Source organism: Muntiacus reevesi, chromosome 1 (genome assembly GCF_963930625.1).
Source record: "Muntiacus reevesi chromosome 1, mMunRee1.1, whole genome shotgun sequence".
NCBI classification, from domain to species: Eukaryota; Metazoa; Chordata; class Mammalia; order Artiodactyla; family Cervidae; genus Muntiacus; species Muntiacus reevesi.
The window spans coordinates 88,323,121-88,467,299 of NC_089249.1; the positions used below are offsets into that span (position 1 = coordinate 88,323,121).

The following is a 144,179-nucleotide window of genomic DNA, read 5'->3' on the forward strand; positions in this document are numbered from 1 at the left end:
GGAAACCACTATGTGTTTGGGGAATGACTGCAGGGCCAGGGTCCAGGGGGTGCTGGAGCAGAGTGAGGAAGGGGGCAAGCAGTAAGAGCTGAGGGCAAAGGAGAAAGCAGTAGTCAGGTCACAGAACAAGACCCTGCTGGATTCGGGAGTTAACTCTAAGGTGTGGGGGGACCTCCTTGGAGGCTTTGAGTAGGAGAGTGTCATGATGTGATTTACTTTTTGGAAGAGTCACTTTGCCTGCTTTGGCCGTGGAGTGTGGCTATGGGGGATGAGCTGGAGGTACTGAGATGATCTCAGACAGATGCTGTGGCAGCTGGGACATGGATGGTAGAAGTGGAGAGATGAGGCCAAACCTGTGTTCTGAAAGGAAAAATGACATAACTTGCCAATGCATTAGCTCTGTGGTATGAGGGTAATGTCTAGCTTTTGGGGGAATTTGTTTGTGTTTTGGTTGAAGGAACAACTGGATCCATGAGATGAAGCTGATATAATATGGTGGAAGCTAAGGGAAAGAAAACTGCAGGGTCTAGTGTCTCAGCATTGCTAATGCCTCAAACTATGATGGCAAAGGGTAAGCTCTTAACAGATATTTCTTGACTGAATTAATGAAAGACTCGATGCTAGAGAATAGCTAAGAAGGTAAGGATTGGGGAAAAAAACCCTTGGTGGATTGGAAGTGTGTAGGGACACTTGGTGGGGGTTGGAAGTGTGTAGGGGCTCTTCTGGTGGTCACAGTGACCAGCACCAGTCACACCTAAACTCTTGAAGTCACCACCAGGCAGTTTCAGATCCACTTGTATCTGTGCATGCCGTTCCCTCTTCCTGCAGGTTTTTCCGCATCCTTGGGTCAACTGTGTGTATGTCAATTGGTATTATTGCAGCAAATGCCTATATAACAAAATTTACCATTTTAACCATCTTTAAAGTGTACAATTCAGTGACATTTTGTACATTCAGTATTGTACATTGACAGTTTGTACATTCACACTATTTCCAGAATACTTTTATCATCCCCAAGGAATTCCATGAAGCCGTTTCTTCCCATTTCTGCCTGCTCCCTCCCCTTCCCTGGCAACCACTAATCTGCTCTCTGTCTCTATGGATTTACTTATTCTAGACTTTTCATATACACTGGATCATGCAGTCTGTGGCCTTTGTGCCTTGCTTCATTCACTTAGCATAATGTTTTCCAGGCTCATCCTTGTTGTAGCACGTATCAGCACATCATTTCATTCTGTGGATGAATAATATGCAATTGTATGGATAGATCATATTTTGTTTATCCATTAGTCCATTGATGGATATTTGACTTGTTTCTATCTTTTGGCTATTGTGCATAGGGCTGCTATCAATATTTGTGTATAAGAGTTTTTTGTGCCTGTTTTCAGTATGTGTGTTGAGAGGGTTGTTGAGTTACATGGTAATATTTTTTAAACTATATTTATTTATTTTGACTTCAGTAGGTCTTTGTTGCTACATGTGGCCTTTCTCTAGTTGTGGCAAGCAGGGGCTACTCTTCATTGCAGTTGTACAAACTTCTCACTGCCGTGGCTTCTCTTGCTGCGAAGCACTGGCTCTACCCACGGGGGCTTCAGTAGTTGCCTCACACGGCCTTAGTAGTTGAAGCTCAGGCTTAGTTGCTCAGCGGTGTGTAGGATCCTCCCTGACCAGAGATCAAACTCTTGTCCCCTGCACTGGCAGGCAGACTCCTAACCACTGCACCACTGGGGAAGCCTTTTATGTTTAACTTATTAAGGAAATGTCAATCAATTGAGCATCTTTTAAGACATCCTTTCTGATGTCTTTCTTGACTTGTCCTTTCTCCTCCCATTGAACTTTTCCTTTTTCTGTGTATTGCCACTGTTTCTGATGTACACATGTCTCCTGGCACCTGAACATGAGTCTAGCTACCTTATGCTAATATTACCCGTCTTCTGGTTAGTGGATTATAAACTCTTTGAGGAAACAACCCAAGTCTTATTTTTCTCTGTATGGTTTACTGCAACTCCATTTACCTTTGGTAAATTTACAAGCTCTCAATAAATCTTTACTGGGAAAATGACAGTTCTCAGTGCAGAAAAGAGTTTCAAGCAGGGTGACTTTTCATTTGGGGAATGGAGAACTTTAGATGCTACACAGTGGTAATTGCTGTTTTTAACTGTAATTGCTGGGGCTGTGCTGGCACACCCAGGTTGCTATTATGTTCATTTAGACATATAAACAGGGGGTATGTGTGTATATGTGTGGGGAAGAGGAGGCTGTGTTATTTATGTTGAAGCTTTTTGACAGTTAACCTACATCTGCAAAATCCCTGCAAAATCTCACTACCAGCCAAATGACCTCAATCAAGGTAGAAGAAGCTTCTCAGAACTTCATAAACAAGTCTGAGTTGTTGGGCTTCTCCACCGCCATGCTGATATCTGAAAATGCCACCTTTGATAAACCATAGCTCTGCCTAGAGAGACTGAATTTTTGGCAATCTTGCAAAATCCCAGGGTTTTAATTAAATTGCTTTCAAAGTAGCTTGACTTAATGGGTCATAGAACAAAATGTTGAATTAACACAAAGCATTTCCTAATGGAGTGAAAACAAATGGGAGGTGGCTTTTCGTGTGAGCTTCCTGTAATTGGAACCACCAATCAGATGTGCCGCATGAAGGCTCCCTGATGGAATGCTTTTTGTCTCTGAGTCAGCATACAAAGTTAAATGCTGAAAAAGTGATGACTTTCCAAGTGCGAAAGTGCTGAGGATCAAACAGAGCAGCATAAGGCATGGCTTCCACTCAAGGAGCTTATAATCCAACTGAGCAGGTGAGAAACAGACATATAAATGGTAAACATCAGTTTCAGACATGTAAGAGCTAAAAGGGTAATATAAACAATTGGTAGTATTAGATAGGGCGGGGGGTCAGTGTTAGAGGGCAGGGAGAGATACTACTTGAGAGTGTGGAGAAGTTCTTTACCAGGTTGTATATTTCAAATGACAAGCATGACACATGTCAGGAGCATGCAATGGTTAAGGGTCTTTGAACAAATTATTAATAGTATAAATGGAGCAGTATATTCAGGTAAGGGAATATGGGGATACTCAAGTGGCAAGGGTATTTTGGAACTCAGATTGAAAAGAGCATGGAAAATAAAAATAAGTTTAGACTTTATCCGGTAGGGAATGAGAAGCCATAAATGTCTCCCTCTCAGAAGCCAAGGCTTCTGAGGAGAGTGACAAGACACATTGACAGTTATATTTATGGAAAAGTAATTTAATGAGGTTTTATAGGCTGGCGAAAGAGGGAAAATATTGGAAAAGAGAAATAAGTTAATAGGCTATTGAAATAGTCCAACAGAGAACCGAGAGCTTAAACTAGAGCAATGGCAATGGGGATATAAAGAAGTGTGGGAGTAGGAGGTGGATTCGTAAATAAAGTTGGCTTTTCTATAGTTTTAGACAGACATTAAAAAGTGTGAGTTTTTATGTTTAATTTTTCTATTTCTGCTTTATATTTTCCAACACTGCTCTGTTGGAAATCAGGACTTCCTTAGCTGATGAAGGGGATCATAATAAGCCGCCCCCAAACATACCACTATGACTTACAGGTTATTTTGAGCTGAAGGCAATTAAGAAATAGCATATACAGGAGAAACTCTGCCCTCCCATTTCTGCCTGAAAACAGGGCATAAATTTCCCCTTGGAAGGGTAACAAATTTACATTTATAAAGATTTCTCCCTCTCCAGCACCAGAAAGAGAAGAAAAATTTTAATCGCCAGAGATGACTCTTATTGCTGGAGACAGCACTGACTGTGTCTGCATAACAAGCCTGACTCAATAACCTTTACTACCATACTTTTCCTGGTCACCTTCCCATAGTTCACTAAAAGCCCAAACACCCGCTTTCCTTTGTCTAGTCGCTTCTCCACAATTTACTGTTGCACAGTTGCTCAATCATGTCCAACTCTTTACGACCCCATGGACTGCAGCATGCCAGGCTTCCCTGCCCTTCACAATCTCCCAGAGTTTGTTCAAACTCATGTCCATTGAATTGATGATGTCATCCAACCATCTCATCCTCTGTCATCCCCTTCTCCTGCCTCCAATCTTTCCCAGCATCAGGATCTTTCCAATGAGTTGGCTCCACGCATCAGGTGGTCAAAGTATTGGAGTTTCAGCTTCAGCATCAGTCCTTCCAAGGAATATTCAGGAATAATTTCCTTTAGGATTGACTGGTTGGATCTCCTTGCAGTCCAAGGGGTCTCAAGAGTCCACGATTTATTACCCTTTGTTAAAGTGCTATGTAGGAACCTGGGTCTAATTCCGTCTTTGGGTTTTCCCTTATTTTCTGTGAGGCCGTCATGTACATGCAATAGAAAAGCTTTCCCTGTTATTCTCTCTTTTGTCCTTCAATTTGCTGGCTTCAGGCACTGAATCTAAGAGCATAGAGGAAGAGTTTTTCTTCCTCTATAATGAGCATTCAAAAATGCCCTCAAGCAACTGATCACTGCTAAATCATGTGACCACTTTCATGTATAGACTTGATTCTTAATCTCAAGTGGGTCCTAAGTGCTGCCTGGCAAACTGAATACATTTCTTTAGTAAATTCACTGGAATGTGAAACTGCATGGGCAGGGATCTCTGTTCAGTTTACTGACATATCCCAAGAGCCTTGAATACTGCTTGGCACAGAGCATGTGTAGGACCAATGTTATGGACAAGTGTTTTATACTTTTTCTTCCTTCCTCAAACCTCAACCCCCCCAAATCCTCAGACCTCAATACTCAGCTATTGGTCTTGCTACTTACTTCACTGAGAAAGTGCAATTAATCTGAGAAGAACATGCACACACTCCCACACCTAAGTCAACCACCCCCTTGCAAACTTACCCATATTTTTCCCTTCCCACTTATCACAAAGGACAGTTTGTCCCAGCTCCTGTCTAAGTCTGACTCTCCCAACTGTACACTGCATCCCACTCTCTTCTGCCTACTCAAGAGTTTGTTCCTGAAGTCGACTCTTCTCTTTCCTGCATCATCAGTTTTTCCTCTCAACTGGATAATTCCCATCAGGATACAGATTGATTAAGGAGAACACCGTGATGCAGAAAGTAAAGAGGTGTTCTGGTGTGTGCTTGGGTGCTGGCAACCTACATAGAACTGTCAAAAAGAGCTGCCATTAGGTGGCCTTGGGCACTCAGAGAATCTGCTAAGGGGTTTTTCCAAAGGTATAATATTGTGCCTGAAAATTAGTAGGTGCTCAATAAATATTCACCAAAGAATGAATAATAACCCTCATCTTAAACTATCCCTCTCTTGACTATGCAGCCCTCCATCTACCATCTCATTCTTCTGCACCCCTTTTATAGAAAATTCCACAAAAGCATTATTTATATGATTGCTGTTTTCACTTTTGAGCCTCTTAGTTTCTCTTGATCTCACTCTAATTGTGCTTTCATCTCTAGGGCCCTACTAAAACTTTGAGATCATCAACAACTTCCATTTTGACAAGTCCAATTCCTAGACCTCATCTACTTGAACTTTCAAGCAATCATTTGACCCAGGGGATAACCTCTCCTTTTTTCCTCACTGACCTCTCTTTCTCAGTCACATTTTCTGGTTTCTACTCAGCTCTCCAACTTCTTAATGTTGCAATGTTCCCATTTCTGCCCTCAGACATCTTTTCTATCACATTTATTCCCGTACTTTACTTCCTAATCTAGATGCTGATGATTCTCAAATTTATATCCAGGCTCTGAATTTAAGACTTATCCAACATCTCCGCTTGGATTTTGAATAAGCGTCTCTCTGTGTTTCTTCCTTTAAATTTCAGATGTATAGAAATGAATGAATTATAATCTTTTGCTGATGCCATATTCATTTTTTTTGTTTGTTTTTGGCCAATGCTTGGCCTTCTTTTCCATTTATTTATTTATTGTTTAATATACTATAATGAATACCTGTGAACATATTACATGATAAAGAAACTAGAATGCCTACAATAATGTAAGTCATTCTCTATGATCTTCCCCCACCCCATCCCTGTACTACTCCCCACCCAGTTAACACCCTGGTACCATCTCCATTACCACAACTGCACAAACCACCATTGACTCTCTCCTAGACTGATGTAATAGTCTTCTGACTGGTCTTCCTGCTTCTTTTATTGAATCAACAACCCCCCTCCCCATTCATCTCCACCTCCTCCTCCACCCCCAGCCAATCTATTCTTTTCACTGCATCCAGAGTGATGCTTTAAGGTCAGCTCATATAAATTCTATGTGACTCTAACCAAAATCTTCAATGGCTTTCCATTCTCATGCCAGATAAAATCCAAAATCCTTATGATGGATTAAAAAGCCCTCCATTATCTGACTCAAGTCCTCATCCGCTACCATCATGCTTCTAGTCCTTTGGCCTAATATCTTTGAAGTAGCTATTCCAACTGCCTACAAAACTCTTTCCCAAAATACCTCCCCATCACTCTTCCTTATTTTATTCAGGTTGTTACTCATCAGTGAAGCCTTCTCAGCTAATCATTAAGAATAGCATTCCTCCTCCACTTCCTGAGTCACTTCCTAACTTCCTTATTCTGTCCACTGGAACTTACCCCATGTGTATTTGTTTATTTTCTGTCTCCTCCCAGTAGAAGGAATGTTCCATGGGGCAGGGACTTGCTTGTTCACCACTCTAACCCTCAATGAAATATGTCTGGTGCTGGGCAGCTACTTGTTGCAGGTTAGGTTTCCTGGAAGCAGACTCTGAGACTGGGTTAGTGTGCGTGACTTCCATTAGGGAGGGCTCTATAAAAGGGAAGGGAAGGAAACAGAACTGGGCACAGGGAGAAGCTGGGTGATGATACAGTCTTCATAAAGGACTTGGTTAGTCCCACAGGAAGCTCTGAAGCTGGGGTGGCCCTTCAGAGTTGTACCAAACTCCTGGGCTTTCATAATCCAGTCATTCATGGGGCTTGCTCGAGAAAGTGGCCATGACCTTGGAGGGAGGGCTCTCTTTAGCTCTGCAGGGTGTCATGGGCTAACAACTGAGTGCTTACCGCCAGCAGCACTCCTGGGACCTGGGGAAATAATTCCTTCATTTCCAGAGAGATCTAGGTGGCCCATCGTGGGGCCCGCCACAGCAGTCAATAAAGTGGTTAGTGGTGAACTTTTTGAGATCCAAGAACACAGGAAATGGGTGAGGGTTCATGACATGGAAAAGAGGAAGGAACTGGGAACCAGGTCAGTGAATCTTCACACCCACAGTCCTCCACTTGCCTCCCATGAGCAGGACCGTGTGCGGGTGCTCTGTGATGGGACCCAATGGTTACAATGTGACCCTGCCTGGGAGAGAGAAAGTGAAACATAGGCACAAACATCCATGGTACAAAGCAGTGTATTATAACAAAATAGTGCTTATGAAGAGAAAAGAGGAGGGGAATGAGGGGAAGGATAGAGGAAGGCAACATGGGGGAGACTTTTGAAATCTTGGAAGGTGGATAAGGTGTTGCTGAGCATGATTGGAGGGAAGACAGCCAGCAGGTTAAGAGGTGGTAGACCAAGAGCTCAGACCAAGAGCTCTGTGCCATGGCATCTCCCCTCTCTCTCCTCTGATACTTGGAGGCTTTACTGCACACAAATCCCTCCAATGCCAACATCATATGCATGTTCAAGTTCAATCCTGAAAGAGGAAAATGCTGCCTATTTGCTACCAATTCTATCAGCCTCAGGGAGATAGTTTGTAGAGTTTTATGTGACCTGTTCTATTTTTAAAACTGTAATGAACCAGTAAATCCCATAAGGCACACTATAAAACTGTCCCTTGTATTTAGGAAACAGAATCTAACAGCTACAGAAAAGACCATGTCTTTTGAAGAGAAGCCAATGCAGTGGTAGCTGAATCTCTGGTTTAAAAAAGGTAGACTCGGGCTTCCCTGATGGCTCAGTGGTAAAGGATTGCCTGCCAATGCAGGAGACAAGGATTCAATCCCTGGTCTGGGAAGATGCCACGTGCTGTGAAAAAATTAAGTCTGTGCACCACAACTATTGAGCCTGTGCTCTAGAGCTAGGAACCACAACTGCTGAGACCATGTGCCCTAGAGAACCTGCTCCACAACAAGAGAAGTCACCACAATGAGAAGCCTGCACACTGCAACTAGAGAGTAGACTCCACTTACCACAACTAGAGAAAAGCCCGTGGAGCAACAAAGACCCAACACAGCCAAAAATAAATAAACAAATAAAAAATTTAGGCTCAAATAAACACGTGTAAAGATTATCACTGATGTAAGCTTACAGTTGAAGAACTTGAGCCCAGCAAGGTGATAGGGCTTTGTCAAAGTGACACAGCAGATCAGTGTCAGGTGAAGCCCAACAATATGCACATGGCCTCCAGACCCCTTTTAAAGGACTGTCTAGATCTTTGGCCAGGGGTCCTTAAAGGATGCCTGCCTCCCTCCTCTTAAATGAACAGCAGCGGGAGCCACTGGCCAACCCAGTTGCTGGGTCAAGTGGCAGCTCCCACCTAATTGTACCAGTCCAAAAAGGAGTGACACAGTGAGTCAGCTAGGAGTCTGGTTTCCTGTAGTTCAAGAATGGCAAGACGAGGAACAAACCATGGGCTTTATTGCTGGGGGAAGAGAATGATTTACAAGGCCCTGGCCCTTGGCTGGGATAGAGAATAGAAAATCCTCTAAGGATGTGATTTCAGAGAGTGAAAAATAGTCACTTGAAACCATGGTTTCAGCTTGAGGTTCCAGCGTGGCTTTGTGTTTTCCTGTCAGTGAACTGATCTCTGTTTGCCCAAGCTAATCACCCTTCCTGATCTACTTTAGAAATGAGCCTCTCCCTCTCCCTCCTTCCACTATAAATGGATCCACTATTTCTTAAGGCACTAGATCCCTTTGATCATTTGGTGGCAACCTCTGGCTTTAGCTTGGAATGTGTGGGATATCTCGTGACCAAACAAGGGACCAAGATGAAGACTGAATGTCAACAGTGATTACTACAGTGTTTGACTCCTTGGAATCAGCAACTTGATGGGAAATGACTTGCTTAGAAATTAGACCTGGAAGATACAACAAGCCCATGTATGAAATTATACAAAGTCTGATCCCAGGCCTCCGAAACTTAGAAGCAGGTAGAGGAAATAGGAGAGAGAAGCCCCCAAACTCTAAAAACAAATTATTTATTCCCATGTGGCAGCTTTAACTGATGCTTAGTTTTTCTCAGTAGCGAGCCACACAACCACAAATCCCTGGGTGTGGGCCATGTGAATCTTTTTTTTTAATTATCAGAATTCAAATAATCCATCCTTGGACTACAAGTTTCAGCAGGGACCAAGCTCACATAAACACTTTGTTGATCTTTATTATCCTATTTGTCAGGATTCTCATAACATCCTATTTCAAGATGAAATTTTGGTAAGAATGGTATTTTATCAAATTTTATTCAGTTTTGATTATTATTTTGATGGATAAATGCCAGGCAGGGCTAATCCAGGCAGAAACAGTTACATGCCTGTTATGGGTGTGGGATGGAGCTTGTTAGACACTAGTGGCCTACTTGCTTGAGTGTGAGATAATTAATAAAAATGTTTTTGCTCATCTAAAAAATCTTAGATCAGCCTCTCCTTATGGGTCACATTTTGGAGGCTTGAGTTTAAGATGTCAATCGCCCATCCCTCGAGTTTCCATCCTCCCTTCTTATTCATTTAGTGGTGGGTTAACCAGGCCAGTAACTAGTTTCTCATGTACTAGGTATCTATTCCCATCACTCTCCTCATGGCTATAAAAGTACTCAGTTCAATCACTTCCTATTATTCAGATTTAAGCAAGATGTGTCATGGTGGTGGTGGTGGTGACAGTGTATGTGTCTTTGTACATTGATCACTATTGAATTGATGCCAAGTTTTCTGACCTGTAAAGTGGGGATGATTATTCTAAACTCAAGGCTTGATGGGAAGGTTAAGTTAGTAGACATCATGCATGAGAATCTCTGACACACAGTAGGTCACCTTCAATATGTTTGTGAACCTGAACTCATGGGGATCTTTCCACTCTTACTGGGCCACACCTGCTACCAGTTATTTGGGTTAAGTCCATGTGGCCTCAGGCATCTGTGCTAAGAGTGCACCTTGGGAGCTGGGTACATGGCTTGTTATGGGAGGTCAGGGCAGAGTAGGGAACCTGGCTTTCCAGTCAGACCATGAGATCCGGAATTGATTACACTGGGCCAGCACTTCTGAATCCATCTAACACCAGACTCTTCCATGGACATTTGCCTTCTCTCAGTAAGATTTTCCTCTTTTGTGTGTCTCCTGGTCCCTCAAAATGGCTACATTTTCAATCAGCAATCATCTTTGAGCAGATGCCAGGCACGAGGCACTGTGTCAGATGTTGTGGGGGAAGTCCAGAGAATCACTTCTGTTGAGTATTTGCTAGGCAGCAAACTCCAAACTGGGCTTCCCTCATGGCTCAGACAGTAAAGAATCTGCCTGCAATGCAGGAGACCTGGGTTTGAACCCTGGATTAGGAAGATCTCCTGGAGAAGGGAATAACTGCTCACTCTAGTATTCTTGCCTGGAGAATCCCATGGACAGAGGAACCTGGCCAGCAACAGTCCATGGGGTTGAAAAGAGTTAGACACGACTGAGTGACAAATACTTTCACTTTTCAAGCCCTGAACTACGCCTTTTACGTACTTTATCTCATTTACAAAGATGAATAAGACAGTCTCCAGCCATAAGGAACGAAACATCATTAAAGGAAAATAAGACATATACACACAAAAAATAACTGTTCCAAGTGTATAAAACTGAAAATCAAGACATTAAGAGAACTGAGAATTTAGAGAAAGCAGAGGTTACTGCTAAGGGATGGGGCCATGACTGTATTCAAAAGGAAGGATGGGTTTGATTGGGTCTTGAAGGATGGTCAACATTTGGGCAGGGAAAGAGAAGAAAATGAGGCTGCCCACTTGGGGAATTGCACAAGCAAATCTAAAAACGGGAATGAATCCCAGCTGTGCCCATCAGACAGTGAGCAGCCCATTCCTGAGGTTGGGGTAGGACAATTTCGCTCCCCTCTCTGTACCCGCCCACACACACACACACACACAGACACAACAAGTGAGAGGCAACCACTATAGTGTCAAACAGACTCAAATCCCACTTGTGTCACATGCCAGCTAAATTAATAAACCTGTCTGAGTCTCAATAACTTTATCTCTGAAATGGGAATAAAATACTTCATCTCCAGGTTTGTTAGGAAGATTAGATGAAAAGATGATATATGTACACTGCCCAGCCCTCCATTCTGGCAATAGTGAGACCAGAATAAAAGGCTGTATTTCATCAAGCATGTGGATACTGATTGAGTGTCTGTGGTTAGAGCTGTCTGTGGTTTGCAAAGTACCTTCGCCTACACTGGCTCATCAGTGTAGGCCTCCCCTTTGCTCTGTGTGTAGGCAGGGCTGATGTCACTGCCGTCCCATTTTACAGCTGGGAAAATGGAAGTTTAGAGAAGCCTGGACTTTCCCAAGTTCCTAACTTTACAGTCAGATAGACCCATGCTCAGACGCTGGCTCTGCCACCATCTGCTAGCTGGGGCACCTCTCTGAGCTTCAGCTTCTTTGCATTCCGTGCTCAGCTTAACACATCCATACCTACATCCTTTACTAAACATTTAATTTGATTATTTAAATTTTTGAACATATAATAAGTTTCAGAACTTAAAAACTGCAAGAAGCTATGTGATGAAAAGTCTCCTCACCCCTGTCCACTATCCATCAAGTTCCACTACATCCCATAAGCAACTTGCACATACTTCAGCCAATCACTGTGTGTCCTTTTCTGAGTCTCTATACATACAGAAGCAAATCCAAGTGCATGTATATGTACTTCTGCATCTTGCTTTATTTTTTAAAGCGCATCTAGGATTTTTTTCACATCAGCACACACCAGCTTCCTTGTTTTCTTTGGCAGTTGGTATTTCATTACCTGGATGTGCTGTAACTCATTCACCTAGTCTCCAATGACTGACATTTAGGTTGTTGCCAGTCCTTTGCCATTACAAACAATACTGCAGTGAATAACCTTGTACATACACCACTTTGTGTATAAGCATGCTCATACGATAAATTCTTAGAAGCACATTACTGGATCAAACTTGGGCAACGTCATGTTCATAGCTATTGTTAAGTTGCCTTCCATCAGGTTATACACCCACTTGCACTTATACAAGTGCCAGGGCAGTGTGTTGCCAAACTCTGGTACTGTTACCAATCTGCTAGGTGAAAATAGCATCTCAGTGTAGCTTTAATTTGAATTTATCTCATTATGAATGAGACTGAGCATATTTTCAAAAAGCTCTTTGTATTTCCCTTACTGTGAACTGTATGTTCACATCCTTTGCTCATTTTTCCATTGGGTTGTTGGTCTTCTATACTTTATGATAATAACTTTATATAAGGAAAATTTAATCTTAGAAATGTAAACCCTTTGTGATATGAGTTGCAAATAACTTTTTTCTTTCTGCATTGGTTGTTTGCCTTTTCATATGGCTTATTGCATCCATTATTTGCATGTATGTGTGTGTTAGAAACCATTTCCGAACTTTTCAGCTCATTACAACAGCCAATGTAATGCTATGGTCTGAGCTCAGCTAAGAGTCTATCTCTGTTCCACAAGGTGTCAGCTGGGCTCATGTATGCTTTAAAGTCAGTCGGTGGTTGATGTCATTCCCGGGCCTGGTGGTTGACTGGCTGTCAATAGAAGGTCACTCGTCATCCAGTGGGCTAGTCTGGTGTTCTTCTCATGATGGTCACAGGTTCCAAAAACAGCAAGACAACGAGTACATACCAAAGCCCAAGTGTTTTTAAGCCTCTACTTGCGTCACATTTGTTACTGCCTCAGTGGCCAAAGCAAGTAAGGCTGGATTCAGGGTGGGAAGGGAGCACCTGAGGATGTAAGTAAAGGGAAGAAATTTTTGGCCATTTTTTGTAAACAATTTACAACATTTACAGGATTTGTTTGGGATTTTGGTTCTTGGTGTTACTATTGTTTGTTTTCCTATGTGGTGTTTTATTTTTATAGTAATGTAATTTGTCAATCTTTTCTGTCATAGATTCTAGATTTTAAGTTATAAATAGGAAGCCATTCTTCCACTCTAAGGTTATGAAGGTAATTCTTACTATCTTCTCATACTTCTATGGCTTCACTGATTACATTTAAGCTTTTATCCATTTGGAATTTATCCTTCTGTTCACTCCACATTTATATTCTTAAGTAAAACATAATCTTTCTCTATTGTCAGGGTAAGCAGTTAGACTCAGTAATAAACAACTAAATTTTAGTGACTTGTAACAAGAAAGATTTATTACGTGCTCACACCACATGTCCATCATGGTCTGGGGTAAGGTCTGCTCCCCATCAACTTTACTCTGGGACCCAAGGTGATGACCCACGCTCCACCTAGGACACTGCCCATCTTGTAGAGAAGAGAGACCAAGACACATACACAGTGCTTCTTAAAGCTTCCTCTCAGAAATATTGCTTGATTTTCATGGGCCAAAATGAGTCACATTGCCAATTCTGATTCCAGTGGAAAAGCGAAGTATAATCCTCCCCTGAGGAGGGACAACAAATAACCAAGAACATTTCAGTCTTTCACAACTGTCCTTTCTGTTAACTTGCAGCTCTGGGAAAGGACACACACAGAGCCTAAAGCTGCTGGTGACCACATCTTACCAGCTAGGTCAGGAACATCATCAGTGGCCTGGGATTAGGCATGCCAGAAGCAAATGACCCTCACACCTGACCTTCCTCCCTCAGATCTTGAACCCTGTTCAGAGCAAGGGGTGTGTGTGTAGTCTGGAGCAGCAGAGCATATAAAGAGAGGAACAGTGAGCCTCACCTAGAAAACTGTTATAAGTTGAATGGTGTCACCTTAAAAAGACATACTGCCGTATGAACCCCACCCCAGTACCTCAGAATGTTGTTACCTTTTTTAGAGATAGGATCTTACAGAGGTAATCAAATTAAAATGAGTTTATTAGGATGAGTCCTAATATGACTCATATCCTTATATAAAGGGGAAATTGCGATACAGAGGGAAGATGATATCGAAAAAATTTACCTCAGATTGAGACTTGAACCCATGTACTGGGACTCCATCACAGCTGAAACCCAGTCTTCCAACTGAGATCACGGACCTGGCTTAATTGCTCGGGTTCTTCATGTCTCATCACTGAAAAAACTCAGTGAGAGACAAAGTGATAGGTAAGAGTGGATTTATTTAGAGAGAAACACTTTCACAGATGGGCTGTGGGTCATCTCAGAAGGTGAGAATAATCTCAAAATGTGGCGTGGTTCGCTTTTGTGGGCTGGATAATTTCATTGGCTGATGAGTGGGAGGATTATTCCAAACATTTCGGGGAAGGGGCAGAGATTTCCAGGAATTGGGCCACCAGCCATTTTTTGGCCTTTGATGGTCAGCCTTGGAACTGTCATGGCGCCTCTGGGTATGTCATTTAGCTTGCTGATGTGCTACAGTGAGCGTGTACTGAGGATCAAGATCTAGTCAAAGGTGACTTGTCCGCCATCTTGGACCCGTTTGATTCTAATCAGTTTATGTTGTCTCCTTGGGCAACCTTCCTTCCAAAGGGCAACATCCTTCCAAAAGTTGTTCCTGCCCCCCCCCCCCAACCCTCCATTTCAATATGAATACACAGGAAAAAGACAGCCATCCACTAGTGAAGGAGGGGGACCTGGAACAGATCCTTTGCTCACAGGCCTCCAAAGGAACCAATTCTGTCATCACATGATGTCAGACTTCCAGCCTCTGGGACTGTAAGAAAATAAATGTCTGCTGTTTAAATAAGTCACCCAGTTTATGGTACTTTTTCATGGCAGCCCTAGCAAAGGAATACAGGGAACATATCCCAGAGCTTGGTAAGGGCTGCCTGGATGCTAGTTTGAAGCATTTCTGGTGTCACAGGTTAACAGAAAAGAAGCCCATGGTCAACTAGCAATGTCTTCCTTGGATGTGAGGTGGGAAGTGGCAGTGAATTTGGAGATAGCTGGCCAGGGAATTCACTCAGGTTCCAGTACATGGTGACTCTGTGATGACAGCAAGGGTCACACCAACTTGTAAATTGGTGAACTTCAGGGCAGGACTGCCAGGAATTCATGACTGAGGGCTTCACTGAGGATAAGGGAGGGGGGACAGAGAGTAAGCCTGGCATCTACCTAAATGTGGGTCCCTAGCCTGTCGGGTGATAGAGCAGCCAGCACTTCTCTGATGAGAGAGCACCAGGAGCCAGCAAGAGAAAGTCAGGGTCTCAAACGAAATGATAGCTCCTTAATATTTTACTAGATGCCAGCATTCCTTTCAATTAGCCTTTTTGAAGTTTGCTATATTAAGACCACAAAGTCTGCCCTTCTCGGCTCTGCTAAGTATCATGAGATCTCTGCCTCTAGCAGAGTAGAGTAAGATTCCACAGCCCTGAAAAACACAAAGTATTTCTCAGAGCAGGTTTTAGAGGGTACTAGTGTGTAAGAAAAGTCCTGAAATATTGATGAAAAGGTCCAGAGATGTGGGTGTAGTGGTTGCTTGCAGCAAGTATTTACTTCCTTCCCAAAGGCAGATTCAATACCAAAAAAAGCAACAGAAAAACTTCAAAAAAATGTTTATCTCTGTGTGTGTGCACGTGCACACGCGTGTGTGTGTGTAATATGCCATAGCTTGCTGGGTGCTCCATGGAACACCGTTATAATGTGGGAGCCAGACAACACTTTGGATATAGATATTAAGGTTGACTCAGTAGAAGCGGCAGTGATGAGATGTCTTCGGAAGTGACTTCAGAGGCAGAGCCCACCAGAGAGAGACATGGAGCAGAATAAGATGAAAGAACAGTGTATCTTTTGCTTATGGAACAAAGCTCCCCAGAAATAATGACTTAAGGCAACATTTTATTTGTTGATGATTATGCAGGTCAGCGATTTGGGCTGGGCTCAGCTGGTCGATTCTTGTATTCCCCTAAGGTCACTCATGGGCTGCAGCCAGCAGGCAGTTCAGCGAGAGGCTGGCTGATTGAGGCTCTCAACTGGGGTGGCTCATCTCTGTGCCAGCAACTTTATCACAAGGCAGCAGGAGAGCCTTCAGCAGCCAGAGAGGGCAAGTCTGAAGACACACACCCCTTCAGGCCTCTGCCTGCATCGCATTTGCTGACACCGCAGAGTCCAGCCCAGGGTCAGTGCGGGAGGACACTGCACAGAGGTTTAGCGATATGAAGGCATGAGTCCCTGGTGTCTTCAGTGTAAGACTCTTCCACGGTTTGCCTTTCTGAGGACCTCTGTAACATGTCCTGAAACTCTCAGAGGTAAAAACCTGGTAGAGTTCAGGAGGTAGTGAAAGTTTTATTGTATTTATCATTCTGTGATCCTTTCTATACACACAGGCAAGTAGGCCTGGGAAAGCTCACAATATTGACCTTGAACAAATCCCTTATTCTCTAAGATTCAGTTTCCCATTGGCAAAACTCACCCACAGGGTTATGGTCAGGATCATGTGAGCTCATGGCCACTTGTGACACATGTTAAGTGGGCGCTTCCCTATCAGCCAGGATAGGCTATGGAGAAAACTTTAAGCCAGTACACAGGTAAACGTATAGCTATTCAGTGAGAAAATAGAGCTCCAGGTGACTAGGCTGCTTGAATAATCTAAAAAATTCAGGGGAAGATCTTTCAGCTCTAGATACATTGTTAGTCTTGATCTTTGTCTACTCAGAATTGACAAGGAGAAAACAGATCGGCTTTGCCTTTTGTCGTAGTCCTAAACTATTCTTCTATCTCAAAAGCAACTCATTCTCTCTTGCTTTTAACATCATCAATCTAGCTCACAAAACATCTCCTCTAGAAAGTGTTTGATGAATCACACCCGATTTGATCCCTGCTCACCTATCCATCAAATATCACCAAGTCCTCTTTAAGTGTCTGGTGTGGTGCTAGGACCCGTGACACAAAGATGAACGAGGCCTCATTTTTATCCCCTAGTTGCTCACAGACTAGTGATGTGATAGATGCTTAGACAGGAAATAGTACTGTCATTGTGTGCTGTGAGAGAAAAACGTACATTTACTCAACAAACATGTGACACCCTTACTCTGTGTATGCCTTATGCTGGTGTGAAATATTAAAATGAACAAGGGGACTTCCTGGTGGCCCACGGGTCAAGAATCCACCTGCCAAGGCAGGGGACATGGGTTCCATCTCTGGTCTGGGAGGATCCCACTTGCCACGGAGCAAATACGTCTGTGTGCCAACAGTTCAACCCACCCTCTGGATACCACGTGCCACAACTACTGAAGCCCGTGAATCCTGGAATCCGTGAGAAGCTACCACAATGAGAAGCCCTTGTACCGCAAACATTGAAAACCCGTGACCAGCAACCAGCAACGAAGACCAACTGCAGCCAAATAAATAAAATGAGAACAAGATGCCTTTGTATTCTTAAGGAGTGTCTACTGAAGGAGTCAGAGAAGTCTCCAGTCATAATTTAGGAACTCAGACGTAGGTATGAGGCTCTCATGGAAGCCCAGAGCATGGCACCTGCCAGGTGGAAGTGATCAAGAGTAGTTTCCTATAGACTTGATCACAGACAAGGGAAAGGCAGACACAGCAGCATGTTACAAAGGCAGTTTGGAGCAGCTTGAGAGTGCGGCATCTGGGGGAACCCAGAGCAGCTCGGCATGCCTGGTACACAGATCAAGAGCGGGGGTGTGAGAGCAGAATCTGGAGAAGTTGGTAGAGGCCAGACCATAGACGCTGAGGAACCATAGATCATTTCCATCCAGAACGTGCTCTGATCAGATATGCATTTTAGAAAAGTCACTCCAGTGGGAGTAGGGAGATTGGCTTACTTACAGGGGCAGACTCAGAAAGGGACAATGAAACAGGAGGCTGTTTAATAATCCATTTCAAGTGGGAAGTGCTGAGGGATCAATTTTAAGAGACACTAATAGGGATAGAGAGAAGGGGGTGAATTTGGAAGGCATGAAGGTGTTTACGGGCTCCATTGTGTCCTCCCCTGAAAATTTTCATATGCTGAAGTCCTTACCTTCAGTACCTCAGATTGTGATTGTATTTGAAGATGGGTTTTTTGTTGTTGTTGTTTTGTTTTTTGGTCGAGCTGTGCAGCGTGGAGGATCTTAGTTCCCCAAACAGAGATTGCTCCCACACCCAATGCAGTGGAAGCTCAGAGTCTCAATCACTGGACAACCAGAGAAGCCCTGAGATGGAGAGTCTCCAAAGAGGTGATTAAGTTATCAGCTATTAGTAAGTAAGTGAAGTCGCTCAGTCATGTCCGAGTCTTGGCGACCCCATGGACTGTAGCCTACCAGGCTCCTCTGTCCATGAGGTTTTCCAGGCAAGAGTACTGGAGTGGGGTGCCATGGCTATTAGGGTGGGCTTAATCCTATATGACTGCTGTGCTTATAAGATAGAAGAACAGTTTAGGATTAGGACAAAAGGTAAAGCAGATGTGTGAAGCAAACACGAAGTCTGTGTTCTGTTTTCTCCAGGTCGGCCTTGGGGAGAGACAGGGAGAGATGCAGAGACATTCAGAAGAAAGAACATGTGAGGGCACAGGGAAAAGACAGCCGTCTTTAAGTCAGGGAGAGAGACTTCCGAAGAACCCTGCTGAGGCCACAAGCTTGGACTTTGGCCCCCAGAACTGTGGGAAAATGGCATTTCCATTATTTAAGCCATTCCGTCTGTGGTACTTTGTGGTGGCGACCAGAGCGAGCTAAAAGAAGCAAGATGGACATGTTCACAGTATAAAACTGATAACCAATAAGGACCTGCTGTATAGCAGAGGGAACTCTGCTCAATGTCACCTGGCAGTCTGGATTGGAGGGGAGTTTGAGGGGCGAATGGATACATTTATATGTACGCTGAGACCCTTTGATGTCCACCAGAAGCTATCACAACATTGTTAACCAGCTATACTCCATTACAAAATTAGAAGTTTACAAAAAAAAAAAAAAGAGGAACCTTGTGCCTTTGGGGAAGGTCAGATGTATAGGAATTATGGAAACTGCAGCTCCACTTCCTTTATCCTCCCCAGACCCAGAAAGGATCCAGTTAGCATGGGTACCTCGTAAGTCCCTGGCATCACCCCTGTACTTACTCCAGGGAAAGGGAAGGCATGTGGACCCCCTCAGGTACTCCATACCCTAGCCCAGGAAGAGGTGTCTGGGAGAAAGTTATTTTCCCAAAGTCACATGAGGGACCAATTTGAAAGATCTTACCATAACTCTCCTACCCTGTTGGTGGGAATGTAAATTGGTGTAGCCACTGTGGAAAGCAGTATGGAGGTTCCTTACAAAACTAAAAATAGAACTACCATACGATCCAGCAACCGAACTGGGCATATATCCAGAAAAAACTCTAATTCAAAAACATGCATGCACCTCAATGTTCATAGCAGACTAATCACAATAGCCAAGACATGGAAGCAACTTAAATGTCCATTGACAGAGGAGTGGATAAAGAAGATGCGGGTACCTATATAACTCTGAATACTGCTCCTGCTGCTGCTAAGTCACGTCAGTCGTGTCTAACTCTATGCGACCCCATAGATGGCAGCCCACCAGGCTCCCGTCCCTGGGATTCTCCAGGCGAGAATACTGGAGTGGGTAGCCAGTTCCTTCTCCAGGGCATGAAAGTGAAGAGTGAAAGTGAAGTCGCTCAGTCGTGTCCAACTCTTAGTGACCCCATGGACTTTAGCCTGCCAGGCTCCTCCGTCCATGGGATTTCCCAAGCAAGTGTACTGGAGTGGGTTGCCATTGCCTTCTCCGACTCTGAATACTACTGAGATATAAAAAGAATGAAATAATGCCATCTGCAGCAACATGGATGGACCTAGAGATTATCATACTAAATGAAGTAAGTCAGACTGAGAAAGACAAATATTAATATCATATGATATCAATTATCTGTGGAATTTTTTTAATGATACAAATGACCTTATTTACAAAACAAATACAGACATAAAAAGCAGACCAATGGTTTCAAAAGAGGGGAGAGGGGAAGGATAAATTAGGAATTTGGGATGAACAGATATACGCTACTGTATATAAAATAGATAACCAACAAGGCCCTACTATATAGCTGCTGCTGTTTAGTTGCTAAGATGTGTCTGATCCTTTTCGACCCCGTGAACTGTAGCCTGCCAGGCCCCTCTGGCCATGGGATTCTCTGGGCAAGAGTACTGGAGTGGGTTGCCATTTCCTCCTCCAGGGGAACTCCCCAACCCAGGGACTGAACCCACATCTCCAGCTTGGCAGGCGGATTCTTCACCACTGAGCCACCGGGGAAGCCCACCACTATATAGCACAGGAAACTATTTAATATCTTATAACAACATATAGTGAAAAAAAAAAAAAAATATATATATATATATATATATAAATGAATCACCTCACTGTACACCAGAAATTAGCACAATGTAAATCAACTATATTTCAATTTTTTTAAAAAGCCTAGAGAGAAAAAATACATAAGAAATTAAAAAAAAAAGACCTTCCCACCATTAAATTACCCTCTCCCCTGCTGTCTTCTCTCCGTCACCGGGTTCTTTTTTCCTTTCCCACCTGTATTCTGTGCTTACTCCAGCAGCCTCTGCACCAACCCTGGAGTCATTCTGCTGAAGTCCTGGGGCATTTTTACCCCAAAATAAACATAGTCAGCCAGCCTGTAGGTGAACCAGCCAGTTCGTGGATGCGTCCTATCCAGGGTGCCCCTCCGGAGGGGATGGAGGGGGTGCAGGAAGCAATACAGAGAGAGCGAGCTTTGGGCCCTAGACTTCTGTCTTGTTGGAAATCTGAGGCTGGATGAAAGGTCAGAGACCAAATGTTCTAACCCATTCACACGACAGCAATTGGAGAAGGAAATGGCAACCCACTCCAGTGTTCTTGCCTGGAGAAACCCATGGACAGAGGAGCCTGGTGGGCTACAGTCCATGGGGTCACAAAGTCCAATGCAATTGAGCGACTATCACTCACTCCACCAACAATAATGTCTAGGGAGGGTAAATTCCCTGTCGTTTTGGAGTCTCAAACTAGTTGTGATGGGGGTGGGGCAGGACCTCTCACCGTTTAACTGAGAGATCTGCTCACCCAGCAGCGCAGTCTCAGGGGCCTCAAACATTCCTGTCATCTGGGCTCACAGCCTTCTGAGGTCCTTCGGCACGAGCCCCCTCCATGAGAGATCCCACCAGGGATGACCCAGTCTCTGTCTGAGCATTAGCCACACGGGAACGGCTCCCAGCCTCCCGCTTCCTGGCACAGACCTGCCACTCTGAGCCATTCCTATCTGTTCCTGGGTGGAGATGCACTCTCCCTCCGGAGCGCTCCCTCTGCAGAGTCAGAAGAGATGTGTGTGAAGCAGGGGGCCTGGGAAGCCTTTCCTTCCCACTCTCTCCCCTGGGTCAAGGCTTGGCAAGGTGGCTCTGCGTGCTCCAGGCCTCCTTGGCTGGGACGAGCAGCCTCTTGCCTGCAGGCACTTCTGCAGAGCAGAGCTGTTTCCTCATACCTGAGCTGTGCACGGCAGCACCGACCACTCCTGGCTGAGCCCACTATTTAAGGCCAGCGCACCCCAGCCGGCTGTGAGTCACGGCACTAGGAGGGCAGCGGCAGCTCCACTCACCCCAGCATCCAGCGCCCTGCAGGAAGGGCCCCTTCCCCCGCCATGGCTTCCCTGGGGCAGGTCATCTTCTGGAGGTAGGGCTCTCTTCTCTATCTTTACAGGTGCGGGAACCGCGGTGAGGTCTTGTGGGGCTGCTGAAGACTGCTGGGCCATCCCATAGGTCCCCACCGCTACCCTTATCTGATCCAGCATTGGGCTGGCATGAGCCTGGCCAGATAAGAGCTTAACAGAATTGGATTTAACATCACACCCCGGCCACTCAAAGCCCCCATTCATGGTCAGATTGGTTTTCTGCCATGGAGGGAGGGCTGGCAGCTGCCACGACAGCTCTAGACCAAGGAGTGTGTGTGCCAGGCTGGGACATTAATGCTCTTGTGGGGGCCCTATGTAGGACGGTGTGGGGCTGCTCTATGGGGTGGGAGGGAATCTATGACTGATGATGGCTGGGGTGCAGAGGGACCCTCTATAAGCCCCCAGGATGAAGCAGGTGAGCATGCTTAGGCTTTTCTGGGTATGACTTCCCAGTACTGCTGAGTAATTCACCTCTCCTCCACCCCGGCTCTGGGGTGGGCTCCCTAGTTTTCCTGGGGGTTCCTTGGAGAGGAGACCCCTGCTGCTGCTGCTGATGATGATGATGAGAAAACAAAACTTTGTGGAAGCTCAGAGTCAGCCCACCCTAGGGCCTGGGATGGGACAGGGGAAGGACATAAAGAAGCAGCAGCAAGAGGAGCTTGTGGCCCTGGAAACTGCGAAAGGGCAGGTCCATCAGCAGAGCTGAGAGGATGGAGGAAGAGGTTTGATAGAATGAGCCCAACTCCCCAGAGATGAAGGAAGCCCCATCTCTTACCTTCTGCTCCTCTCACAGAGCTCTATCTAATTGCCTGTTTGTCCATCAGGCAGTCGCTTACCTTTCCAGAAGGAAAGAGATGGAAAGTGAAGGAAGAGTTCTCCTGAAATGGTTGGTGATTCACCTTTGGCCACAACTTGTGATGATGTTTAAGAGGACTGGTGGGTGTTGGTTCTAGGGTTGTTTGTGTCTTTTCCAGTGAAAGGGAAAGCAGGGAGGGAGGAAGGGTTAACCTCAGATTAACAGTGAAGTTTCTGAAAAGACTGAGAGAATGTTACTTCTTAGAGGCAGCCTAGAAAACTCTTTTCCTTAAAACAAAACGTCAGCTCCCTCACTGGTGTCCTCCTGAAGCCACCAGTCCTGAGTCAGGGGCTGGGGGCACTCAGGGTGACTGCATGGCTGTTGGGCGGCATTCCCCTTCCTGTGTCTGCGAGGACGCCCTGCTCCCTTCCATTTGGACTTTTCTGCCCAGTGAGGACGTCCCAAGAAGCAGCTATGTCAGAGGACCTAGCGTTTTGCCAGCACCTTCTTTCTCAGTGCCCTGGGCTAGGTGCCTCACAGTGGCCGCCTGTAATCCTCATCACAGCCTGTGAGGGTTCATGATCACCTACGAGGGCTTATGTCTCATTCTCAAGGCCACACAGCCTGGAAGGGGCAGGGCAGCGTTGGAATCCACCCTACCTAACTCCGAAACCCAAGTTCTGTCCCCTGTGTCACACTTGACTCCACTCCCTGCCCAACGGCCCCCTTCCCCCTGTTCCTTGGTTCCACTGAGACACTCCTCATGCAACAAGTGGGTCTGTTGTTCCCAGGAAGAATGTGTGGGCTTTCTAATAATACATTACAACCAGCCTGACTGGTTTTGCAGGAGGATTAGCAGGAGGTGGGTGTTCAAAATGCAGATCCCACCCTTCAGAGACCCACTGGAATCCACAGAGGCTCCTCTTGTTGACCCCAGCATGCCTTGGCAGTTCTTCATGCTCTGCGGTTACAGAAGCAGTGAGGAGCCAGCAGGGTGGCTGAATCTTTGTGCAAAGAGGCCCCTGGGAAGGGGGGTCAATGGCAGGCTGGGTGGGGAGCAGGGTCTGGAGGGCTCTGCCCCAACAAGCTTCTTTCTTTGCCATAATTTCCTTAATTCATACTCACACTTTTACTGAGATTGGTGGTATGGGAGAGTTCATGGGAGGATCTGCCATCCTCTGCGGACCCAGTGGATTATTTCCTTAAATAATTACCAGAGAGCTTACTACCTTCAAAACTCATGCTCAGGATGCAGGGGGATGGAATGTCTGTGTGCAGGTTCTACTGAGCCTGACCTCCACGGTACATTTAGAAGCTCTGTGGTCAGAATTCTCTTCCCCCTTTCCCTTCAAGGTCATCAGTGGGAGCAGACCTCACCCAAGGAACATTTTGTTTCAGCTTTTTTAAAGTAAAATATAATCAATGTACAATATTATATGTTACAGATGCACAACATAGTGACTCACAATTTTTAAAGATTATATATGAGCTTTCCTAGTAGCTCAAATGGTAAAGACTCTGCCCACAATGTGGGAGATACAGGTTCAGTCCCTGCGTCAGGAAGATCCCCTGGAGAAAAGAATGGCAACCCACTCCAATACTGTTGCCTGGAGAATCCCATGGACGGAGGAGCCTGGCGGGCTACAGTCCATGGGGTTGCAAAGAATCCGACATGATTGAGCGACTTAAACACACACACATACACTCATAGTCAATTTATAGCTACTGTAAAATATTGCATATATTCTCTGTGTGGTACAATATATCCTTGTGGTTTATTTATTTTATACATAATAGTTTGTACCACTCAATATCCTACCCCTCTATTTTCCCTCCTCCATACCCTCTCCCTATGGTAACCACTAGTTTGTTCTAGAAATCTGTGAGTCTGACTCTTTGTTTTATTCACTAGTTCATTGCAGTTTTTTAGATTCCACACATAAGTGGTATCATACAGCATTTGTTTTTCCCTGTCTGACTTATTTCACTTAACATAATGTCCTATAAGTCTGTCCATGTGGCTGCATATGGCAAAATTGTCGTTCTTTTTTACTGCTGAGTAGTATTCCTTTGTATCTCAATAGCACGTCTTCTTTATCCATTCATCTATAGATGCACATTCAGGTTGCTTCCGTGTCTTGGCTACTGTGAATAGTGCTACTATGAACACAGGGGTGCATGTATCTTTTTGAATTATAGTTTTGTCCAGATTCGCCTAGGAGTGGGATTGATGGTTCATACAGCATCTTTATTTTTAATTTCTTGAGGAAACTCCATACTGTTTTCCGTGGTGGTTTCACCAATTTACATTTCCACAAACAATGTAAGAAGGTTCCCTTCTCTCCACGTCCTCTCTAGCACTTCTTATGTGTAGACTTATTAAAAATGGCTTTTTTGACCAGTGTGAAATGGTACCTCATTGTAGTTTTGATTTGCATTTCTCCAATAATTAGTGATGTTAATCATCTTTTTATGTGCCTATTGGCCATCTGTATATCTTCTTTGGAGAAATGTCTGTTTGGTTCTGCCTATTTTTCAATTGGGTTGTCTGTTTTTTTGATGTTGAATTGTATGAGCTGTTTTATATGGTAGATAGTAACCCCTTATCCATCATATCATTTGCAAATATTTTCTCCAATTCAGTAGGCTGTCTTTTAATTTTGCCAATGGCTTCCTTTGCTATGCAAAAGCTGTTAATTTATTTAGGTCCCATTTGTTTACTTCTACTTTTATTTCCTTTGCTTTAGGAGACAGATCTAAAAAAATATTGCTGCAATGTATATCGAAAGGTGTTTTGCCTATATTTTCCTCTAGGAGTTGTATAGTATTTGGTCTTTGGTCTTACATTGGCTCTTTAATCCATTTGAAGTTTATTTTTGTGTATGCTATTAGAGAATGTTCTAATTTCATTCTTCGACATGTAGCTGTCCAGTTTTTCCAGCACCACTTATTGAAGAGATTGTTTCTTCTCCATTGTATATTCTTGCCATCTTTGCTGCAGATTAATTGACCATAAGTGCAACCCATGGAGGGTCTTTCCTGGTGGCTCAACAGTAAAGAATCTGCCTGCAATGCAGGAGACATGTAGGAGTTTGGGTTCGATCCCTGGGTCAGGAAGATCCCCTGGAGTAGGAAATGTTAACCTGCTCCAGTATTGTTGCTTGGAAAATTCCATGGACAGAGGAGCCTGGTGGGCTAAAGTCCTTGGGGTCGCAAAAAGTCAGACACAACTGAGCACGCATACACTCCCCTTAGGAATCCATAGGTAGAGAAGTAGTGGTCCCTTCTCTGAAGGGCTTACATTCAGTCAACAGTATTAACAGAGCACCTACTATGTGCCAAGCAGTGCATGAGGCACTAGGTCAAAGGCAGTTAAAACACTGACAAGATTTTAGGTTAATGGGAAAGAAAGACTCCCAGACACCAACCTTCTGTTGACAAACCATGAGACAATAGAGCAAAATAAAACTGGAGCACTTCCCTAACTTAAGAATTGGGGGAAGGTTTCCTGAGCCAGGTGATGGCTGGGCTAAGTGTTGAGGATTAATTAGCATGACCCAGGTGAAGAAGGATGGGAAGGGCCCTCTAGGCAGAGGGGATAGAGCCAGACAGGATAGGATAGGATGATAGACTAAAGCTCATGAAGCAGTGTCAGGTGTTGGAAAGCTACAAGCTACTCTGTATCATCATCAGAGCCTGAAGTTTGAGGCAGGAGTGCTGGGACGAGGCTGGAGAGGCTGAGTCAGGTCATGCTGGGCCTTCCTCTAGCAGACTCAGGGCTGGAAGTTTGGTGTGGGTGATGAGGAGCCATTGTAGGTCTCTAGCAGAGGAAACTTGGTAGTTTTCATCTTAGGCAGGTTATTCCAGAGGCAGCATAGAGGATGGATATGAGGACAGGGAAAGGGTAGGGAAATAGGTAAGGAAGATAAGGACCTGAAATTGAGAATGATAACTGAGGTCCAGAGAAAGAAAACATATTCAAGATACATTTGGACTTAAAATTGGTGGTATTTGGTAAATGAATGGAGGGTGGTAGAGAATAGGAATGGATGCGAAGGTTGGAGCCTGGAGTGACCCCCGTGTTCCTGGATTAGGTACAGTGAGGTGGGAAACAGAGACAAGGATGAGAATTATTTAACTTTGGCATGTGTTCAATTCAGGCTTCCCCTGGGAACCTTAGGTGGTGATGATCACCTCTAGGCGGTGATGCTCAGGGGACAGTGGAAGCCTTGAGACTGAAACTGGGAGAAGCCAGGGCTGGAGATGTCAGTGTGAGATTCAGAAGTAGGAGGCAGGGAGTAGTAACCTGGAATGTCTTCTAAGGAGAGCCCATAGAAGGGTAGGAGCCAGGGGCTTGGCATGGGAAGCTGAAGAACACCCATGTTTAAGGGAGGGCACAGGAAGGTGAGTCAGAAAGAGCTGGGAGCAAATGGTGGGAGAGGCAGGATAAAGACCAGGATTGAGGGGTCTCGTGGATGTCAACAGAGCAGTTTCATGGAGCACCCAGGGCTGGTGGGGGTGTCACACAGGCCTGGTGCTGGTCGGGGGATCCAATCCAGCAGAGAAGATGGCCTACGTAGCATTTAGCAGAACTCATGTGGCTTTGCACAGAAAATGAGGGAGGCATACTGCCAAGTAGCTCCTGAGTCCAAATGAGACCAGAAAGAGGCAGGGATCCTTTGAGTCTAGTTTTGTGGGTGCCTTGAGCATGAGCAGTGAACAGAGAAGATCACATAGCTGTAGCATCTGATTGCTCTCCTTCCAGAAAGCAGAGACACAAGCTGAAGTCCAAGTGAGGCCCACTTGGCATGGATTTCAAATTGTAACTCTGCTCTCCTTCTTCCCTCCCTTCCCCCATCCCTTCCTTCTCTTTTTCCTCCCACCCTCTCTTCCTTCCTTCCTTTTCCCTGGGAATTGTCATCTATCCCATTCTGTCTCTTCTATCTGAAGAGAGCTCTTTGAAGCATTTAAGATTGGGGAAAATCACCAACCTCAATGGGATTGATGAAGACAAGTCAAAGGAAGGAGGACATGGCAAAGACATGTCTTTCTCCCAGAGGAAGGTGGAAGAAACAGAGAATGAGGGAGGCTAGAACAAGCAGGCTCAGGGAACTTTGTTCCAAAAGCTTGGTTTCCCATTGCCCACAAGTTTCCAAGCTGGTGGCTGGCTCAGACACACCAGTCTTTGATGGCCAGACAAAACAGTGCTTGGCAACATAAGTTTGCCTACTGAGAAAATCTTACCAAGACCTGGCCTGGTGACCATGACCTGTCATCATAGGCCATGATGACACTTGAAACCCATCGTGATATGAAAAGATGGGCCCAAGTTTCAGACCCTCTGAGCCTAAAAAGCCTGAGATTTCGGGGCCCTGAGGGCCCATCCTCTTGAGCTAAATAGAGAGTTGGAAAAAGAGATAAATTGCTCATCAAAGATTTAAACAGGAGGTACCTGTGTTCCCACCGGCACAGGCATAGGTTTTCTCCTGATTGCATGGCTCTAGCCCCTCTCCACCTGCTACAAGGCCACTCCTTTCTTTCAGCATTCAGCTCAAGTGCTACTGCTGCTGTGACGTCTTTCTGGACTTTTCTTATCGCTGTTCAGTTGCTCAGTCGTATCCGACCCTTTGCAACCCCATGGACTGCAACACGCCAGGCTTCCCTGTCCTTCACCATCTTCCAGAGTTTGCTTTCCCGGGCCTTTCTAGTTGCAGTTAAATTCTTCCTTATATGTTTGTGGTCAGCTGTGTTGATAGATGTCTGTTCCTTTGCCCATTTCCTTCCCTCTGTGGGATTGGCTTCTCAAGGGCCTGGCCTTTGTCTTGTCTCTTGTTGTAGGGAGGCAGTGTGGCTCCACGGCTATCCCTCTAGGCTCTGGAATCACACAGCCTGGGTTCAAGTCTGTGTGCCACCTTGAGTTCTGTGGGCCTCAATTTACCTACCTATGAAATGGGCTGAAAATAGAACCTAACTCCTAGAGTTGTATGAATGACATGTGACAGTTCTGTGCCTGGCACATGCTAAGAGCTATTGTTAGAGTCTTTATCTGCAAATCCCTCTACAGTGCTGATACACGGCTATGACATATGCATTCTAGTATACTTTGGAGAAGTTGCTACTGGGGTTTCTTAAAGACAGGTCACTCTAGCAACACTCTGGGAATATTCAGAGTTTTTCAGCTTCTTGTTTGGAAAAAAGAGTCCACCCTACTTCTGTTGTCTATGAGACGATTCTTCTGCAAACCTGAGGATGGCCAGGGTTTAGAATAACTGACTCTGCCAGTATCAAGCATTAAGGAGGCTGAGGTGAGTCTGGAAGGTGCTTGTGTGTACTAGCTCAGTATCTAAGTCTTCCCATGAGGCACTGATCAGGGATTGAGCCACAGCCTTCACTGGGCCACTGGAACTCCAGAGCTATGAGCAAGCACCAGATAATGGTTAATTAACTAAACCACCCCATACTCATAATTATCTCCATTTCATAGATGCAAATGTTGAATCAAGATGACTGTACAATGTCCCCCTGGTCAGCCAATGGCAGAACCAACAAGTTCCTACCTAGACCTCTATACTGACTTTGATTAGAAAATTACCTTTGTAATCAGTTCTGCCTCATCTCCTGCCACTAGAAGCAGAACTCAGCTCATCACCCGCACAACTCCCCAGAAACCAGAGACCACCAGGGCACTAGAATTCTCAACCAGCCGAGGAGGGTGCTGGGCCCAGAATAGCCTGGGGCCTGTGATTTATCAGCCCTGGGTCTGTGTTCTTCCAGGTGGCTAGTCTAGATGAGCAAGTGCAGGAGTAAGAAGCAGTTGAAACTCTGTAAAAATTATATCCTTTCAGAGCCTGAAAATTTAGAAAGTCAGTACACTCCCTCATTTTATTTCTGGGATAATAAAAATAAACTGGCAACTTGCTTAAAGGTTGTGCAATTAAAAATGGGTAGAATGATGCTCTTTCAATGATTCCATATTGCCCCATGACCCTAGCTAAAAACTGTTAGATCCCAACTGACCACAGTCTACCCAAACATCAAGGATCTAAGAGACCAAAGCTTAACCCATAATTACCTTTGACATAGGAAGAAGTGGAAATAATGTTGGTGCTAGAGTTAGTCTCACCTGTGTTCATATTCCAGCTTTCCTCTAGCTGAGTGACCCTAAGTAAGTTACTTAACCTCTCTGTATCTTCACTCCCTCAGTAAATTGGAGTTAATAATAGTATCAGCCTCACAGCTGTTGTGAAGACTAAATGAGTCCATACATGAAAAGAGTTCAGAGCAGCACCTTGCTCATAGTTAGTAGTTAGTGCTGTATGTGTTAGACACCCATATTCAATGATCCCCTCTTATTGTTTTTGCAGAATAACAAAGTGACTCAGAGGGAGGCAGAGAAATCACCAGTCCTAAAGTAGCAGCTCAGCCTAAGGGTCCTCTGTGTCCAGATTCTTCTGGGATTTCAGTGGACTTGAGACACCTTCTTCTTTATCCTTGTTCCGTGAGATTCCGGAAAGATTTGGGAAAGCGCTTGGCTGCCGGGGATGGGCACTCTCACTCCACAGTTAGTATGGTTTCTTGCCAGGGGCAGGGTGCTGCAGGTAAGAAAGCCAGCTTGTATCTCTCTTTATGTTGGCTTTCCTCAGTCCCCAAGCCTCTGCCTGGAATGTTTCAGATTTACTATCACATCACTTTCAAATGTATTCCTACCACTCCCAGCACAGCAGTAATGGGAGAAAGGGCCGGCAGTTTCCTCTTTTTCTTTCTCTGCAGATTTAGAATGAGAAATTTCATAGAAGAAAAAGCATGAAAGATTGGAGAAACAGAGCATCCATAAAGTGCCGGGGTATTGAATTGTCTCTTTTTGCTTCCTGTCTTGGCTCTTCATTGCGTTCTCCTCTCTCCTCACCTCCCAAAAGGCCATTTCAAATCTCTCTCTTCCCCTCAGGCCTCCTGCAAGCCTCCTCCACCCCGCCCTCCATCCCAGTCTCAGATGATGATCTTGCTCTATCATTTACCAAGAAAATGGGAATCATCAGACTTCTGACTCCTCCATCTTTTCTCTTCCACAGCTGCCTGCCACACTCATCTGCACCCTTTTTCTCTTCCTCCGCTCCTGGTACCAGAGGACAAGCCCGACTCTGAGCAAAGGGCAAGGCCCTTGCTGCCTGGATCTGTCTCCTCTCTCCTCGTCTGGCCAACATCCTCACGCCTCCTCTGCTCCTCCAGTATCCGTGTCAGCACGCCACCTGCACATCCGTGTTTCTAGCTTAAAAGGAAAGTCCTGAGAGTCAGCCCTTATGACCTTTCCAGCTCCCACCCCCTCTCTTTTCCCTCACAGCAAACTTGTTGAAAGATGCTCAAAGCTAGTGATCTTATGATTTGCACGTGAGGGGGTGGCTCCCAGTACAGACCAGACCCTGGACAGGGAGGCTAGGGTGCGATTCCAGCTCTACCACTTTCCAGATGTGTGGCCCTGGGCAGGTTCTCTATCTTTCCCCGGCATGAGGTACTCCCTTTAAAATGGGCATGACATTAGAATCTACACTGTAAGATTGGGAGAAATTTCTGAGTTGTTTTATAGTTGCTTTATAGGCATAAAGCACTTGGCAGAGAATGTAAACCATGGGTTCTATTACTATTCTCTCCTCAACTTACTCCATTGGGGTTTTGTCCCCACCGTGCTGAGACATTGCTACTGTCAGTGTTTCTAGTGATCTCCACATTGCCAAATCTAATGTCAGCTTCTCCAATCTGATCTTGTCTTCACATCAGTATTCAACACACAATGTCTCACGACCTCCTTCTTGAAATACTTCGTTCTGTGCTTTTCATGATGCTACCCTCTCCCTCTCGCCTCATGACACTGGTCCCACCTCCTAGGGCTGTCCTCTGTATCTCTATGCCTGGCCTGGTGGTAGTCACTCTCCTCTGCTGTCCACACAACTCAAAACCACCACTCAAAAGGCCCCTGCTGCCTGGATCTATCTCCTCTCTCCTTGCGCTCTGCCTCCAGGGAACCCACCTCTGGAATGAGGAGGAAGACTTTCACTCATTTTATGCATTTGATGATTGACTGTACCCTGTGCCAAAAAGCCTCGGGGTACAGGAACAGAATATAGAATTGTGGGAACAATTTCCCTTTAGAACTTCAGGGTCAGGATAAAGTCCTGTGAGACGAGGGAAGGTTAAGTTGTATACTACCAAGTGCCCTGTGGGAGGGAGCTTCTTTCAGACCCCAGAGGAGCCTGGACTGGAAGCCTTGAAGCCTGAGGTTAGGTTTCCAGACAGGTCCTGGTGGGGAGTCCCCCGGCAGGATAGATGTGAAAGAGGAATTATTCCAGTCAAGAGGTTGATATGTCCAGGGAAGCAGCATCTTATCCTCTTCCTCTGTCTCCACTTTTTTGATGAAGATCCAAGTCTTTGTGATTCTCTTCATAGCTAAGAGAGAAGTCAGTTGATGGGAAAGTTGTGAGGTTATTCTGATGGTCTTAGGTCAGGGGGTCTTTGTCCAAAGACCTTAATATATGGTCATGGCAATTCAGCAAGAGCTATCCAAGTTTGAAGCCCCTGCCACAGCCACCTTTGATGTGGGCCCCGCTCTGCGGACACTTCCCTGTGGAGGGGCTCTGCCTCCTGGCAATTACTCATACCATATCCTCTAGGATGGCATCCAGGGGGTGCTGGGGGTGGGCTTGCATATGGCTAGTTGCCTAGAGTCTAGGAATGAGGCTGATCTGGGAGTGGGGCGTGGAGATAAAGCAGGACTTCTGAATGTCCCTTACTTAGAAGTGTTTCCTGCCAAGCCCTGGGGATGCCCCGGAAGTCTCTCCTGCAGGCCAGGCACTGCCTGAAGACCTAGACAGAGGAGTTCCTTGGCGCCAACAACTGCATGTGTGCGTGCTCAGTCACTCAGCTGTGTCTGACTCTTTGTGACCCTATGGCCTATACATAGCCTGCCAGGCTCCTCTGTCCATAGGATTTCTCAGGCAAGAATACTGGAGCGTGTTACCATTTCCTTCTCCAGGGGCTCTTCCTGATCCAGGGATCAAACCCATGTCTCCTGCATCACAGGTGAATTCTTTACAACTGAGCTGTGGGGAAAACGCTCAGCAACAACCTTACCCTCTTACCAACAAGTAGCTGAGGGGCTGTTGGGGCAGCATCCTAAGCTGGACTGGGAAGACATTGTCCCATGGACACAGCTCAAAAATGCGAGCTAGATTCTCAGCCAGCCCACAAAATCCATGCACTCCATGCTGTAGCTATAACTGTGTGCTTGTGGTAGGAATGTTTTCTGCTATTTTCCTTTCTCACTATAAATGTACCATATTTTTGAAACCTGGGGATTCAACAGGGTTTTGAGGCCCTGCTGAGAAAGCTCATCATCATTTATAAAGAGTGTTGCTAATAGGATCCTGTCAAAAACAATTTAAACGCAGACGTTAGAAAATAGCCATTGGGTATTAGAATGCTTGTCAACTTGGGGATCTGTGTGGGCGGGCTGATTCTTGGTCTGGATGTGGAGGCAGAAGGGCTGTTTAGGTAAGTGATGGAGCTAGTGGGTCATGACTGACTAAAGTTCTGGCTGGAAGGTCATCATCTCCTTGATACCCCCTTCCCATCTGGAAAGAATGGAGAGGGGGTGTATTGGGACTTTCTCAGAAGACATTCTTGTGTCAACTCAAAGCCTAAGGAGTAACTGGTATAATTTTTGTTTGGCTGTTTTGTTTTTGTTTTTGTTTTCTGTGAAGCAGTAAAATAACACTTGAGGAATTTTTTTTAAAAAAGGAAACAAAAGTTCATCCATAGTTCTATCACTATAGATGACTATTTTCTTTTTTTGTTCTTGCCCTTTGTAAGCCCAACAGTAAATCATTTTTACATAGTAATACAGTGTGTACCCTTTCATATTCTGCTTCTCCATTGAGCCTTTATGTATTAAAGCTAAATGTTTTAAAGCACTTTTACAGTTTAAAAAAATCCTTACACCTTAATACCGCAGCAGTTGTGACTCTACACAGTAATGTGCATTTCTGCTTGTTTATTGGGTTGGGAAGTGCCATACTGGGCCACCTTCCCAGAAACTCAACCCCAAGGCCTGGCGGGATTCCCACATCTGCTTGCTTCCCATTCTGCTCAATCCATTATCCTGTTACACGTGAGCATATTGGGGTCCAAGCAACACACACCATTCAAGCACCTAACACTCTCTATATTAAGTACTTAAAACAGTGGCTCCCAAAGGGAGTTCTGAGGACAACGATATTGCAAAAATTTCCCCACAGGAGTTCTGTAGTCAAAGAAGATCGGAAGTGCTGAATACTCCTAGGTTGGGCTACATGAAATTGCCAGTGTTCAATTGTTCTTGACCTCTGAAAGAAGGATTTCAAATAATTCAACCTAATACATACACACATACATACTCCTCTGGGACATCCACCACGAATATTAGCATATTAAGAGCTTTAGAGGGATTTCCCTGGTGGTCCAGTGGTTAAGACTCCCTTCTTCCACTGCAGGGGGCCCAGGTGTCTGCCTTGCTGCCAAAAAATAAAAACACAAACAATAACCAAAAATAAGGGCTTTTGAAAAGTCCTACAAAGAAATCTATTTGATTGTGATTGACTTAACATAATCCTTTTAAAAATGATACTTATTAATATACACCAGGACATGCTTTGGGAAACTAGGGCCTGGAGTAATTACAAAAGAACAGAAGTCTTATACAGAAAAATGTACATAAATGAGGGAGCCCAGGGGAGCATGGAGGGCAGAGCAAATAAATGCTCAGGAGGAAAAGAGCAGGTGGGCATTTTCCTTTCTGGGACTGCCCACCCACCTCTGAGATCCAAAACCATCACATTTTCAGCCCTCCTCCTTCTACAGGGATTCTTCCTGAATGACCTCTACTTTTTTTCTCCCTCATAAACACGTAGGGAGGATTCATGAAGTGACAGCACTGGCTCGCCCCATATTCTTGAAATGACAGATACTAAATAAACATGGGTATTATTTTGACAGCTCTCTCATTATAATAATTAGTTCATCTTTTTAGGATGTTATTATCATCCCAGTTCATAAGTGATCATCTAATTTGCTTACAACTAGGAGGTGAGTTAAGCTGATCTGTTTACAGGGAGGAGGCTCTGACCTGGCTATGGTCCCTGGGGGGAGTGCCTCACACTGCTCTATAAAGAACGTGGGCATGTGGCCAGTTTTGACTCTCTTGTTCTCCGGGCACCAGAGCCAAATGTCCAAGACAGAGACTGGAATTGTCGGCTGGGGTAGATTCAAGTAGCAGACGATGGCTTAGTCAGGACTAAATCCTCAGGGTCTCTAATCCCTACCTACCCCCCACTGTCCCTATGTCTGAAATTCTTCCCAGGAGAGAGCCTTTAATAGACCTGTCCATCATTCAAACACTACCAGTGGACATCAGTATGACTGACTCTCTGGGGAGTGATGGCATTTTGGTCCTTCTGATCATCCAGCAGAATGTTAGGTGTGGATAGGAATTATCTGATACTCCAGGGAATTGGAAGGTGAGAGTTGAAAGGTAGGGTGTCACTTCCCTGTGAGAGCCCACAGTTTATTTAAAGTTCTTAATTGTAGCACAGTGAGATTTATTTTTTAATGTTTGTTTTATTTATTGGACTGTGCTGGGTCTTAGTTGCAGTACCTGGGATCTTTGATCGTCACTGTAGCATGTGAGATCATTTGGGACCTAGTTCCATGACCAGGGGTTGAACCTGAGCCCCCTGCATTGGGAACAAGGAGTCTTAGCCACTGGACCACCAAGGAAGTCCCCATGGTGGCATTTTAATGACATTAAATGGGACCCTAACAGTTTAGTACCCTAGAGTGGAAGACACTGCCCAGAGGGAGCATACTTACAGGAGAAATCATTAGCCTCTCAAGGGCATTGCTATAAACATGCAATTACCAAGAAAGGATAGAACAAGGTTATTTGATTTCTCATGAAAAGCCTTTAACTTCAGCTGACTGAAACAGCAAACACAGATAAGCTATGAATGGACCACACCATCTTTCAGATCCTCACATCTCATTTGTCATCTATCTGTCAAAGTCGAATAATCTTTATAATGTCTGCTGTGAGAGCTCTGAGAGCAGAGGAAAACAGAAGGGGTGGAGTGTTGCTATTTCTCTTCAGCTGTACAGTAGATGGGAAAAGAAAAGATGGATTTAGAACCAGGGGAGCCTGACTTGACCTTCCTTTCCAAATTTATCCTGTGTGGTCCTATGCCAGTCACTTCATTTTTATTAAGAACAATAAATAGGCCTCCCAGAAGCACCTTGAGGATCAAAGGCGATAAGGTACAAAAGATGGTCACGACAGTGACAGTGGAGGCAGCGCACAGCTCTCTTGCATTACCTGGCATGTCTACATCTTTCATCGGGAAACTGCCTTGCTCATTGGAGGAAGATAACCTTTAAAAAAAAAAAAACCAAGACCCGTACACCTTTTAAACATTTTTATTTATTTATTTTTCGGTTGTGCTGTGTGTTTGCTGCTACGTGGGCTTTTCTCTGGTTGTGGCAAGCGGCGGCTGCTCTCTAGCTGCGGGCTGCTCATTCAGCGGCTCCTCTTACTGAGGAGCACGGGCTCTAGGGCACGTGGGCTTCAGCAGCGGCGGCTCCAGGGCTCCACAGGCCCTGTGGTTGCGGCACACGGGCCTAGCTGCTGCTCGGCATGTGAGATCTTCTCAGGTCAGGGGCCGAACCCATGTTTCCTGCGCTGGCAGGCAGATTCTCTACCACTGAGTCACCAGGGAAGCCCCCATGCACCCTTTAAAACAGGCAGAAATGTGAAAAAGCAATGGCCCTTTATTTCCCATTGCTCATTTTCCTTTTTGAGTTCAGCTTCCAGAGAGTCTGTCTATGTCAGGGAGAGAGCCTGACAATTTGGATCTCTCAGCCAAAGAGCTATGTCAATTGTGGAATTTTTTTATAGATCGTCTACTTTGTAACTGGCACCATAGATCCTAGAGTTACAGTAATGTACAAAACATGGGACTTAGCATCATTTAGAGGATAGACTAGGAGAGACAGGTAGACAAACAGAATACTGTATGCTCAGGGCCACCACAGGTCAGTTGCAGAATGATTGGAAATCAACTTCTAGTCCAGTCATGGTAATGGTGATTGTAGAGGGCTGTTCCAGAGATTTTTCTGGAGGAGGCGGTTTCTAATCTGACTGGGAGTTAGCCAAGCAAGAGAAGTGGCGAGAACATCCAGGCAGAGGCAAGACCTATGAGGTGGAGCGGGAAGAGGAAGAGGAAGGGAGAGTGGTAGCTGGAGAGATGAGCATGAGCCACATTTAATCTTCTCAACAACTGAACAAGTGGGTTTTGTCTTCCCACCCTGCAGCCGAGTAAATCAAGGCTGAGAGTGATGTGAGAGAGTGTATGGGGATGTTTGGCAGAATGATTCGGAGACAGGCAAAACCAGAAGACGAAATCAAATCATTTTTGAGAATGATTTTCAAATGGCAAGGAGAGACGGTGAGGTCAGGAACTCACTGGTTAATGACTGGACTCTGCCGGCCCATGGTGCCCCTTACTGAGGCTCTTCTCCCAGGGGTCATCACTTTCGCTGCTGATCCATGATCACAGCTAATACAATATAAGGAAAGGGAATAAAATATAGAGTCTAGATCTATCTGCCTCCAAAGTTTGTGCCCTTTTCTAGTCTAGAAAAAATTATTTTGTTTTTGATACTAAAATTAAGCATGTGGAGACAGTCAGGGTGGCTAAGCTGGTGCAGATCCCCTTAGGTCCAAGGTTATGGTAGCTGCAATTTATTCAGAAGCCCAGCTTCCCAGGAGTCTCAGTGATAAAACCCCAAATGACAAGTCCCACTGCCTTTCTTAGAAAACCTTTAGAAGTAAAACTCTGAAGTGTTAGCAGAGAGGAATATTGGTATGAGAAAGAAGTGTTTTGATATTACAAAGCTATCAAGATCTGGCTCTTTTGAAACACTAGGAGGATTTTTTTCCCTTAAAAAGGTCTTCCACACTACCATGTGTGAAATAGATAGGTAGTGGGAAGCTGCTATATAACACAGGGAGCTCGGTGACCATCTAGAAGAGTGAGATGTGGGCATCGGGGGGCGGGGAGGGGAGGGGATATATGTATACATACAGCTGATTCTTGAGAGTTCTTTGGACTGCAAGGAGATCAACCCAGTCAATCTTAAAGGAAATTAACATGAATATTGGAAGGACTGATGCTGAAGCTCTGATACTTTGGTCACGTGATGTGACTCATTGGAAAAGATCTTGATGCTGGCAAAAATAGAAGGCAAAATGAGAAGCGGGTGGCAGAGGATGAGATGGCTGGGATGGCATCACCGACTCAATGGACATGAGGTTGAGCAAACTCCAGGAGATAGTGGAGGACAAAGAAGCCTGGTATGCTTCAGTCCATGAAGTCGCAAAGAGCTGGACATGACTTAGCAACTGAATTTTAAGGTTCAAGCTGTTGTACAGGAGACACCAACACAACATTGTAAAGCAATTATGCTCCAACTAAGAATAAATTTTAGAAAAGAGGTCTCAGGGCTTCCTTGGTGGCACAGTGGTAAAGAATCCGCCTGCCAACACAGGAGATATGAGTTTGATCCCCGGTCTGGGGAGATCCCACATACCAGGGAGCAACTGAGCCTGTGTGTCACGACTGAGTCCGGGCTCTCGAGCCTGGGCACCATAACTTCTGAAGCCTGCAAGCCCTCAAGCTTGGCTCTGAAACAAGAGAAGTACCTGCAGTGAGAAGCTCATGCACCTCAACCAAGTGTAGCCCCCGACCACCACAGCTAGAGAAAAACCTGCACAGCAACAAAGACCTAGCACAGCCAAATAAACAACAACAGTAATAATAATAGTAATAAAAGAGGTCTCCTAAAGCTTCTGTGTTGAAATTGTAGGAGAAAACTAAAATCTTGAAAATTGTTGGACATGATCAAAACTTTCAGTCAGTCAGTTCAGTCACTCAGTTGTGTCCGAGTCTTTGCAACCCCATGGACTTAAGCATTCCAGGCTTCCCTGTCCATCACCAACTCCCAGAGCCTACTCAAATTCAAGTCCATCATGTCAGTGATGCCATCCAACCATCTCATCCTCTGTCATCCCCTTCTCCTCCTGCCTTCAATCTTTCCCAGCATCAGGCTCTTTTCAAATTAGTCGGAACTTTGCATGAGGTCACCAAAGTATTAGAGTTTCAGCTTCAGCATCAGTCCTTCCAATGAATATTCAGAACTGATTTCCTTTAGGATGGACTGGTTGGTTCTCCTTGCAGTCCAAGGGACTTTCAAGCGTCTTCTCCAACAGCACAATTCAAAAGCAGCAATTCTTCAGCACTCAGCTTTCTTTATAGTCCAACTCTCACATACATGACACCCACATCCATACATGACTGCTGGAAAAACCATAACTTTGACTAGACAGACCTTTGTTGGCAAAGTAATGTCTCTGCTTTTTGATATGCTGTCTAGGTTGGTCATGGCTTTTCTTCCCAGGAGCAAGAGCCTTTTAATTTCATGGCTGCAGTCGCCATCTGCAGTGATTTTGGAGCTCCAAAAATAAAGTCTGTCACTGTTTCCATTGTTTCTCCATCTATTTGCCATGAAGTGATGGGACAGGATGTCATGATCTTAGTTTTCTGAATGTTGAGTTTTAAGCAAACTTTTTCACTCTCCTCTTCTACTCACATCAAGAGGCTCTTTAGTTCTTTGCTTTCTGCCATAAGGGTGATGTCATCTGTATATCTGAGGTTATTGAAATTTTTCTTGGCAATCTTGATTCCAGCTTGTGCTTCAAAGAAACACAAGAAAGCAAAAAAGATCAAAACTTTAAAAAAAGATAAATCTGGCAATTTTATCCTTTTCTAGGTTGACATTTCTCATTGACAAAGTTCTAGATTAATGAAATGCTCAACTTTTATACATGCAGCAAATAAGCATTTTCACCAAGAGTGACCCTAGCATACTCCATTTATTCTTAACAATGTGTTATCTGTTTGTAAATGCTAATTACCTGAGGCAGAAAGTGTGGGACCTGTGAGATAATCTGTTTAATACATGTAAACTGTCAAGCAGTGAAGTCCAGGATGGTTGCTTTCATCAGCATTCCCCAAAGGCGTCCAAATGTGAAGGAAATGCTGTTTACTGGGGCTCCTGGTGCTGTTCACCTGGGCCCCCAAACTGAGTCTGGTCTCCATCACCTCAGGCATCTTATAAATCACCCATTGAGCTATGAAAAACATGCCTGCTAACTTAAAGGAAGAAAAACCAGTTATGGGTAACTTCTAGCATGCATTCACTGGGGGCTGGCTTTTCCCGTGGGAGTTCTATGATAAGTACAAACCATTGATCCAGGAAATTGTTGTGAGTGAACAACATCATGGGAGCATCTCATTGAAAGATGCCTGCTCATACATTGTCTCAAAGAGAGTTCAAACCTAGAGAAAATAGAGCAATGCTTTCTTTTTTAAAAATATGTTCTTCTTATTTGTTTTACAAAAGTAATATGGGGACAATGGGTAGAATCTGGAAAATACAGAAAAGTCCAAAAGGAAAAATATCTAAATCTATACCATCCTGAAACTGGAGATGACCACCTTTAACATATCCTTTCAGCCTTTTTTCTCCATATTTAGATTTAATAAATGGTAGCATACAGTACATATTATTTTTAGAAGCTACTTTCTACTTACCAATTTTGTGACCATTTCTCACATAAATATTTTTTTACAACTACATAGCATCGCCTCTAGGGATGAACCTTAATTTACTCACTCAGTTCCCGATTCTCGGACATGTGCTGGTGCTGCTAAGTCACTTTAGTCGTGTCTGACTCTGTGCGACCCCATAGACAGCAGCCCACCAGGCTCCCTTTTCCCTGGGATTCTCCAGGCGAGAACCCTGGAGTGACTTGCCATTTCCTTCTCCAATGCATGAAAGTGAAAAATGAAAGTGAAGTCAATGCATGAAAGTGAAAAATGAAAGTGAAGTCGTTCAGTTGTCTCCAACTCTTCGCGACCCCATGGACTGTAGCCTACCAGGCTCCTCCATCCATGGGATTCTCCAGGCAAGAATACTGGAGTGGGTTGCCATTTCCTTCTCCATCTCGGACATGTAGGTGCTTTCAATTGTTTGCCCACAACTACTATGTTAATTTTAATCAACGCTATAGTTAATGACCTTAGAAATGCATTCTGCTGGTTCTTTAGTGTAGACTCCTAGAAGTAGAATCCCTGGATCAAGACTCACTGTGCACACTGAAGCATTATGGTACACATGGCCAAACTGTCCTTCTGTCCCTACCCTGAGTGAAGCAAAACTCACTCAGTCGTGTCCGACTTTGCAGCCCCATGGACTATACAGTCCATGGAATTCCCCAGGCCAGAATACTGGCGTGGGTAGCCTTCCCCTTCTCCAGCAGATCTTCCCAACCCAGGTCTCCCACGTTGCAGGTGGATTCTTTACCAACTGAGTCACAAGGGAAGCCCCGGCCCTACCCTAAGGTTTGCTCCAATTCACACTCCTATCAGACAACTAGACTCCCCAAAATAATAATTTTTACATAAGCCTTTTTCCAGGACCAGAACTAACCCTGCCAGCGTTTTGGAAAGGAAAATGGCAAATTTCGTATCTAACGTTTCCGCTTTTCCTCATCATTGAGGTTTTCTTTCTCATGGCCTGGTCTCTTCCTTCTTAATTTACCATCCAAGCCTACTTCCAGTAAAGTAACTAATAACACGCATTTGCATCCACGTATCAATGACTAAGAGATTTGCCTAGTAGCTCAGATGGTAAAGAATCTGCCTGCAAAGCAGGAGACCCGGGTTCAACCTCTGGGTTGGGAAGATCCCCTGGAGAAGGGAATGGCAACCCACTCCAGTATTCTTGCCTGGAGAATCCCATGGACAGAGGAGCCTGGTGGGCCACAGTCCACGGGGTCACAAAGAGTCAGACATGACTAAGCGAATTAACACTTTCACATCAATGACGAATGAGATAGAATATATTATACATTTTAATCAGGAACAAAAACAAAAGTAATACATCTCTTGTAAGTTTTCACTTCATAATCAAGCTAACGATGAGCTACTGTGAGGTGGAGAAAGTCCCAGAGGTAGTAAAGCAGAGGCCAGGTTTTCTTTGGTGTCCATTTTTGCTGATTGAAGTATAGTTGATTTACAGTGTGTTAGTTTCTGGCATACAGCAAAGTGATTCAGTCAGATATATATTTCAGATTCTTCTCCATTATAGTTTATTGCTGTACTCTTCCTCCTCATGCTGCCCTTTGGCAAGTCTCCCTTTTAGAGGAAAATGAAGTTCACAGCCTCTTTTTTCTCCCCACAACTCCTCAGGAAAATTTTGGTGTTTTCTGCGAAGCCTGCTCACCCAACCACTCCTGATTATGAATTCAGTGGAGTAAACCATGCAGAGAAGTCTGGAAATGATACAAGAGAAAGGGAAGAGAAGGGTGGATTTGTGGCTGAGAGTGGACTTGAGGCTATGAGGAAGAAGAGACAAGGGAGTGGATTTCAGAGAAAATCTGGTGAAATTTTTGAGAAGGGAAAAGTTTGGGGAGCTAATAAGGACATAAGTTGAGGAAGAGGAATTTTTTGAAGTCTTTTTTCTGTGCAGATTCCATGTAATACCTTTGGATACTTTCCTACATGTCCATTGGTTTCAGTTAAACTTTTCTATTGGATTCATAATTCTTTGTAACATTGTCAAAAACCAGACCACAAGATGTTTGGGGTTTATAGAATTTGCAATAGGAGTGAATCTAGAGCTTGACTATACTTACGTATAATAAATAAGAGCTGATATCTAAATCTATATTTGTATTTAGAAGGTGATTTTAATTGTTTCCATAAAATCTTACCCAAAGTGTAATTTAAATAGACATAACCTTGAAATAAAAATATGGGCTGCCATCCATTTGGGCTGCCTCATGGACATGTTTTGATTCATAGAAGAGTGTGTGCCAAAATCAGTCAGCTCAGTTTGGCATTTGTCAAATGTCTAGGATGAGTCAGGCACTATGTCTGACACTTAGGGGAATAAATGTGACTGATATATTGATCCAACATGACCAGTAGGTTATAATCAAAGCAAGATTTTATTTTTATCTTCCTCTGACCTTTTAAAGTATATTCAGTAGAGAAATACATGCTGAAACTTCTGAAGCCTCTGATGAAAACCTGTCCTCTTCATCATCTGGCTCATGTCCCCTCAGTCCTTTGTTCCCCAAAAGTCTACTTCACATATGACTCTCAATGCTCAGGTCTCATCTCCCAGGTAATCCTATTGGTGGGAACTCATTATGGCTCCAGGATATCTGGCCTGTTGGACAAACTCATCTATTCCTTATTTTATGAAAAGAATTGTTGTTGTTTAGTCACTAAATTGTGTCCAGCTCTTTTGAGACCCCATGGACTGCAGTGCACCAAGCTCCTCTGTCCATGGAATTTCCCAGGCAAGAATACTGGAGTCAGTTGCCATTTCCTTCTCCAGGGGATCTTTCCAACCCAGGAATCAAACCCATGTCTCCTACACTGCAGGTGGATTCTTTACCACTGAGTCAACTGGGAAGCCCTGTGAAAGAGTGGTGACCTCCAATGCATATTATCTTTCTCTTTCTTTCTCTCTCTCTCTCATTGACCTGTGTTATGCTATACATACTGTGTTAAGTCGTTTTAGTCACGTCTAACTCTGTGACTCCATGGACTGTAGCCCGCTAAGCCCCTCTGTCCATTGGATTCTCCAGGCAAGGATACTGAAGTGGGTTGCCATGCCCTTCTCCAGGAGATCTTCCCAACCCAGGGATCAAACTCACATCCCTTATGTTTTCTGCATTGGCAGGCAGGTTCTTAACCACTAGCACTGTCTGGGAAGCCCCTATGTTTTGGATTACATTAAATTTCTTAAGTATGACTTTGTCTACAGTCCATGGTGTCCCCACCATACCCCAACTTTAAGTTTTGTATTTGTGTGTTGGGAGGGGGAAGAGCATGTGCTCATAGCAGAGAAAAAAGTTTTTTTCTCCTAAGAAATAGCATCACAAATCTCTTTCTACTTTGATTCCTTTTTATAGTCCTTCATCTGATTGAGGTAGCTAAGAATCATGGAACTGGTTGTCAAAAATTCCATTTTTAAACTCTACAAAGTGATGTGGTGTCTCAGTTTGGTATGCATCATCTATTGTATCTTGAATCTCAGTTGAAACTTTAAATTTAACATCCTATTATTACACAAAAAACAAAAAGGTGCCGTTCCTGTTCTTGAGAAATTGAGAGGAGATTAAAGAAGACACAAATGTATAAATAGATCATTTTAATACAATATGAAAAGTGTCAGGCAGAGAAATGTACAGGGTGAATGAGGGCAAGGAGACAGCTTCTGATACACATTGCCACTATTGAGGGAGGCCATACACAAAAGAATAAGGAGTCTGTGTAGCTTGCAAGGGAGCTGAAAGAATGTGGTATCTTCTTAGGAACTTCAGAACAAATGCTATTGATTTGTCCTTCAGTTACTCAAGTGCCTGGAAAAAATGATTAAATTATGGGTCTGGGGTAATACTGCATAATTGGTTAAAGTGGATAGAAAAAGGATCCTTTTTTAAGGGTTTGAAATGAAGCCCAGAAATTTTGGCAGACAGATGTGAAAATAGTTATGCTCTCTGAATCTGCCTTAAGGTATTGGGGAAACAGGGCTGGTTCTGGAGCCTGGACTACTCGGATGAGTCTTATGTACCCCTTGGCTGCATGGCATCAGTGATCATATAGAGGGCATCGGGACAAGCACTGCCCCAGACGGAAGTGGAGAGGGAGCATGAGGGGCCCATCCCCCACACCGTCGTCCCACTCTCTGCATTCTCCATTCTACCCAGTTCTTTCTCTGCCTTTGGAATGAATAGTTCATTGCATGTTCCCAGCCCCTGTTCCCAGTCCCTAATCCCAGCATAAAAGATGACATCATAAAATTGCTTGGAAAATAGCAGAAAAATCTAGGAAAGAATCTGTTCCTCTAATGTTTTCTTTTTCTTCTTTTCATTTTTCCTTTTCTGATTTGACTTTTGTATTATAACACGCTTGAGTTCCTTTCTTTTTGTTTTTCGTGAATCTATTGTATGTTTTTGATTTGTGGTTACCCTGGAGTTCAAGTATGTTGACCCATAACTATATCTACTTTCTTTAAACTGATAGTCACATAAATCCAAACACATTCTAAAAGGTACACATTTTTATACTCCCCTCACCCACATTTTGTGATTTTGATGTCCTATTTTACATCTTCATGCTTATCTGTTTGCTGATATTACAGTTATAGTCGCTTTTTACAAAAATTTTTATTTTTTAATCTATATACTGGTTTATTTATGTGTTCTTCAATACTTCTATATATTTACCTTTCCTATTATGATTTTTCCTTTTCCTATGGATTTTTGCTTCTTTTCTCTTCAGAGAAGACCTTTGAGTATTTCTTCTAGGGTAGATTTAGTATTGTTGAATTTTTTTAGTTTTTGCTTGTGTAAGGAAGTCTTTATCTCTCCTATTTTAAATGATTATCTTGCTGGGTAGAGTATCCTAGGTTGCAGGTTTTTCCTTTTCCTTTTCATGACTTTGAATATATCATGCCACTCCCTTTTGGCCTGCAAAGTTTCTGTAGAGAAATCAGCTGATAGCCTTGGGGGTCCCTTTGTAACTGACCATTTGTCTTTCCCTTGTGGCCTCTAGAATCCTCTCTTTAATTTTTGCTATTATGATGTCTTGGCATGCGTCTATTTGGGTTCATCTTGTTCGGGACTTTCTGTGCTTCTTGTACCAGGATATCTGTTTCCTTCTATAGGTTTGGGAATTTTTCAGCCATAATTTATTCAAATACTTTTTCCATCCCCTTTGCTCTTTGCTCTCTTTCTGAAACCCCTATTATGTGTAGGTTGGAATGCTTTATATTACTATATTATCCCATAGATCGTGTATGTTGCTTTCATTTGTCTTTCTGTTTGCTGTTCTGATTGGATGGTTTCCAATATTCTATCTTCCAGATCACATTTTTTTTTTCAACTTTTTTTCTTCTGTGTCATTTAGTCTGATATTCATTGCTTCTAGATTGGTTTTTATCTTGGCAATTGAATTGTCTAATTTTGATTGGTACACCTAGACTTTCTCACCCGAGATTGGTTTCTAGTTCCTTGTCACAGTGATCTGCATTTCTATTGATAATCTTTCCTAATTCCTTTAACATTTTTATAACCTCCTTTTTGAACTGAGGTTCCAGTAGACTGGTGAGCTCTGTTTCATTCTTTGTTCTTTCAGGGGATTTCTCTTGTTCTTTTCATTGAGAGCAGTTCCTCTGCTTTTCCATTTTACTTAACTTTCTCTGTCTCTGTGAATTTAGGAGAAAAAGTTACCTGCTGTGGTCTTGAAGGGTTGGTTTTATGTGGGAGCATCCCTGTGTAGACTCTGTGAATCCAGTATCTTTGGTCCAAGGCCTGGTTTGGATGTGCATGCCAGCCATGTCTTTCCTCAGCGTGCTGGCCGTCATCCTCTTGGTAGGGCTCACAACCAAGAGCCTGGCTGGATGTAGGGGCAGGGCCCCCTCACTGCTCCGTGACTGTCACCAGCTTGTTGGGAGGCAGGGTCTGCTCCCCAGTTGTTGCAGTAGAAGCCCCAAGTTCAATCAAGCTCCATTGCCCTTGAGTATATGGCTAGTCCTAAAGGAAGTGACCACTGAAGTAAGTCAGGCCCGCGCAGTCACAATGAACCCATACACAGAAGCAGTCCAAGGTCCTCTCCCTGCCTCTGTTGTCTTCATCCCAGACCTAGTGCTAGGCTGTGGTGTGATGGGGCTGGGGGCTCAGGTGCTGTGGCTGCAGGAACTGAGATGCCGTGTTGCCATGGGGACCTGGGCTGCCTCTGTGGCAGACCTTCCCCAGGATGTGTCCGCCCCAGATGCAGCACCAAGCTGCAGTGTAGGCTGAGTGGAGTCGGAGCGATCCCCCTGGGAAATGAACTACTGCCTTCTCCTGCCCAGGGCCTGTCTGCCTGAGACTCCATCCGCAGCCACTGTGCATGCCTGTGGTGCCAATGTCTGCTGCCGCCAGGTCCTCCCCCGCCATGCATGCTGACAGTGGGCCCCATGGCTTCCCCAGGCCAGGCCCTCCTGGCTGTCTCCACACGGCTAGGTCAAGTCCTCTCCCAGGGCTTGTCTGCCTAAGACCCAGCACTCCGCTGCTGTCTTTTCCTGTGGTGCGTGCACTGGCAGTGTCTGGCTGGCTCACCTCGCTGCCCGGTGTGCGTGCTGACACCCTCTCCACTGCTCAGTTCCATCATGCCCAGGTGCTCAGTTTTGGCTCTGCACAGGTAGACCAGATCTCTGCTCGCATCTCCCGCCAGACTGGGGTGTGGAGTGAGCCCAACCAGGAAGTTCTCCTCTTCAGATTGGGAAGTGCAGCGAGAGGGCTCTCTCCCTGGTAGTCCTCCCACCAAAAAAAAAAAAAAGAAGGAAAGAAGGAAGGAAGCGAAATGTACTCTCAACCCAGGCCACAACAAATTTCAGCAGATGAAATTCCCCAACCTGACCACTAGCTCAGGTCTCTCTCTGCCCTGACCGTTAGCAAACCAGCACGGGTTCCCCACATAATTAGAGTCCAGGTTTCTCCAGCGCCTCTGTCTGAGGGGATTTCCCAGCAGGCGAGCGGTCTCTCCGTGGGGGCCTGCCCCTGTGGATTTTCTCTTCCTTAGAGATCCCTCAGGGGCACCAGTCACATACTGAGGTCCTTTTTTTTTTTTTTTAATCTTACACTTTTATGTGGAGATCTATCTTGCAGCGTTGTTTGTACAGGAAATGTGCCAACTTCCAGCGGCTTTTCTCTTTTCCACACGGGGAGTATATTTTTGATATGTTTGTGGGGGGAAGTGAGCTCCCCCTTCCCTACCCTCTTGATCCTCTATCCCCTCTTTTATATTTTTAAACTCTTTGTTTCTCTGTGCTATACCATGAGTAATTCTTCCACTCTTACTTTGCATTAACTATTTCTCTCTTCCAGGTGTATCCAATCTACTACTCAACCTGTTCAGTAAGTTTGAACTCAGTTATTTATTTTTCATTTCTATATATTCCGTCTGGTTCTTTTTCAAATTTTTGTAATCAGCTTTTTTAGTCTCTTGTTCCTTTCTCGGGCTTGCCTTCCCTCTTCCATTTATTTTAACAAATTTGAAAGGCTTATTTTTTAATCTGGATCTAGCAGTTTCAATTGGAGAAGGCAATGGCACCCCACTCCAGTACTCTTGCCTGGAGAATCCCATGGACAGAGGAGCCTCGTGGGCTGCGGTCCATGGGGTCGCTAAGAATCGGACACGACTGAGCGACTTCACTTTCACTTTTCACTTTCATGCTTTGGAGAAGGAAATGGCAACCCACTCCAGTGTTCTTGCCTGGAGAATCCCAGGGACGGGGGAGTCTGGTGGGCTGCCGTCTGTGGGGTCACACAGAGTCGGACACAACTGAAGCAACTTAGCAGCAACAGCAGCAGCAGTTTCAACATTCAAAGTCTTCATTCCCAATCTGCGGCTTGTTTCTACCAACTTTTGTTCGTGTTAGTTTTTTCTTTGTGTACTTAATGATTTTTTTTTATTATGAACTGATTTTTGGGGAATTTCTTTTGCAGAAATTTGTTGGAGCCTGGATTGAAAGTATATTTCTTTCTTTCTTCATCTTTTTTTTTTCTTTTTTGAGGTGGGAAAATGATTTATTTTTTAATTTTTAAAATATTTTCTTTGAAATATAGTTGATTTACAATGTTGTTAGTTTCAGTTGTACAGATATATATATATATATATATCTTTACAACTGAAATTTGTACAGGTATATATATATATGTATATATATATATAGGCTTTCCTAGTGACTCAGTGGTAAAGAATCCAGCTGCAATGCAGGAGACATGGGTTTGATACCTGGGTGGGAAGGATTCCCCAGAGGAAAGCATGGCAACCCACTTCAGTATTCTTGCCTAGAGAATCCTATGAACAGAGGAACCTGGCAGGCTACAGTCCATGGGGTCACAAAGAGTTGGACATGACTGAAGCAACTTGGCACACATGCATGTATCCTTTTAAAAATTATTTCCCATTATAGATTATTACAAGATATTGAGGATAGTTTCCTGTGCTATTCAGTAGGTCCTTGTTGGTTATCTACTCCATATATGTTAGTGTGTATATGTGAATCCCAAACTCCTAATTTATCCCCCCCACTTTCTGGTAGCCATAAGTTTGTCTTCTGTGTCTGTGAGCCTGTTTCTGTTTTGTAATTAAGTTTATTTGTGTAATATTCTAGATTCCACATATAATAGGTATCAAGGGATATTTGTATTTCTCTGTCTGACTTACTGTACTTAGTATGACCATCTGTAGGTCTATCCCCATTGCTGCAAGTGGCATTTTTTCATTCTTTTCTATGATTGAGTAATACTCCATTGTGGATATATGCCATATTTTCTTTATCCATTCATCTGTTGGAAAGTATATTTCTTCAGAAATATTTCCTTCAATTTCTATCAAGCATCGAAACTTTACCTACTAGGAACTCTTTAATCTTGATTCTTGGTTTGGGATTCTTTGGGGCTGGATGTATTGTGAATTCAGGCTTCAAAACTGCATGATGACTGAATGATATATACCCAGATTCAGGGGAGTACTTTTTTCTCTTCACTCAAAATTAAGACCAGATAAGGCTACCGTCCTTTGGGGAAGTGGGGATCCTAGCTTACCTGAGTCTCCAGTTGGAGCTCATAGCTTGTGTGGCCCCATAGCTGGCTCTGTGTTCTGTGTGACTCTTAAGATGGAAGCTTTTGGCCACTGGGAAGCATGGCCAGCCACTGTTCAGCACTCTCTTCCCTCCCAGGATTAATGTGTCTCCTTCATGTCCAGCCTCTGTACATCTCACTTCCTTTTCTTGCTAGCAAAAGCAAGTGCTCAAAAATAATATGCATGTGGTTTTGCTTTGTTTTATTCAGCACTTTAAACACGTACAAAGTAAGATGGTTATTTTTAATATATCTATATTCACTGTTGCTGGAAAGTTAAACATTCATTGTCTGCAAAGCTCCTTTAAGGACTCCTCTATTTCATAAGTCATCCATGGAGAGAAATCATATTGGAGTATAACTGATTAACAATGTTGTGCTGGTTTCAGGTGCAGCAAAGTGATTCAGTTATACATGTGTGTGTGTGTATATATACACGTGTGTGCGTGTGTATCTATTGTTTTTCAAAATTTTTTCCCATTAAGGTTATTACAGAATATCGAACAGAGTATCCTGGGCTATGCAGTAGGTCCTTGTTGGTTATCTATTTTAAATATAGTCGTGTGTACATGTCAATCCCAAACTCCCAATATCTTCTTTTAAAAAGGAAGATAAATGATAATTTCTGCCATGATTGGATGCTCAAAAGTTAAGAATGTGTTAGTTTCCGTTAGTAACACAGTACTGATATTTAATTTAACCATTGCTTCCACAAGTTTTAAATACTATGTGCTAGACACTCTGAGGGAAACGTTTTCTAAGGTGGAACACTTATTCAACAAACATTAACTGCCTACCGCATTCCAAGAAGAGGAAAACAGCATGAACAAAGCCTATTTAGAGGCCCAAAGTAATGTAGAATAGATGGAACATGTAGGTAGGGGCCAGAGTGGGGCAAGAAATGGGATAAAGTATCCACAAATTTATGTAAACTCTTCTTGAGCTTATATTTGTGTTCAAACTTTAAACTTTCAGAATTTATATGCATGCTTCACTTTTCATTCTCAAATCAATACTTGAGATTTCAGTCTTAAGTTTTTACTAGAATATGGTATCTGAATGGGTTCTGAGAAGTCTGACTCAGAAGATTAAAAGAAATCTTGTGTTTCCTTGTAGCCCTGTAACAATCTCTGGGTCTGTGCCAGATCCTGGGTCTCAGTGGGTTAGGGTGGTTCACAGGGTCTGGGATAGGAGTTGGGGGTGGGTATTGGAGAACACAGTAGGTTCTTATTGCATGTAGTACCAGGGGAATGCAGAACCCATGAATCTGCAGGAGAAAGTTGAAACCAAGGCGCCAGAACTCAGGCTGGACCAGAAGGGAAAGACCAAGAGCAGAGTCTGAAATCATCACGAGAAGGTCTGGGTTCAAGCCCAGCTCCAGGGCAAAAGGCAGGGTGCAGAGTCCAGGAAGGCCAGGGAACTTCGTGTCTGTAGCAGACAGGTCCACAGGGAAGTCCAGCTCGAGGATGGCTGTGGTTCCTAGGACAGGGAGTGCCTCCCCTGCATTGGGTTTCAGAACCATCCTTGGTGTGGACAACCGAGGCTTGTTAGCGCAAGGCAGCGCCAGGGCAGCTGAAGGGTGCAGCTCAGACAGACAGACGAGGTCCTGAGAGGATGGGCCTGGCAGCCTGATGGCCGCATCTCCATCCGTAAATCCTTTCCAACGGCCACACCTGGAGAGCTGTGCCCGCGTCTAAAAGATGAGAATGCGGGTTCTAGCAGGTGAGGATTTGCAGCAGATTTGTAGTCCTGGTAGGGCTTTTGGAAGACTGGACACCATATCCCTACTGATTTCCAAGACACAGTGGCCTGCTTTTCTCTGGGATATATTCTAGTGTTACTGAAATAGAGAGTGAATGGTGGAAGCATCAGAGTCAACAGATATGACATTGTGTCCCATTTCAGGATGCAGAGACTTCAGACTGCCTGGGACAGATATATGTGCTTGGCTAGAGAAAAGCTCTAAGGAAGACAGACATACTTGTTTCCGGTTTTCTTAATGAATAAACAGTGAACTAATCCCAGGGTTAGGTGTTCTGAGAGGATACAGCCCAAGCAGTTATCTGAATTCCTCCAGTGACAGTGCGTGATCCTGTAAGCAGGTCAAGGAATACAACACCGAACAGTCATTGTGGCTTTACTGCTACTGCTACTGCTAAGTCACTTCAGTCGTGTCGGACTCTGTGCAACCCCATCCCTGGGATTCTCCAGGCAAAAACACTGGAGTGGGTTGCCATTCCCTACTCTAATGCATAAAAGTGAAAAGTGAAAGTGAAGTCGCTCAGTCATGTCTGACTCTTCGAGACCCCATGGACTGCAGCCTACCAAGCTCCTCCATCCATGGGATTTTCCAGGCAAGAGTACTGGAGTGGGGTGCCATTGCCTTCTCCGAATTGTGGCTTTAGGGTATGGCAAAGGTGATGGGCTTCTCCGGTGGCTCAGTAGTAAAGAGTTTGCTGGCCAATGCAGTAGACATAGGACATGGGTTTGATCCCTGGGCCGAGAAGATCCCCTGGAGAAGGAAATGGCAACCCACTCCAGTATTCTTGCCTGGGAAATCCCATGGACAGAGGAGCCTGGTGGGCTATAGTCCACAGTGTCACAAATATTCGGACATGACTTAGCCACTAATCCACCACCACCAAAGGATGAATAGCACCATTCTCAACGATACCAGCCCCTGTTCCCATCAGGGCTCCCTCAGATCATGAGAGCTGGGCTCTGTGAGGAATTGATAAGGGGCAAGGGTGACATGGTGCCTTCTCTAAGTGTCGTCCATTCCAGAAATGATCAGATTGAGGTGGTGTGGGGCAAGCCGGGGAGAAGGCAGTGGTGAAAGAAGAGCAGCCCAAACAACTGTGATCATGAAAACGACGTGCTTGTGAGCAGCCAAACCTCCCCCTGGGTGCTGTGAGCGTCTCCTCAAGGCCGGTTTGAAGGACTCACGATTAAGCCGTTACAGTGCAGGCCACACAGACTGCTTAGAGGACACCTGGCTTCTCTAGCAGTGCAGACACTTCATGGGAGGTTTGTAACAGGTTTGAAGTGTGTTTGTTTTTAAACACAATGAGATCAGTTATGCTGCTGAAGGAATCTTCTGGAAATGTTTTTTTTTTCCTCCAGGGTGAGAATAAGGAGGAACGGGAAATACAGGTATGATTAGGAAAAGGACTAGTAATCAATCTTGTGCTGACTTTTGTCTACTCTGCTTGTGCACCCGGCTGATGAAATGCTAATGTGGGTTTTGTGGGCAATCTGGGGACGGTTATAAATAGAGCTGGCTTAAGAATAAAATAAAAGGGCTTTGCCACAAACCCAACCTTGTCTGGGGAAAGGTGGTGTCTAGTTATGAACATTCTATATTTTTCCACCTGACACTCCTCCTTCCTGTTTTCCTTTCAGGGTTTCAGACAAAAGATAGAGGGAGACTCCTTCTGTCCATGTAAAACTGGCCATGTAGTCCTCCCACCAGCTACAACTGTACAAAACATGAGTCTCAGCACAGATCTGAACACTGGAGTTTACAAAACTTGGATTTATATAAAATAGAGTATAATAATGAAGGCCATGGATGATGGAGTCTAATTTCCCAGGGATGAGCCCTTAGATGAGATCCTTGATCGTGGGCCTCGGTTTCCCCATCTATGAAACACAGATATTATTACCTCCCTCAGAGGGCTGTTGTGGGGATTAAATGAGGTCATACACTCAGTATCAATTATCATTGTTACATGATTAACAAAGGTTTTAGGCGGCAGGTACAGAATACAGAACTCTGGCAATGGCAAGGCCAGAGCAAATGCCAGGGAGTATCGGATTACAGAATCGTTTAACTACTGTATTTGAAAGGGACTTTTGGGATTGTTCCAATCCTTATTTAGTGCCAGAAGCTCTTCCCTTCCCTCTTCTCCCCTTAGGTGTTTGCTCAACCCCAGGGTGCACAGCCACAGGTTCAGGCCAGCGCGACAGAGTTCTGTTGAAAAGTTTCTCTCTATGGCGAATCTAAACCTAACCTCTAGCACTTTCACCTACTGGCTTTGTTGCTTCCAGGGTGATGGAGAACAGGCCCATATAGCCTATTTCATTTTGGAATGATCATCACTACAGTTAGTCCTCTCTACTAATTATTCTTCAGAAGGCTTCTCTTCTAATCACATCACCACCCTGATCCTGTTTTTCCTGGATCCGTGATTATCAACCTGGGTGACACATCTGGAGATGGTGTTAGATTATCACAAGAAGGGCAAGGGTGCTACTGGCATCCCAGCTAGTGGCCAGGGATGCTGCTAAACAACCTACAATGAACAGAACAGCCCCACAACCAAGAATTATCTGGTTCAGATCATCAGTAAGGCTAAGCTTGAGAAACACTGTCCTAAATATACACATGAATCAGTGTTTTTCTTAAAATATGGGCATATTTATGCCAAAATATGCAGTCAGTTAACATTGCCATTGGACTGGCATTAGTTTGCTATTAAATTAGCCTCAATTTATTATTAAATTAGCCTCAATTTGCTATTAAACTAGCCTCGACTCGATGGACATGAGTTTGAGCAAGCTCCAGGAGTTGGCGATGGACAGGGAAGCCTGGCATGCTGCAGTCCATTGGGTTGCAAAGAGTTGGACATGACTGAATGACTGAAGTGAACTGAACTGAACTAAATTATTGAGACTCAGGTAGTTGGTACTGATCAGCCAGTTAAAGCCCCCTTTCATGTGTTGCTGCTAACCTAGGGACAGGGCCCATGTGATCACTTAGAAATCATTTATCAATAGTGGTCTTCTCTCTTGCTGAGCCCAGAGGCAGACTTGCAGTCTTTTCCAACATGATATCCTAAGGCACCACCATCAATCATATAAGAGAAGTCAGTGTGCGAGATGAAATCCACTTGCTGGTCAAGTCTCTCTGGTTTTGTGGCATTGGGCCCCAGGTATGAGGTAATCCTGGGGCCCCAGCTTTGGAGGACCCCACAGTCCCGTGTCATGACCCCTAGTGGCAGCTTGAAAGAAGAGAGGATTCCTCAACTTGACTCTCAAAAGCACCCAAGCTTCTCATACAGTTTCCTAAAATCCCTTTCCCCAACATAAAGTCATGCTGTCCGCTGTCATTAAGGAAGTATGGGCAGAGCGGGGCTGCCCAGAAAGGATGCCCCCTCTTCTACACACTCTCCTCAAGCTCCCAGGAACAACTCCTTCTCTTTGCCAATTTTCTTCTTCACTCTCCACTCCCCACTCTTGCTGCTCATTCTCTGATCCACTCTATGATCTCATTTCTTGGATTTACACTGTCCCTGATTTCTACAAAATGAAGAGGTGAAGGAGAGGAACATAGAGGTAGGGAAACACACTCTGGATTCCTCAGGGAAAGAAAGAACTTGAGTACTCAACAATCTAAGCATCTCACAAACCTAAAACCTACACTAATCGATATCTGAGAATGGTACATAGTTTTACCTTAGTGCTTCACATAGAAAGATAAAGTAAAAGAAAGAAAGTGAAGTCGCTCAGTCGTGTCCGACTCTTTGCGACCCCATGAGCTGTAGCCTACCAGCTTCTCCGTCCATGGGATTTTCCAGGCAAGGGTACTGGAGTGGGTTGCCATTTCCTTCTCCAGGGGATCTTTCCAACCCAGGAATCGAACCCGGGTCTCCCACATTGCAGGCAGACACTTTACCTTCTGAGCCACAAATAATTTCTTTTCTCCTTTTCTGGGTGAAAAAAAAAAAAAGGAGAGAGAGAGAAACTTTTTGGATAGGCTGTAATAAATGTCTTCAATTTCAGCATCCCTTTATAAACCTAGTTACTTCATTAGTTTATAAACAAAGCAATATGTTTGATTTATTCAAATATTTACTTGATTTCCTCAAATATTCTGCTTGTAATATTTAAAAGTAGAATTTATTCAGATTAATCCCATATTTGCTAACTTAATCTAGTTTTCAGAGTATTAATCATTTATCAGTGGCACAAGTAGAGGTAAGCTGATAAACTATAAGAAATACAGTCTCTCTGTTTTCCAGGTACTTGAGAAGGAGGCAGAAACTGGACAACAGAGAAACCATTAATGTCTGAATAAAACAAAGAGCATTAGATGCCTTACCGGATGACTGCTCTACACAACGGCATAGCAAATTTGGGAGGTCCTTGTTTTCAGAAATAGAGCCAGAGAAGATATTCATGGGTGGGGCTGAGGGTGCCTTCCAAACTTGCAGCTGCCTGCCATATGGCACTTTTTCTACAAGTATGGCTCTCAGGAGAACAGGCTCACAAACTGGACTCCCTGGGTTTGAGACCCGGCTCTCCCACTTGCTAGCTGTGAGAGCTTGGTCATTTACTTAAGCTAAGCCTCAGTCTCCCCACATGTAAAAAGGTAAAGATAGTGACACGTGCCTCAAGGCATTACTGTAAGGAATGAACGAGATTCTGGATGCATAGCCCTGGCACAGAACAGGACCGATAAGTATTAGCTATTGCTTAATCATCCTTAGGGATCTCTGGTACGATGAGAGTTGGTCCTTAAAAGGCAGATATCTCATCCCAGTTTTCTTTTCTTTTTTTTAAAGACCTGATGAGAGTTCACTTCAATGCAATTGACAAGGAAATTTGATTGTTTCAGTGAAATAGCATTTTAAGATAATAACTGGAATTATGACTAATTACACTATAACTGGACATATCACAGATAGCAAAGACCTTGAATTGATAAATTTCTAGGAATTTCAGACAATTTTGGAAGCACGTATGAATAACACATTCCATTAAAAATATAAACCAAAGAAGATTAAACATTGCTTCTTTTTCAACAAGGAATTGAAAATAAAATTTATTAGGGTCTCATATAGCCAGAAGGAGGTGGTACCCCATTTAGAGGAGTGATTGTTAGGTCAAAGGGATTGCCTATTTGGAACTTCTGAAACTGCAGGGTTCGGGAATCATCAATCTTGTCTTGGTAACTCATTACTATAGTCTGTATGCTGCAATATAGATATCTATACAATCAATTAGCTCATATGTGGTTGGAAAAGAGGGCACTGATAGAGTTTAACGTGGACGTAGTATTTAGTCACAGGCAAATTTTTCCAAGGCGAGAGGAGCTGAAACAGCAGAGAATGACAGTGTCGGTGGGAAGGGCTGAGTGTGGCTTTCTCTTCTATTTTTCTTTTAATTTTAAATGAACCCATGCACTTGGGGCTCCCACCCCAGAGGCCCACATCGGCCTTGCACCCCCCAGGTTCCACTTTACGCCACTGTACCCACCTTTACCACAACCTCACTGCCTCATATCACCTTAAGTTGGAGTTTCCACTCAGTGGTTTCTGGGCATTTAAAATTTTCCCTGCAGCAGCTTCTGGGCCTACTAAGCTGCCTGCTTTGTCTGCCAAGTCATCTCCCAAGGTACCAATTACTGTGTCTCTTAAGAGACCGATCACAGAGTCACATGGGTTTTGAATGGTCTTCCCTTAACCCCATTTTTCCCCCATAAGCCCTATTACGCTCGTTGTGTGATTTTGTAGAACATGAGGTTATTCAGGAATACAGCACGTCTTAACAGAAATGCCTCATTTTTTCAAGTGCCGCAGAGAGGGCCAGCAGCTGAAGCAAAGACACATGAGAGAAGTGAGCGAAGCCATCCTGAGGTTGTGTGGATGTTTTATGCTGATTCCCAGGCTGCAAGGCGGGCCCCTCCCCTGAAAGGCCAAGGTCTGCAGCCCCTGAAACTTCCCTCCGCGGGCCCAGAGCTCTATGGTGTGATGCTCGGGTCCTGACCCTGTGCAATGCAGCAGAAACAACTTTTCTTTTTGGTTCTGCCTTGGATACAGAGTATATATTAGCATGAATTAGCTAAACATATTTTTGGATGAAGACTTTCTCTTTACTTTCTTTGAAATTTGTCCATGAAAGTGTACTTTGATTCTCCCTACTTCTCTCAGATTTAAATAAGTTCCTGAAGTGAAGTGAAGTGAAGTGAAAGGTGCTCAATCATGTCTGACTCTTTGCAACCCCATGGAATATACACAGTCCCCGGAATTCTCCAGGGCAGAATATTGGAGTGGGTAGCCTTTCCCTTCTCCAGGGGATCTTCTCAACCCAGTGATCGAATCCGGGTGTCTCACATTGCAGGCAGATTCTTTACTAGCTGAGCCACCGGGGAAGCCCTGAAAATAACTTCCTACCTTCCTAGAATTCCTGTGAGAACTTGTTCCTCTCTTCTCTGAAACCCTCACCACATTATGTCTTATTACAGTGGCATGTACATGTGTCTGCATGTGCGATGTATGTTTGTGTATGTTTTACGTCTGTGTGTCTTACCTCAATTTACTGTAAGTTTCTTGAGGGCAGGCATTTGGTTTACTTCACCTGTCTACTTCCTCCATATTGCCCAGAACAATGTCCTGCACTTAGGAAGTACTTAATAAATGCTTATCAAGTGAACAAATCCTCCAAAGACACTGGCTGTCATCTGGGCTTCTTTGTCAGGAGAGTCTAACAAACGTGCACTGTGAATTCCAATGCAGTTGGTTAGAAGACACAGTTTTGCATTAAACATTTCCTGTAGCGTTAGTTATTAAAAATTATTCAGGGGAAGTAAAAACCAAAAAGCAATGTAAGAACACCTTATGTGAAATATTTTATTCATCTTTTAAAAAAATTAACAAGCAGCAGACAGGAATTATTTCATTTGGCTGCTCTGATAGTTCCTGCTTCTCTTTCCAAGGCTCTGGAGGTTGAGCTGTTTCCCAAGGGAATACCGGCTCAGCACAAACCTCAAGGTGATTTCTGCTTAGAGAGGGAACTTGCTGACAGACAGCAGGGATCTGCTTCCCCTGCAGGGAAAGCATGTGGGCCTCGGGGTGAGGGAGATGGGCTCAGTGGCTCTGACTGTGATGTACAATCTCCACTGTCCCCTCCCTGCTGGTGAGGGTCCAGGTAGCTATTCAGTGTCTCTGCTGTCCACCCACCTTGTTAGAGGGGGTAGGCCTGTGGCAGGGAGATCTGTGATGGCCCAGAAGGCTGGAAGTGTGGTCTGGAGTGCAGGATGCCAGGGGCAGTGTGGGAGGCAGCAAGGCTGGAGAGAGAGGGCTAAGACTCCCTTTGGAAGGCCATGTTGTCTACATCACAAAGTGGATTTTTACCACAGGGAGATGGAAAGGCACTTGAAGTTTTAAGCACAGGACTAGTATGATTAGTTTTGTAGTCATTCTGACCAGTAGCTCTGTAGCTAAGCAACGGGTGGTCCTCACAAGCATCTCCATTGGCACCACCAAGGAAATGTATATTTAGTTAGAAACCTGTGCTTGTTATATAACCACAGAAGAAAAACAAGAATGGTAATTGCTAATACTGATTAAAGCTTCCTGTGTGCCGCTGTTCTAGGTGACCTTTTAAAATGTGTCAACTCAGTCTTCACAGGAAGGAATGGAAACAAGGTCCGCAGTTAGTACCTAGTGGTCCTGGGATGTGAACCTGTTCAGGCTGGACACAGCAGCCATGCCGTGATTATAGCATTATACTGCCCCAGTATCACCCTCAGCCCCATTTCAACTGGGTCATCTCCCCTAAGCCTCACTCATACAGAAATTCTGGGATTTCCCTAGTGGTCCAGTGGTTAAGAAACCTGCCAATGCAGGTTCCGTCCCTGGTCTGAGAACTAAGATCCCACGTGCTGTGGAGCGTCCCTGGTCTGAGAACTAAGATCCCACGTGTGGTGGAGCGGCTCAGCCTGTGCACCACGACTCTCTGGAGCCTGAGCACCACAGCTACTAAGGTTGCATGCCTAGAGCCCGCTCTCTGCAACAGGAGAAGCCATGGCACCGCAATGAGAAGCCGTGCACTGCATCTAGAGAGAAACCCCCACTTGCAACTAGAAAAAGCCTGTGCGCAGCAACAAAGACCCCATGCAGTCAGAAATAAATACATAATAAAACATTCTGGAGTCACCACTGATTCTGGCCGGGTGAAGCATGGGTTAGGAAGGTTTTAGTCTAGAAGCAGGGCTGTCAGGAGAGTGTTGCAACGATGCTGCTAGACATGGTGGTGACCAGGAGCAGTGGGGACAGAAAAGGAGGAATATGAGAGAAATTAAGGAGACCAGGACCTGATCATTCAAACAAATGAGAAAATGTGCACTGAATGCTTAGCACCAAGCTTACTACATGCTCTTTTTGATATGCCAAAATACTTATGATATTTTTATTATTACCAGTTGGGTTATTCTCCAGATTTAAGTCATAGCTTTTAATAATAAGCATGCAACAAATAGCCAGAGGTAAATTTTTTTTTACAAAAAAAAAAAAGAAACATATGAATAGCTTTGTATGAAATATGCAACAATCATTGCCCATTTTGATCTTAAAACAAGATCAAAGCTAGAGCAGCTGTAATAAAATACCACAAACTGGGTAACAACAGAAAAAAAATATTGTCTCACTGTTTTGGAGACTAGCAGTCTAGGTGGTTCCTCCCATGAGGACCATGAGAAGAATCTGTTCAGGGGTATTTGTAGGCAATCTTTGGTGTTCCTTGGCTTCTAGATCTCCACTTCCATCTTCACATGCTGTTCTCCCTGTGAGTGTCTGTGTCCAACTACCCCCTTTATATAAGGACACCAGTCATGTTGAATTAGGGCCCACCCTACTCCAGGGGCTTCCCTGGTAGCTCAGCTGGTAAAGAATCTGCCTGCAATGCAGGAGACCCCAGTTCGATTCCTGGGTCAGGAAGATCCACTGGAGAAGGGATTACACCAGTCATACGGAACTCCAGCGTGGGTTGCCCTGGTGGTTCAGACAGTAAAGAATCCGCCTGCAATGCGGGAGACCGGGCTTCGATCTCTGGGTTGGGAAGATCACCTGAAGAAGGGAATGGCAACCCACTTCAGTATTCTTGCCTGGAGAATTGCCATAGACAGAGCAGCCTGGTAGACTACAGTCCATGGGGTTGCAAAGGGTTGGACATGACTTAACGACTAAGCACAGCGGTACTCCAATACGATTTCATCTTAACTAAGCACATCTGCAGTGACTGTTGCCAAATAGTCACATTCTGAGGTCCTGGGGGTCAGGACTTCAAAATATGAGTAGGGCCAGGCACACTTCAACTTGTAATATTTTTATAACAGATGGAGCAGGAATTATTCCTACTCCCATTTTAAAGATAAAGAAACTGAGTCTCAGAGAGACAAAGTAATTCACCCAAGGTAAGTGATTCCCGGGTCACAAATGCAAGTCTGCTCTGTCCAGCTCAGTAGTCAGAGAGCCAGACGGTACCTCTTGCTATAAGTTTGTTGAGCTATTCTCACACACTCGGCCCAATAATATCTGAGGCCACACCTAGGTGTGTAAGAAAAAGGGGGAGTGGTCAAATGAGGTCTCTTCTTGGAAGCAATTGCAGACAACTTGTCAGTCCTAGTGATCATTTTGCTTGTTCAATTGTTGTCCCTGTGGCTATACCTCATGAGGGCTTAACCTCTAGGGGAACTGTTTACTCAAATTGTTCCTCGTGAGTCTATCGTTTCTCTCTGGTGGGCCCATCCTTGAGCTGAGGGCAACTGGGTACAATGAGCCTATTCGGGGCAGCAAGTAAAATGCCTCCCTGTGCCTCTCTTTTGTCTGCCTATTGCATAACATCAGTGTGGGTGCAGGCAGTGTGTGAGTTGGCAGCAACGAGACTGTGGCAGAGCACACCTGCCTGATGACTTGTGCGCCGGAGCAGGCAGCGCTGGGCAAGCTTCCCAGGGACTGTTTTGCCACCATGCCAGCTCTGACCTGCACCTTCTGTTCTGTCTGAGTCACTCTCAGCAGCTCAAGCCGGTATCCCCTAATGGGTTCCTCTGGGCAGAGAGGAGGGACACACCCCGTCTTGAACCCCCATTCCTGGGAGGCCGTGTAGGAAGCAGTCAAGTGCAGAGTCTGGAGACAGATTCTAATCCCAGCTCTGCCACTTACCAACCGTGTGAAGTTAGGGAAGAAGCTTCCTATCTCTATGTCATGACTTCATCTGTAAAATTGAGATGTTTGTTTACCTCATAAGGTTATCACATGGATAATTGACATAGTCCATAAATGGTGCCTAAAACAACATGTCTATGACATAATTCTAGCACTCAGTAAATGTAAGCAGCATTTCCTTATTTGTTTATTTCCTAAACATCATTTATTAATCTGCTCATTGAAAACTGGCAAGATAACATATCAAGAAGTTACCAGTTGTTATGTCTGGATGGTGGAGTTTCAGGTGACTTTATTGTCTTATTTTTGCTTATCTGTATTTCCTAAGCTCTCTGTAATAAACTTCTTACTGTTTTAATAAAACAAACTCTCACAGAGGATCTACAGAGTGAAGCGAACTAGTGGGTACAAAGCAAAGATATGACCGCTGTCCTTAGTGGAGTTTAAAGTCTATGGAAGGAGACAAAACAGATAGATTAATGATGTAATAAGAGGGATGCAGTAATGCTCAGGGTGGGCTAAGGATTGAGCTAGTCTCCCTCAAATGGCACCTGGCATTACAGAAATGCCATTGGGTTTTCCCCAGCAGTCTTTGTGTCTAATCTTCACTGATCTGGAAATAGGAAAGTAAGATGATGCACTTAGTCAAACAAAAGAGCCACTCCTTTAATATATCCCAGCACCCAGAGGGCCGAGGATGGAATTGTTGAGATCCCTTTCTGGGGCACCTATTTCTAGGAAAGGACATATGTTGAAGAAAAAGTTGAGAGTCTTTATATAGAACCTGTTACAAAGGGCAGGTATGAGCCCAGGTTGCACAGCAGCATGTTAAGTGGAATAAAGAAGTAACTTCCTGTTTCTTTCTCTCTCCATAGCATTATTAGCATCATCATTATTCTGGCTGGAGCAATTGCATTTATCATCGGTTTTGGTATTTCAGGTATGTGATTTCCTGCATTACCACGATCAGTAAGTCCCTAATCATTTAATGTGTAGAATGGCAAGAACACAGGGTCTGAACCCAGCACGCCTCAGAGGATAGCACTGGTTCTTCTATTTACTGGCTGTGTTCTCTGCCCCTTAGTTATTTAACTCCACAGACCTCAGTTCCCCCATATATGACGTGGAGGAAACAATACCTACATTCCCAGGTAGTTGAGAGAAACAAATGGAATGTCTCTCGGACTGTTGTCTTCACCAGACAGTGCTGAAGCTATCATTCTGGGATCACAGCTAAGTGCCTCGGCTGAGCCACTCTGTCAACAGGTGACCTCAGTAGATGATTCCTTTGCAATGAGGCTTCAGCTGAAGTGTTGAAGAATACCAAGTCTTCAAAGACAGGGTTCTTAAACAGAATACTTACTGGTCATAACTGCTGTTTCTTGTGGGAAACAGATGCCACTGCGGCGTGGATGGTGAGTTTCCAAAGGCAGTCAACTGATGTCGGTTGCAGCAACAGTCCTCTCTTCTGTGTAGGCCACGTCTCAGGAGCATCTATTATGGATGCCAGATTAAGACATTGAATGCGTTAGACCAGCAGCTGTCCTCTCTGAAGAAAGTCATTTGCTTCATTTCCCTTGAAGCGCCTGACTCAGGCCAACACATTTATTTTAACTTAGACTGTGGCCAAAGCTGTCACTTGATAACTTTAGTTCTTATAGTTCCAGCTGTCTTTTCGCTCTGTCACTCTCCTTCAATGTGTGTGCTGCCACTAAATAGTAATCACAAGGCCTAAATGAATAAAACTCGTTGTAGATGTGTTTGCCTAGAGAAGATATTAGCATCTTTCTCCATTTTCTTTATCGATAAAAATGTGTATTTTGTCTTTCATCTATTTTTCTATTGGGTTATCTTTTTCTTTTGATACGTAGGAATTATATGCTGAGTGCGATTTGGTTATATATATTGAGAAATCTCTTCTACTCTCTGGATTGCTTTTTCACTCTCTTAAGGATGTCTTTCAATGAGTGAAGTTCCTAATTTTAACACAGTACAACTTTTTCTTTACACCAGGAATTTTTGGTAAGCAGTTTGTTTAAGATATCTACCTATTCCAAGGTCATAAATATTTTCTTCTAGGTTATCTTATAGAAGCTTTAATGTTTAACCTCTCACATTTATATCTACAACCATCTAGAATAATTTTGTGCATGGGCAAAGACGGTGGTTAAGATGGGTCAAAACACTATCCTTCCCCCACTTCTCATTAGTGTTATTTTTATCATAAATCAAGTATCCAAATGTGTATGGATCTGTTTCTGAGCTCACTAGCCTATTTCATTCTAATATTCTTTTATAATTTGTTTTCTCTTTATCTTATGTCTTCCTATTCCTAATCTTGGGTGCTCTTTCTCCCCCAACCTTCTGTCATCTTAAAATAGATTTACAAGGTGTTAATTAGCTTTATAGTAGTTTTGAAGGAACCAGGTTTTGGTTTTATTTTTACTTTCTCTGATTTCCTTATTTAATTAATTCTAGCTTTTATCTTTATTAATGTTCCTCTTCCTGCTTTGTTTTGCTGTCTTTTAATTCTTTTTTTTTAAGTGATGACCCATTTAAGTTCTTTTTTATTTAAAAAAATCTTTGTTGAAGTATAGTTGATTTATAATGTACTAATTTCTGCTTCATAGTAAAGTGACTCAGTTATACACATATGTACATTCTTTAAAAAAAAAAAATTCTTTTCACTACGGTTTAAACCAGAAGACTAGATATAATTCCCTTTGCTATACAGTAGGACCTAGTTGTTGCTTACTTTTAATTCTTTTTCTAGTATCTTAAAATAAGCACTTCACAAAACAGTATGTCCAAAAAGCCAATAAACAGATCCTAGTAGATACTGCCATTTCGTTTTCCAAAGTGATTTACCAAGTTCTTAACCAGAGGTGTATGAGGGACCCAGTGCATCACGTCCTCACCAACACTGGATATTGTGGAAGACTGCTGTGATTTTAACTTCTGTTTCCTGGTGACTGAGAGATGTATGTTCTCAAATGAGAAACATAATGTTGAGCGACAGAGCAAGACACAGAATAGTACATTCTATATGAAAAACGGGGACTTCCCTGGTGGTCCACTGGCTAAGACTCCGAGTTCCCAAGGTAGAGGGGGCCGGGTTTGATCCCTGGTCAGGGAACCAGATTCCAAATGTGTAGCAACAGTTCCTTGAATACAAAGAAGACTCTTTAAGTGTTTTTTGAATAGACAAGTGGACAGAGGCAAGGAGGGGTAAATACATAGACAGAAGTCACAGTTCACTCGGTTCAGCCATGAGCTACCACCAATGAAAGGTTTTCTGCCTTCTTTCTCCTTCAAAAAGTAAAAGCTGGCTATTTTGGATTAAATGGACTGTTTATTAGTTTAACACTATTTAGTTGGATTTTTCTCAATTGCCTATTTATTAAAGGAACCATAACCTGTACCTGAGAGCACGACATTACCGCATTTTAAATGAGTTAGATAAAACGTTAGCTGGATTAATATATTAGACAATGAAATTAAGCAAATAGCATTAGGTAGATGATGGTGGTGCTGGCAGTGATATTTTTCACATCTTTTTTGTGTTCACCTCATGGTGCCAAATAACTTTGCCTATATTATCTGATTTACAACTCACAACAAATAAGAGATAAATATTACTATGTCCTGATTAGAAACTTGTGTCAAGTTGCACACAGCTAGCAACCAGGCACAAACACATAATTGCATTTCAAGCCCTGGACATTTGCTTCCAGAACCCACACTCCCACCAATCGCCCTATACCCATGACACTCATGTAACACAGAGCTCTAACACAGAAGGATGTTTTCTGGTGTAACTTGCAGGCATTATTCCTGAGACCACAGGTGATAAAGATATTTCTAAATACAGGAAAAAAAACCTATTTCTTTGTAACTTTCCTGAGGCTGTATAGGTCACCTTCTGATAGGCATTACACGCCTTCTAAACTCTAAATATGGACCCCAAATGCATTCGAGGTGGTTGGTTGGGAAGAGAGGCTGTGCAGCTCCCATCAGGCTGGTTTTAGGGCAGCCTTGGTGAGTGACCCTGTAAGAAGGAGGGAGATGCAGTGGAAAGGCCCCTGACGGTACTCTGCTGGTCTGTGCTGTCACCCACCCCGGGGGTAACTTTGAACAGCTCTGTGTGGTAGAAACACTTAGAGATCAGAGTTGCTCTAACCTCAGGGATAACATTGTGTATCCTTTGGGATGTAACTTAACTTTCTAGAACCTCACTGGGAAAATAGTGAGAGTCACTGTGGGAATTACATGAAAAAGTGTTTATAAAGTGCCAGACACATATATGTGTAATAAATGGGCTGCTATTATTGTTTACATTGATACCATCAGTGCCATTAATCATTTGCTATTATTAATGCATTCACACAGCACCTCCTAAAACTTGTACGATTTCCTGGCCACACCAGGCAATTCCTCTGAAGTTAAGGAATCCTGGACACTAGACACTGCCTCCTAATGATGCTGCATCTTTGGTCACTGGATAAACACTAAGGCAGGTGCCTTGAAGAGTCAGACATGACTGAGTGACTTCACTTTCACTTTTCACTTTTATGCATTGGAGAAGAAAATGGCAACCCACTCCAGTGTTCTTGCCTGGAGAGTCCCAGGGATGGGGTCGCACAGAGTCGGACACGGCTGAAGTGACTTAGCAGTAGCAGTAGTCTGGCACCAAAACACAAACATTGAAGTGGTTTGAAAAGAAATTGATACATTTTTTTTCACTGGAGTCATCTGGGAAATCAAATAGAGGTTGACCTTTCTTATACTTCTTGTAAGGTTTTTAATTGTTTTTATCTTTACATGAGGTGGGGATACTGTTTTCATGGGTAGGCTCTCCACATATCTCAATCTGGCCCTGGATATCAGCAAAATGTGATAGAAGGAATACAGACTTAGAGCTTCCCTGGTAGCTCAGCTGGTAAAGAATTCACCTGCAATGCAGGAGACCCTGGTTTGATTCCTGGGTTGGGAAGATCTGCTGGAGACAGGAACGGCTACCCACTCCAGTATCTGGCCTAGAGAATTCCATGGACTGGAAAGAGTTGGATGCCACTGAACGACTTTCACTTTCAGGCTTAGGAAAAACTCAGACAAGACTGAGTTTGATACTGGCTCCACCACTAGCTAGATATAGGGCTTTAGGCAAGTCATTTAATCTCACAGAACTTCTTTATCCTATTCATAAAATGGGTAGAACAGTATAATTCCTACCTCTCAAGGTTGTTATCTGGCTTAAACTGAGTCACTGCAAGCATTTAGTAAAATATTTCTTTCCTCCTTGTGTGCTGATCTGCAATCTTCCTAAATGGTTCTAACTAATAATGGTCATCAATATCATTGATTTAAGGTTCAACATGTGGCAAGTCAGGTACCATGCTAAGCTCTTTACCTACACTGTATCATTTAGTCCTTTCAGGGACCCTCTGAGGGAGCTACTATTATTAGCATCCCCATTTTACAGATTATGAGGATTTACAGATAATTTCATTTAAAAAAATTATGGAATAGAGAAATAAGAAAACTTGCCCAATAAGTGGCAGAGCTGGGACTTGATCACCCAGAGCTTGATACCTGTTTTTATATGCCAGGTTCTGCTGTTGCTTCCCTGTTGTTCAGTTTCTAAGCCATTTTTGACTCTGTGACCCCATGGACTGCAACACACTGGGCTTCCCTGTCCTTCACCATCTCCTGGAGTTTGCTCAGATTCATGTCCCTTGAGTCAGTGATGCTATCTAACCATCTCATCCTCTGCCACCCCCTTCTCCTTTGGTCTTCCATCTTTGCCAGTATCAGGGTCTTTTCCAGTGAGTCAGTTCTTTGCATCAGGTAGCCAAAGTATTGGAGCTTCAGCTTCAGTATCAGTCCTTCCAATGAATGTTCAGGACTGATTTCCTTTAGGATTGACTAGTTTGATCTCCTTGCTGTCCAAGAGTCTCTCAAGAGTCTTTTCCAACACCACAGTTCAAAAGCATCAATTCTTCAGCACTCAGCCTTCTTTATGGTCCAGCTCTCACAGCCATACACGACTACTGGAAAAACCACAGTCTTGACCATACGGACCTTTGTGGGCAAAGTCATGTCTTTGCTTTTTAATACACTATCTAGGTTTGTCATAGCTTTTCTTCCAAGGAGCAAGCATCTTTTAATTTCATGGCTGCAGTCGCCATCTGCAGTGATTTTGGAGCCCAACCTGCTTCCCTACATTGCTCCTTTCACTAGCCTGGCCCAGCATCCTTTCTAATGTTTTCTCCCAAAGCAACTGTTCTCCTTCACCCTGCCCTCTTCTCTGGCGAGAGTGGCACTGACAGGCGCTTCCCCAGGTGCCAGCAGTGCAGGCTTAAGCCTATGCGTTTCCACCTTTCCACCATATGCTATGGTGCCCATCCTGACAGCAGGCTGCAGTGGATGCTGAGAAAGCTCTCTATGCTATTGGAATCCACAGAACTTACTGAGTCACTTCAAAGGGAAGTTCATTTTCCCAGGTTTCATCCAGTGGTACTGGGCATCCCAGAATCATAATTTCTATAAAGAATCCTTGCCTTGAGCTCAGCCTGGTGCTCTGTGACAACCTAGAGGGGTGGGATTGGGGGTGGGGGTGGGGGCAGGTGGCAGGCACAAGAGGGAAGGATTATATGTATACTTATGGCTGATTCAGGGTTTCCCTGATGGCTCAGGTGGTAAAGAATCTGCCTGCAGTGCAGGAGTCTTGGGTTCAGTCCCTGGAGCAGGAAGATCCCCTGGAGAACGGAGTGGCTACCAACTCCAGTATTCTTGGCTGGAGAATTCCATGGACAGAGGGGCCAGGTGGGCTACAGTCCATAGGGCTGCAAAAGAGTTGGACACGACTGAGCGATTAACACTTAGCGGCTGATTCACCTTGCTGTGTGACAGGAACCAACGCAACTTGTAAAGTGATTATCCTCCAATTAAAAATAAATTAAAAAAAAAAAAAGAATCCCTGCCCTGTGTTACCTACATCCCCACTTCCCAAAAGATTCCTGCTCCTACTGCAGATGGCAGTTGAATAGTGCCCATCCATGTGAAAACAGAAAGGCTCCAATTTCAGCTTGCTGCCCTCTGACAATCCTCATTTTGCATGCAGACCAGAGCTGTGGTGGTAATTAGCCCCCAGGAGCTAGAGAATTCATTTTCAGAGAGTCGTTGGGGCTTCTAACTTTAAAGAGGTTTGATGGAATCTTGAGACCAGTAGAATTCTTAAAACCCATGCCTGTTTAACAGTAGATACAAAACTCTGTCTCTTAAAGTCCTTTTACCCTCAACCAGCCACACAAGAGCCCCTGGTGTTTAAGAGACCTGGAGAGTCACATTAGACCAGACTCTGCTTCCTAGAACATAGCTCCTTGAGCCAATATCTGCTGGCCAAATTGAAAACAGATTTCTTTTTGAGAGAAGCAATATTTGTGTGCTATTGCTTGCAAATTAAATTTCATTTTATCACCTGTAACCATCATTTATTCACCTAACAAATAAGTATTTATTGATTGCTTTCTGGGTGTGAAAGCAATGCCTAGGTCCTCATGGTTTTTAAAATTCTCACTGGCTTTTATTCCTCCCTGATTTTCTACAAGGAGGGGGGATTTAATCAACAGTGCACTCATTGCATCTGCCACATCTTTAATGCAACCTTAAATGAGCTAGAGCTGGCGGGGGCCCCTGGGGCATTCCACAGCTGCCTACTTTTAATCGTTACGTTTTTCAAGAGATATTTCAACAAACTCTCCACCTGTGGGCTCAAGGCCAACACATTAAAATTAATTTGGTAACATAATTACTGAACTAAGATAAGTCATTACCATTTCATTCTCTCCATAAATTGTGCTAATCATATACTTTTTCTAAAAAGTAATTTTTCAATTCAACTTTAATGGGACTTCATAAGCTACAATGAAATTTACCCTTGCTATAAAATAGTTACATTTGCTTTAAGATTTTATTGAGAATCATGGCGTATTTTCATTGCTTTTTCTTTTTTTCACTGACTCACATTTCACCAAAATTTAGATGGGATAATCTTGCCAAATGTTCCTTACTCCTACAATCACTTTGGATAGAATCATTATTTCAAACAGTGTCTTGATTTCAACTGATTTTGATTCATTCATTTATTCATTCACTCAACAAACATTATTTTTCTCTATAGAAACAGCACTAGGCACTTGTCTTAGTTTGCTCAGGTTGCCATGACAAAATATCACACACGGAGTAGTTCTGAGAGAGGTCCCCTGGCCTGTTGAAGCATAGAGCTAAATAGCACTGTGGTCTGCTCTTAGTGTAGGATCTAAGAAGTCTGATAGCCTTCCTTCATTTTGTCTCCTTTTTCTATACCCTTAGGTTTTTTCTGTACCAAGCTGGCAATATATAATCCTACTCTATTCCTGGCTTCTGTTGTGGTGGCTGTTAAAATCCATGAGTCATACATATCATCTCCTTATCAAATGGATGTTCACCAACACCCTGAGTGCTATCTTCAGAACAGTCTTCTCATTTTTTGCAATATTGATAGGCTGAGAATTCTCTAAATCTCAGTTATGGATCTTTTTTGCTTAACAATTTTTTTTTCAATTCATCTTTCTCCTTTCCCATATTTTAGTATAAGCAGTCAGGAATAACCAAACCTCTCTTCCAACAATTTGCTTAGAAATCGCCTCAGCAAAGTATCCAATTTTATGGCTCACAAGTTTTACCTTCTACAAAACACTAGAACACAGTTTGGCCAAGTTCTGTGCCATCTTCTAACAAGGACGGCTTTTCCTCCAGTTTCCAATAATGTGTTCCTCATTTCCCATCTGAGACATCACCAGACGGCCCTTAACATCCACGTTTCTAGCACACACCTCAAAGCTCTTTCAGCCTCCACCCATTACCCAGTTTCAAAACTTCCTCCTTATGCTTATTAGGTACTTATTACAGCAGCACCCCGACTTCCAGTACCAACATTTATCAGTCAGGGCTCTCCAGAGAAACAGAACCGTTAGGGTGGGTGTGAGTATGTGTGTGTGACGGGGGGATGTAGGGAGGAGGCGAGAGAGAGAAAGGCAGAGAGAGAGAGTGAAATTTAGAAGGAATTGGCTCATATGATTGTGGATTTTGAGAGGTCCTAAGATCTGTGGTTAGCAACCTGGAGACCCAGATAGTTCAGTTCCAGTCTGAGTCCAAAGGTGTGAGACCCAGAAGAGCCAATGGTGTAGTTCTAGCCTAAAAATGGGCAGGCTCAAAATCACAAAAAATCACAGTTCAAGACTGAAGGCAGGAAAAGACAGATGTCCCAGCCCAAACGCAGCATGAGACCCCTCTTGCTCCACCTTTTTGTTCTATGAGATCTTTAATTGATTGGATGAGGCCCACCCACATTAAGGAAGGTGATCTGCTTTACTGATCCAAATACTAATCTCCCCCAGAAACATCCTCACAGACATACCCAGAAAGTGAAAGTGAAGTCCTTTAGTTGTGTCCAACTCTTTGCGACCCCATGGACTGTAGCCTACCAGGCTCCTCCATCTGTGGAATTTTCCAGGCAAGAGTACTGGAGTGGGTTGCCATTTCCTTCTCCAGGGGATCTTCCCAACCCAGGGATCAAACCCGGGTCTCCTGCATTGCAGGCCACCAGGGAAGCCCAGAATATCTGACCAAATGGCTGGGTACTCTGTGATCCAGCCAAGTTGACACATAAAAGTAACCATCAAAACATTTACAGGACTTACAAATATGATTAAGACAGCTTTTCCTTTGAAAAACTTATGAATTGATGCCAGAGATGGACTAGAGACAAAGTAAAAGGAGACAGGTGCTACAATAAAGGCAAAGAAAAGCATTCAGGAGGAGCAAAGAGAATCTATTAACTTTTTTTTTCCATTTAGTTTTATTAGTTGAAAGCTAATTACTTTACAATATTATAGTGGTTTTTGCCATACATTGACATGAATCAGCCATGGATTTACATGTGTTCCCCATCCCGATCCCCCCTCCCGCCTCCCGAGAATCTATTAACTTTGTTTTGGCAGATCAAAAAGGGTTTCATGTGAATCCCTCAATCTGAATAGCCTTGAATATAAGTAGGATTTGGACAATTGATGATAAAGGAGAAGGAACTATAAACTGTAGGTGCAAGATGAACAAGGGTATGTGTCAAGATATATAACCAGTACTAGCCTGCAATATCTTGGATCTCAATCTGTCAAGTAAAAACAAATAAAAAGCAAATTAAATCTTTAAAGCAATGTTCAGGAAAATATGAAAGCAAGGGACTTCCCTGGTGGTCCAGTGGCTAAGACTCCATGCTTCCAGTGCAGGGGGCCTGGATGTGATCCATGGTCAGGGAACTATATCCCACGTGGCACAACTAAAGATCCCATGTGGAAAAGATGCTCCACATCGCCTATTATCAGAGAAATGCAAATCAAAACCACAATGAGGTACCATTACACGCCAGTCAGGATGGCTGCTATCCAAAAGTCTACAAGCAATAAATGCTGGAGAGGGTGTGGAGAAAAGGGAACCCTCTTACACTGTTGGTGGGAATGCAAACTAGTACAGCCACTATGGAAAACAGTGTGGAGATTTCTTAAAAAACTGGAAATAGAACTACCATATGACCCAGCAATACCACTTCTGGGCATACACACTGAGGAATCCAGATCTGAAAGAGACACGTGCACCCCAATGTTCATCGCAGCACTGTTTATAATAGCCAGGACATGGAAGCAACCTAGATGCCCATCAGCAGACGAATGGATAAGGAAGCTGTGGTACATATACACCATGGAATATTACTCAGCCGTTAAAAAGAATTCATTTGAATCAGTTCTAATGAGATGGATGAAACTGGAGCCCATTATACAGAGTGAGGTGAGCCAGAAAGATAAAGAACATTACAGTATACTAACACATATATACGGAATTTAGAAAGATGGTAACGATGGCCCTATATGCAGGGCAGAAGAAGAGACGCAGAAGTACAGAACAGACTTTTGAACTCTGTGGGAGAAGGGGAGGGTGGGATGTTTCGAAAGAACAGCATGTATATTATCTGTGGTGAAACAGACCATCAGCCCAGGTGGGAGGCATGAGTCAAGTGCTCGGGCCTGTTGGGCTGGGAAGATCCAGAGGAATCGGGTGGAGAGGGAGGTGGGATGGGAGACCAGGATGGGGAATTCGTGTAACTCTATGGCTGATTCACATCAATGTATGACAAAACCCCCTGAAAAATAAAAAAAAAATAATTAAAAAAAAAAGATCCCATGTGCTGTAAGGCCTGGTGCAGGCAAATAAATAAAAATAATGAAAAGAAAATGCCAAGGCAGGGCAAACTCTTTCCTCATGATGAGGTCCTCTGTTAGAGCCTGTCTGTGAGCCCCACTGTTCCAAGATTCTGTACAGGAAGAGCAGATGTGTCAAATTTGCTATTACATTGAACTTTTTTATGTTCTTTCTTTTATTGAAAAAAATCAAGTACATCTTTGCAAAAATAAAAATAGAATTTTATTAGAGCAGCACAAAAGGAAAAGAAAGAAAAGGCAGGGGGTGGGGTATGTTGCACTCATATTACACAGCTAAACTGCATACTACCCTCTTTCATATTTTTTCCCCAAATCTCCCACATAGATGGCCATTTATGGCAGTTACGCCACAGCCTCTCATTTCCCATACTCTAAAGCCTCCAAAACATCCTTCCAACTCAGCCTATGCATGTGCTTTTGTTTCTTCTCTCTCCTTTTTACTGATAATTTTTTCTTCCATTAGTAGCTCTCTGTTCTTTATAACATAAATTCATCTAGCTTGCTTCTCCAGTTCTGTCCCACATCCATTACCTTCATTTGTTTACAAAGGCCTAGGAGCTAATGAGACATTTCCAACCTCTTATGGGCTGGAAGACACAAGAGGCCAAAGATATCCCTATGTTCAAAATGTTAACCTCTTAAATTTGAAAAATAGCAAGTATCCTTTGCTTATGTATTTTTCCATTGAAAGCAGCAAATAAATAAATTGCTTGATATGCAAACTACAGTATAGAATGTAGTAGAAAGTATGGCTGGAAAAGCAGCAATAAGAGCTAATATATACGGGCATTTCCTATGTGGCCTGCAGTACTTCACTTTGAAGGCCATGCTATTAGTCTGAGGTTTACTCCATAGCCCTTGGCAGTCATGGAAGGTCAGTGATTAGAAAACTGACATGGGGGACTTCCTTGGTGGTCCAGTGGTTAAGAACCTGCCTTCCAGTACAGGGGATGTGGGTTCCATCTCTGGTTTGGGGAATTAAGATCCTACATGCCACAGGGCAACTAAGCCCATACGCTGCAATGAAGACCCAGTGCAGTCAAAACAAAAATTTAGAACTAAAAAATAAAAAACAGTATTAAAAAAAAAACTGAGATGTTAAGATTGTTCTTTAAGGTCCACCTGGATGCAAAGATGAGAGGCAGGAACACCAACAAGGAAGCTGAGAAGTCCAGCTGAGAAGTGCTCAGCACCCATCATATGTAGGACTTTCTTGGTTGTAAGAAAGAGATGTTTGTGCAGACCATTATAATCAGTGTTTGTTTAAAGGATATTCAGAAGGTGGACAGAAACTAGACCTGAAAACCTTCAGGATCTAAGACAGCACTGGAGATGGGGGACTCCCTTCATTTTTTCCTCTCATGGCCTCTCCCACACTTCTTCGGGCCTGTACCACTCTCTTCTTGAGCTCAAAGACCCATCCTTCTCCTTAGCTCTACATCCAAATCATAGAAGGAGGCTCTCAAGAATATTCAGTTAATTAAATCACCCCACAAACATCCTCAATCAGCAGCCTCTAGTACAGCAAGAAGAGTTGGTCAATCCTTTACAGACTGAGTGGGCAAGTGCAGAAGAGACAGTGGACATGACTGTCACCCTAATTAATGCTTCTACTTGTGATATGTTTGGAGAGGAGGGTGAGAGTTCTATCTTCGGCCCCAGCTCAATTGAATTAAGTACCATTCTTCATTACACCATGGCTAGCACTCTAACCTTAATCAAGTCACTTCTGTTCTCTATGCCTTAGCTTCCTTATCATTCAGGTGGAGATAAAAGTAACAGCACTTTAGAATTTAGCATTCTTCAGAATTATTAGCCACATTTAGTTAACATGAGAGTTCATTTCTATGCCACTTCTGGTTAACTAAGAATAACAATTACCTTATATGGTTAATTACAGTTTGCAAATCAAGTTCACATCCATTTGATTTTGATCCTCACAAGAGCTCTTTAAGGTAGGTAAGACAGATATCCTTACTTCCAATTTTCTGAAACCCAGAGGTGTAGTCAAGTTCACACACCTCGTTAACTGACCAAGCCAGGACTGGAATTCTCACCTTCAAAACTCAAGTCCAATACATTCTCCTCTTGTTTGGTCTCCAGGTTTTGGTTGCTTGGTCTCAAAAAGCTATAGTATAGTTTTTTGTTTTTTTTTTATCAGCTACTGGCAGATCTGCTAAAGGTATCAAAACTATTGTCTTAATGCTCTATCATGTCTTCTTTTTCATGACTCTCCTGTTTTGTATATTTCTGATTTTTTACGGAAGTCACTGTTTGGCTTTGTAATGATGAAGGATCTGGTTGTAGATGTTCCAAAGCTCCCCTTGGCATTGACCCCTGTTTCCTGAATTGTAGGAAGACACTCCATCACAGTCACTACGCTCACCTCAGCTGGGAACATCGGGGAGGATGGCATCCTAAGTTGCACTTTTGAACCTGACATCAAACTTGCTGACATAGTGATACAGTGGCTGAAGGAAGGTGTCATGGGCTTGGTCCATGAGTTCAAAGAAGGCAAAGATGTCCTGTCAAACCAGGATGAAATGTTCAGAGGCCGGACAGCAGTGTTTTCTGATCAAGTAATAGTTGGTAATGCCTCTCTGAGGCTGAAAAATGTACAACTCACGGATGCTGGCACCTATAAATGTTACATCATCACTTCTAAGGGCAAGGGGAATGCTAACCTCGAATATAAAACTGGAGGTAAGTTACTTTTGAACAGTGGGAAGGAAGGGGCCAGGAGATATTTGAGACTAGAGAGTGTGAATAGCTCATGAGTGACTAATATCCAACAAAGACCATCTGAATTCTGTTAGCCGCCATCCTTGCTGTCTAAGACCCACACCAACTCCAGAAGTAACCCACTATAATATTAAGTCTTAAAATCTTTTGTTCAGGACTCTAGCCTCTTCTGAATTTTCTCATATATCCCCTGAAATATTTTTCCAATACTTTTTCTCCCTCAGTAGCTCTCTATTCTTTCTCTTTTATGGTAGCCTTCAGTCTTGCTAGTGAGAGAAGACTATATATAATCCAGTCTGAGACTTTTCTGTTCTAAGTGGGCTCTAGCCCAAGTCTGAAATCAGTACCTCCAGAGACTCACAGCAGTGGAAACCATTATAGGGGAAGTTCAAAGGTAACTGACCAAAACAATATTATCCCATAAACTCACTAATCCTTCTCCCGTGAAATCCATACTTCCTTACCAACTAAATTTAACATTTTCTGAATTTATGTGCAAGGGACTCAGATACTGTAAGAGTAAAAAGATGATTAAGAAAACAAAGATAATTGTCCTTCCTTCTAGAGTCAGAGCTCATAGTGTAGAGTTTATAGAGTTGAGGGTCAGGGCAGAGATAAGAAATATGTGTAAAATCTATAATAATTGGTGAAGTGAAGTGAAGTGGCTTAGTCATGTCTGACTTTTTGCAACCCTGTGGACTTAGCCTACCAGGCTCCTCCATCCATGGGATTCTCCAGGCAAGAATATTGGAGTGGGTTGCCACTGCCTTCTCCAGGGATCGAACCCAGGTCTCCCCCATTGTAGGCAGATGCTTTACCGTCTGAGCCACCAGGGAAGTCCTACAGTGCTTTTTGTTTAGTTGCTCAGTTGTGTCCAACTCTTTGCAACCCCATGAACTGTAGCCTGCCAGGCTCCTCTGTCCACAGGATTCTCCAGGCAAGAATACTGGAGTGGGTTGCCATTTCCTCCTCCAGGAGATCTTCCCAACCCAGGAATCAAACCTCGGTCTCCTGCATTGGCAGGGAGATTCTTTACCACTGAGCCACAAGTGTATTAAATGCTTGAAGAGAAAATATAGAGTGATTTGGGGATTCAGAGATCATATCCAAATGCATAGGGAGTAAAGGTATGGGAAGTCCCCCATGGCAAGAATTTGACATTTAATAGGAGCCTTGAAAGATAGAAAGTCTTCTGAGACTTCCCAGCCTAAGTTAGTCTGCACAGGTCTTTCTTGGAACTCTCATGACATGTATATGTAATGGTTTGAAGCACAGATCTAGAGACAGACCTGGGCACATAACAGTGGCCTGGGCAAGGTAACCTCACTGAGGCTTAGCTTCTCCATATTAAAATAGGGATTAAGAAAGTAACTGGACACTGAAGCCAACTGAAAGGACTTCCAGTGGCAAACCTGGAATGCTCTGAGCAATAAAATAAACAACATAGTATTAAATTATAACTAAGTATAAAATAAATACACAAGTCTATTCTTACATGAGTGAGATAAAGCAAATTTTCTTTATAGATGAATTCCAAATAATATTTTTAGATCTCTCCCCTTCTGGGAGGTGGAGCTTAGAACTTTCCTACTCCCCCAACCACCACACTTAAGGTGTGTTAGTGAAGTCCAATTTCCAAAGAAACCTAGCAAACACAGCCTCAGCCAGGTGATCAAAGTTAACATCCTTATGATTAAGTCTTGCTGATTGCATGCACTCTCTGATGGGACATAATGAGAACGGCACTTTAACTTCTATTGTTTTCCTCTCCAAAATCCATAATCTCAGTCTAATCATGAGGAAATCATCAAATTCCAATAGAGGACATCCTACAAAATATCTAGCTGGTACTCCTGAATAGAATGGTAAAGACTAGAGATCTCTTCAAGAAAACTAGAGATACCAAGGGAACATTTCATGCAAAGATGGGCACAATAAAGGAAAAAATGGCATGGACCTAACAGAAGCAGAAGATATTAAGAAGAGGTGGCAAGAATACACAGAAGAACTATACAAAAAAGATCTTCATGACCCAGATAACCACGATGGTGTGATCACTCATGTAGAGCCAGACATCCTGGAATGTGAAGTCAAGTGGGCCTGAGGAGGCATTGCCACAAACAAAGCTACTGGAGGTGATGGAATTCCAATTGAGCTATTTCAAATCCTAAAAGATGATGCTGTTAAAGTGCTGCACTCAATATGTCAGCAAATTTGGAAAACTCAGCAGTGGCCATAGGATTGGAAAAGGTCAGTTTTCATTCCAATCCCAAATAAAGGCACTGCCAAAGAATGTTCAAACTACCACACAATTGTACTCATCTCACATGCTAGCAAAGTAACACTCAAAATCCTCCAAGCCAGGCTTCAACAGTACGTGAACCATGAACTTCCAGATGTTCAAGCTGGATTTAGAAAAGGCAGAGGAACCAGAGATCATATTGCCAACATCTGTTGGATCATTGAGAAAGCAAGAGAGTTCCAGGAAAACATCTACTTCTGCTTTGTGACTACATCAAAGCCTTTGACTGTGTGGACCACAACAAACTGGAAAATTCTTCAAGAGATGGGAATACCACACCACCTAACCTGCCTCCTGAGTAATCTGTATGCAGGTCAAGAAGCAACATTTAGAACTGGACATGGAACAACAGACTGGTTCCAAATAGGAAAAGGATTATGTCAAGGCTGTATATTGTCACCCTGCTTATTTAACTTATATGCAGAGAACATCATGAGAAATGCTGGGCTGGATAAAGCACAAGCTAGAATCAAGACTGCCAGGAGAAATATCAATAACCTCAGACATGCAGATGATACCATGCTAATGGCAGAAAGTGAAGAGGAACTAAAGAAACTGTTGAAGAAGATGAAAGAAGAGAGTGAAAATATTGGCTTAAAACTCAACATTTAAAAAATGAAGACCATGGCATCCGGTCCCACCACTTCATGGCAAATAGATGGGGAAACAATGGAAACAGTGACAGACTTTATTTTGGGGGGCTCCAAAATCACTGCAGATGGTGACTGCAGTCATGAAATTAAAAGACTCTTGCTCCTTGGAAGAAAAGCTATGACCAACATAGACAGCATATTAAAAAGCAGAGACATTACTTTGCCAACAAAGGTCTGTCCAGTCAAAGCTATGGTTTTTCCAGTAGTCATGTATGGATGTGAGAGTTGGACCATAAAGAAAGCTGAGCGCAGAAGAATTGATGCTTTTGAACTGTGGTGTTGAAGAAGACGCTTGAGAGTCACTTGGACTGCAAGGAGATCCAACCAGTCCATCCTAAAGGAATTCAGTCCTGAATATTCATTGCAAGGACTGATGCTGAAGCTAAAATTCCAATACTTTGGCCACCTGATGCGAAGAACTGCCTCATTTGAAAAGACCCTGATGACAGGAAAGATTGAAGGCAGGAGGAGAAGGGGATGACAGAGGATGAGATGGTTGGATGGCATCACCGACTCAATGGACAAGAGTTTGAATAAACTCCAGGAGTTGGTGATGAACAGGTAAGTTTGTTGGGCCACAGTCCATGCGGTCGCAAAGAGCTGGACACGACAGAGTGAGTGAACTGAACTGAACTGAACTGAGTACTCCTCAAAACTGTCGAGGCCATGAAAAACATGGAAAGATTGAGAACATGTCACAGACCAGAGGAATCTAAAAAGACATGACAAATAAGGGCAATGTGACATTCTGATTGGGATCCTGGAATAGGAAATGGATATTATTGGAAAAACTGATAAAATCCAAATGAAGTATAGAGTTAATAGTAATATATAAACAATATTAATAGTCTCTCAGTTTTGACAAATGTGTCACGGTTATGTTAGTGGAATATTAGCAGAAACTGGGTAAGGAGTATACAAGAACCCTCTGTACTAACTTTGCAACTTTTCTATAAATCTAAAATTACTCCATGTGCTTCCCTGGCAGTCCAGTGGTTTAGACTCCACGCTTTTGATGCAGGGGGCACGTGTTCGGTCCCTGGTTGGGGAATTAAGATTCCACATGCTGCCATGCATGGCCAAAAGATAAATAAAATCATTCCAGAATTAAAAATTTATTTTTTAAAGTGGTCACAACAATAGATATACCTGAGACTGTTTTGACAAACAAATGAAATAATGTCTAGAATTTGGTCCATAGCCCAGAGCACACCCTCTATAAATGGTGGTTCATTGTTATGTACACTCAGGTTCCCACATCATCTCCCAGGAGCTCATTCCTAACCTGTTCCAAGTGTGTGAGTCTGGTCTCCCCTGTTATGCTGCAGGCTCTTTAAGGGTATAACAAAGCTGTCCTTCTACTTCTCACTCAACACTAGCACAGTCCTGGGCAAAGGAAGATGCTGAATATATTAACAATGTGTATCCTGCCTTTTTGGCATAATAAACATTTACTGGCCAAAATCCACAACTTAACATTTTTTAGAAGTGTCTCTCTGCCTGGATAGATGAGGAAGTTAGTTTTAATTTCAAAATGTACTTGCCAGCCCAGGGAGCATTATCTTAGAAGAAAACAAATGCCTGTCTTTATTCATGGATACCAGGGCAATCTCTACCCAAGGAAAATTCAGAGCTCCATGATGACAAGTCCTGTGTATGGAATTTCTGTGGGTGATAGGTGAAGGCTCTTTCTTTCTTCCTTCTCCCTCCCCACCCTAACTTTACCCTCCAGGCAGAAAAATACATAAAATTCAGGAGGCTTCACAGGGTGCCTGGGAAAATAAACACCCAACTTCCCTAGCTAAAAAAATTTTTTATATGATCACTGGAATTCCTCTTACATGGAAAAATTTATTTGTGTAACAATTACATCTAGAAGGTAGGTCCTCGGAGTTTGTGATATTGGCCAGAATGTTGTGATATATAGCAATACTATGAGCAAATCACTTTTTGCATCTACGATACAATGAGCCATACACAGCCCACTGGGAAAGTACTGAGTCACTTCAGTGTCTTTGTTGCAAGACCTAGCACCTCAAAGACTACACTGTCTTATCGTCCAACCTTGACATCTGTCCTTTTGACCTGCAGCCTTCAGCATCCCAGAGGTGAACGTGGACTATAACGCCAGCTCGGAGAGCTTACGATGTGAGGCTCCCCGATGGTTCCCCCAGCCCACAGTGGTCTGGGCATCCCAAGTTGACCAGGGAGCCAACTTCTCAGACGTCTCCAACACTAGCTTTGAGCTGAACTCTGAGAATGTGACCATGAAGGTTGTGTCCGTGCTCTACAACGTCACAATCAACAACACCTACTCCTGTATGATTGAAAACAGCATTGCCAAAGCCACAGGGGACATCAAAGTGACAGGTGGGCTCCTTCACACTTGCGGTATGAATGTATTGCGGTTATAATCAAGTATAAATTAAAATTTAATTTCTTTAACAGATAAGCTATGTACCAGGGCACAGAAAGTTTCCCTGAGACCTCAATCACAATTCCAGTTGAGACTGCATTATGTAAGAACAAAACTAATACAAAACTATTTATGGCCTACAGGGCAAAGCTGACAATTAGTTTTCATTTGTATGCCTTCTTACTGCCTGGAGAGCAGTGTTTAGGATTCTGAGGCCCTGTCTAACTCAGAAGGATTTCTTTGGTAAGGTAGTATCTAATTAAAAAAATCATCTACATGAGAAAAAGAGAGTTCTTCCACTATCCTGTGGAACAAGTTGATGACTGTACCAATTAGAACACTTTTAGTTGCCTATAACACAAGACAAAACCAACTCAGGCCCAAGCTAAAAGGGTATCAGGATATCTCATGAAACCAAGGTCAGGAAGCACAGTATGACTTTAGGAGCAGCCGGAGCCAAGAACTTAAATTCCATTGGTATTCTTTGTCTTTCATTTCTAGTTTATTCTCTAGTAAATTCTAATTTACTCTTTTGTGTTAGTCAACAGGGAAAAGTATGGTTGCCGAGAGCTCTTACCTGTAAAAGTCTCTTTCACTCAAGAGAGTAACCAGACTGAAGGTCAGTCCCTCGGTCTGACTCGACATTCCCGGAAAGGCTCAACTTCAGTCAGCTACCTGTACTTAGACCAGTGAGATAGGACCTGGATGAAAGGCCTCCCCAGAAGAGAAGGGAGAATGAAGTGTTAGGCATTTAAAACACTGAGTGTTAACAAGAGTATTTCAGTTTAGATCTCAATTAAAAGCTCCGAACTATATAACGAATGCTCCTAATAGAAATGGCAATAACTGAACAAGCCACAGAAATGAGCACAGCTTTTATTCAGTGAGCAGGTTCTTTTTCAGCGCATGCTTATTGGATACATTAGAACAAGTGCTCATATACCAGTACTAGGACTATATACAACTTTTAGAAGTGTGACATAGCTCAAAAATCAACATAAACTAACATAACTCCTTTTTACCATGCACAGGGTAAGTTTTAAACAACTGAATGAGACTGTGGGGTTTATATCCTGTGTTCTCTTATTGCTAACTGGGGTCATTCATTCAACAAGTATCTATTGAGTGCCAAACACATGAAAAGCAATTTGTAAGTCCTATGAAACACTAAGATGAATCGCACAGTTGTCATAAGAGAAGTTAATCAGGGTGGATATGGCATCTAGGGGAAAGAGTTGTTATGAGTACTGTGGCTCAATAGATGAGAAACAGTTCAAGCTGGGTTTTGAAGGGAAAAAATGACTTTAATAGACTAGAAAGGCATGAAGTCAGGGGCCTATATCAGTGTCCGGGGGAGAAATTACAAAGATCTTAACTGGGGCAGTGACAATGGGAAGGAAAGGGGGAAGAATCAAAAGTTAGTGAAGAAAATAATCTACAAGCCTTGGTGACACAAATGTGCAGGACAAGAGAAGGAATAACTTGAGAGGGGTCTGGTATTTCTACCCAGATTGCTTAGGAGGTTAGTAATGCCGCCACCAACAACAATAATGAAAATGTAGGAAAAGCAACGTGTTTGGGAGGAAATTAAAGATTTTAGAGGTGCTGTGTTGAAAGTGTCCACTGCGTACAAAGGCAGAGATGTCCGGTGCTTAGCACAGGACCCGCACATGACAAGTCTGGGGGAGGCTGCTTCATCCCTACGCCACAGACTTCTTCCATGGGAAGAGACCTCTACCACAGTAACCCTTCTGGTCTCTCTCTTCTCCCCTCTTTCACTCTTTCTCAGGGGAGGAGGAATTAACTCACCCCATCAGTGAGTTTATTAGGGGAAGCATAAGTAGCTGAGCTGCTCACAAGAGCTGAGCTGCTTGCGTTATTCTATAACACAAGGAATTATGTTCCTTTCTCTCTAGCTAACCAGAAATTAGCTCCTCTGAGTCATCAGTTTTCAGGGGCAGGATTTGCCCTTGCAGGAGAAAGCAGGCCCTGGTCTGAAGATGCCTGCAGCCCAGTTCCCTGCAGACAAAGCCTAATTCTTTATTATCAGCTTTATCAAGAATAAAGGTGATTTTAGTCTTCCAGTTGCCTCACTTTTTTCGTCTTACTCTTTAACTGGTTCAGAGCTCAGTGGGGGAGAGGGTGTTTATTAGACTCCTTTGAATTCAAACAACAGGCACTCAAAAATATTTGCTGAATATTACATTTTTAAACTGACATACTCTAGTAACTATAAATACAGATGTGGAATTTAGGACAGAATTGGGGCTAAGGAGGTGGATTTAGAAATGATCAACTTAATGGTAGTAATGTTTATCAGGCTTGAGTGGGGCTACTGTTGTTTTTGTAGCTAATACCTATTGAGTGCTTACTATGGGGCCAGGTTCTAAGTGTTTATACGTATTAATTCATTAATCCTCATAAGAACCCTAAGAAGTTGATTATTATTTTAGCCCTATCTTATAGATGAAGAAACTGAAGCACATATAGATTAACTTGCCTAAACTTGCCTGAAGTCACACAGCTATTAAGTGTCTGAGTTGAAATGGACAAAATGACATTGGACTATCTAGGGAGAAAATAGAGTAAAGAGTAATTTAATTCTTCACTTTTGCTTTTCTCTACTTCAAAATGAGAACAATATTTTCTCATTACTTGGTGGCGCTGTGATGAAAGCAAATGACACAGAACCTGTAAAGGTCACCGTCTAGAGGGAAAAAAATGTGTCTGAAACCAAGGACTGGCGGTAGCTGTTGGTTTAGCCTATTTTTTATTTGGTAACCAACAGCAATCTGTTTATTGGCATCGTTTTTCATTTGGCTGAGTGCTCACTGGACTGGAAGAGAGAATGGAACATCTCTCAAGAAAGAGAAAGCTCTGCTTTTAAGCTAATTATAGAAAGGTAGAGAATGGATTACAAAATTCCCCCCAACTTAGGGCACAAGTTATATTAGGAACAACGTGTTCTGCTTTGGGGGTACTTTTCTTTGTTAAGCCACATGCAGAAGACATCACCTTTTCCTCTATGATCCTGAACGTTTTTCTCTTCCTTTACAGACTCGGAGATTAAGAGGCGAAGTCACCTACAGCTGCTGAACTCAAAGGCTTCCCTGTGTGTCTCTGCTTATTCTGCCATCAGCTGGGTACTCTTGCCGCTCTGCTTTTATCTAATACTAAAATAACAGACCTTGGTCACACAGAAACATGCAAAGTCATTCGTATAACAGGTGAGATGAATCACAAATGGTGTTGGGGATCCTCTGTGTATGTTTGTGCTTGTGTCCCTATCAAGAATCAAGCAGCCCCCAGCCTCAGAGAGAAACATTAATAATGTCAGGGCAGCAGGCACTATTTCCACTGCTATTGTAAAAGGTAAGCATTTGTTAACAACGAGCACAGACCTCATTGACAGACTTACAGGAAAAGCAACTCTATACAATTCAAATATTTGTATATATTCAAAACCTTTTCGTTTATTGAGTCATCCTTGAAGGAAAACGTCTTACTGGAAAGAAAGAGATATTTGGCCCTGATTAGTCTGAATTCCACAAAGAAACATGGGTATAATAATCACATAAGCAGCTTCTCCCCACCCAGCAATGCCCACCCCCCCAACAAAGCCCCTGTGGACTAGAGACTTGACAAAGTGCTCACCAATTAGCCTGCCTGCTGAGACTTCCCGCTGTCCCTTCAGTCCTTTGACTCTAGTGATTGGTAGGACACTTCCTCCTAAATACTCTTCTGCGTGCAGACTTTGCATCCACCGCCGAGTTATGAAGTCACAGTCAACACTACCCGCTTACTCAGTGACCACCACCATGCACCAGGCTCACAACCTGAGAGCTGTTTTTGTCCCCCATCTGTCCTCAGGTCAATTTGACCCCAAGTTGTACAGTCCTTGCCCATGTCTTTCAGACTACCCTAATCCAGCTTCATCATTTTATGCCCCAACTAGTTCTAAAATCTTGTACTTATCTTCCTCTCTTTCAGGTGATAGGCAACACGGTGCCAGAATAAAAAAAAAGATTCAGATGCTATTTTCATCATAACATTCTTTTATTCTGCAACCTAAAGTGACTCTCAGGGCATTGTCACATCAAAGTTAAAGTCCTCAGCTCTGCAGGCACAGTTCTCTAAGTTTTTCTTCCTAAGGTTCCTCCTTCTCTCGGCTATCTACTACTGCCGTCTGTCCTTGCTCCCTGTGTCTCCCTTCTTGGAAATCTCTACTCTGTGGTAAATTCAGGTCCGCATTTCCTTCACCCATTTCCTAATGGTCCTTTTATTGCACATCCCCTTGGTGAGCCTGTATAATTTGCAATACCTTACACTCTCTAAGGCACATATATTCTTTGCCTAGATAAGTCCTCAAGGGCAGGCAAAAATCTGTTAGCTGCTTTGCTTTTTTGAGTATGGTTAAAAAAAAAACAAAAACTTACATTTATTTTTAAAAAATAGTGATTGAATTAAAGATATAATGTTGTATATGTGGATAAGGTAGTACATGGATATTATAAAAATTGCAAAGATTACAAAAATTGCAAATAATTAAATTAGAGGAAACCCTTTCTTTGGGGGCTGCTGTGGAGATCAGGTCAGATCATGTTTCCTGAGTTAAGCTTGTTTTACTATAAACAACATGCTTTTGTTGTATAGATTTTTGTTTGCACAGATTTTTGGATTGTGTTTTCATTTTCATTTATCTCCAGGCATTTTTTTTTATTTCCTCTTTGATTTCTTTATTGACTCATTGGTTGTTTAGTAGCATGCTCTTTGGGCTCCACATGGGGGGTTTTGGGGTTTTTGGTTTTTGTTTTTTTTTTTTTGGTAGTCATTTTTCCTTATAGTTGACTTTTAGTTTCATAGCATTGTGATTGGAAAAGATGTTTTTACGTGATTTCAATTTTTAAAATTTTACCAAGGCTTGCTTTGCCGCACAGTAGCACGTGCTTTACCCTGGAGAATGTCCTACGTGTGCTTGAAAAGAATATGCATTCTGATGCTTTCAAATTAAATGTTAGATAAATATATATAAAATCAGTAAGGAAACACTAGCCTGAAATGACACATTAGACCAACTGGAGACTTTACACTGTCTGCATGACCTGTCCATTAATGTAAGTGAGGTTTTAAAGTCCCCTACTATCTCTGAGTTACTGCTGATTTCTCCTTTTCAATCCATTAATATTTGCTTTACGGATTTAAGTGCTCCTATGGTGGATGCATATATATTCGCAATTGTTTTATCTTCATCTTGGATTGATTCCTTGATCATTATATAGTGTCCTTGTTTCTTATAACAGTCTTTGTTTTAAAGTTTATCTCATCTGATATAGGTTTTGCTATCCTAGTTTTCTTTTGATTCCAACTTACATGGAATATCTTTCTCCCCCTCACTTTCAGTCTCTGTGTCTTTAGATCTAAAGTGAGTATCTTATAGGCGACATACATACAGATCTATCCATCCAGCCACTCTATGTCTATTGATTGGAGCATTTAGTCCATTTAAAGTAATTATTGATATGTATATTCTTATTGTCATTTTTTGTAATTGTTTGGGGGTTCTTTTTGTTAAGGCTTTTTTGCCCCTGTCTTCTTTTGTCCTCTTGTGATTTGAGGACCATCTTTAGTATTATGTTTGGATTCCTTTTACTTTTCTGTGTACCTAGCATAAGTTTTTGGTTTGTGGTTACCATGAGACTTTTAAAGAGCAATAAAATATACACATGATTGTATTAAGTTGCTGATCTCTTAATTTCAAAGTACAACGCTGCATTTGGCCTCTCCTCCCATCTTGATTACTGTTTTTGATATCACATTTCACATCTCATTGTTTTATGGATCCCTTAGCTGCTTACTAAAGATACAGATGATTTTTACTGCTTTTGTCTTTTAGCCTTCCTACTAGCTTTGTGCATGACATGATTTCCTACCTTTATGTTTGCCTTTACCTATGAGCTTTTTCCCATCATACTTTTCATGTTTCTAGATTTGGCCTTTTCTTTTTAATTTAGAGAAGTTCCTTTAACATTTCTTGTAAAGCTGGTTTGGTGGTGCTGAACTTTTGCTTGCCTGTGAAGTTGCTGATATTTCCATGGAATCTGAAGGAGAGAGTCTTACTGGCTAGAAGTTTCTTGGTTGTGGGTTTTTCCCTTTCACCACTTTAAACATATTGTGCAATTCCCTTCTGTAACTGCAGAGTTTCTGCTGAAAAGTCAGCTGATAGCCTTCTGGGAGTTTGCTAGTATGTTATCTGTTGCTTTCCCCTTGCTGCTTTTAATATTTTTTTCCCTCTAGATTTTGCCATTTTAATGACAATGTGTCCTCATATGTTCCTCTTTGGCACCTGCTTGGGGCTCTCTGCACTTCCTGGACTTGGATGTCTGTTTCGTTTTCCAGAGTAGAGAAGTTTTCAGCTATTATGACTTCAAATATGTTCTCAGTCCTTTTCTCTCTCTTTTTCCTTCTGGGACATGACTATTAGTGCATTTGATGTTGTCCCGGAGGTCTCTCAAACTCTCATTTCTTTTCATTTTTTTTTTTTTTCTGTTCAGCAGCAGTGATTACCACTATAGTCTTTCAGTTCACTCATCCATCATTTGCTCTAATGTTGATTCCTTCTGGTGTATTTTTCACTTCAGTTATTCTATTCTTCATCTGTTTGGTTGTTCTATATATTTTCTCTTTGTTAAAACCCTTTAACTTCTCGCTCTTTCTGTCTCCCTATTTCTTTGATCATCTTTACAGTCACTACCCTGAGCTCTTTCCCAGGTAGATTGCCTAGCTCCACTCGGTTGTTCTTCTGAGGTTTTATCTTGTTCCTTTGTCTGGAACATCTTCCTGTCACCTCATTTTGCTAAGCTGTTTGTATTTTTATGTATCTGGTAGGTTGGTTACATTTTCCCACCTTAGAGAAGTGCTATTTTGTAGGAGACCTCTTAGGTGTCCCAACAGCACACTCGCCTCTCATCACCCAAACTATATGCTCTTGAGTACTTTACATGAGGGAGGGTTGCATGGGTCCTCCTGTTGTTGCAGGCTGGCTATGTGGGAGGTCTAGTAGGCTTGGTTGGCCCCTGGTCCAATTGGTATACAGGCCATCCACATGAGTTGAGGCTGCTAGCTACAGAGGCAGCTGACTATGGAACCTCAGGGGGACCCAGGGCTAGTGTTGGGTCACGGATGGCTGGAGTCAGGGTCCAAAGAACTCTGGTAATGTTGTCTGGTGAGTGAGAGCAAGGGTGTCAGTGCCAATCTACTGGTGGGCAAAGCTATGTCCTGGAATCTGGTTGCAGGGCCCAGAGATGGTCTTGGATTGCTGGGGGAGAGAGAAGCGGCACTCCTGAGAACGTCGGGACCAGGGTCTGAGTGTCTCAAAGTTTGTGTTGGCCTGCTAGAGGGTAGGGCTGGGGCCCATCTGGTTCTCAGGTCAGGGTCTGACTTGCTGGTAGGCAGGCTAGGTCTGCACACTTTGGGATTGTGGTTTTTTGCATGTAGTGTCTGCCCCCTTGTGGTTGAAACTAGCCCAGAGGCTAGAACAGGCTTCCTGAAGGGCAGCATCCAGGCCCAGAGGATTCTAGGGCTGGTACCTGCCCACTGGTGGATGGAGTTAGGTCCTGGGCCCTCTGGTGGGTAAGGCTGCATCCAGAGGCAGCTATGGCCTCAGGTAGTCTTAAGGCAGCCGGTGTGCCGATGGGCAGAGCTGTGTCTCTGCCCAGTTAGTTGCTTGGCCAGAGATAGCCGAGCACTGGTAACTCTTACAGACTGTTGAGTGGGGCCAGGTCTTGGTGCTAATGAGCTACAGGCAGAATTTCACACTGGTGTTTGTCAGGGTCCACATGATAGATGCTCCTCAGAGTGGCTGCCATCAGCAGTTGTATTCCCAGGGTGATGTGCAGTTGCTTCCTACCTTTCTGGAAGACTCTCCAGGATCAGTAGGTAGGTCTGACCCAGGCTCATATCAGATTACTGCTTCTGCCTGGGTTCCAGAGCATGTGAGATTTTATGTGCACCCTTTAACAGTGAAGTCTTTCTTCCCCAGCTCTTTTGCTCTCCTAAAAGTAAGTCCCGCTGGCCTTCAAAGCCAAGTGTTCTGGAAGTTTATCTTCCTAGTGTAGGACCCCTGGGCTGGGGAGCCTGATGTGGAGCTCAGATTTCTCACTCTTTTGGGAGTACCTCTGCAAGGTAATTATCCTCCAGTTTGTGGGTCACGCACCCCGGAGTAGGGGACTTGACTACATCATGAGTCTGCCTCTCCTACCTGTTTCATTGTAGTTCTTTCTTTACGTCCACAGCTATAGACCTTTTCTGATAGATTCCAGTCTTTTTCAATGGCTGTTCAGCAAATGGCTGTGATTTGGTGTGCCCCTGAAAGAAGATGAGCTCAGGGTCTTTCTACTCCACCATCTTGGCTGGGATCTCTTGACCTGCTTTTCATTTTTTCTCTTGTTCTCCAAACACTATGGTGCAGTGTACAGAAGAGATTTTTTGTAAGAAAACCTACCAATCTCCATCATTTCCAAACTCCGTGGTTATCACTGGAGGGAGGTTTCTCTGAGGAAACTATCCTTTGAGGATCTCATTAGAAGAAACCCTTTCTTCTTTCCTTGATTCTCATGACACTGTAAATGAGTTTTTAATATACTACAACTAGATAATCTGACCTATAAAGTATAGCCTATTCATCTTTATCTTGTATTCCCTTAGAGCAGTGATTTGCAATCTTTTTTTTTAAATAAAATAAAACATGAATATATGTTCACATGCAGTATGCAAAGAGTTACATACTGTCACCTGGTTAGCTATAGCTTCACTTCTTTCCCTCTAGAACTATAGGGGGATAACCTTAAATCATTTAAAAAAAAAATAAATGAAGAGATCATTACTTGAGATATACATTATAACTGATGATGACACTTTAGGTCACACACATTTCTTGGTTGAGAACTCAGATAGAAGTCATCTTTCTACTTCCATCTAGGAGCTTGCCCATAGCTCCTCTCTCAGTTCCTGTTTGTTGTGAGGATGATCCCCTTTCTTAAGGGGAGACTCAAGTTATCTCCTTTCCCCTAGTGACCCATGACACCCTGTGGCCTCAATAGAATATCATCAAAATACAGAAAAACAAATCCATTTCTGAACAAGAAATATACTCATACAGTGGAAGGGAGACTTATAGTGTTTGATAAGTGTTTGCTGAATGGTTGTAATGGTATCTTATTGCTATTATTTTCAGAATCCCAGGAATCTGCAGAACTATTTCACCACAAGATATGACCTAGTTTTATATTTCTGGGGGGAAATGAATTCATGTCTAGAACTCAGGAGTGAACAAATAAGATCAAGAAGCAAAATGAAGCCAAAAGCAAGCCACAGAAGACTTCAATATGAACAAGATAAATTTATCTTCAAAGACATATATTAAAAGTTGAGAAATAATTCACCTGAACTAGAGAAGTGTATTAATACTACCAAGTAAAATGTATGTGGGACAAGTGTATCCCCATATCTCAGGGACCTCACCATTCCCACCCAAGAAGTGAGATAATGGGATATTGCATCTCTTTTGTCTCTGAATCTTTAGCTATATTGCTGTGATGGTGCTCTGAGGAAGTTTCTAGAAAGTTCTGATTGCACTATATCCATGTTTTATAATCCACAAGTTAAACTGTAGTGGATTCAGTTAGAAGTTGTTAATGTGCTGCCACTTCACAGTTTAGAGGTGACTGCATTTTAGCGGGCTTCCCTGGTGGCTCAGACTAAAGAATCCACCTGCAGTGTAGGAGACCAAGTATGCTCCTTGGGTCAGGACGATCCTGTGGAGAAGGAAATGGCAAACCACTCTAGTATTCTCGCCTGGAGGATCCCATGGACAGAGGAACCTGGAGGGCTACAGTCATGGGGTCGCAAAGAGTTGGACACGACTGAGTGACTAAGCATGCACGCATACATTTTAATGAAGGGTCGAATGATTCACTTTTCATTAAAATGCAAAAGTGCCCTGGCATCTCCTCCCACCTGACAAATGCCAAGAAAAACATGTAGAAAATGATCATAATTTGAACATAAAAAATGTAGTTGGGTGACACTGATTTTCTAAACTATGTCAGCACCTTATTTTTAAAACAAACTGATGCTATTTTACTTTTCAGATGATGTTTATCCTTGAATGGTCCGGGAAAAGGACCTCTCTTCTTGACCATGTGTGATACTAGGTCATCACAAGATTTGAGGCTTCTTCTTTATATCCTAATCAGACAGTGATCACCTCAGTTTTCACCAGCATCTAGAGTGGGGGGACTCAACCAGGTGATTCTGTGCCACCCCCGGAGGCACTCGAAAATTTTGGAGACAATTTTGTGGCCACAACGTGGGGGTACCACTGGCATCTGCTGGACAGAACCCAGGGATGCTGCTCGACCTCCTGCAATGCACAGGCCATCCATCTACAACAGAGAATTACGCAGCCCCAAAAGTCAGTGGGGCTGAGATTAAGAAACTCTGACGTAGAGTAGAAAAGTATCTAGAAAAGAGGGAAGCAAACAAACCTGTTTGCCTCCTAAAATTAGGCATTAGCTTCTGTCTCTCTGGCTGCTGCCTCAGCACAGAGAGCCAGAACTCAGTTTCAGGCAACCAGGAATTCCTGATGGGATGACCCTCAGCTGGTTGGAGCTTCCACTTGCCTTTCCTCTTTTTCCTACTCTACAAACCAAGTCTGGTGAGAGTGTTGCCTGATTTTCATCCCAAGTTTTCTCACTCTGAATTTAGATCTCAGGACTCTGCCTAGTCAAAATTCAAATTAAGGCAACAAATCCATGTAACTTCCTTGAAGCAGAGACTTCCAAAAGCAAGGGCATTGAACCTTTGAAATGAGACCCTGAGAAGTGAAGCTCTGATAGAAAAGATGTTTGGTTTCTAACTCCCTCCCTGTATTTTTCATGTGGCGCATACTGCCCTCCCTGGCACTTTGGACCAATTGTGCTGATATTACATTTTGTTATAGAAAACTTGACTTTAGAGTTCTGACCATTCAAGAGAAGGATTAAATATACATTTCCTATGCTGCTGTCTGCCTAGTTTGTCAAAGAACATGAGTTTAAGGGAAAATGGATAAAAAGCATGAGATCAGGTTCTAAAGATTAGTACTTAGCACATAGCAGACCTTCAATAAATATTTGTTGAATAAATGAATGAGTGGAAATGATAGGAGCCTATGAACATAGGCAAGGTGGCTTGGTCTAGTTTCTAGTTTTCTTAAGGAAACTACATTAGGCTTTACCAGCCTGCCAAGTCTCCACCTGGGCATATATAGTAGGCTTGAGGCAAATCTCCCATTTGAGGGAGAATACATATCAGTGCACAAACCCATTGCCCTAGTATCAAAAAAAAATCTGATTTTTACTACTCAGGAATTATTAAACTCTCAAATCTTAGGAGGTGGAAGGACTTCAGAATCCTCTTTCCTAGTCTTTTCACTTTTCAGATGAAGATCCAGAGGCCCAGGGTAAAGTGTGGGTAATTAGCTATCCTCAGGCTATATAATTTGCCCCAAATCATTCTAGTAGTTGGTAGAGGAGCAAAATACTAAAAAAATTTTTAATTGCCTAAGGGCAAATTCCCAGGGGACTTTGAAATACCTCTGCTGCATTCCCAGCTTGTTCTCAAAGGTCTTCTGTAAGAAGAGAATAAGGCTAGCCCTTGTGGCTCAGCTGGTAAAGAATCTGCCTGCATTGCGGGAGACCTGGGTTCGATCCCTGGACTGGGAAGATCCCTTGGAGAAGGGAAAGGCTACCCACTCCAGTATTCTGGCCTGGAGAATTCCATAGACTATACAGTCCATGGGGTCGCCAAGAGTCAGACATGACTGAGCGACTTTCACTTTCAAACTCAGAGAGTAACTGAAAGCGCAACCACTCCCAGCCCACGTTGTTTCTTTGGCCTTGTCTCTGAGTACATGGTGTGTGCAGATGCATCAGACAACAGATGCATCACATTACCTGAAGTACAAAGGCGAGGATACGATGTACACCACATCTAGGGAAGCTCAACCCTGGATGTCAAAAGCTAGAATATTTCTGAAGTATAACAATTTGAGGGAACAAGTCAAACTTTGAGGAGAAGTATTGGCTACCAGTTATACCCAGATTCGTTGTAAGTGTATACTGACTTCAATCTCTACATTGGTAATTGGGGGATGGGATATGCAGGGGGTCATGACTGCATAGTAAGGCTTCTATTAATGAAATTTGTAATTCCTAATCTCCCTTCAGCTGGTAAGTCTCCTAACAGCCAACTGGCTACTCTAATTCACACTGTCCCAATATATGCCTGAGCGCAAGGTTTTCTCCTTCTAACCTTGTCTTACTCCTTTTATGACATCAATCATCCAGGAGTTTCAGTATGCAAGCCATGAGTAAAAACTAACAGTCACAAAAACAGAACCTGAGAAATGCTCTCCTTTACCTTTCCTTAAATTCTACTTCCCTCAGGCAAAACTTTTTGTTTAGGCTGTCTCTGAGTGGTCCTCTGCACTATGATTTCACTCTTCTCTTCTGTCTACAAATGCAATTTATCACAAAATCACACATTGTTTTGTCTATTGTTTTTCATTGCTGAGTACCTGGACACTATAAAGTTAATGACAAAATAAGGACAGAGCCTAGGTAGTCCCTGGAAGTTTGCTCATAGAAGAGGATCAAGCAGACACTCCCAGGAAGCCTTATTTACTGATAGAATCTGCTGGGTCAAAGAGGTTAAGTCACCACTTAGAAGGGGGGTCTGGAGTTGTCACCCTAGGAGCCTCTGTGTCTATGAACTGCATGGCTCCCGCAGATAATGATATGCCTGTCTCTTCTCAAAGTCATAATTTGACCTGCAGCATTATCTTATCTCTTCAGTTCAAATCTAACTGTCTGGCCTAAGAAGTATCCTTAGCATTTTCAATTTTAAGATCCCTTATGAACAAAGCTAGTGGAGGTGACGGAATTCCAGTTGAGCTATTTCAAATCTTAAAAGATGATGCTGTGAAAGTGTTACACTCAATATGCCAGCAAATTTGGAAAGCTCAGCAGTGGCCACAGGACTGGAAAAGGTCAGTTTTCATTCCAATTCCATAGAAAGGCAATTCCAAAGAATGTTCAAACTACCGCACAATTACACTCATCTCACATGCTAGCAAAGTAATGCTCAAAATCCTCCAAGCCAGGCTTCAACAGTACGTGAACCATGAGCTTCCAGATGTTCAAGCTGGATTTAAAAAAGGCAGAGGAACCAGAGTTCAAATTGCCAACATCCACTGGATCACTGGAAAAGCAAGAGAGTTCCAGAAAAACATCTACTTCTGCTTAATTGACTATGCCAAAGCCTTTGACTGTGTGGATGACAACAAACTGTGGAAAATTCTTCAAGAGATGGGAATACCAGACAACCTGACCTGCCTCCTAAGAAATCTGTATGCAGGCCAAGAAGCAACAGTTAGAACTGGACATGAAACAACAGACTGGTTCCAAGTAGTGAAAGGAATACATCAAGGTTGTATATTGTCACCCTGCTTATTTAACTTATATGCAGAGTACATCATGAGAAATGCTGAGCTGGATGAAGCACAAGCTGGAATCAAGACTGCCGGGAGAAATAGCAATAACCTCAGATATGCAGATGACACCACCCTTATGGCAGAAAGTGAAGAAGAACTAAAGGCCTCTTGATGAAAGTGAAAGAGGAGAGTGAAAAAGTTGGCTTAAAATTCAGCATTCAAAAAACTAAGATCATGGCTCTGGTCCCATCACTTCATGGCAAGTAGATGGGGAAACAATGGAAACAGTGAAAGACTTTATTTTGGGGGGCTCCAAAATCACTGCAGATGGTGACTGAAGCCATGAAATTAAGACTCTTGCTCCTTGGAAGAAAAGTTATGACCAACCTAGATAGCATATTAAAAAGCAGAGACATTACTTTGCCAACAAAGGTGTATCTAGTCAAAGCTTTGGTTCTTCCAGTAGTCATGTATGGATGTGAGAGTTGGACTATAAAGAAAGCTGAACACTTTTGAACTGTGGTGTTGGAGAAGATGCTTGAGAGTCCCTTGGACTGAAAGGAGATCCAACCAGTCAATCCTAAAGGAAATCAGTCCTGAATATTCATTGGAAGGACTGATGTTGAAGCTGAAACTCCAATACTTTGACCACCTGATGTGAAGAACTGCCTCATTTGAAAAGACTCTGATGACAGGAAAGATTGAAGGTGGGAGGAGAAGGGGACGACAGAGGATGAGATGGTTGAATGGCACCACCAACTCAATGGACATGAGTTTGAGTAAGCCCCGGGAGTTGGTGATGGACAGAGACTGGGTGCTGCAGTCCAGAGGGCTGCAAAGAGTTGGACATGACTGAGCGACTGAACTGAACTGAACCCAAAACTCTAAACAACACTTCAAATAAGAACTTTATGGATATCTTGGTCCTATATCACACTCTTTAAACAAAAGTAATACTCAGTTCATCTATCCTGTGAGAGGGTCACAGCAAACTGTAACCATTTCCCTTCTCTTTGCCTTCCATATTTGCAGCTGCCAAGATTTTTTTGTAACTATTTATGTATCATAAGAAGAACTATTAGGTTTTCACAGATAAAATTCCAGGATCTCATGGTACTTAATATGACTTTGATGAGTTGGCTCAGATAGCCCTATATGACTCAAGCGGTGGGTCCAGGTCTTATAACGAGGGTAGATGAGACTGGAAACGTGAGTTTACAGCATAAAGATAGTAGTTTCTATTAACAGACAGCAGATGGCCCCTAAATGTGCACCCATGAGTAAAATAGTGACTGTCTTCAGTTCCACTCATCGTCCCTTTAATCCACTTTCTCCCATACAGCCCAATCACCTCTCCTCTAGGCCCTGAGTACTCTGTCTTTTCACCATTCTTTTCATCAAAACTTCCCATGCACCCCCACGCCAAGAAAAAAATGCTCCCTGGCATCTTTTTCATTTGCTTAAGATATTATCTTCCCATGAAGGCAAATCCTCACTTCGTTGAAATAATGCTATGAGTAAACCTACCAAACAAAAAATATCAAAGTAGCAAGAGATCCTTGGGGTATCAAAGTAGACCAAGGATTCTCACTGAGGATGTGGGGGTGCTTTTTAATAACACATAAATCACCACCTCATACATAAATCACCACCTCATACACAAATCACCACCTCATACATAAACCACCACCTCATACATAAACCACCACCTCCACCCCCACTGTTGGAATTAAGAATCACTGTGTAGCATGAGATATATTTGAAGAGAATGTTACCTTTATAATCATTACTATTATAGAAATTTGAGATCCCCTGACACAAATTACAATCTTTAGAGAAGGAAAGAAATGGAATGCCTCCTATGTCTCAAACATCATACTAGGTATTTGTCTCTTCAGTCCTTATAAGATGGGTATCACCTTGACCCAAGCTCCATCACCATTTTACAGAGGCGAAAACAGGTCCTGAGAGGTTAAGTAACTTACCAAAGATTATACAGACAACAGACTGAAAAAGCATTCAAACTCAAATCTCTCATCACAACCATACTATTTCTGAAAAAGCATGGTCATTTGTAAAAGTGCTATAAAAAGTATAATACTGTGTGTGTGAGGGGCTTCCCTGAGAGCTCAGTTGGTAAAGAATCCCCCTGCAATGCTGGAGACCCCAGTTCAATTCCTGGGTCAGGAAGATCCGCTGGCGAAGGGATAGGCTGCCCACTCCAGTATTCTTGGGCTTCCCTTGTGGCTCAGCTGATAAAGAATCCACCCGTATATGTTATATAAATATTGGCTATCATGCATATTATAGGTATTAAACTATGAGGACTCACTGGAGCTTTCAGCTTCACTGCTCATGAAGATCTGCAGCCATCTATAAGGAAGATGGACCCTCTCCCTGGAAGAGATTCAGTGCTTCCTCAATTACACTTGGGCATTTTCCACCACAGCCCTTCCCTAATTCACAAAGGGGCTGGCAGTGAAATTTCAAGCCTCCTGCTAACTCACTCTAACTTCACCTTGATGTGATCCCAAAAGTCCCTTGGGGACGATCTCTAAGACTTCAGAAGATGGCTGTAACCTGCTGAGGTGCAGTCTTTACCAGATGATCCAAAATGTCTCTTGAGACCAGTTTATATGTTCCGTGTTGTTAGGCCTCAAAAATACCTGAAGAATAGGTTTAATTGTTATAAATATTTCCTTGAGTTCACAAATGTGGAGCACGGAAACTCTGCCAGGACCGAATATACTGTTTATATATAATCAAATCTATCAGTTTTTTCCATTTTTGTTTCTTCTTTTAGTACTTACACTTACATGCCTTCAGTACCCCTAGATGATATAAAAATGATCATTTTTACATTTTAGTATTCCATGTTTCTTTTTTAACATTTAAATCTTTATTTCATCTGAAGCTAATTTTTAGTATAATCTGTGAGGTAAGGAAGTTAACTATTGTTTTTTCAAGTGATTCTTCAAAACTACTCATTAATTCATCTTTACCCCCACTGAATTTTTATAATATTTTATTCTATTGCATGTTCTTATATGTATACTTATATCTGTTTCTGATCTTTTGATAACCTTTGAGACCCACAATGTTAACCAGTATGTAAAGGAAAGGAAAAAGAATAGTTATTTGCAAATACATTTACCCAGCTATTCCCTGGAGATGGCTGTGGGTGGCTCAAGAAAGTAAATTTACTTTCTTATAGCTATGGGTGCTAGAAATCCAAGATCCAAGAGTCAGTGAGTTTGGTTCATCTTTTTTTTGTTTGTTTTTTTTAATTGTCAAACTGAAGGTCAACTTTAAATTTAATGACTTTGGTATTAACTATACACATACTAGTAAGTGCCAAGACTTAAAATCTTCCGGTTCAGTTGTGACTCCAGACAGGATCCAGAGAGGAGTTCTAAAAATCTCTTCCCTGGGTTTTATGGAGACTTTCTTTACCCTCCTGTGTTATAAGGCACTGCATCAGCCTTAAAAGAGCACTGGAAAGGACGAGGCTTGGTTCATATTAAGGCCCCTCTCCTTGGCTTGCAGATGGCCATCTTTTCAGTGAGTCCTAACATGGCCTCTTCTCTGCAGACACACATCTCTGATGTCTATTCCTCTTCTTATAAGGACACCTGTAATATTGGATTAGGGTCCACCCATATTATCCCATTTAACCTTAATCACATCTTTAAAGGCCCTATCTCCAAATACAGTCACATTCTGAGGTACTGGGGGGTAGGACTTCAACACAGGAATTCAGGAGAACACAATTCAGTCCATAACACTAACATATAGGAAATAATTAATAAAATTAGCTATTATTAAGTATCAAATGTGTATTGGAAAGGGCAAATGAATGTCAAAGCAACCATAACAGGCAAAGATATGACCAACTTAGCTTTTTTTCCCCTTATTTGACCAAGAATAGATGTTTAATATTTGAACAGTTGGGATACAAGGGAAAACCTTGCCCAAGTAGCTAGTGCTTCACACCGGGTCAGAGGACACTTGAAGACTAGATCACAATGGCTCAGCAGGTGGACGCTGTTAAAGGAACTGAATTGACTAATGGCCTTCTCAAACCACAAGTTACTATTTTAAATGTCACAAAAGACCAGAAAGCATGAAAAGATGAAAAATAAAACCAGTGTGGGGCCAATCTTCAAACAAGTAGAACTCAGTGATAGGGGCAGTTTTGGCTCCATGTGACTAAACTAAATTGTCAAGTACTAAGGCTGTCTTTGGGCTAGAGGTATATTGCAATCTTTTCTGTCCTGGGGCTCTCAAAATAGAAGACAGCTTTTTTCTTTTTTTTGTCCTTCTCACTAAAATCCTTTTTGCAGTCCTTGTAGAGTAAAACATCTCTGTGTTGGTCAAAAACATGCAAAAGGGACACTAACCCTAATGCTACATAATATAAATATAAAAGAGGATGTATCTGACACCATATACAAAGATAAACTCAAATTAAAGACCTAAGTGTAAGACCAGATATTATAAAATTCCTAGAGGAAAACAGAGGCAGAACACTTTTTGACATAAATCACAGCAAGATCTTTTGGGGTTGCGAAGCTCCTGGGTCGGGAAGATATCCTGGAGAAGGAAATGGCAACCCACTCCAGTACTCTTGCCTGGAAATTCCCATGGACGCAGGAGTCTTATAGGCTACAGTCCGTGGGGTCACAAAGAGTCTGACAGGATTGAGCGACTTCACTTTTTCACTTTGCTAATGTAAAGGAAACAAAAGCAAAAATAAATAAATGGTGCCTAATTAAACTAAAACACTTCTGCACATCAAAGGAAACCATTGACAAAAATGAGGACAACCCACTGAATGGGAGAAAATATTTACAAGTGATATGACCAATATGGGATGGATATCCAACAACTCAACATCAAGGAAAACAAACAACGCAATTAAAAAATGGGCCGAAGAATTTGCAGCAAGGTGGACAGACCTAGAGATTATCATATTAAGTGAAATCAGAAAGAGAAAGACTAATGCCATGCTAAATCACTTACACCTGGAATCTAAAATGTGACACAAATGGACTTATTTACGAAAACAAAAACAGACTCATAGGCATAGAAAGCAAAGTTATGGTGACCAAAGGGGAAAAGGGAGAGAAGGGAGAAGGATAAATTAGGAGTTTGGGATTAGCAGATACAAACTACTATATATAAAATAAACAACAAGGTCAGTCCTACTGTATAGCACAAGGTAAGATATTCAATATCGTGTAATAAATCATAATGGAAAATATGAAAAAGAATATATATGTATAACGGAATCACTTTTCTGTATAGCAAAAACCAACACAACATTGTAAATCAACTATATTTCAGTTTTAAAAAATGGTCAGAACAACTAAAAAGACATTTTTCTAAAGAGGAAATGCAGATGCTCATGAGCACATGAGAAGATGCTCAACATCACTAATCATGAGGGAAATGCAAGTTAAAACTACAGTGAGATATTACCTCACACCTGTCAGAATGGCTATCATCAAAAAGAACACAAATAACAAATGTTGGTGAGGATGTGGAGAAAAGGGAACCCTTGGTACACTGTTGGTGGGAATGTAAATTGGTGTAGCCACTGTGGAAAACAGTAAGAAGTTTCACCAAAAAAATGACAAATAGAAATACCATATGATCTAGCAATTCCACTCTTGGGCATGTACCCAAAAAAAACCAAAAACACTAATTTGAAAAGACACATGCACCACAATGTTCATAGCAGCATTATTTATAATAACCAAGATATAGATGCAATCTAAGTGTTCATCAACAGATGAATGGATAAAGAGGATGTGATATGTGTGTTTATGTGTATATATATATATATATATATATATGTATATATATGTATATGTATATACACACACACAATAGAATGCTACTCAGTCACAGAATTGGAGAAGGAAATGGCAACCCACTCCAATGTTCTTGCCTGGAGAATCCCAGGGACAGGGGAGCCTGGTGGGCTGCCGTCTTATGGGGTCGCACAGAGTCGGACACGACTGAAGCGACTTAGCAGCAGCAGCAGCAGTCATAAAAAAGAATGAAAGTTTGCCATTTGTAGCAACATGGATGGACGTAGAGGACATTCTGCTAAGAGAAATAAGCTGGGGAAAGACAACTTAAAGAAAGATAGAAAGACTGTATAATTATATATCACTTAAATACAGAATCTAAAAAAATAACAAAATAGTGGATATAACAAAAAAGCAGTAGACATACAGATGTAGAGAACAAACCAGTGGGTACTCCTGGGTGCCAGTGGGGAGGTGGGGAGGGGCAATATAGGTGTGGGGAAGTGGGAGGTACAAACAACTGGGTGTAAGATAGGCTCCAGGATATACTGTGCAACATGAGGAATATAGCCAATATTCTATAATAACTGTAAGTGGGAAGTAACCTTTAAACATCTGTTTTAATTTTCGAATTAAAAAAAGAAGGCTTATTTGGGGAAAAAACTTCCAAGCAAATATGAAAGAGCAGAGCAATCCTCTGAGCTCGTTAGAATGGAGTGCTTAGGCTGGGTATAGCTGCACCTGATTCATCAGGCCAAGCGTTCAAGTAGAGAGTAGTCACCCATCCTCATTACAGTAGAGAGCGACCCTTCTATACATTAATGCTCTACGTATTTGCAAGAAAAGAAAGAGCAGGGAACTATGATGCTATGGAAGATCCCAACTGTGGAAACGGCCTTGTTAGAAAGGGTGCCCCCCAAAGCTCAGGAGCTTGTACTAGGTCATTCTCCTGTCAAGGGCTTCCAGGGCCCTCCAGAGATGTGTCCTGCTCAGTTAAGGAAAAGCAATAATCACACTACCTATCTACCCGCTATTGTAAAGGAGGTCAGGCAACCCTCCAGTACACATGCCATTGCTGTTCAGTCGCTAAGTCGTGCCCAACTCTTTGTGACCCAATGGGCTGTGGCATGCCAGGCTTCCCCGTCCTTCACCATTTTCCGGATTTTGCTCAAACTCATGTCCATTGTGTCGGTGATGCCATCCAACCATCTCATCCTCTGTCATCCTCTTCTCCTCTTGCCCTCAATCGTTCCCAGCATCAGGGTCTTTTCCAATGAGTTATCTCTTCGCATCAGGTAGCCAAAGTATTGGAGCTTCAGCTTCAGCATCAGTCCTTCCAATGAATATTCAGGGTTGATTATTTCCTTTAAGATTGATTGGCTATCCGGGCTATCAGAGGGAGTCTCAAGAGTCTTCTCCAGTTCAAAAGCGTCAATTCTTGGGCACTCAGCCTTATGTATACATATACATATACAGTACGTATACATGTCATTGAACCACTGGTCAGTTGAAATGGCAGCACAAAGGGCGACCAGTTTTGTTTAAGAGCTTTCACATGGGTGTGCCAACTCTGAGCCAGCTCTCTACCAGGTCTCTGCTCAGATTCACGTTAGGACCCAAGTTGTGATTCAAACCAGAAACAAAACCAAAATAATCCTCTGGAGTTACACTGCCAGAAAGGGCCATGAAAATTCTCTTTTATCATTTGAAGACCACCCACAGTCTGTTATATGCAGAGCACAGACAGTTTCTGAGTTCACTAAATGATCAATTCTTTCCCTTTGACCTTCCTCTCTGTTTTAGGTACTCAGCTGCTCCCTGGGCAAATGATGGTCCAGAATCCTTTCATTAACAGCATGAAAATAGTAAAAATGTCTCAAATATATATTATGAAGCAGATGGTAATTTGAATCAAAGAAAGAGGGTCACTTTAACTGAAAGATCACATGTATTTTTGGTAGTTACCAAAAAAGAAATCTGATAATTCTCAAATTTTTATCTCCAGTTTTCATCCCCTTCTCCTGATACAGACATGTTTCCAACTACTGACTGAGCACCTCCATCCAAAGTTATCTCATTTTAAACATATCCAAAACAGACTCATTTTTGTGAATTGTAGTATCTACATAGTCATCCAAGCTAGAGGTCTGAGAGTCTTCTTTGATCTCTAACACAGTCTAATTAATCGGCCTGTCAAACTGCCTCTATAATCCATCTACTTCCTCTTCATCCTTATGGTTCCGAATTCAGCATCTTCTCTCAAGTGAACAATTGCCCAAGACTCTAAACTAATTTTCCTGCTCCCAGTTTCATTTTAACTTTTGATTTTTGATCCATGCCCCTTTGAGGCATAGTAGAAATTCAAGATTGACCTCTTTGGAACAAAGTAATTTGCTTCAGGACGGGAAAAGCAAGAATTCATTAGGCCCAATTCTCAAGAGGAATGACAAGGTCATGAAATAGAGAAACAAATCTTTCCAGATCAATGTGGTATGATGCTGTGGTTTGAGCCAATGACTCTGAGAGAGTACTATCATGCTACTGAGAGGAGAGGGTGGGAGATTTCTTGATGGGAGGTGGAAAGACAGAGAGAAAATGGCTGTTCAACAACTGAGTTAAATTAGCTAAGTATCTAGTAAGATTCAAAGTGGATGACTATTAGCTTTCCTTAATTAATGTGCAAAAAACTTTGGTATGTACTTACTCTAAAAATTATATACAATTTTTAACTTATATAGAGAAAAAATTACTTCTAAATCCACCACTCTAACGACTACCATGTCTGTGCACGCCCTTCCAGTCTTTGTCCACTGCACAAACAGCTGCAATCATAGCCTTCGTCTTGGGTAAATATATAGGATTACATATAAAAAGATTTGATAAATTAGAAAAGCAACTGACCTGGCTTAACCTCATGCACCTCACTTGAGAAATTGTCAGTATGGAGTACATCATTCATTAGAGAGTAGTTCCTGCTGCTAAGAGTGAAGCTGCATCCTGAGTTGTACCTCCACAATATTATACAAAGGAAAAGTGCAGAATTTGGTAAGGTGCTACAGATTTAAAACTGGTGGACCTCAGACTTGAGGGAAATACCTAAAGTCTAGAAAAGAAAAAAAAAAAAAAAAAGACTCTCTTACCTTCATAACGCATTCTGGCTTTTATTAGCAGTATCCTTAAAATGGAGTTGATAATATCTACTTCACAGGACTTTGGTGAGGAGTAAGTGTACTGTAAAATATAAAAGGAAATCAGTCCTGGGTGTTCATTACAAGGACTGATATTGAAGCTGAAACTCCAATATTTTGGCCACCTGAGGCGAAGAGCTGACTCATTTAAAAAGACCCTGATGTTGGTAAAGATTGAAGGCAGGAGGAGAAGGTGACAGCAGAGGATGAGATGGTTGGATGGCATCACCGACTCAATGGACATGAGTTTGGGTGGACTCCAGGAGTTAGTGATGGACAGGGAGGCCTGGCGTGCTGTGGTTCATGGGGTTGCAAAGAGTCGGACACAACCGAGCGACTGAACTGAAACTATAAAAAATGATACAAATGTAAGGAAAAATGATCACTATCATTCACGAATCTGTACCTCTCACCAACCTCCAAACTTCTGAAAAACAACACCCTTGCTTCCTATCTTGGTATCTCAACCCCCAGCTGAGAGGAACAGCCAATCTGCTTCTCCTGGGATTGTCAGGTACATTTCACCAAGAGTTTTACAGGGGTAATAACAGGCACCTGGGAGCTATACTTAATATTTATAAATGTCAATCTGAAATTATACTGTTATCAGCAGTAAAGCTTTACAAGCTAAATAAAACATCAAAGCTTTATTGTTTCTTTTTCCTTTTAAATAGAATTATATAAAATAAATATCTCATAGAAAAATTGTTGCTTTATTTTAATAAATACTGTGTGAGGCCCCATAATAACCAAAGAGGACAAAAAGATCAATAAAATAAGTCATAATTCTTGTCCTTAAAGAACTCCCAGTGTAATGAAGACAGATAAGTTTAATGTACAGGTATAATAATATATGGCAAGGGCAATAGTAAGGACAACCACAATAAAAGATTGTGACCACAGTCTAGGTCTGAGTGGGGCTGGGTGGTCAGGGAGGACTTCCTGGAGGAAGTTAAACCTTAAAAGACTCCTGGGAGTTATCCAGGAAAAGGCTGTGTATGAAGGAAGGGGAGGGGTTGCAGGTGGTATGTCCAGGCAGAAGGAGCAACATATGAAAAAGACCAAAGAGAAAAATGTTACAAGAAATTGTGGTTCAGCAGGGGCCTGTATGCAGGTCAGGAAGCAACAGTTAGAACTAGACATGGAACAACAGACTGGTTCCAAATAGGAAAAGGAGTACGTCAAGGCTGTATATTGTCACCCTGCTTATTTAACTTATATGCAGAGTACATCATGAGAAACGCTGGGCTGGAAGAAGCACAAGCTGGAATCAAGATTGCCGGGGGAAATGTCAATAACCTCAGATATGCAGATGACACCACCCTTATGGCAGAAAGTGAAGAGGAACTAAAAAGCCTCTTGATGAAAGTGAAAGAGGAGAGTGAAAAAGTTGGCTTAAAGCTCAACTTTCAGAAAACTAGGATCATGGCATCTGGTCCCATCACCTCATGGGAAATAGATGGGGAAACAGTGGAAACAATGTCAGACTTTATTTTTGGGGGCTCCAAAATCACTGCAGATGGTGATTGCAGCCATGAAATTAAAAGACGCTTACTCCTTGGAAGGAAAGTTATGACCAACCTAGATAGCATATTAAAAAGCAGAGACATTACTTTGCCAACAAAGGTCTGCCTGGTCAAGGCGATGGTTTTTCCAGTGGTCATGTATGGAGGTGAGAGTTGGACTGTGAGGAAGGCTGAGCACTGAAAAACTGATGCTTTTGAACCATGGTGTTGGAGAAGACTTTTGAGGGTCCCTTGGACTGCAAGGAAATCCAACCAGTCCATCTTAAAGGAGATCAGTCCTGGGTGTTCATTGGAAGGACTGATGCTGAAGCTGAAACTCCAATACTTTGGCCACCTCATGCAAAGAGTTGACTCATTGGAAAAGACCTTGATGCTGGGAGGGATTGGGGGCAAGAGGAGAAGGGGATGACAGAGGATGAGATGGCTGGATGGCATCACTGACTCAATGGACATAAGTTTGAGTGGATTCTGGGAGTTGGTGATGGACAGGGAGGCCTGGTGTGCTGTGATTCATGGGGTCGCAAAGAGTTGGACATGACTGAGTGACTGAACTGACTGAACTGAAGGGCCCCATGTTGGAGAAGGCAATGGCAACCCACTGCACTACTCTTGCCTGGAAAATCCCATGGGCAGAGGAGCCTGGTAGGCTGCAGTCCTTGTGGTCGGGAAGAGTCGGACATGACTGAGCAACTTCACTTTCACTTTTCACTTTCATGCATTGGAGAAGGAAATGGCAGCCCACTCCAGTGTTCTTGCTTGGAGAATCCTAGGGACGGCGGAGCCTGGTGGGCTGCCGTCTATGGGGTCGCACAGAGTCGGACACGACTAAGTGACTTAGCAGCAGCAGCAGCAGGGGCCCCATGTGCGGCTTCCCTGGTGGCTCAGCAGTAAAGAATACACCTGCAGTGTGGGAGACCTGGATTAGATTTCTGAGTTGGGAAGATCCCCTGCAGGAGGGCATGGCAACCCACTCCAGCATTCTTGCCTGGAGAATCCCATGGACAGAGGAGCCTAGCGAACTACAGTCCACTGGGTTGCAAACAGTCAGACACAACTGAAACAACTCAGCATATGCATTATACACTAAAGGGTAAGATCTTTGTCATGCTCCAAGAACCAGTTTTGGCCCACTGACAGGCAATGTCACTATCATTGAGAACACAAAAGAAGAATGAATTAGATTATGAACTCCTACTTCAATTAGTTTTTAGAAGCATTATATGAATCACATATAAAGATAAATTCTAAGAGTTCAAACAAAAAAGTTAACCCTTACTGTTTTAAATTTAATTTGATTTATAACATTGCATTGATTTCTGCCATACATCAACATCAATCAGCCATAGGTATACATACGTCCCCTCCCTCCCACCTCCCACCCCGTCTCACCGCCCTAGGCAGTCACAGAACACCAGGTTGGAACTTCCTGCGTCACCCAGCAAATTCTATTTTACATATGGCAGTGTATATGCTGCAGTGCTACTCTAACCACCCTACCCTCTCCTTCTCCCACTGCGTCCCCAGGTCTGTTCTCTATGTCTGCGTCTCCACTGCTACCCTGCGAGTATATAAGGAATCTAGAAAGATGGTACTCATGAACTCATAAAGTTTTATTTCAGTTCTTCTAAGAAAATGCTTTTTATTTTAAAGCCACTTGGCCACAGACCCGATACTCATATGCCCCACAGAAACTAGCATGGCAGTAAAAGACCCAGTCAATTATCATCTGGTGTTTGATGAAATTAATTAAATAGCATAAGTCTCTGTTGGAAGGGGCTGGGGGAGGAGCACGGCAATCCCAAGTAGTTTGAGGGCAACAGAGGGACCAGACCCAAGCAAGTACTAGAGAAGAATCTTCTTTGTCAGAGGCCGCAAAACTTTCACAGGTGTTTGAATAAGAAGGTTGTATTAAAGATTAACTCTACCAGTAACACTGTCTTACCAAGATGTAAAGTAGTTCTATCCAGCAGAAATTTAATTAAACAGTCTATGTAATTTTTTTAGAAGCCACATTTAAAAGGTAAAAAAGAAACAACTGAAAATAAATTTAACAATAGATTTTATTTAATAGACTTTAATTAAAACACTGTCACTTTTAGACAAGCAAACTGCAGTATATTCATACACTGGAATGCTATTCAGCGCTAAAAAGAAATGAACTATCAAGCCATGAAGACATGGAAAATTCTCAAATGCATATTATTAAGTGAAAGGACACAATCTGAAAAAGACTACATACTGTGTGGAAAAGAGCAAGACTGTAGACAATAAAAAGATCAGAGGCTGCCAAGGGTCTGGGGAGAAGAGAGAAATAAATGCAGCAGGGTGCATCTATCCCATATGATACTATAATGGTGGATATGTGTCATTACACATTTGTCAAAATCTACAGAATGAACAAAACCAAGAGTGAACCCTAATGTAAAATATGGATTTTGAGTGATAATTTGTATCAGTGATGGTTTACAAGTTATAACAAAGGTAATTCCCTAGTGCAGGATATTGATGGCAAAGGGGGCTGTGTGTACTGGGCTGGGGCAGGAGCAGAAAATGCATATATAAAAACTCTGTATTTTTGCTTAGTGTTTCTGTAAATCTAAAGTTACCCTAAAAAAAAGTCTATATTTAAAATGTGTATCATTTTAACATGCAATCAAGATAAAATATTACTAAATGAGACAGTTCACATTTTCCATAATAAATCTTTTGAAAACCTGCATGCATTTTATGTTTACACCATTTCTAACTTGTATTAACCACATTTCAAGTGCTCAAAGGCCACTTAATGACTAGTGGCTCCCACACTGGAGTGTTTAATCCTGGAGCAGTGGCAGCATCAAGCCACACTGAATACATAAATGAGGAAAAAGTGTTCTGTTCCACAAATGCAGCTTCCAAAAAACCCTTTGAATCTTCTTTCTACCCAACCTGCTGGCTCTCAGCTCCTCTCACACAGATATTCAGGAGCATCTTCCCTGCAAGGCCCCTCCCCAGCCCAGCCCTCCAGATGGTATCACTCTGAAGATTTTCTCTTGGTGGAATTCTGTCTAAAAGAGAGGCATGGAACACAGAAGACAGAAGGTATTTATCACACCAGAGTTTCCTGAAAACACCTCATTTATATTAGGTATACTCCTCATTAAAAACAGGAGAAAAAGCTTTCAGGTCCTGTACACTGTACAAAAAATGAAGAATGAATTAAAATGCAGAGCAGATTTAAATGCTACCTAGAAAATAAGTACTTCAGAAAAAAATAGTTGCTGTCATTATAGAAATAAATAACTAGGCTTTGCCTCAGTTGGTGGGGATTATTTATATTTCCTTGCAACTAGAAACATTATTTATTTATATTTCCTAGCAACATTCCTGGAAATACTGTATAGACTTCTCTGCATGCCATGAAATGTTATCATCTACTCACGCTCTAAATGCTGCTACCAAGATGTGGGTGCACTTTAGCTCAGAAAAGTGAGCTGTCATTTGAACTAGAAAATCCTCTATGTTAAATCATAGTCTGCCTTTACATATTCATCCCTTTCAAGTTCTATCACTCACAGAAATGATTAAAAAAAAAATGGCATTTATTTGCTTATCATTTACAACAAACAGCTCTTGCAAATGAAGGGAGATTAAAAAAAAAAAAAAAAAAACAGAAAGTAGACCAATTATAACAAAGTAAAATTGCAGTCTCACAGAATCCAGCAAAGAAAACAGTATGATATGAAACAGAATGCACACATATCAAGTAAGTTGTATTTATTGTTATAAAAACATTATTAAATGTCTAACTCTCATCTGAGTCCTCTTTGAAATACAGAAATGTAAAAATAAATATATAAAATTGGTATTTAACTATGTACGGCATTTTTAAAAATAAAAAATTTACACAAAAAGTCAAAATTTTCCACCTTTACATCTAAACCTTTTCAAATAAGTTGTTGATCAGTTATTAAATCGTGTCCCATGAACTGCAACATGCCAGGCTTTCCTGTTCTTCACTATCTCCCAGAGTTTGCTCAACTCATGTCCATTGAGTCGGTGATGCCATCCAACCACCTCAATCAGCATCAGGGTCTTTTCCAATGAGTTGGCTCTTCACATCAGGTGGCCAAAGTATTGGAGTTTCAGCTTTAGCATAATGAATATTCAGGGTTGATTTCCTTTAGGATCAACTGGTTTGATCTCCTTACTCTCAAGAGTCTTCTCCAACACCACAGCTCAAAAACATCAATCCTTCAGCACTCAGCTTTCTTTACGGTCCAACTCGCACATCCGTACATGACTACTGGAAAAATCATACCTTTGACTATACGAACCTTTGCTGGCAAAGGAATATCTCTGCTTTTTAATATGCTGTTTAGGTTTGTCATACCTTTTCTTCCAAGGAGTGTTTTTTATTTCACGGCTGCAGTCACTGTCTGCAGTGATTTTGGAGCCCTGAAAAGAAAAATAAATCTGTCACAGTGATGGAACCAGGTGCCATGGTCTTAGTTTTTTGAATATTGAGTTCTAAGTCAGTTTTTTCACTCTCCTCTTTTCACCCTCATCAAGAGGCTCTTTAATTCTTCTTCACTTTCTACCATTAGAGTGGTATCATCTGCATATCTGAGGTTGTTGATACTTCTCCCAGGAATCTTGATTCCAGCTTGTGATTGATTCATCCAGCCTGGCATTTCACATAATGTACTCTGCATACAAGTTAAATAAGCAGGGTGACAAATATACAGCCCTAATGTACTCGTTTCCTAATTTTGAACCAGTCTGTTGTTTCATGTCCAGTTCTAATTGTTGCTTCATGACCTGCATACAGGTTTCTCAGGAGACAGATAAGGTGGTCTGGTATTCCCATATCTTTAAGAGTTTTCCATAGTTTGTTGTGATCCACACAGTCAAAGGCTTTAACATAATCAATGAAGCAGATTTTTTTTGAAATTCCTCATTTTTTGCTTTTCCAAATCAGTACCTTAAGAATAATAAGAATGACAGAATGCTATTAACTGGTGAAGCTGAGTAATGAATACTTGGGGATGTGTTATCCTTTTCTCTCCACTTGTACACAACTTATATTTAAAGTCTTCCAGATTAAAAAAAGTTCAAACTCATTGGTGGAAAGTTTTAAAATATATGAGTATCTTTAACAATAAAAAAGTGACTACAACAACTACAGAATGCTTGGTTGTCTCTGACTCCAGACCTGGCATCGGAGATTTACTATTTTACTCACACTCTTTTAAATTGTTCATGTGTATTTAATAAAACATTATTTTATCAGTACAAAGATCTATACACACATGTATATATGTAACACAAACATCTACCTCACAGATATATACATACACATGGATATATATAATATTTAATTATACATTTTCACATAGCATATATAATATATAAAAGACACATATACATACAATTGCATTATATATATGTACGTTTATATGTGTGTTAGTCTTGGTAAGTGTAGAATACTTAACACTTCCTGAGGATACACCTCCTGAGACTGCATTTAGCTTGGCACCTTATCAGCTGTGGGTCCTTAAGCAAGTCACTTCTGAGTCTTCTTAGGTGAACACATAAATGAAAAAACACATTTGAAAATGCCAAGCACAAGGTCTGGTCTAATACAGATATTCACTAAGTGTTCCTTTAAATGACATTTAATATGTGAGGAGAACCAGATTTATTATGTAAGTAGGGCTGTCACTAACACTGAGGGTCCATAAGCAAGAGAAGAAACAGAGGCATCCAGCCCAGGATCTGTTTTTCTCCTTCCACCTTATAGAGGGGAGTCACACACGTGTATGGTTATTTCAACAAACTTGATCAAGCTCCATCACCAGTAACAGCTGTCCTTTGACAACTCGGAAGGTTTAGATGTGGGCACATTTATTCTGTCTACAAAGAAGAGCTGGCAGAGGCCCTGAAAGTAGGCTTCCTGTTATTTGTCGGGGAATTTCAAGGGTCCCTGGTAGTAAGAATCTCGCTAGAATATGTGTGTGTCAAGGGGCGTTTGGGGAGGCAGGGTGGGTAAAGTAGTAGGGAGTTGTATTCTTAGAATTTCTTGGCCCCTGGGATAGGATGTAACTGGAGAAGGGCCACCATGGTCGGTTCTTTCAAAGCAAAGGGCCCAGGGCAGGGGACCCAGTACTGATTACAGACAAGGTATTGTACTGAATCACTCAACAGGGTAGGAGTCATAAAACATGGATTCTTACCCAGTTCTGCCAGTAACTTCTCGTGTGACCTTAGACCAATGTCTTTACCTAGCCATGCCTCAATTTTCTCATACACCCATTCAATAAATAATTATTGGGCTCCAAATATGGGCTAGGCATGCATCTAGACACTGGATATACATAGAATTTAACAGACAACAGTCCTTGCCCTCAAAGACTTACCATTTTGATAGGGAATAAGCCATAAGCTAAGAAGATATCTAGGGCAAACATATTCCAAAGGGTCACCTCTAAATCAAAATTTTCATGTTAATCTTGGAAGTCAGCATGTTCATTAAATGTAAACCATAAAAGAATCCTAAGAGGAAAAAACAGCATATTTTAAATTATAAAGCAACATCATAAAGAGTGCAAAGCAAGACTTTCATGATCCATTCTCTAACACAACAGGATGAGTACTCCACAACAGCTGCTCTAACCTGAATCACAAGAATCATCACCACATGCAGCACAGAATCCAGACTCTAAATGTGCCATTTTCTTTACATTATTACTAACTTAATTGTATATATATTTATCTAGAAGATAAATTTATGTGAAAGACATGATCACAAAGCATTTACCCACATTAACTTGTTTAATATAATGTATCAGAAGCTTTTTAGAAGGTTAATGAGCTTAAAAGTATAGCAGAGGAATTTACACAGAGAAATGAACAGTGTCTGCCTTAATGTACAAACAGTCTAAAAAGAGCTTATATTTATACCAAACCAATAATGATTAGGTGCAGCTTCCTGATACAACAACTACAGAATGTTTGGGGTCATGGCAAATAATTTGATCAGACAATTAGGAGTCACGTGAGAAGAACTAGAAGATCTTGAATTACACAACAGAAAAATTTTTTTCTCTGAAAAGGTAGGCAGTTAAGTATTAATAATAATGGAACTTAAGTCTTATTCAGTTCCACTCTGACCTAAAAGCAGTGACACAAGGAGAGCATCAAAGCTCAGATCATTCTAGCCATTGCATCATACACCTCAAAGTTGAAGAGTTTCCCATTTATCACAAAATATCCCTTATAAAGGAATATTTACACTTACTACATCTCACAATGAGAAACACCTCAAGGTATAGTGAATTTCTAGACAGAAATAAAAGCACCAATAACGCAACCCAACCAAGTTCTCCCTTCTCTGTCTCTGTTCGAAATAAACAGAATAGAACAGCGTGCACTGTCCAAGTTTTACATAGTATAGATTTTATACTCTCGGAGGGCACAAATGAAACCTTGTGCACCCCGCAAGCCAGGAGAAAGGAGCAGTGACCGCACAAGAGACTGACCGAGACTCGCCCGTGAGTGTCCAGGAGTCTCGGGCAGAGGCGTGGGCTGGCGGTGGCCAGCTGCAGCGTTGGGGCGCTGAGGGCAGCAGCGCCTGCCCTGCACTGTGGACCTTTCCAAGGGGGTCGCCATTACCTTCATTACCTCCACCATAGTTTGACCTCAGGTCAAACAACAGGGAGGGAACACGGCCCCACCCATCAACAGAAAATTGGATTAAAGATTTACTGAGCATGGACCCATCAGAACAAGACCCAGTTTCCCCCTCAAGTCAGTCTCTCCCACCAGGAAGCTTCCATAAGCCTCTTATCCTTCTCCATCAGAGGGCAGACAGACTGAAAACCACAATCACAGGAAACTAACCAATCTGATCACATGGACCACAGCCTTGTCTAACTCAATGAAACTATGAGCATGCCATGTAGGGCCACCCAAGACGGATGGGTCATGGTGGAGAGTTCAGACAAAATGTGGTCCACTGGAGAAGGGAATGGCAAACCATTTCAGTATTCTTGCCTTGAGAATCCCATGAACAGCATGAAAAGGCAAAAAGGACACTGTAAGATGAACTCCCCAGGTTGGGAGGTGCCCAATATGCTACTGGAGATCAGTGGAGCAATAACTCCAGAAAGAATTAAGGGATGGAGCCAAAGGAAAAACAACACCCAATTGTGGATGTGACTGGTGATAGAAGTAAAATCCGATGCTGTAAGAGCAATATTCCATAGGAACCTGAAATGTTAGGTCCATGAATCAAGGTAAATTGGAAGTGGTCAAACAGGAGATGGCAAAAGTGAATATCGGCATTTTAGGAATCAGAAAACTAAAATGGACAGGAATGGATGAATTTAACTCAGATGACCATTATATCCACTATTATGGGCAAGAATCCCTTAGAAGAAATGAGGTAGCCCTCATCATCAACAGAAGAGTCCGAAATGCAGTAGCTGGATGCAATCTCAAAAATGACAGAATGATCTCTGTTCGTTTCCAAGGCAAACCATTCAATATCACAGTAATCCAAGTCTATGCCCCAATGAGTAATGCTGAAGAAGCTGAAGATGAATGGTTCTATGAAGACCTACAAGCCCTTCTAGAACTAACACCCAAAAAGATGTCCTTTTCAATGTTAGGGGACTGTAATGCAAAACTAGGAAGTCAAGAGATACCCTCAATAACAGGCAAATTTGGCCTTGGAGTACAAAATGAAGCAGGGCAAAGGCTAACAGAGTTTTGGCAAGAGAATGCACTGGCTCTAGCAAACAACCTCTTCCAACAACACAAGAGAAGACTCTATACATGGACATCACCAAATGGTCAATACTGAAATCAGATTGATTATATTACTTGTAGCCAAAGATGCAGAAGCTCTATACAGTCAGCAAAAACAATACTGGGAGCTGACTGTGGCTCAGATTATCAACTCCTTATTGCCAAATTCAGACTTAAATTGAAGAAAGTAGGGAAAACCACCAGACCATTCAGGTATGACCTAAATCAAATCCCTTATGATTATACAGTGGAAGTGACAAATAGATTCAAGGGATTAGATCTGATAGAGTGCCTGAAGAACTATGGACGGAGGTTCATGATATTGTACAGAGGCAGGGATCAATCCATCCCCAAGAAAAAGAAATGCAAAAAAGGCAAAATGGTTGTCTGAGGAGGCTTTACAAATATTTGAGAAAAGAAGAGAAGTGAAAGGCAAAGACGAAAAGGAAAGGTATACCCACTTGAATGCAGAGTTCCAAAGAACAGCAAGGAGAGATAACAAAGCTTTCCTCAGTGATCAGTGCAAAGAAATAGAGGAAAACAATAGAATGGGAAAGACTAGAGATCTCTTCAAGAAAATTAAGAGATACCAACGGAATATTTTGTGTGAAGATGAGCACAATAAAGGACAGAAATGGTACGGACCTAACAGAAGCAGAAGATACTAAGAAGAGGTGGCAAGAATACACAGAACAACTGTACAAAAAAGATCTTCATGACCCAGATAACCACAAAGGTGTGATCACTCACACAGAACCAGACATCCCGGAATGAGAAGTCAAGAGGGCCTTAGGAAACATCACTATGAACAAAGCTAGTGGAGGTGATGGAATTCCAGTTGAACTATTTAAAATCCTAAAAGATGATGCTGTTAAAGTGCTGCACTCAATATGTCAGCAAATTTGGAAAACTCAGGAGTGGCCACAGGACTGTAAAAGGTCAGTTTTCATTCCAATCCCAAAGAAAGGCAATGACAAAGAATATTCAAACTACTGCACAATTGCACTCATCTTACACGCTAGCAAAGTAATGCTCAAAATTCTCCAAGCCAGGCTTCAACAGTATGTGAACCATGAACTTCCAGATGTTCACGCTGAATTTAGAAAAGGCAGAGGAACCAGAGATCAAATTGCCAACATCCATTGGATCATTGAAAAAGCAAGAGAGTTCCAGAAAAACATCTACTTCTATTTTATTGACTACACCAAAGCCTTTGACTGTGTGGATCACAACAAACTGTAAAATTCTTCGAGATGGAAATATCAGACCACCTGACTTGCCTCCTGAGAAATCTGTATGCAGGTCAAGAAGCAACAGTTAGAACCAGACATAGAACAACAGATTGGTTCCAAATTGGAAAAGGAGTACGTCAAGGCTGTAAATTGTCACTCTGTTTATTTAACTTATATGCAGAGTACATCATGAGAGATGCTGGGCCGGATGAAACACAAGCTGGAATCAAGATTGCCGGGAGAAATATCAATAACCTCAGATATGCAGATAGGCCATCCTTATAGAAGAAAGTGAAGAAGAACTAAAGTCTCTTAATGAAAGTGAAAGAGGAGAGTGAAAAAGTTGGCATAGAACTCATCATTCAGAAAACTAAGATCATGGCATCCGGTCCCATCAATTCATGGCAAATAGATGGGGAAACAACAGAAACAGTGACAGACTTTATTTTGGGGGGCTCCAAAATCACTGCAGATGGTGACTGCAGCCATGAAATTAAAAGACACTTGCTCCTTGGAAGAAAAGTTATGACCAACCTAGACAGCATATTAAAAAGCAGAGACATTACTTTGCCAACAAAGATTCCTCTAGTCAAAGCTATGGTTTTTCCAGTAGTCATGTATGGATGTGAGAGCTGGACTATAAAGAAAGCTGAGCGCCAAAGAATTGATTCTTTTGAATTGTGGTGCTGGAGAAGATGCTTGAGAGTCCCTTGGACATTAGAAGGATTGATGCTGAAGGTGAAATTCCAATACTTTGGCCACCTAATGCAAAGAACTGACTCACTAGAAAAGACCCTGATGCTGGGAATGATTGAAGACGAGAGGAGAAGGGGACAATAGAGGGTGAGATGGTTGGATGGCATCGTTGACTCGATGGATATGAGTTTGAGCAAGCTCCAGGAGTTGGTGATGGCCAGGGAAGCCTGGCGGACTGCAGTCCATGGGGTCTCAAAGAGTGGGACATGATTAGGCAAATGAACTGAACTGATAGCTTTTTATTGCAGCTACTTCCACTAGATGGCACTAAAGGTTCAGGCTCTGGGGGGAAAATAAATCTGAACAGCAAAAGTGATCTACTACAATAAACAAGAAATTTTTCCAGTCATCTGGCCTACCATTATGATCAGTTCCTTAGAAATTAAACATGAATCTTGGCCACTAAATTCATGCATAGTACATTTATTAAAGCATACTATCTATGAGTCTTGCCCAATGTTAGGAAGGCAGAAATAAAATATTATACCTTGTTCTTAGTGTGGGAGGAGTGGGGTGTAGTGAGAAATAAGTATACAATTGAAATGAGAATGCTAAAAAGGTCATCACAGAGTACCATGGTAGCACAAAGAGGAACACCTAATAAAGGCTTGTTGCAAAAAGGACTTCTAGAGAAGCTGATATCTGAAAACTGAGCTTTGAAGAATGGATAGGAATTAACTAGACAAGAGAATGGGCAGAGTGTCCTAGGCAGAGCAAGAAGTTTGTACAACTATACAAGAGGCTGAAGCTCAGGGTGCATGCTAGGATGAGAGTGACGCAGTGCAAGAAATGAGGTTAGCTGGACTGGCAGAGGAAGTCAAGCCTTACTAGAAGATAATTTGCATGAGAACAGAGTTTTACCTTGTTCCACACAATAAGCTATATCCTGGCACAGTCAGGAGTCCCTCCCTTCATGGAAACTATTATTCTAGTAGGGAGCAAGCCATGAAGATATTTGGGGAAAACATATTCCAGGTACTTAAGTGATATTTGATGAATAAATGAAGGTATTCAATAGCCACTGAAGATTATGATCAAACTGCAGGGGGTAAAAAAAAAAAAAAAAAAAAAGATCTCTAACAGGATTATGGTGAATGAATTGGAAATAGAGAAACTACTCAGTGATCCAAACAAAATATGATAGGAATTTGAACTAAAGCAGGAAAAGCAGGGAGGGAGTAGATTCAGAGATATGATACAGACAATAATGGTATTGGCAAAAAGAGCCCCTATATAAAGCGGGCTGGTACTTTATCTATTATCACCTCCAAACCCCACAACCACCAAGGAAGCTCTCTTTAAAAAAAAAAAAGGTTTGCTCAAAGACCCTAGGAAGTAGCAGTGTTTAAGAGCCAGGTGCAAGAAATAGTGAACTGCAAGGAGAAGAAAAGTAGTGGTTAGAAGGGCTGAAAGAGGAAGAAAAATCAAGCATAGTGTTAGAGAAAACAAGGAGGAGAAAGTTTCAAGAAGAAACTGTCAATGTCAAAAGCTATAACAAATTCTGTTAGATAATAACTGAAAAGTATCCACTAGACAGAGCAAGGGGGAAGTTATCAGGGACTGTGGCAAGAGCAATTTCAGGGGATGGTGAGAACAAAAGCCAGATTATACACTATGTTTAGGAGTAAAATATGAGGAGGATTACAGAAGCAAATGTAGACTATTCTTTTTAAGAGGGAAAGTGAAATCAAGAGCTAAGACGGGTTGTAAGGTAGAAGAAGAGACTTAAATATGGGTATAAGTTGGAAGAAAAACCCATCAGAAAAGAAAGGATGAAGACAGAGGAGGAAGTAGATGAGACTGGGCTTTAAAGCACAGATCTTAGAAGAAAGGATTCTTCTGCTTTTCAAAGGAGGAAGGATGGTGAATGACAGAAACAGGGATAATGGTGAAAGCCTGAAATAGCTCTCTAGTTCTCTGTTTCACTTCTGTACATTCACCCATGTCTGGTGGTGCTAATAAGGCAAACTGTCCAATCCAGATGTGCCGATTTCCTGATGAGTCATTCTCTGTTCCTGGCATTCTTGCCTTTGGTACTTTCCCTATCTTGGGCTACAGGTTTAGTTGCTTAATGGCTTAGTCATGTCCGCCTCTCGTGATCCTGTGGACTGTAGCCCGCCAGGCTCCTCTGTCCATGGGATTTTCCAGGCAAGGATACTGGACTGAGTTGCCATTTCCTCCTTCAGGGGATCTTCCTGACTCAGGTATTGAATCCTTGTCCCTTGTGTCTCCTGCATTGCTGGCATATTCTTTACCCGCTGAGCCACAGGAGTGCAGTGAAACTCCTTAGACACTTTGACAGACCTGGCCCTTTCCTTAGTCCTATTCCTCTGATGCCAAGACTTTTGCAATTCCGTGTAACTATTTGCTTAACAGGGTACCCAAAAAGATGAAGCAGTATGTGACTAAAACAGTAAACACTAAAACAGTAGTGACTAAAACACTAACTAATCCTAAGAAAGGAGACTCCTTAAATAATTCTCTCCCATAATCTTATCCCATATCACTTGTGGTCTGCATGATCCATAAAACTCTTGGTTGCAAGTAGCCCCATTCTACTTTGGGATCATTCACTTGCCTCATCAATAACAAGTCTGTATTAGATGTCTGCTATGTAGGCATGGAATTGGTTGCCAAGGGTTTTTCATCTTAACAAAGAAACAAAAAATACGTGTGTGTGTGTACATGTACACATATATACATATATATACATAATAAATTAAAAACACTTAATACCAGAATGTAGCACAACTGAAAAACTAAAAGTATAAGCAAGTTGCCATCTGACCCAGTAATCCCACCTCTGGGTATATCTCCAGACAATATTGTAATTCAAAAAGATAAATGCACCCATATATTTGCAGTAGCCCTGTTCACAATAGCTAAGACATGGAAATAACCTAAACATCCACTGACAAATGAACAATAAAAAAGATCTGGCACATATGTACAATGGAATACTACTCGACCATAAAAAAGAATGAAATAATGCCATTTCCAGCAACATAGACAGAATTAGAGGTTAGCATACTAAGTGAAGTAAATCAGAAAAGGAAAGACAAATACCATGTGATATCACTTATATATGGAATCCAAAATATGACACAAATGAATTTACCTATGAGACAGAAACAGGCTCACAGACACGGAGAATAAACTTGTGGTTACCAAGCAGGAGGGTGAGTGAGGGAAGAGATGGCTTGGAAGTTCAGCATTAGCAGATACAAACTATTATATATAGAATGGACAAACAACAAGGTTCTACTGTACAGCACAGGGAACTAGATTCAATATCCTGTGATAAGTCATAACGAAAAATGAACATGAAAAACAATGTATATATAACTGAATCACTATGTTGTATGCAACACTGTAAATCAACTACACTTTAATAAATTTGTTTAAAAATAGCTCTCTCTCTCTCTCTTTAGTCACTCAGTCGTGTCCAACTCTTTGTGACTCCATGGACTGTAGCCCACCAGGCTCTTCTGTCCACGGGATTCTCCAGGCAAGAATACTGGAGTGGGCTGCCATTTCTTTCTCCATTAAAATAGCTATTGGAGTTCAAATCTGGAGCACTGAAACAACAGGGAAAGTTTCAAGAAAGTAGTGTGAAGAGTATGTTTAAATAATAAAGGTGGAAGAATTCTGAAGAGAAAATTGGATAAGACTAAGAAATGTGCTTGGCAATATTTAAGTCCAACTAAAAGGTCAGTTTCATGAATCTATTAAGGAATCCAGATTTCACCCTATAGAGGGAGCCTGGAAGCTACTGAAGCTTTTAGAAATGTTGATTTGCCCCATATTTTTACAATTAATTTGGAAAAACTGTGTAGAGAAAAAAAACAGAGGATAGGAATAATTCAGAAACTATTCTAATCCTCAAAGTAAGTCCTTATCATCTGAAAGTTCTCCACAGTAAGATGTTGGCTGTAGGGATAGAAAGAAACTGGTACCTGCTTGGATATGGAAAAAGAAAAAGGAAGCAAGAGCACTATAAAGTGTCATGCTGGAGGCAGAAGAATAATATCCTTGAGAGAATAAAACAGAAAAATTCAGAGAATACAGATTAGTGATAAAAAGAAGTTCACTGAAGTTTAAGATATGTGGGGGCTAAGGTGATGGGGCCACATTTGGGCACAGGTTTATAATAAATGGCTATGACCAAAGCTCGAGAGAGATCAGTACCGAAAGTGTGAATCTGAGGATCATCTGCACAAGAAGTAAAGGCAGGGGATAAAGTGGAGCAAGCGGAATCAGTGAGGAAAGAGAATGTGAGAAGCTGTCCAAGAAATTAGAAGGCCAGGAGAGTAGAATATTTCAAAAGGCAAAGGGGAAGCAAGTTTTAAGGGTGAAAAAGTACATAACAATGGTGAACACTAAAGAGACCTGAGTGAGAAAAGGGCAGTGACTGGTCACTGGTGATCCGCAAGAGCAAAGTCTCAATAGGGACTTTGGGAGAGGGAAAAAAATGGGTGAAAGCATAAAGCGGGACTAGCCTTTTGAGAAATGTAATGGTGAGGGTCACAAAGGAAGGTAAGTTGAAAGGCAGCCTAGTCAAGGGAGAATTTGGTAGAAGAATGTGCTAGTTAAGGACTGATTGAAAATGTAGGGACAGCAATGTTTTTTGAGAAGGCAGGAAAGGTTGGAATAAAGAGCAAAAGTCTTATGGGGTTAACCTTGGAATAGAAAAAAGAAGCCAGATGTCTGAGAGGAGTTGTGACAAATAGTTTTTTTTTTAGCAAAAAGTGAGTGACTTGCTTTTCTCACTCAATTAAAGGCAGATACCTGCTGAGTTTATAAGTGATTCAACGCTTAAGAAGCTAGGGAAAAAAAGGCTACAGGTGATTGGGTTAGACTCTTAAACATGTCATCATAAGATAAGAGTTCAAGTCTCATTTGTTCTACCTTGGGCTAGCCACCAAATTTGAGACTTTCCTCATACAGCTGAGGTTAAAGGAGATAATATACAGGTAAATTCAAAAGCACTTCTTAAACAAGGGAAGCCTGGAACATCTACCATGGGAAACATGATAGAGCATGAATAAGAGATGAAGTAAAGCATCTCCAGACATCAGGGAGAGTTGAGGTGAAGTTCAGAGTAAGAATAAATGGCAAACCCAAGTCTGCACAGTTTCTGTGACTTACTCCAGCATACTGGAGTGAAGAAAGCAGAATCTGAAACGGTAGGTGTGGAGGACAAGAAGCTGAAGAAAATCAGATAAGGACTATTCTAAGACCTTCTAGATGTGCTTACTTTTGGAAATTCTATGTAATTCACATATAAATGTAGCATATGACTCACTGACATATTTTGGAAATGACTGAACATTTCGACTTTCATTTTAATAGTTTTCTTTTCATATTTCAAAGTCAAATTTCTGTTCGTTTGTTTCAGATTCCATATTTTTTAAAGCTTAGGCTCCAGGCACTGTGCCTACAGCATGAAATGGATAATGAAGACATCATTGAGACAGTTGCCCACTGGGTGCAAATCAAGTAGCGAAAGTCATGAACAAAGCAAGCCGTGAGATAATCAGGCATCCTAGTCGGTCTCACTGGAGAAAGCAATGGCACCCCACTCCAGTACCCTTGCCTGGAAAATCGCATGGATGGAGGAGCCTGGTAGGCTGCGGTCCATGGGGTAATTAAGAGTCGGACACGACTGAGCAACTTCACTTTCACTTTTCACTTTCACACATTGGAGAAGGAAATGGCAACCCGCTCCAGTGTTCTTGCCTGGAGAATCCCAGGGACGGGGGAGCCTGGTGGGCTGCCCTCTATGGGATCACACAGAGTCGGACACGACTGAAGTGACTTAGCAGCAGCAGCAGCAGTCAGTCTTAAGATAATGAGAACAAGTGGAGCGTAAGGAACCAGAGTGTTACCATTTCTGGAATTGTGGAGGTACAGGTCCTAGATGCCAAGTGTAGCAAATTCCCCATACAGCCAAATCAGGAGAGTCCTTCTAAGAACACTTAAAGAAGACAGAGAAATTGTGAAGTAAAGGATGTCCGACGTGTTCATCTTCCCACTATTCTGTGAGCCCACAGAGGACTTATCCTACTTTGACATCTTCCACTATACCATTGTGACCAGTCATGGGCCCTCTCTGATTTAAAAAAAAAAAAAAAAAAAAAAAAAGCGGGACAAACTTGCCCTCTTTCTCTTACATAAAACTGTAGAACTCTGGTTGACAACTCCTTAGTCATCGGCACCTCTAGCCCCGACGGACGAAACAACAGCTTCTCAAGCCCCAGGGAACCGGGATTCGAGCTTCCCGGCGAGTGCCACACGAAGGCAAAGCTAGACCTTGGTCTAACGGTCTCCCTGATGGGTCCACGGAACCAGCCTGGCCCGGAAAATGCCAGGACCCAGCGAGCCGCTTCCAGAAGCTCTGGTAACCCGCACGCATGGCCTCAAGGACTCCTGAATTAAAATAAGCTGGGAGGCCCAGAGGGGAACTCGCAGGTTCACAGTACAGCCAAGGATAACGCACCATTCGCCGCTTCCGAGGACTCGGGAACCAAGAAAACACCTCCCCCTCGAACTCTCGACAAGCCTTGGGCGGAGCTTGGGGCAACTGACAGCGCCAGCCACCAATGGGAGGCCCCAGGGTGGGTTCGTGGGACCAATCCGAGGGCGCAAAGGAAGCCTTCCCCGTGGCACATCAGCGCAGCTTTCTAAGTTGTCCTCTGACCTCTCTGGCCGCCAGGGCCATAGAGAGGGAGACAGTCGCCGTAAAATGGTGACGCTAGCTATACTATGCCGCTCACTCACAGCCTTACCCTTTTTCTCTTCCGAGGCCCAAGCCCTGAGGCCGCCCCGCCCCCGGCTATCGCTCCTCCCCGGAGAGGACCGGCGAAGATGTGGAATTTCCAAAGCTTATTGGATGCTGCTGGTGTCACTCTGGAGGGCGGCGGGGCTCGCAGCGGCCACGGCCGCCCCTGTCTGACGGTGATTGGAGTCGTCTGAGTAGCCCCGGGCTGGGATTGGTGCGAGGCGGGACCGGAGCCGTCGAGCGCCCTGGACCGAAGCGTGGGGAGGTGGTGGCAACCGAGAAGGCAGCGGGGGCTCGCAGCTCCCTGGTCCGCCGCGTGCCTTCCGCGGAGGACCCCCTCCCGCCAAGCGCATCACGCGAGGGCGGGGGTGGCAGTTGTCGCGTGTCCGGCGTGGGACCAGTGGGGCCGGCGGTGGGGTGGGGGGTAGTAGAGGGTGATAGAGGTGCAGGGGTCCAGGAGTCCACTGCAGGATTAGCTGGAGACCTAGAGCTGGAAGCGCTTTCGGGGAGGAGGACTTGGGGGGCAGAGGAGGGCGTGGGCGTGTCTGGTATGGGATGCCTTGCAAAGGAGGGGGCCTTGCTGAGTAGATCTGTGGGTGGCTCCTTTGAGGAATACTCTTTTTCCTTTTTGCCCTTTGATTTGCCAAAGAGAGAGTCCCCACGGTCTCTGTACAAGTTTTGGAAACTGTCTCTTTGGGTGGGCCTAATCACCTGCTACTTCATTATAGAACTGCCCAGGGCCTTTTCTGATACTGAGCACAAACGTGGGGAATATGGCAGAAAAGAGGAGGCCGCTGCTGGGCTTCGTGGGCAAACTCCCCAGTGGGACCGCAGCTGGAAACTCAGGCAAAACTCACTGCCCTTTGTGCAGGGGGCTTTTCGAAGCCCCCAGGCTCCTGCCTTGTTTGCACACAGTTTGCACCACCTGTCTGGAGCAGCTGGAACCCTTCTCAGTAGTGGACATCCGAGGGGGAGAATCTGACACAAGCTCTGAGGGGTCCATATTCCAGGAACTCAAGCCACGCGCTCTGCAGCCACAGATTGGCATCCTCTGTCCGGTATGTGATGCTCAGGTGGACCTGCCCATGGGTGGAGTGAAGGCTTTAACCATAGACCACCTGGCCATGAATGATGTGATGCTGGAGAGTCTGCGTGGGGAAGGCCAGGGCCTGGTGTGTGACCTGTGCAGCGACAGGGAAGTGGAGAAGAGGTGTCAGACCTGCAAAGCCAATCTCTGCCACTTCTGCTGTCAGGCTCATAGGTAAAGATGGGATACCCACCTGGTGTGGCTTAAGAGTGGAGTATAAAGAGATGTCAAGGCAGAGAAATCCCTTGGTGAGCAGATGGAAAGGAAAGCTCAAATGCTGTGGAAAATCAGAGAACGGTATACAATGTGATTACAGATATTCCAAAACAGTAGTTAAATTCTGCAGCCTTTATGTAATACCCATGGTAATAATAGCATCAGAGGTTTGCAGGGTCCATTTCAGTTTACACAGTTCTTACCCAGTTTCCTTGGCTCATCAATCATTTGTCCGGGGTGCTAGAGAAAGAGTATGATAGCAGATCCCCTGCCCTCAATCTCATTTGATCCTTGGAACTCATAGAAAAGCAGGCACTGTTTTCATCCCTATTTATTATTGGAGGAAACTGAAGCTTAGCAGTATGTGATATGCCAGGGTCCCATAACTGGTAAGTAGTATGTAACAATTGAATTTAAAACCCAAGTCTTCTACCTGCCTGCGGTGTTTTCTCTACTCATCTCTGTCGCCTTCCCAGTATAAGGTGCTGATTGGTGGGATACCACCTCCACCTTTGCCCTGTACCCTCGAGGTACTCTGGAACTCGGTGAGATGGACTTGGGGTGGGGATTATGTCTTTTATGCTGTTTGGTAAACAGTTTGTCACAGGAAGTCACTTTGTGCCTTCAGACCACCTCCCCCCATTCCAGAACATCACAATATGAAATGGCCAATGTTTCAGGACTAGCTACAGTGCTTTTTAAGTTCTGCCTTCGAGGTGTTTTCTGACCTCACCAACAGAACAAGTTAGCAGTCTTCAGTCCTTCTATTTTTACCTTGTAATGATGACTACTTTGCTGCCAGCTCAACAGCTGACCCTGTTTTGCCCACAGCCACTCTGCTGGTGCCAGAACAGGCATGTAAGCTTGACGTTGCTAAAACACTAGACACATGGTGTAACTCTGAACAGTCACCGTGGTTTCTGGGGATTTCCCTGAATTTCTAGAGGGCTATAAAAAGAGGGAATTAAAAGAGAGCTTTGGTTCTACTGACCACTGATTTTACTCTTTCTAATAATGTTGATGACTTTCCTCTAGAAAATTCTAGCTTGCTGCTTTGGGTGGCGGAGGCATTGATCAAAGGAAATGCTTTCCCAGAGAGTTCGATGAAAGCTGAGGGAGACTCTGTTGTGCCCAGCTAGCTGCTTTTTAACTGCCTGAAGTTTATTGCTAAGCCGTCTGGCACAGGTCTCATCTCACTGCTGGTCTCCACCAAACTCTCCCCTCTAGCTTGCTGTAGCACTAGGCTGTGGCTCTTGCCTAAACTTGACAAATGAACTCTTTGGGAAAAGTCCCAGGAGGTAGCCTTAGCATTGCAAAGTCATGCACCAAGCCAGAGAGCCCTGGCCTACTATCATTTCGTCCCACAGAGCAGCCCTTTCACATATGTACTGCCCCAGTGTATAGAGGAGGAACTGGAATCCTAGAGACTCATTAGTAAGAGGTTAGAACAAGGAACTGAACCCAGATTTGTTAGACTTCAGAACCCATGCCCTTAAAGCTGCTGGACTGTTGGTTTCCCTGCTAGACTCATCCCCTCATTTTCCGTTCGTGCCTTTGTTTGCCTCTAGGCGGCAGAAGAAGACGACCTACCATACCATGGTGGACCTGAAAGACTTAAAAGGTTACAGCCAGATCGGGAAGCCCATTCTGTGTCCTGCTCACCCTGCAGAGGAGCTGAGGCTGTTCTGTGAGCTCTGCGACCGGCCTGTGTGCCGGGACTGCGTGGTGGGGGAGCACCGGGAGCACCCCTGTGACTTCACTAGCAACGTTATTCACAAGCACGGGGACTCCGTGCGGAAGCTGCTCAGGGGTACCCAGCCCCACATGCAGGCCCTGGAGGAGACCCTGGCACAGATCAAAGGGGCCAACAGCGCCCTGCAGGAGCGGGTGAAGGCCGTAGCCGCCGACATCCGCACCTTCTCCGAGGGCTATATCAAGGCCATCGAGGAGCATCGGGACAAGCTGCTGAAGCAGCTGGAAGACATCCGAGTCCAGAAGGAAAACTCTCTGCAGCTGCAAAAGGCACAACTGGAGCAGCTGCTGGCAGACATGCGGACTGGAGTGGAGTTCACCGAGCACCTGCTGGCCAGCGGCTCCGACCTGGAGATCCTCATCACCAAGGGGGTGGTGGTGGAGCGGCTCACCAAGCTGAACAAAGTGGAATACAGTGCCCATCCCGGAGTCAACGAGAAGATAGTCTTCTCTCCCAAGGAGAAAGCAGGCCTGTGCCGTGGCTATGAAGTTTACGGGGCCATCAACACCAAAGAGGTCGATCCAGCCAAATGTGTCCTCCAAGGGGAAGGTAGGGCGACATCTCCCATTGGCATGGAAGGGCAGCGGCAGGACATGGTGTCAAAGACGTGTGGCATTTTCAGCTACCGCCTTCATTCAGCTAGGGAGAGAGTCATACCCATCCAATAGTTGGTGATCCCTCCCGTGTCCTTTTCTTTCTGGTTTGTTCTGGTCAGGTTGCACTTAAGATCCCAGACAGGGGTGAGGCTTGACCATTTTCCAGTTGAGAAAAGTAGTTAACAACCAAGGAACTCAAGGATCAGACCACTTCTCTCAGGTGACAGAACCGAGGCAGTGCCCGTAAGACATAACAGCATAGACCTCAGGGTAGAGTGAAATCCTGCCTGTTCAGAGAGGATGGCTTGTTTGGAGAGGATGGTTCTGAAGAGAATTTCTGAGGAGTGAGGAGGAAGGGATGATGGTTTGCTTTCTTTGATGCCCTTTCTGGTTCATGGAAGCCAGATACTGGCATTGAAAAGAATGTGGTAGGCATTTCAGTCAGTAGGGGGAGAAACAATTTCTTTTGACCATGGTGTTCTCTTCCTAAAGGAAGCACATTATTCAAACCTATTTCACAGATCAGTTCTCACAGAAAGATTGTATTCTAGAGTCATCCTGACCCAGGCACAGGAATTCTTACCTGCTTGAAGGTCACAGATCCCTTTGAGAATGGTCTCTCCACAAGAAAATGCCCACTTATTTGAGCATACAATTTTAGGAGATTCTTCACCCCTCAGAAGGCCTCATAATAGTTCACAGACCCCAGATAAAAAAGCCTATTTCATGTGTCTTCTGAACCAGCAGTGGAGTGAAAGTGTTAGTTGCTCAGTCATGTCTGATTCTTTGCGACCTCATAGACTGTAGCCTCTCAGGCTCCTCTATCCATGGAATTTTCCAGGCAAGAATACTGGAATAGGTAGCCATTCCCTTCTCCAGGGTGTTTTCCCAACCCATGGGTCAAACCCAGGTGTCCTGCATTGCAGGCAGATTCTTTACCATCTGAGCTAACAGGGAAGCCCTGGGCCAGAGGCTGTAGCTATTGAATATGCCCCCCACTGCCTAGGCACAGCCACCATGCCGTAGAGGACTTCAGGCATGAAGAGTCTGAGCTGGTTACCTGTACCTCCTGCCTCTTCTAGCAGGATCTGTCGCTCGGAGAGGGTAGTTTGGGGTTACCAGCCTCTCTTTGGGGGCTTCCCTGGTGGCTCAGACTGTAAAAGGTCCGCCTGCAATGTGGAAGACCTGGATTTGATTCCTGGGTTGGGAAGATCCCCTGGAGGAGGGCATGGCAACCTGCTCCAGTATTCTTGCCTGGAGAATCCCCATGGACAGGGGAGCCTGGTGGGCTACAGTCCATGTGGTTGCAAAGAGTCAGACACGACTGAGCGACTAAGCACAATAGCACAGCACAGCACAGTCTGTCTTTTATTCTCTGAATACGTATGTCAAGCCTAAGATTTTTCAAAGCTTTCTTAAGGCTGAAATTAAGATCCAGGGTCCTTTACAATCCAAGAGCTGCTGCTGGCTGAGAGAGAACCAGGCTCACCAGAAGTGACTCCCAAGAAGTATGCTCCAGGAAACAGACAGGAAGAGAAAAGAAAGGGAGGAGACCAGAAACACAACCTTTTGTACTAAACAGAAAAAGCAAGATGGTGTCTGATCTGGGGACGCCGTCACTACGGTTGACCTTTGAGATTGAGGACTGAGTGTTTATCTTCCACAGATCTTCACAGAGCCCGTGAGAAACAGCCAGCCTCTTTCACCGTGCTTTGTAAGGATGCAACAGGAGAGAGCGTGGGCAGGGGAGGAGACAACGTTCAAGTCACAGTAGTCCCTAAAGATAAGAAAGACAGGTTTGTATCATGCACTCAGGCATCATGGACCTGGAAATCCAAGGTTCTTTGCAGTCACGGGGCTGTAACTGCAGTAGTTCCAGCCTACCTCCCCCATGATGCCATTAAAAAGCGCCATAGGACCACATGGACCAGATGCAATTCCTTGTGTGGGTTTTAGGCTGCTATTTGATTCTCTCCCAAAGGTCTCATCTGCCCCCGCAGACTGTCTTTATCCCAAGCTTTGAATAGACTGCAAAATATTCTGTGTTAGACTGAATGGTGCCCTCCTCAAAGTTCGGCCCCATGCTTACTATTTGTGCTGGGAGCGAAGTTATAAGCGAAGTCTTCAGGATTGGAGAATGGAGGAGGGAGGAAGAAGAGCAGGAGGTACGACAGAAGCTGGTTAGAGAGAACATTGATGTTTTCAGGAAGTCTTCTGAATGTCAGATTAAATGAGGATTTATGTTACCTTGTATTGTAAAGTTAATTTCTGAGACAAGGAGAAGACGCATCCTGCTTGGGGGACATTTAAAATTAACATTGGCTGTATGGTATAGCGTTTACATCCTAAATGAGCAGGCAACTGATGCAGGCTTTGTGAGCATGAGTGGTAGTTTTGAACTCCCATTTCTATACAGTCCCGTCAAAACGATGGTCCATGATAACAAGGATGGGACCTACTATGTTTCCTATACGCCCAAGGAACCTGGCACCTACACTGTGTTGGTCTGTGTCAAGGAGCAGCACGTGCAGGTAAGTGAGGCCTTGCCTACACTCCCTGACCTTTCACCCCGCCCCCTCCTCCCCTCGGCTTTGTCATCTTAGAATGTGGAGACATTTCACACGGGACCAGCTGTGTAGAGGGTTTGACTGGGATTCCCTTCTTTCTTACTTCACCTCACTCTAGAAAGGGCCCAGATTTTGCAGCTCTTATTTTTACTAGAGGATACTGGTGATCCTGAAACCTTTTTATCCCTACTTCACCTCTTAGCAGTTATGCCTGTATTCTATCATTCTCCCAGTTAGATTATCGGAGTTCTTAATTTGGGAAAGATGCCTTGATCACAGCGGGCAATCTGCCAGCAGATGAGTATGCACACATGCAAGAAATATAACCTCACTCAGGATTTTCTGGCTTTGTTCAGACTATGACCAGACATGGACTTACCGGAATACCACTGGGAGAGTTATGCCCTCTCCTGTAACTGGTCAGTCAACAGTCTGCCTAACCATTCGCCCAGATAATTCTCTACTCTGTTTATATGTGTACATGTGTGTGAGTATATATATGTATGCACTTCTCTGTTACCATGGTTACTACATCACCTCCACAGATATATTTAACACTTCTCTGGTGTAGAGATTATGAATTTTTAAAAACTGAGTTATACTCAACATGTCCAGCAGAATCTCTGCTGACATACAAGCTGCCAGAAGGTTTCCCCTAACCGGAAATCAACACTGGCAGGGACAAGAAACACCACAGAGCATCAGGATGTGTTAGGCTTCTGGGCTGTGCCCTGGGAAGACTCATAGTAGCCACTTGCTGCTTGCCTACTTACAGGATGCCAGATAGGTTAGATATATTTTCAAACATTATTTCAGTTTTCTAACAAACCACTCAAACATAAGGATCATCATCCAATTAGACCAAGAAAACAAACTTGCCGCAATACACAGTACCTGGGTAGAAAAATCAGAATTTGAAACCACATGTTTGAACTCCCAAGTTGTTTTTAAAACAGATTGTAGGGACTTCCCTGGCCATCCCATGGTTAAGACTCTGCACTCCCAATGCAGGGAATACGGGTTTGATCCCTGGTCAGGGAACTAAGATCCCACATACCATATAGCCAAAAAAAAAAAAGACTAAACTCTTTAAAGAAAGAGAGATTTAACATCTGAAAGGCTTCTAAGGTGCCAGCCTCTCTTGCTTTGTGTTTTTGCATGGTATGTGATTCTCATATAGGAACAGGCAGATAGCAACACTCATTAAATACTTACTGTTTAGCATAGGGTAGAAATTCAAGGATGAAAATTATCCTTAAAGGAAAGAAGGCAGGTAGGAGAGTTTCTAATCCGAGAATTATTAACCACATGCCTAATCTTCCTCCATTTCATCTAACTTCACCAACCTAGAATGAGTGGATGGGTAAACAGTTGTGTCCAGGATGGAGGGATGAAAAGAAATGAATTGGCTTAGGATCTGAGGGATGGGAGTGTGTGGCTAAGAAATTGGAGAAGGGACCACAGATGTTCTTAGACTGCTCAGGAATGGAGGAGATGGAGACCGAAGTCAGTGACTTGAAAGCACAGTTGAGTTTACTAGGGCTTCCCTCGTGGCCCAGATGGTAAAGAATCTGCCGGTAATGCAGGAGACCCAGGTTCGATTCCTGGTCAGGAGGGTCCCTGGAGAAGGGCACGGCAGTCCACTCCAGTATTCTTGCCTGGAGAATTAATGGACAGAGAAGCTTTGCGGGCTGTAGTCCACGGGGTCGTAAACAGTCAGACACGACTGAGCAACGAACACCGTCAGTGTGTCCGGCCGTCTGCGTGCCAGGGCAGCAGCACAAACTCCTTGACGCCTCTCACTGCATTTGTATCTGGCCCTGTCCAGCTGAGCACCCAGCTGGCTACTGAGCCCCAGTCACTGTTTCCCTCTACTGTCCTCGTCCCTCCAGGGGCAAGGCGTGTGACTTAGCTGTTTAGTCTGTGTGATGCTCAGCGCACGCCTGTTGACTCATGAGGCTGTTCTTTGCTCTTGGTCTGAACACTGAAGGGCTCGCCATTCACTGTGACCGTGAGGAAAAGGCACCGCTCACACCCGGGCGTGTTTCACTGTTGCACGTTCTGCTCCAGCGGAGGCCAGAAAACTGCTCGCTGCGCGTGTGGAGGCACCATGCCAGGTAAGGAGAACCAGTCGCTCCAGAAAGCCCTCGCTCTCCCTCTGCGCCTGTCTCCCAGCAGTGGGATCAGCACCACAGCGACCAGGGTCAGGGTATTCAGACTCAGGCTGTGTTCCTAGGAATGTAGTCTGTGCATGTTGAATGTATCACAGTTCTAAACGTTTCATTTAAAGCTTCTTGGTTATGGAAACTGAAATAGCAAGATGAAAAGTTCTGAGTGCTTTTAGTTTTGATACAGTTCACTGATTCTAGAAGCCCTGTGCTTCTCCTGGGATGGTCAGTCTGTACCCTTTCCAACAGCCTGAGAGCTGTCAAAATCATAAACCCATCCTGTTCCTTTTGAAACCTTAAAGAAATTCCAGACAAGGCAGGGATGGGAGAACAGATGAATAAATCAACTGAACCAAGTCTGGCTCTTTTCTTGGGGGAAGGAAACGTGGGCAGAAAGGTCAGCATCCAGGCAAAAAATCTAATTATTTTCGCTCTTCTGTCCTGTCCTAACTCTTATGGTGAGCCTTAACATAGGCTCTTGTAAACTTGCATAGAAACACTTCAGGATCTATTTTGTTTATATCTAGCACTCTGCCCTTCTCTTTTATTTAGATTTTGTTATGTTAAAATCCACACCAGTTCTTCTCCTTAAGTTCACAGAGCGTTAAAATAACACTTTTCTTACAACTCCAGTTAACTTTAATTGATTTGCTGTCATCTGTCTTTAGAGTCCTCCCAGCTACAGAGGCATCCGAGAGCTTGTTCCTCTCACTGGGTTGTTTTTAGATGTAAAAACAGACTCATATCCATGAGTCTGAATATCGCCAGGAGTGTTAATTTCCATGGTAACCGCTGGACTTCCTTCTAACGGTTTTTCCCTCTTCTCTTTGGACCATGCAGGTGGGTACCTCGGCTGTGGCCACGGACACAAAGGCCACCCAGGACGTCCCCACTGGTCGTGCTGTGGGAAGTTTACGGAGAAGTCAGAATGCACATGGGCAGGTGGGCAGAGCGGACCGTGGAGTCTACTGAGAACGGTGGCTTTCTGATGGCTTCCTGGGTCCATGGTCACATCTGTGGCCAGCACGGCTTCAGATCACCAGAGGACCACAGACCTTAATTCTGAAGAAACTGATAGAATTAAAAACAAAGTGCCTTATGTTATACCCTCAAATCCGAGGATCTCTTTGTGAGTTACTCACTGATGGTACATGTGGGCAATTGGGTACCAGAGACCGTGTTACATTTGTCTTCTTGGCCAGAGGTCTTTGCCGGGAGGGGGAGGCAATCAGCTATCTGGTTTAAGTTAAATATCAGATGGTGCCCCTCATCAGTGTCCTTTTAAAAAATATGTACTATAGTCCAGTAAGATAGCTACTGTACAAAATGACTAAAATAGATTTTAGAATCACAGTGTATCATCTTCAAAATCAGATCAATCTTTGAAACTTGCAGTTTGTAATCAAAACTGCCTTTATAGGAGGTGTATAACGTATGCACTACTGTTGTTAAGACAATTAGTATGAGTGTGTGCACGTGTTTTTGTATGACTGAGCCCATTCATCATAAGTCTAAACTAGTTAGAAATAATGTATCCATGTAGACTAACAAAATATATGTAGATGTGATCTCAGTTGTAAATAGCAAAATCTAATTCAATAAACTGTAGGCTTACCCCCTCAAAAAAAAAAAAAAAAAGTGTCATTTCTGTCCCAAGGACGCTACCTTCTATTTTGTATAGGCATGGAGGTACCTATGCCATTAGCATTTAGAGCTCATGGTAGTAATTTAGTTCCTTAACTTTTTGATACATAACTTTTAAAAAATTTTCCCCAAGGTACACATTATATATTTGTTCCCCTCAAAGAATAAAAACTTTTCCTCATGTCCATGTTGTTGCTAGCACACCTGAAATGGATTATCATATGATACTGATGTTTAGGTGGGGGTCCCCCACTTCCCCTCTATACCATGTTCATCTCATAGCCCCCAGAGCCTAGAAGGTTGCTATTTGGTCAAGGGCAGACACGTAGCCAGCAAATAAAGGGGAATGCTGTTGAACTAGGACCTTATAAATTCCTTACAGATGTACTCATGCCAGGTGATCCACATACCTTCATCATCCTCAAATCTCACAGCCTTGTCTTCTAGAGAGTCATCTTCACTTTTGTCTGCATATCTATGAAATTAACTAGAATCTTTGGCTCCCAGAGCATGCCAGCTCAATGGAAGAGAATTCTTGGGAGACGAAGTACATAGGACTGGTGCCCCAGCTCTGCCATGGTCTTCACTGTATATATTCAGTGTGTTCACATTCAATTCAATGTATTCTTCTAGGATATCTGATTCCTTATGTAGCAAAAACACAGCATGTATTAAATATAACTATTGAAGTCTGCATTATAAGATCCATTAAAAAATGACTCATTAGAGTGATGAGTTGGCTCAAGCAAAGGAAGTGAAATAATTAGACAAAACACATTGACTGTCAGGTCATCATGGAATACGTTTCCTCCTTAAGGAGGTAGCCACAGTGTAGTTGTAAATTTGAAGATACTATATTCTCACCCTTTGCTGGGAAGATTCCCTCCAGCCCTGTCTCTGACCAAAATCTGATCTTCCCAGAAGCCCTGATGGTCCTGTAATCCTCTGAGAATATTACTTGCTCTTCCTCACTCTTTATAATCAATCACTGGGCCCAGAGGTCAGGTAACAGTTTTTTAACTCAGCACTGCTGCTTTAAAATCAGTGGTTTTCAACCAAGAGTGAATTTGTCCCTCAAGGATGTTTAGTAAAGTCTTGGACATTTTTTCTTGCCAAAGCTGGGATCAGGGTGCCACTAGCATCTTTTGAGGAGAAGTCAGGAATGCTGCTTATGATCAATTTGGAACAGCTTCCCACAATGAAGAATTATCCAGGTCAAAGTGTTAATAATGCTGCTGTTGATAATCCTGTTCTAGACCATTCAGTTCAGTTCAGTCGCTCAGTCGTGTCCGACTCTTTGCGACCCCATGAATCACAGCACACCAGGCCTCCCTGTCCATCACCAATTTCCGGAGTTTACTCAAACTCATGCCCATCGGGTCAGTTATGCCATCCAGCCATCTCATCCTCTGTCATCCCCTTCTCCTCCTGCCCCCAATCCCTCCCAGCATCAGGGTCTTTTCCAATGAGTCAACTCTTCGCATGAGGTGGCCAAAGTATTGGAGTTTCAGCTTCAGCATCAGTCCTTCCAGTGAACACCCAGGACTGATCTCCTTTAGGATGGACTGGTTGGATCTCCTTGCAGTCCAAGGGACTCTCAAGAGTCTTCTCCAACACCACAGTTCAAAAGCATCAATTCTTTGGCACTCAGCTTTCTTCACAGTCCAACTCTCACATCCATACATGACCACTGGAAAAACCATAGCCTGACTAGACGGACCTTTGTTGGCAAAGTAATGTCTCTGCTTTTTAATATGCTATCTAGGTTGGTCATAACTTTCCTTCCAAGGAGTAAGCGTCTTTTAATTTCATGGCTGCAATCACCATTTGCAGTGATTTTGGAGCCCCCCAAAATAAAGTCTGACACTGTTTCCACTGTTTCCCCATCTATTTCCCATGAGGTGATGGGACCAGATGCCATGAATTTAGTTTTCTGAAAGTTGAGCTTTAAGCCAACTTTTTCACTCTCCTCTTTCACTTTCATCAAGAGGCTTTTTAGTTCCTCTTCACTTTCTGCCATAAGGGTGGTGTCATCTGCATATCTGAGGTTACTGATACTTCTTCCAGCAATCTTGATTCCAGCTTGTGCTTCTTCCAGCCCAGCGTTTCTCATGATGTACTCTGCATATAAGTTAAATAAGCAGGGTGACAATATACAGCCTTGACGTACTCCTTTTCCTATTTGGAACCAGTCTGTTGTTCCATGTCCAGTTCTAACTATTGCTTTCTGACCTGAATACAGGCTTCTCAAGAGGTGGGTCAGGTGGTCTGGTATTCTCATCTCTTTCAGAATTTTCCACAGTTTATTGTGATCCACACAGTCAAAGGCTTTGACATAGTCAATAAAGCAGAAATAGATGTTTCTCTGGAACTCTTGCTTTTTTGATGATCCAGCAGATATTGGCAATTTGATCTTTGGTTCCTCTGCCTTTTCTAGAACCAGCTTGAACATCTGGAAGTTCACAGTTCACATATTGCTGAAGCCTGGCTTGGAGAATTTTGAGCATTGCTTTACTAGTGTGGGAGATAGTAGTTTGAGCATTCTTTGGGATTGGAATGAAAACTGACCTTTTCCAGTCCTGTGGTCTAGACCATTATTCCCCCTTTAAAAATGGCCAACCTTGAAGCTCACATCTTTATACAACTCGTGACCTGTACGTGGTTCGGCCATCAACAGAGCCCTGAGTCATTTCTCACTTATTCCTTGAAGATTTTAGCATCAAACTTGCTGCTACTCCAGTACTACCCCTCATCAGTCTTAGAAAAATTCAATATCTATGTAGACATAATGGTTGTAATTCCGTGACCAGTTCTCTAACGTTCTTTATTTCCAAACTCAACATACAGTCAGTCATACCCTAGACCTTGATTCTACCTGCTCCCTCTGCATAATCTCAACTTCAAGCATCCTGCAACCATAACCTCCCATCTTTCCAGCTCACCCACCTGACTCTAATTCTTCTACCTTCCTAGAGTCCCCAGGATAGTGACCACCTTCCCACTGTTCCCTTCCTGCCTCATGTCCTTTCCTTCAGCCTTACTCAGCTTAAACTCTATAGAACATCACTGTATTCTTGCATGTAGTATCCCTCTGTCCTTTTTCCCTGGAAAAACTCCAGATTAGATCTCCATCTAACCCAACTGAATGATCCTGGAGGAAAAACAAAAATGTTATGATGACTAGTCTCACTTTAATTGAAGATCACTGATTTCAATGGACTTAGCATTGCCCAATAGTTTGACAACATCTCTCTAGTCTGTTTACTCTTCCACTCTCCTAGAAAATTATTTCATATCTCTCCTCAAACTGCAATTTGTACCCACTTCCCTTCTCCACTTATGACCTTGCTTATTACTTCACCAAGAAAACTAATTCAGAAGAGAATTTCCCAATCTTCCCACCATATCAACAAATCTACCCAAATCTACCCATACTATCAAAAGTAAACTTTTATATGAGTTCTCATTCCATCTCTACAACCCAAGAACATTGCTCCAGTAATTTCTCCCTCTATTGGATTGCTCATTTCAAAAAATAAACATGCTACAATATTCCTCATCTTCTTTTTTGTTTTTTGGTCGAACCACTGGGCTTGTGGGATCTTAGTTCCCTGACCAGGGATTGAACCCGGGCCCTCAACAGTAAGAGTGCCAAGTCCTAATCACAGGAATGCCAGGGAATTCCCTCCCATCTTAAAAAACAAATTGCTCTTGATTTTTTTATTAGTCTGCTAAAATACCACACACTGGGGGGCTTAAACAACATAAATTATGTTCTCACAGTTCTGGAGACTGGAAGTCCAAGATCAAGGTGCCAGCAGGGTTGGTTTCTCCTGAGGCCTCTCCTTGGCTTGCAAATGGTACCTTCTCCTGTGTCATCACGTGGCCTCTTCCTTGCACATGTACCCCTGGTGTCTCTCCCTCTCCTTATCAAGACGCCACGCCTACTAATTTACAGCTTACCCACATGATCTCACTTAACCTCAATTATCTCCTTAAAGGCCCTGTCTTCAAATATTGTCACATTGGGGGTTAGGGCTTCAATCCATGAATTTGGGAAGAACATAATTCATTCAGTCCATAATGGTTTTCTTCATCACTCTCTGACAGTCACTCCATTGTTCCACTTTCCTTTAAAAAGACCTTTAAAAAGTGTGTAAACAGTTATCTCTACTTCCCCTCTTTGCATTCCCTCTCTTAGATCTAATCCAATCTTTCATGCTTACCACACCACAGCTCCTGTCATGGTCACCAGTAATATCCATGCTATGGAATCCAGGGGTCAGTTCTTGATTTTTATCCTTCTGACCTATCCACAGCATTGGACAAAGCTGATCACTTACTCCTCCAAGAAAGATTTTCTTCACTTGGCTTACGCATATTGCTCTTCTTAGAATCACCTATCTCATTGACTTTCCTTCTCAGTCTCCTTTGCTAGTTCCTCCTCCTCTCTCCATTCGCTACACCTTTAAGAGCTCCAAAAATCAGTCCTTGCATTTTCATCTCCCCTCTACATTCCAGGTGATGTCATCCTCTCATGAGTTTAAGTACCTTTTATTTAATTTTTTTAAGTATCTTTTATATACTGATGACTCCTGAATTTATCTCCAGCTCCAAATTCCATTATGATTACTGTATATCCAAGAGCCTACCTAACACCTCCACTTGGATGTATCACCTTATTTTTAAGATGTCCAAAACAGAACTCTCAATACCTAATTCTCACTGCCTGCCTGCCCACCAGCACCAAAGTGTTTCTCCTGCAGGCTTTTCTATCTCTTTAAAAGGAAAGTCCACATCTGTTCTTACAGATGGTGGAGCCAATCACCTTGGAAACATCCGTGACTCCCCTCACATGCGCTACATCCAAACCACTGGCAAATCCTACCGGCTGTCCCTTCAAAATACATCGGCAGAGCACTGCTGTCTGCCTCCACACACGGCTAAGAATCCTGACCTAAGATACCACAATTTCATATCTGTGAGTTTTGCAACAACCTTCTGACTAATCTTTCTGCTTTTGCCCTTAATCCTCTACAGTCTATTCTCCACCCCACAGTCAGAGAGGTCCTTTAAAATACATCACATCATGTCATTCTTCTGCTCAACACACTCCAAAGACCTCCTGTGCGTGTGTGCTTAGTCGCTTCAGCTGTGTCTGACTCTGCGGCTCTACGGACTGTAGTTTGGGGCTTCCCAGCTGTCTCAAGTGGTAAAGAAACCACCTGCCAATGCAGGAAACACAAAAGATGTGGGTTCGATCCCTGGGTCGGGAAGATCCCCTGAAGGATGGCATGGTGACCAACTCCAGTATGCGTGCCTGGAAAATCCCATGGACATAGAAGCCTGGTGAGTTACAGTTCACTGGGTCACGAAGAGTCAGACATGACTGAAGCAACTTAGCATGCATGCATGCTCAGACTAGCTTACCAGGCTCCTCTGTCCATGGGACTTTCGAGGCAAGATTACTGGAGTGGGTTGCCATGCCCTCCTCCAGGGGATCTTCCCGACCCAGTGATTGAGCCCGCGTTTCTTGTATCTCCTGCATTGGCAGGCGAGTTCTCTACCATTAGCACTGCCTGGAAAATCCTCCAAAGGCGTCCCATCTTAGAGCAGTTTCCATCACTCTATTCCAGCAAAACTGGCCTGTCTGGGGCCCTCAAACTCTTACAGCCTTTACAATCACTGTCCCTCCCTCTAGCATGCTCCTCTCACAGATACTTACATGAGTCAATCCCTCACTTTGCTCAGGTTTTTGCTCCTATTAAATATCATCTGATTTGAGAGGTCCTTCACTACACTGTATAAAATAGCAACTCCCACTCCAACACTCTGTATCATCCTTCATCACCATCTAGCATATATATTCTATTTCCTGTCTGTCCTCTTATCCTAGACTGTAAGGTCTGTGAAGGCAGGGATTTGACATTTATTAATCACTATACTGGGCTTCCCGGGTAGCACTAGTGGTAAATAACTCTTGCCAGTGCAGGAGACATGGTCTCATGTCTCAATCCTGAGGTCGGGATGACCCCCTGGAGAAGGGCATGGCAACCCACTCCAGTATTCTTGCCTGGAGAATCGCATGGACGGAGGAGCCTGATGGGCTACAGTCCATGCGGTTGCAAAGAGTTGGACATGACTGAAGCAACTTAGCAGGCATGCACAACTGTCGTGAGCTGCCAGGATGCGCCCAATCTGTGACAAGGTCATGGGATGAGAGAGGAACCTGCAAGGCAGCTCTTTCCCTCGGTGTTGTCCCAGGGGCCCAGTATGTCCCTTTCCTCTTTCTGTCTTACTGTTGTTGGGCTTTCTATTAATTTTTGGAAATGTAATATGTAGTAATAAGGTCTCCCTGAAAAAGTCCAAGCCTATTTAGAAATGCTCACGATTGCTCTGGCTCAGGGAACAACAATAAACATCAAGTCAAAAAGGAAAAGGCATACCAGACCACCTGACCTGCCTCTTGAGAAACCTGTATGCAGGTCAGGAAGCAACAGTTAGAACTGGACATGGAACAACAGACTGGTTCCAAATAGGAAAAGGAGTACGTCAAGGCTGTATATTGTCACCCTGCTTATTTAACTTATATGCAGAGTACATCATGAGAAATGCTGGGCTGGAAGAAGCACAAGCTGGAATCAAGATTGCTGGAAGAAATATCAATAACCTCAGATATGCAGATGACACCACCCTTAAGGTCGAAAGTGAAGAGGAACTAAAAAGCCTCTTGAATAAAGTGAAAAAGGAGAGTGAAAAAGTTGGCTTAAAGCTCAACTTTCAGAAAACCAAGATCATGGCATCTGGTCCCATCACCTCATGGGAAATAGATGGGGAAACAGTGGAAACAGTGTCAGACTTTATTTTGGGGGGCTCCAAAATCACTGCAAATGGTGATTGCAGCCATGAAATTAAAAGACGCTTACTCCTTGGAAGGAAAGTTATGACCAACCTAGATAGCATATTAAAAGGCAGAGACATTACTTTGCCAACAAAGGTCTGTCTAGTCAAAGCTATGGTTTTTCCAGTAGTCATGTATGGATGTGAGAGTTGGACTGTGAAGAAAGCTGAGCACCGAAAAATTGATACTTTTGAACTGTGGTGTTGAAGAAGACTCTTGAGAGTCCCTTGGACTGCAAGGAGATCCAACCAGTCCATCCTAAAGGAGATCAGTCCTGGGTGTTCATTGGAAGGACTGATGCTGAAGCTGAAACTCCAATACTGTGGCCACCTCATGCGAAGAGTTGACTCATTGGAAAAGACCCTGATGCTGGGAGGGATTGGGGGCAGGAGAAGGGGATGACAGAGGATGAGATGACTGGATGGCATCACCGACTCGATGGGCATGAGTTTGAGTAAACTCCGGGAGTTTGTGATGAACAGAGAGTCCTGGCATGCTGCGATTCATGGGGTCGCAAAAAGTCGGATACGAGTGAGTGACTGAACTGAACTGATAGTTTGGCTGCTTGCTTAAAAGATTATAATGTTCTAGAATAGAATAGAATAGAGGCATTTAGACTTAGAAGTAGATGTACTGCTTCAGTTTACTTGCTCCTTGGTTGAGAGGGTTTTCATTACTGCTATTTCCTTGCTGCTATTTGTCCATTGTTTCCCTTCCTTTAAATAACATGGAATATTATGGGTATTTTTGTAGAGTTAGGAAATGTGGTACATAGGATTTCAATAGAAGATTTATATTAACCAGCTTCACTGCCATCACCTCACTATTAATAGAGGTGCTTTGCTGCTTCATAGTTAATCATTGTAGACTGAGGTTTTGTGGTTTCAGGTAAAGAAAAACATCAGGGTTTTCATATGGTACTATTCTCAGAAATGTTAAGCATGTTTTTGTAGCCCTTCCCATGTATTGTTTTATTGTCCAAAGAATTCATACTATACCTGAAATTTGTGGAATATTGTTTTTGTTAGAATGAAAATATTAGGCCATTGAGGCAATAAGACTAATGTATGGGACATTCAAGAAAAAAACTCTGTAATGGGAAATGTTCCAGATGAATGCTTAGGGGGAAAATATGGGGAAGAAAAATATTGACAGAAGCAAGAAACCAATATCTGATGTAACATGTGGTGACTTAAGGGGAGGTAATGGTCATTCTATAAAAACTGAGCTGTCCTAAAAATAGAGCTTTTTCTTCCATGCAACCTTCTGTGTGTGTCTGTCTCCTTCCTCGCCGACGCCACTCATCCCTTGGGTACTCCTGGACCCGCTGGGGCTGGACTCCAGCACACAACCACTATACTATCCCCGTGTAAGACAGTTTCTGGAACATTTTAACAGTAGAGGCTTAATCAATATTTTGTTGAATGAATAAAGCTCTAACTGGTAGAATTTTTAGTTTGGATCTCCTTGGTTTCTACAAGCCAGACTACTCTTCCCCTGAACTGATATTTTTTCCTTCAACCAGATACCACTTGGGAAAATCTCAGCCTTCTCTCAAACCTGTTGGATAAGTTCTCTGCACCTTAGGGACCAGTCTTGAGTTTTCCAATTACCTCAGACACCTAGGGAATTACCTGCCATGAAGAAGCCTGTTGTATTACATCATTTTTCCCATGTGTCTTTCTTTTTTTGCTGCGCTAGGTCTTCTGCGGCACGTGGAAGCTTTTCTCTAGGTGTGGGGTGGGGACTTCTCTAGTTGTGGAGCATGGGCTCTAGATCGTGGGGCCTCAGTAGTTGCAGTGTACAGGCTGAGCTGCCCCGTCACATGTGGGATCTCAGTTCCCTGACCAGGATTCAAACCCATGTCCCCTGCATTAAAAGGCTGATTCTTAACCATGGGACTTCCAGGGAAGTCCACACCGTATATCTTTTTTTTTTTTTTTTTTACTATATGTCTTTTAATGAACAGATTCCAGAACTAAGAATAAAAAAGCTTATTATTTATTTCAGTTGGAAAAAGATTTTGGTCATTGGATAACTGTACTGTAGATGAAGTGTCATTACGACAGAAAATTAAGGCATCTAGGTCTGGCAAATGCCCTACCTAGCTTTTAAGCAGTATCAATTGTAACAGACTACTTTGGGGGGCTCCAGAATCACTGCAGATGGTGACTGAAGCCATGAAATTAGAAGACGCTTACTCCTTGGAAGAAAACTTATGACCAACCTAGACAGCATATTAAAAAGCAGAGACATTATGATGCCAACAAAGGTCCATCTAGTCAAGGTTGTGGTTTTTCCAGTAGTCATGTACAAATGTGAGAGTTGGACTATAAAGAAAGCTGAGTGCCAAAGAATTGATGTTTTTGAACTGTGGTGTTGGAGAAGACTTGAGAGTCTCTTGGACTGCAAGGAGAAACAACCAGTCCATCCTAAAGGACATCAGTCCTGAACATTCATTGGAAGGACTGATGCTGAAGCTGAAACTCCAATACTTTGGCCACCTGATGTGAAGAGCTTTCCCAGCATCAGAGAAAGATTGGAGGCGGGAGGAGAAGGGAACGACAGAGGAGGAGATGGTTGGATGGCATCACCGACTCAATGGACATGAGTTTGAGTAAACTCAAACATGAGTTTGAGTTGGTGATGGACAGGGAGGCCTGGCATGCTGCAGCCAATGGGGTCACAGAGAGTCAGATATGACTGAGTGACTAAACTGAACTGAACTGTAACAGTTCCATTACAAATATTTACAAAATCCGTGCAGGTGATGGAGGGAAGGGAAAGGCTATTATTTAGTTTGTGCTACAGTGGAGTCTAAATCCAGCTGAAAGACTTGGCAAAGTAAGACTGGTCAGCAAAACCCAAGATTCCAAGGAAGTTTCAGGATTTAAGAACTGTCCCCAGTGTAACCAAGTGCTTCAGAAATCACCTCTGAGTTGAGAGCACTGAAGCATCAAGGTACAGCATTATGATGTAAGCTGTATCTCTGGTGTTACAGGTATGAAAAAAAGAGCCACAAATTACAGCCTCTGTCCCCTGGGATGGTGTAACAGGATAAACATCTGGGTTGTCATGGATAACATACGTACACACAAACCTGCCAGTCTACCCATTCTCTAATCTCTAAAATGTAGTGGTCACTCAGCTTTACTCTAGAGGAGGTATACCTGTGAGTTAGGTTTGTCTCAATTAAGAGGTGGCTGGGTGAAGCGAATGCTAATTAAAAGTATAATATGGGAAGAGGTGTTTCACTCTTTTTGCCTTATTAGCTTCTCTCTCTGTGTGTGCTGAGTCACTTCAGTTGTGTCTGACTCTTTGTGACCCTGTGGACTGTCGCCTGCCAGACTCCTCTGTCCATGGGATTCTCCAGGTAAGAATACTGGAGTGGGTTGCCATGCCCTCCTCCAGGGGATCTTCTCGACCCAGGGATCAAACCCGCATCTCTTGCATCTCCTACATTGGCAGCCAGATTCTTTACCACTAGTACCACCTGAGAACCCCCTTATTAACTTCTATATGATTTCAATTCCTTCACCACTTCCTCAAAGAAGTCCTCCTTAACTAGCTTCAATCCCTGCTCTAAGTCCTCCCAGATATGTGGACCTCCGGATGGTGGCACTCATTGCCATGGCCACTTCACAGTCCTACATGATCTGATCAATGCCCATCTCCCCTAATAAAGCTGGAAGCCTCAGGAGGACAGATTGTTTTCAATTTTGCTCACCCTTATAAGGGCTTCCCTGGTAGCTCAGCTGGTAAAGAACCTGCCTGCAATGCAGGAGACCCCAGTTTGATTTTTGATCCAGGAAGATCCCCTGGAGAAGGGATGGGCTACCCACTTCAGTATTCTTGGGCTTCCCTTGTGGCTTAGCTGGTAGAATCTGCCTGCAGTGCAGGAGACCTGGGTTCGATCCTTGGATTGGGAAGATCCCCCGGAGAATAACAGCTACCCACTCCAGTATTCTGGCTGGAGAATTCCACGGACTGTATAGTCCATGGGGTCACAAAGAGTTGGACACAACTGAGCAACTTTCACTTAGTGCTCAGAAGTGCCTGGCACATTTAATATGTTTTAAAATTAATGTATGAATAATCAAGCACTTCCCCAGTGGTTCAGTGGTAAAGAATCCACCTGCAATGCAGGAGACACAGGAAATGTGCATTCAATCCCTGGGTCAGGAAGATTTCCTAGAGGAGGGCATGGCAACCCACTCTAGTATTCTTGCCTGGAGAATCCCATGGACAGAGGGGACTGGCAGGCTACAGTCCATAAGGTCTCAAAGGGTAGGACACAATCTTACAGACTGAAACCACCCCTTACAGACTGAAAGAACTGAGGTGCCTGGGGAATCTGCACCCAGCTAAACACCAGTCAGCAAACGTTCTCACCAGCCTGGGAGCCAGGGCTTCTCAGGTGACATTCCCTTTAACCTGGTGTGTTTAACATACACCCAAACTCTCAGAGGTTAATCTTACATCTTCTATTTCCTGATTTTAGAAGGGACCTCACTACAGCTGCTGAAGTTCTAAAAACAATGCCCAGCACAGTCACAGAAACCAAAGTGCAGAGAAGGGAATGATTTCTTCAAGGCTACACCCTCAGCTAAGGCGAACCTGGAAGTAAAGCCAGAACCCTTCCCTCCAGGCCATCTATCTCTACCTTTGCAGCCTTTAGACTATGTCCTTAGAGGGCACCTTTGCTTAAAAAGGCCCCAGTGCCTCAGTTCATACTGTGACTGGCCTAACACAGGGCTTTGTCACGTAATCCTAACTCAAAAGAGGGCAACAATTCTACCGAAGAAGAAATACAACTCTTCAGCAGAAATTTGCAGTGTTTTGAAAATG

General features: G+C 43.1%; 2 protein-coding genes and 1 non-coding gene across 4 annotated transcripts; 2 read left to right on the forward strand and 1 right to left on the reverse strand.

Annotated features, from left to right (window-relative positions):
- The first annotated feature begins 21,634 nt into the window (after window positions 1-21,634).
- On the forward strand, window positions 21,635-91,787 carry VTCN1 (V-set domain containing T cell activation inhibitor 1). Its single transcript, XM_065927112.1, has 6 exons — window positions 21,635-21,761; window positions 62,224-62,288; window positions 75,022-75,369; window positions 80,455-80,733; window positions 83,837-84,006; window positions 90,012-91,787. Exons 1-5 carry the CDS (start codon window positions 21,730-21,732, stop codon window positions 83,959-83,961), a joined length of 849 nt encoding a protein of 282 aa, XP_065783184.1. The 5' UTR covers window positions 21,635-21,729; the 3' UTR covers window positions 83,962-84,006; window positions 90,012-91,787.
- Window positions 91,788-97,688: 5,901 nt separating this feature from the next.
- LOC136156469 (small nucleolar RNA SNORA26) lies at window positions 97,689-97,805 on the reverse strand. The gene has a single exon (XR_010661019.1). It is a non-coding gene; the product is annotated as a small nucleolar RNA SNORA26 (small nucleolar RNA).
- A 24,539-nt stretch (window positions 97,806-122,344) lies between these two features.
- Window positions 122,345-132,429, forward strand: TRIM45 (tripartite motif containing 45). Of its 2 annotated transcripts, XM_065927130.1 has the most exons (7): window positions 122,345-122,575; window positions 123,410-123,660; window positions 125,271-126,004; window positions 127,718-127,847; window positions 128,468-128,582; window positions 130,609-130,735; window positions 131,627-132,429. In XM_065927130.1, the coding sequence occupies exons 1-7, from the start codon at window positions 122,384-122,386 to the stop codon at window positions 131,773-131,775; spliced, it is 1,698 nt and encodes a 565-aa protein (XP_065783202.1). In that variant the 5' UTR covers window positions 122,345-122,383; the 3' UTR covers window positions 131,776-132,429. The 2 variants fall into 2 exon arrangements, with proteins under 2 accessions (XP_065783202.1, XP_065783191.1); XM_065927119.1 differs by lacking the exon at window positions 122,345-122,575 and having other exon boundaries at window positions 122,934-123,660; window positions 131,627-132,427.
- The last annotated feature ends 11,750 nt before the right edge of the window (window positions 132,430-144,179 follow it).

Excerpts from the sequence above, each read along its gene's own strand:
- TRIM45 (XM_065927119.1), top strand. The coding sequence starts at position 123,173 with ATGGCAGAAAAGAGGAGGCCGCTGCTGGGCTTCGTGGGCAAACTCCCC. Across the intron at positions 128,583-130,608 it reads TCAAGGAGCAGCACGTGCAG|GGCTCGCCATTCACTGTGAC; the intron begins GTAAGTGAGGCC and ends TGAACACTGAAG. Across the intron at positions 130,736-131,626 it reads GTGTGGAGGCACCATGCCAG|GTGGGTACCTCGGCTGTGGC; the intron begins GTAAGGAGAACC and ends TGGACCATGCAG.
- VTCN1 (XM_065927112.1), top strand. The coding sequence starts at position 21,730 with ATGGCTTCCCTGGGGCAGGTCATCTTCTGGAG. Across the intron at positions 75,370-80,454 it reads CCTCGAATATAAAACTGGAG|CCTTCAGCATCCCAGAGGTG; the intron begins GTAAGTTACTTT and ends TTTGACCTGCAG. Across the intron at positions 80,734-83,836 it reads AGGGGACATCAAAGTGACAG|ACTCGGAGATTAAGAGGCGA; the intron begins GTGGGCTCCTTC and ends CTTCCTTTACAG.